At 47.5% G+C, this 142934-nt stretch overlaps 1 protein-coding gene across 1 annotated transcript; it reads left to right on the top strand.

Annotated features, from left to right (window-relative positions):
* Positions 1-26551: 26551 nt before the first annotated feature.
* On the top strand, positions 26552-89498 carry WNT9A (Wnt family member 9A). The gene is made up of 4 exons (XM_021540054.4): positions 26552-26721; positions 66685-66944; positions 72592-72854; positions 82765-89498. Exons 1-4 carry the CDS (start codon positions 26627-26629, stop codon positions 83236-83238), a joined length of 1092 nt encoding a protein of 363 aa, XP_021395729.1. The 5' UTR covers positions 26552-26626; the 3' UTR covers positions 83239-89498.
* Positions 89499-142934: the final 53436 nt, after the last annotated feature.

Below are 142934 nucleotides of genomic sequence, written 5' to 3'. Positions count from 1 at the left end.
ACCAGGCAGAGTGGATTCCTCACTTGTAAATGTACAGAAAAGCCACTTTTTTTTCCCCTTCTTTTTTTTTCCTGCAGCGTTTCACTCCCTCGAGTCAAATCCTTGTTTCCTAAGGAGAAAAAGCACCTGAAATAAATGTCTTCAGCTTGGCAAGGATTGTTTTATTTAATTGCTGTTTATCTCTACACTGGAGATGTTCATCTGTGGCAGGCACATTCTTCCCTCTCTCAGGATATCTTCACAGAGGAGCACAGAGAGAAATGAAAGAGAAAACAATTTCTATTTCTGCTCCTTATTTTTCCTGTGTGGAACGTGTTTGGAGAATTATTTACCTGGGGTGATTGCTTGGTTGGATTCTGGTGAGGATTGTTTGAGCCTGGTGGCCAATCCAACCCACCTGGGGCTGGACTCTCAGAGAGGGTCACGAGTTGTGAGTTAGATATGGGAGTTAGAAAAAGTAGGTTTGTAGTTTGAGTATCACCTTTAAATAGTATATTAATGTATTATAGTATAGTTATAATAAAGAAATCATTCAGCCTTCTGAACTGGAGTCACACACCAGCATTTCTTCCCACCGGGTCCGCCTGCATCTACAATATTCATCCGCCCATTCCAGCTTCCAGACGCCCAAGGAAATAACGGGATAAGTGGGAAATGGAGCGTTTTTATTCTGACTGGAGGAACAATTGTGATTTTGAGGTGATTTGGAGCTCCCTGTGCTCCGGGTCAGGTTTGTGGCCAACAGATGGGGCCATTTCCACACCCTCCGAGCAGCTTCTCCCAGCGCCCACAGCTGGGTGGCTCCGGAGTCCCCGGGATGAAGTTTCCATGGGCTGTGCTGAGGAAAAGCTGTCGGGAGGAAGGTCAGTGGAAAAGGTCATGGAAAAGATCAGCAGGCAAGTCTGCAACAAATCCTGTCCCTCTACTTCTTTCCCGTGATAAAACCTGCCAGTTCTGCCAGTAAAACCTGGAAAAGCTCCCCGAGAGTGGTGGTGGTTCCTCAGAGGAGCAGCAGGGTTTTCCTAGCACAGATTTTCCCAACCTTTTCCACACTCACCAGGACCATCATCTCTGTTCCTGAGATTTCCACTTGTAGGGATGCAGGATTTCTCTCTGCCTTGGGAAAATCCAGTTATTCATAATTTAGTGAGCCATGGCACTTTGAGGAGGTCAGCTACGTACCAGGGAATCACAGCATTCCCAGACTGGGGATCAGGGACCAGCAAAGAATCCATCAAAAAGGCAGAAAAACAATTTTTCCCTGCTCCACATCTGGAAAAGCAGAGAAACACTTGCTGCAGGAGCAAATAATAGCCCCTCTTTTATTCCATTTTCAACACTTTCAATCCCTTGTGCATTAAGACCTCAACCTGTAAAAAGCAAAATAAAGGCATTCAACTTTTTATAGCAGGAATCTTCCTATTGATTAATAATAATATAAATAATCATAAATGTAAATAAATAAAATAGAATAAAAATTAGAATAAAATTAATAAAATAAAATAATAAATAAATAATTATTATTATTCAACTGCCAAGTGGAAGAGAGCAGTGCTGGGACTTGGTTTGGCCTGCCCGGTTCCATCCTGTGTGTGGGTTTAATTGCCTGAACAACTGAGTTCTTTCTCATGACCTGTGGCAAGGAAAGAAAGCCCCCAAACCAAAGAGAAAAACCCCAAACATCAAAGGAAAGCCCAGCAAGGTGCAGTTTTAGCCCAGGAGAAGGTTGAGTCACCCAGGCATTATCCAGCAGCACAGGTAGGTGCTAGTCCTGGAGTTTTACAAGGCTCCTGGCAATCACACTTGTATTCATGGAATATCCTGAGCCCAGAGGGATCCATGAGGATCAACGGGTCCAAATCCTGGCCCTGCCCAGGATAACCCCAAAATCACACCGTGGTTTAATAAAGGGATCACAAGGGAAAAAATGCCCCAGCTTTGCACCTGAGGAGAGGCTGTCCCCACGTCCTTCACCTTCTCCCAAGGCCATCTGGCTCACCCAAAAACCTCTTCCCAAAAACCTCTCCCAGGGCCACCTGGCTCACCCAAAAACCTCTTCCCAAAAACCTCTCCCAGGGCCAACTGGCTCACCCAAAAACCTCTTGCCCACATCCTTCATCTTCTCTCAAGGTCAAGTGGTTCACCCAAAAACCTCTTCCCAAATTTTAGCCTCCTCCTATTGCTCTAGGCCAAGACTAGAAGCACTGACTTCCAGCACCAAGGCCACCATTAGCACCTAAACCTTTACTCACCATAAAAGCTGCTACTGGAGACTTATCCCAGAGTTTTCCAGCTTGGCCTGCCAGTCCCAGGCTTTGCTGCAACTTGCAGGAGCCCTTAAACCTTCAGTGTGGCTTTGCTTCAAGACAGGACTTGAAGGGAGGATGGACTAGGTCCAGCCTGTGCTGGAAGTGCCAGCAAGCCTTGGCTGCCTCACACATACTTTGGAGGATTTAAAGTGAGTGGTTAAATTGGGTGGGAATTGCTTTTATCTGCCCAGCAGCCCAGGCCAGCAGGAACACGCTCTTGGAAGCCTTTTTGGCTTTTGAACGTGCCCCAGCGGAGGAACCCAGGGCGCAGGGGATCCTCCCTGCAGGGAACACCAGCACTGCAGCCTTTCCTCCCCGTGGGACCACACAGAGCTGGGGACACCCAGGGCGGTCCCTCCTGCCACCCCCGTGGTGCTTGGAGACCCTGCCTAGGCCTGGGCTAACCAGCACGGGCTGAAATCAGCGTTAATGGCAGAGAGAGACCGTGGAATATCCTGGGAAGGGACCCACAGGGATCATTGATCCAGCTCCTGGTCTCTCTGTTGGGATAGCCCCAAGATTGTAAAAGTCCTCGTTTCCCAGCCCGTGCAGCCAAAGAAGGAGTCTGAAATGAGTAGGATCAGCTTCTCAAGGTTGTTTATTTCCCCTTATTTATAACATTCTTTCTCTGACCTGCCGAGCTCTGGCTAACAAGGAGGCCATGGCATTCTGCCCCCAGTTTTGGGTAGCATTTACATTTTATACTCAAAACTACGTGTACTATGTTTACAATAATGTGCCAATATCTATCATCTATGTTAGACAGTGCGTCTCTACCTTAAACCAACAGAAAATTGTCACCATCACACCAAGACATGGAGGGCAAGAAGAAGGTCAGGACACACCCAAATCCCTTCATTTGACCCCCTGAACTACATTTTAAAAACCCCAAATTTCTACTTTTTCATCCTGCGTTAATTCAAATACCACACTACTCAAACTCTTGTGGCTTGTAATTCCTCATACAGAGCTGGCAATTTTTCCACAGGCTAAAATCGAAGCCACAGGTGTTTTTGACTTCATGCCAGGGTCTCTGAGCCCCCTGCAAGGGTCTCGAGACATCCAGAGAGATGTTCTGGACTCTGACACTGGTCCTGCACAACAATCCCACCCTGGCCATCCCTGGGAGTGTTGCACAAACCCTCCTGGAGCTCTGGCAGCCTCAAGGCTGTGCCCACTCCCTGGGGAGCCTGGGCAGTGCTCAGCACCCTCTGGGGGGAAGAACCTTTCCTTGATTTCCACCCTAAACCTCCCCTGGCACAGCTCCAGCCCTTCCCTGAATCCTGTCACTGTCACGGGACCTCTCCCTGCTGTCCCCCTCCTCTCAGGGGGAAGCTGTAGCTGAACGATTCAGGTCGCTGGGGATCTCAGAAGGGGTCTGGTTGTGAGGGGCTGGATGTGAGACACGTTTGGCCTGGAGGTGGATGCAGAAAGGATGTGGGAATGAGGTAAAAAGGAGACCTGGGCTGATAAGGACTTTAAGAAGGGGATTAAGAGCTGCAAGGTGATGGTGTTGATGATTTTTGTGTTTTCCACCCTCACTGCTGGCTCAGGCTCACACCAACAACAAGCGCTGTGCTGAAGAAGCACAAAATCTCTCAGCAGATCACCCAGAGCAGACCCCAGCACATGCTCTGGGTGTCCTGTGCCTTGGCCATGTCTCACCCACACCAATCACAAGATTGAGAGGTGGTCCTGCAGCAGCTGAGTGGTCCAGGGGTCTCTCTGCAGTCCCCTTGTGCCCTTTCCACCACTTCCATCCCGCTGAACCCAGCACTTCCCATGCGTGAGGCATCTCAGAGTGACAAAGCTGCACATGGTGCACTCACAGAACCCCCTGAAAACGTCCTGTGCTCCCCAGAGCCTGGGACCCCACTGCACTTGGGTAAGGAACCACCTCAGGAGGGCTGGGGCTGCTCGTAAATCAGGGCATGGTGGCAGGGGATGCTTCAGTGCTCAGCCCCTGACCTGTGGCCTGCTCTGTGTGAGTGCTGACAATGATTTACAGGCCAGGAGAGCTTGGCATGCCCACACACGCTCCCAGGGGCCAAAATGCCCTTGCAAACTGCAGCTGCACCCTGCACTCCATCCCCTGGGAATCGGGCAGGGCATGGATTTTGCTTCTCAATCCAGTGCCAGCCTGTGAGAGGAGGGCAGATTGCTTCCCTCATGCTCCTCAGGGAGGCTTAGGAACAACTAAAATGAGAGAGAGGAGGGAAGTGTGGTGCCTCAGGGTTTAGCTTTTATATTTTCAAGCTTTGAGCTGCTTTAGTGTGTGGGTCTGAGCTCCATACCAGGGGATGCTGAGCTCTGTGCACAGAGCAGGGAGACAAAACAATTCCTGCTCCAGCTGGGCACCAAGGACAAATGATCCAAACCTCAGCCCAGGAGCACAAACAGCGTGGGCTGGGGAGAGAAAAACAAGCAGGATGGGACTGATGGGCTGGAGCTGGAATGGGACAATGAACTCCAAGGTGCCAATGGAGCAGAACTGATCCCAGGGAGAGCCCCGGGAGCGCTCGTGCATTTTGGGACATTTTGGGTCATTTGGGTGCAGCCCTGGCTGGGCTCTGGTGCTGCCCAAGGTGGATCCATGGAGGAGATCCTTTGAATAAATCCCTGCTTTATTCTTTAGCTCTGCCCAGTCTCTGTGCAGCCTTCAGAAGGCATCAAGGGCAGGTGGGTGATGGGGACTTGGCTGCAGGAGGAACCTGCAGTGAACCCTGCCCATCAATCAGGGCATCAAACCTGCATCAATTTGAGAATACCTCACTGCATTTGGAGCTCAGGTGTGCCAGGCTGGTCACAACACTGCCTGTGTTGCCCAAAAACCCAAGGTTTGAGCCAGGATCCTGTGGCACTAAATAAATCAAGCTAGGGCACAGACAGAGCCCGTCCAGGCCCCTCTGTGGTGTCACCACTCCAAAATGGCTCCTGGGAAATTGCATTTTACCTAAAAATGCTCTGGAAACTAAGAGACCCCATCCAAAAAAGGATGTGTTGATACACATCTACATACAAACATACTCTATGCCTCGCTCCAGGTGTGCACAAGGTTCAGGCAGCCACAAAATCTTGGAAAAATACTCCCAAGTCAACCACCCAGCCTGGGACTCCTGCCCATGGCGCAGTGATGTGATGTGAATATTTTGGAGGGACATAAAGAAACTTGAGTGCCCAGCAGCTCCAATGCACACAGCAGAACATTTTCCTGCTGTTGGCCTCAGAAACGGATTCAGAAACGCCAGAAGATGAAGGACAGTAAAAGTAACATGGAGATAAACTGGAAATTAGTGATCAGGTGTCTCCTAAATCTCCCTGGGAGCTGGGGAAGGAAAGATACAAATACAGAACCACACTTGGTCTGGTTTGTGGCTCCTTCCAAGGTCAAATTCTCATTCCATGTCCAAGCTGAGGGCATCAGGAAAAGATGTGCAAGTTACCCAGCCACCTACGGGCCTCTGGGAGCCAGAAACCTCCCAGAACGTTTGCTGAATCCAGCAAATCCAGGGAGGGTTTCCTTACATTTGAGTCACTCTATGTTGTTGCTGTCGAGGCAGGATGGGAATGAATAGACTTGACTCAGAAGGTTGTGAGAGTAAGACTCTGATTTATTCAAAACTCACTGCTCTTTTATACAGAGCTTCGTGAGGACCAACTCCACTGGTTCTGAAATGAAAACAATGCACACCATTGGTGCACAGTGATAGAACTTAACTATAAACAATGTGAACAACAAGAGAGATAAAGAATTATTTATATTCTTCTCTAGCTCTTTCCCAGGCTTTTTGCCTGGCTAGAAACTCTCCGTTTCTCTCTTTGACTGAATCTGAGATCCACACCATGTGGCTCGAGAAGGTCCAGACATGAGCAGGAGAAAATTCCAGGGATTGTCCACATTTGGTGATGGGATCAGATCCCCAGAGATCGTAGTGAAACCTTAGATTCCCTCTCACATGGAGCCCCCAAATCTCAAATCAGCCACCTCAGTGTGGGTGTTTAATGTTGTCTGAGACACTGCGGGGCATCTAGGACATCCACGTGAGCCTGACCTGCAGGGCATCCAACCTTTTGGATGTCTGCATCCAGGTGGGGCAGCCCATGGGGGACTTTAGATGGCAGGAAGACCCTGTGGTCAAACCCCATCGTCCCTCGAGGTGCAGACACCAAGATTTAGATGTTTCAATATCCAAATCCCACTTCTTCAAGGTCTGCAGGTTAATCCAAAGGCTTCCTGTGGCCAGCAGAGTTTTAAGGACAGTGGTGAAGGAGAAGAAAGCAGCCAAACTGGTGAATTTCTGGTCACTGGGACCTGGGGGTGCCTTTCCACCCTCTGCATCCTTTTCTTCAGCATCAACTCTGGCACCGAGAGTCTCCTAAATAGTCACAAGTTGCCCTGGGCTGCTGCCAAATTTTCCTGTGGCCATAGAACCGAGAGCCCCAGAGCTCAGGTTTTATTGGGAAGTGATAAAATAAAACCATTTTTGCTGCAGGAACATTCAGAAGGGGAATCCCCAAGGATCAATGTCAAGAGTTTTACCCAAGCTGTTTTTGCAGGGATCACGTGGTCAAGAGCAATGGCTTTGTAAAGGATTGGAAATTTAAACCCTGTAGTTTTTATTTAGCTGAAAATTAGTCTGGCAAACAGTTTAGACCTGCTGGCTGGAGACAAACCTTCTGGTGGCTTTTATTTATTTTAAAATAAATACATTTTATTCATTGGTTTGCAATGATCTGTGTTGGGCAACTTTTGGGGGGATCATCAGCCTCTCTCTTCCCTGGCACAGGGAGAGTGTTTCAGTTTCTTTTTTTGGACAGTACAAAAGGAGACAAAAAAAAAATCTTTAAAACAGTGAGATAGGGAAACTGGAGATTGTCTACAGGAAGCAGCAGAGTGATCTGCAGGGAGGAATGATACAGAAATGACTGACGGATGGCAGAAACACTGATTTTCTGTAGCTTGTAGATGCCATCTGCAGAAAATGAGTTGGGCTTTGAATTGAAACTGAATTTCACGGGCCCTTGGGAAAGGGAAAAGTGGCCTCAAAAAGATGTAGCTGGTCAGACTGGAGAAAGTTCCTGTGATTTTCATCTGCTGCCCCTGGAAGTGTCCAAGGCCAGGCTGGAACAACGTGGGATACTGGTAGGTGTCCCTGCCCATGGCAGGGAGTTGGAACTGGCTGATCTACAGGACTCCTTCCAACCCAGACCATCCTGGGATTTTGTACCAGGCAGTGCCAGTGCCTTTAATCTTCTCCTCAGACAGGTTTTTCCTGGATTCCCAGTTAAAAAAAAAAAAATCAGACTGGTAGCAAAGGCTTGAAAACAAAGCAATCAGAGCACAGCTGTCTTCTAGAGGGATGGGATCCCAAAGGCTGGAGCGTTTGTTGGAATTGGATGGAGAGGAGCTGGACTAAAATACAGGGGACAAACAGGCAGGGCTGAACTGTGTTTATTTTAAATCGGTTTTTCTGTGTGTTACTTTGCATTTCTGTCTTGAGGGAAGAGGAGATATTTTGTCTTTGCCCCTTTGAGTAAAATACTCCTTGTTATTTTACCACTTGCCTTGGAGAATTTCAGCTCCTGAGTGAATTTCCTGGGTGTCCTGAGTTTCCTGGGGTTGGAAGCCAAGCTGGTGATTTCCAAGTGACCCCTCCACCCCCGAGCCCTGTCCCTGCTGCTGCCAGCCAGGCCTGCAGACAGGTCACACTAATGTTTAACTGCAGCCTGTGTCACTGCATTCAGAGCCTGTTTTCCCTCCCCTCTGGACAAGTTTATTCCCAGTGGATTCAGCGGCCCCATCACCTCTCGGTGTCCCCGACACCAAACAGGGCTGGCTGTCCCCCCACTGCCCTTCACAGGGCACCTCTGAGAGCTCTTTTCATCTCAGTTCTTCAGCTCTGACCCTCTCCAGGGGGGCCACATCCTTCCCTGGAGCAGCAGAAAGGACTTTTGTTAGGAAGACCAGGTGGATTCCTGCGCTGGGATGAGGATGGGGCCCTGAGACAGGTCAGATTCAAGACTATGGGGTGAGAGGGCTCTGGCTTATTGTCCCTGAGCACAAGAAAAGCCAAAATCTCAAAGAAGATTTTCTTCGTTATCTTTCACTTGCAAGGCTGGATATTTGGTCAGGGCAGTGATATTACCTTTGTGATTGATGGTTATTATAGGATGATGATGATTTTATGTTTTATTATTATCTATAGTTGTAGTTATTAGGATGACTATTACGATTATGTGTTTTATTTATATTATTCTCATTACTGGTGTGATCACGATTGATGATTACTGATGATGATGATGATACCAGATTATTATCACCATCTGCAGCACCTGTGCTGTGGGCTCTGTCCCATAAGCTCCTCCAGGAACACAGATTCCTTTGGCACAAAGGCACAGGGAGGAGTTCCAGGCAAAAAGATCCCTGCCAGCTCAGCTTGGCTGTGTTTACCTCACTCTAAATTGCCTTGAGGAGAAACCTGTCCCATTCTCCCTGATTTTAAAACCCTCAGCACATTTTCCCCATGGAGACAGGGACTAATTCCTGCTGCTGATCCTCTCCTCCAGCCTGGTGGCCCCGACCTCTCCTCATCACCCTGTGTGACATCGCTGCTTAACAACAACAAAATCATCTTCCCGACAGGAGAATTCACGGGGCTGTGGAGCTGCTGCAGCTCTCCAGGTGGGAAGGGCACCTGCACTTCAAAGCTTTACTCATCCCTGCCCTGGAAGGCTGCAGGTACTTCCCAAGTGTCCTCCGGGGAGGAACAAACACTCCAAGTGTTTGCAGACCATTCTCCTCTTGCCTCTTTCCTCCTGGGATGATGACAAAAAGCCAAGAGAGTTGTTCCTGGAGTGGACCTGAAGTGTGTTGACCTTGCTGAGTTCACATGGGTCTCGGGGCTGCGGAGGGAAGTCCTGTCTGGTCTGACAGAGTGCTTCAGATGTCTCTTTTTTTCCACTCCTGGCTGTTGTTTCCTGGTGTTGGGGTGCTGGGCTGTGTGTTTTAGGAGACAGGAAAATGGTGATATCCTGCTCAGGGTGATGGGAATGGATCAAGGGAGTTATTAAGTGTTGGAACCCTGAAAAATGTGAATTTCAGACTTTCTGTGCTGCCAGGCACTGACCCCCAGGAGAACAGTGCATTGACCTGAGGCCGTGGAGAAGCTTCCAAAATGGAATGACAGAACTGGGATTGTGGAGTTTGAACAGAAGTGTGTGATATCACAGAGTGGAAAATGTAGAAATTAAGGTTTTAGAGTATAGTAATACATATAATATATATATTATATAATATATATATATTATATATATATATAAAGCTAAGATAAAGGTTTTAGAGCAATAGCAACTAGTCCTTCTTCACCACTTTCTCCTTCAAGGCTTTCAGCAGTATTTTGTAATTAGACAAAAAAAAAACAAACCTCATTACGAGACACGAGGGATTAATTATCAAGTCAAAAATAAAAAGGACATAAATAATAAATAAATAATAATAAATAAATAAAGGACATGTTCCCAGTGTGTTGGGGGTGGTGTTTCCTCCTAACAATTCCCTGTGGGAAGGGACAGATGCTCTGCAAGGGACCGGCTCAAGGGAATGGAGTTGGGTGCTTTTGATTATGTGTGGAACCAAACTCTGTCAAATGAGGGTGTGTCACAGACTCTACAGATACACAGAGGGTGTATCAGGAACTTCCTGAGCTGGAAGAGACCCACAGGGATCATCCAGTCCCAGCCCTGCACAGACCCCCGACAATCCCACCCTGGGCATCCCTGGCAGTGCTGTCCAAACCCTCCTGGAGCTCTGGCAGCTTCAGGGCCGTGCCCATTCCCTGGGGAGCCTGGGCAGTGCCCAGCACCCTCTGGGGGAAGAACATTTCCCTCATATCCAACCTGACCCTCCCTGGCACAGCTTCATGCCATTCCCTGGGTCCTGTCACTGTCACAGAGAGAAAAATTCATTGTCCGCCCCTCCACTTGGGGTGAAAATGCACATTTGTCACTGTCACACAGAGATGTTTAGGTCAGGATGCAATAGTGAAGTTTGATATTTGCTGAATGCACTAAAGGAGAGAATTAGATCCTTCCTGGACACTGACAAACTCTGATTTCTTGTGTGGAAGAGTCCAGGGGATCAGGTAGATGTCCCCAGGGCCACAGCAGATGTGGTGCTTGGGGACATGGTTCAGGGGGATTTGGCAGTGCTGGATGAATGGTTGGACTTGATTCCCAGAATTCCCAGAACGACCAGACTGGAAGAGACCTTCAAGACCATCGAGTCCAACCCAGCCCCAGCACCTCAACTCAGCCCTGGCACCCAGTGCCACATCCAGGCTTTGTTAAACACACCCAGGGATGGGGACTCCACCTCCTCCCCGGGCAGCCATTCCAGAACTTTATCACCTTGCTGTGAAAAACTTTTTCATTATATCCAACCTCTATTTCCCCTGGTGCAGCTTGAGACTGTGTCCTCACTTATCTGTTGGAAAATCATCTGGGGTGGAAATAATAATTTCATGTCCAGACAGGAGATCCTCCATGTGCCCTTGTGCCAGAGGAATCTGTGTTCCTGGAGGAGCTTATGGGACAGAGCCCACAGCACAGGTGCTGCAGATGGTGATAATAATCTGGTATCATCATAATCAATCATAATCACACCAATAATGAGAATAATATATAATAAAATAACTGTAATTGTCATGCTAATAACTACAACTATAGATAGTAATAAAACATAAGATTATCATCATAGCCATCATATCATCACAGTTATCATATCATAATCATCAATCATCAAATCACCAAATACCCAACCTTGCAAGTGAAAGGTAGAAATAACAATTTCATAATTTCATTTCGTGGGTGTGTGTTTCTGCTCTACACACATTTTTGCTTGTGCACGCAATGTGCGTATCTACAGCCACATATGGATTTATACGTGCTTTTCCTCATTTTGTAACCACCAGAGCCTTCCAGCCTGGCATTTTCCCTCTCCCTCCTGGTCCAGTGTGAAACCCTTGCCCTGCTCTGCCTGGGAAGCCAGCCTGTCACATGAACAGGGGCATTATCTGCCAGCCTTTCCTCACTGAACAATGTGAGTAGATGATTAACCATTAAAGCAACACACTTTGCTGAGCCATTAACCAGAGAGGAAAGGCTGTGCTTGGCTGAACAATGGGCTCCATACAGAAACCAGCCTGGCCTGTCCATCCTGGAAGTGCCTCTCTGACAGAGCCGGGCGGATTTTGCCTTGGATTGGCTCGGTTTGGGCTCTCACACATCCAGCCCCGTGCTCCCCACCTCCCCATCTGCCCTGTGCTGACCCACAAAGCTGATCTTGCCCAAATCCAGGCTTTGGATCACTCTTGGGAGGCTTAGGAGCCTCTCTTTTGCACGCTGCAGGAATGATGTGTGGGAATTGAGGAGCTCCTAAAGATGTCTTGAAAAGGCTGACCTAGAACAGAGATTAGACAGAGCTAAAGAATAAAGCAGGGATTTATTCAAAGGATCTCCTCCATGGATCCACCTTGGGCAGCACCAGAGCCCAGCCAGGGCTGCACCCAAATGACCCAAAATGGTCCCAAAATGAACCCAAGATGACCCAAAATGGTCCCAAAATGCACGAGCGCTCCCGGGGCTCTCCCTGGGATCAGTTCTGCTCCATTGGCACCTTGGAGTTCATTGTCCCATTCCAGCTCCAGCCCAGGCAGTCCCATCCTGCTTGTTTTTCTCTCTCCAGCCCACGCTGTTTGTGCTCCTGGGCTGAGGTTTGGAACATTTGTCCTTGGTGCCCAGCTGGAGCAGGAATTGTTTTGTCTCCCTGCTCTGTGCACAGAGCTCAGCATCCCCTGGTATGGAGCCCAGACCCACACACTAAAGCAGCACAGAACCTGAAAATATAAAAGCTAAATTTTAAGGCATCACTAAGTCAGCCAGATTTACTCATCTGGAGGCATTGGCCAAACATGCGAGGCAGAATTAATAATTTCTCTCTAGCTAATAATGACTAATTAAATCTTTTTTTGGGAATTATGGTGCTCCATCCCATCCTGGCTGTGTCTGTCAGATTCATCCTCAATCAAACCATCACAGAATCACTGAAGGGCTTAGGTTGGAAGGGACCTTAAACACCACCCAGTTCCATCACTCCTGTGTTTTAAAATCCACCCAGTTCCATCTGGATGTGTGTTTTAGAGTCCCTCTTTTTGTGTTTTAAAGAGCATGCATTGTGTTTTAATGACTGTCTAATTCCATCATTCCTGTGTTTTAAAGACCATCCAGTTCCATGATTTATTTTGGGTCTATTCCTGCTCAGCTGTTCCATACTGATCCCCTGACATTCTCCTTGGTGGGTGCCACTGGAAAATCAGGGAAAATAATTTCCCAACTCTCTGATTTCAGAAGAGAAGGAAATCTGGTGATGTGATAAAACAAAGGAGGGAACTCTTCTATCTGGATGTCATCAAAATCAGGATTTGACACAAAAACTGGACACTGTGGTGGGAAGATTCCCACGTTTTTTGCCCCTGCCCATGTTAGTACATGGATACAGACTGGGGGGCTGTTCTGCAATGTGTACATTTGGTACATGGAATATTCCTGGTGCACCTCAGGCTTCCCAGGAATACTGAATAAGGAAGTCTCCCAAAGGCAGAGATCCTTGGAGTTGCATTTGACTCGGATTTCCAAAGTTCTTTAGTACAGTGAATATGAAAACAGAACACAAAAGATTTCTTTTGGGGATGGGAAGAAGAGTGAAAAACGGGTGAAAATCCTGCCTTTGTGGCACTTGGAGATCCAGTTTTGGGGTGATTATGTTGGAATGGATATCTTGAAGGTCTCTTCCAGCCTTGATGACTCTTTGATTTCCCAAATTGAAACTTTGAAAAAAACATTTATTTGAAACAAATAAGGATGAACTTTCTTACATATCGAGCTTCATCTCTGCTTCCCCACACAAATTCCTTGGCAGATCAACCAAATATCTGTTAGAAGTCAGATTTTCGGCCAAATCTGGAGTGACCCAGTGCCTCTAGGATGAGTCTCCTGCCCTGGAGTCTACACATCCATCCCAGCTTTGCACTGGGAATGGGCCCTGCTTCCCAATATCCACACCCCTCACATGGTGATGGCACATCCCAAACACCCACCAGACAACACAGCCTTGGGCCCTGAGCTCGTCCAGCCCTGTGGGTACAGAAATTGGGATCCTCCAACATTCCAAAGCTTCGGGCTGTCTCCCAAACTGGATTTGGTCAAAGATTTGGACAGAAGAAAACGGATGACAGCAAAACCAGAAGGCCCTAGCGATATTCAGATTTTCCCCAGCTGGGAGTTACCTGTTCAGAGCTGGAATTTTTGTTCTGCTGCTTAGCTGGAAACAATTCTGGGAAAGGATTTCAGGGATGCAGCAGGCTGGGATGAGGTTTGAGAGAACTTGATCAGCAACAGGATCTTGAAATAAAATGATTAAAATAAATTATTATTATTGACCTTAAAAATGATTACAATAAAATTATTATTTCTGTATTTTGGCTGTGCAGGGAGGTAAAAACACTGGCAGCAGACAGGTAGAGCAGAAAGAAAAATACTCTATGCTTAGAAATTCCAGAATTACAGAAAAGTTTGGGTTGAAAAGGACCTTAAAGATCATCCAATTCTACCCAGGGACACCTTCCACTATCCCAGGCTGCTCCAAGCCCCAATGTCCAACCTGGCCTTGGACACTTCCAGGGATCCAGGGGCAGCCACAGCTGCTCTGGGAAGCTGAGCCAGGGAGAAATTTCTTCCCAAAATCCCATCTAAACCTTCTCTCGGTCAGTTTGGATCCATTCCCCCTTGTCTTGTCACCCCAGGCCCTTGTTAAAAGGACTTTTGAATTCGAGTTTTCTTTCAAAAGGCTCGTTTTGCTCACAGGAGCAGGGATCACTCATAGGAACCTTTTTCTAGCTCGGCCAAAACCTGGCAGCGCTCACAAAGCAAGCCAGGTGACAACACCCAGCTCCCAGACACGCTGGCTGGGGACCAGAGAGATGACAACCTTCAGGACAATGACATTTCAGTTCCAGCAGGAAATCATAAGCCCAGTTTCAAAGAAAGCAAAACACTGTGAAATAAAACACTTTTATTAGCGTGGGACGTCCAAAAAAAGTAAAATAATACCACCGGCATCACCCGTCCTCCGAAAATAAAAGGAAAGAGATGGAGTTTTCAGCAGGGCTGGAAAATCCTCGACACAATTTCAATGGATGGGCTTGATGTTGGTGCTACAAAAATATTTCTGCTCAGTTTGTTTCTGGCTGTTCTGCAGCTGAAGGGCTGCCAGATCTCTTGGCTGGATCGCTTTTCCTTCAGCTTTCTGTACAATGGGGTTGCTCATCCCAAAAAGACTTGGAGGGATGGTGGACTTGGGGAATAAATTCCCTGGTAAATGTCCTAGAAATATCCCAACGTTTTGAGCCACAGCAACTGTCAACAACTTCAGAGAAATTCCATAAAAAACGCCAAGAAATGCAATTTTTCCCCAGAATTTCAGGCTGGGAATAGCAGGACTGAGGAGAAGCAGTTTTCCCATTTTTGTTGAAATAAGTGTGGCTGGTCAGAGGATGGAGAAGCACGGGAGGACACGTCCCTGGGGACACTCCTGCCACCCAAGAGCTGCTGGGGAGTGGCTTTGGACAACGTGGCTCTCCCAGAACCCAAAACCAGGCTGGGTTCAGGAGGAAGTTCAGGTGGTTTGGAAACACCAAAGGAGCTTGGTCTTTTTTTTTTTTAATTTTTTTTTTCCAAGGCTTTCCAGCAAAAAGTGAAACTGGAGAACAGCAAATGTCCTTTTAGCTCAGCCCAGGACATCCATGGAGCTCAGTTTTGTTCCCTTCTGAGGGCATTTCACTCCACCCTTTTCCAGCCTTTCCTTTGCACATTGGGATTTTTTAAAAAATATATTTTTAAAGTAATTTGCAGGCAAAAAGGTCATATTTTGAAATATCCAAGGAAATCTGTTGATGTTTTGGATCTGCCTTGGGAATACATTCATTTTTTCCCCCACAGAAATTTTCTCCCACCTTTTGTGCCACCCACACAATTTCAAGGTGGATTTTTGTTTTTGTTGTTATTTTCTCTTTCCTGTCAATCTCTATTCTCAGAAAATTCACTATTAAAAAAAATAAACAAAAAACAAAAACCCAACAAACAAACCAACCAAACCAAACTAATAACAAAAAAAAAAAAAAAAAAAAAAAGAAAAGGGAGAAAGAAAGCACTGCCCAGACCTGCTCCTCATCCACTATTTTTGTGATTTTTTTGTTCTTTGCTGTGTTAAAAACTGATTAAACATCCCATGTTTTTTTCCCAGTGGATCCAATGGAGAGAGGATTTTTAAATTGGAATTATTTTATCAGAGCAGTGATCAATAAGAGGGATTTCCAAAAAAAATCCATGGTGGAATGCAGCACCCACAGACAACAGAGATGGTTGGAAACTGCTACAAAACTTCAACCAGAAATTAATTTGTCGAGATTTAAAGAGGTTTCTGTTACCTCTCTCCAAAGTGACAGCAGTGACCACAGCCAGGGACAGCTGAACTCCAGAAAAACAGCTTCTACTCCCCACTTTCTACTCCTTTTTCCCTTTTTTTTTTTTTTCCCTTTTCCTCCTTTTTTCTCCCATTTTTCCTCCTTTCCCCCCCCATTTTTCCTCCTTTTTCCCTTTTTTCCTTTCCCTTTTCCCCCACATTATCTCACCTCTGCTCTCCCCTCCCAGGGACCGTGTGCTAAATGGTTTAATGTGTGTTCAAGGTCAAAAAGCCTTGACTGGGGCATCTCCCTGGCCACTGCCAGCAGCCTCTGAGGGACAGAGGTGGGTGACCTTAAGGACAGAGGGACAGGTCACCAGGGCAGCTGCCACCCTGGGGCTGAGGTAAACACGAGGTCCTGGAGGAGCAGAGCAGATGAGATCCCCTGCAGATCTTCACGGGGATATTTACCTTCCCTATAACCCCTGAGTCTCCCTCTTCTCTCCTGTGGGAATGCAGGGCTTCCCTCTGGCTGCCCTGGGACCCTGGCAGGGGTCAGGAACCCCCTGGACAGAGCCCCCAGAGACACTGGCTGTGATCTCTGTCCATGGAAAAGAGTTTTCAATCTTACAGGGTCAATTACCAGCTCTGAGTGTTTGATATCAGTAATAATTAAGTGTGGCACGGGTGCAAAAGTAAAATTTTAGGATTCTAGATGAGGGGTCCAAAGGGGACAAGATGGAGGAAATTGGGTGTGCCTTGTCCTTTTTCTCCTTCTTCATGCCCTCCATGTTTCACTGTGGTGTTGGCATTTTTCTGTTGGTTCAGGCTGGGGACACACTGTCCAACGTAGGTGACAGATATTGGCACGCTCTTGTAAATGCAGCCCAGGGAGTTTCTGGTATTTAATGTTTGTCACATCCCACTGAGGGCAGAGCCCCACACGCTGCCCTGCAGGACAGAGCTGGGCAGGGCAGCAGAACATGTGAGAGATAAACAGAATAAACAACCTGGAAACCAGCACAGACCAATTATGGCTTCTGCTTTGGCAGGGGGCTGACAGACAACTTTCTACAACCTTGGAATCACCAACACCTCAGATTCCAACACTCCCCCAATTCCTGCCCCCACAACCTCAATTCCTTCATTTCCCCCTTCCAGCCGCTCCCCCAGAATGTCCCCAGTGAGCCCAGAGGTGTCACAGCTGGGGAATGTCTCAGGGTTTCCATATTAATTCTATTCTAGAGTAGAATTCATCCGCTCAGAGGAGGTGCTGAGCTCACACAGAGGCTTCTCCCTCACTGTGCACAAATCCAGGTCTGTCTGTTACACCTGATTTTCATAAGGAAATGACAATTTTCCAATTGTCAGCACAATTCTTCAAATAATGGCTGGTTAATCCATCTGTTTTACAGCACAGAAGGTGGGAAGAGTCCCTGCTTCCTTGGCACTGCTCCTTCAGAACTGAAAAATCCCTCCTGCAGCTCTGCCACACAAAATTCCTTAATTCCTGACCTGTCTGGTTGCCATAAAGAAAAAACAGACCTGATTTTGCACAGGGATTAATTGTATTAAAAACCATTCTGGTCCAGACTATAAAGTCCATCATTCTCCATGGAATTACCAGCAAAAAGGTGATTTCCATGTGAAAAATTCCTGCCTGGGTTTGCTCAGAGGGGCTGTTCTGATGGTGTGGATGTAATGAAGAAAAAGCTTTGCAAGAGCAGAGCACAGCTTGGGAAGGGTGTGCGTGGAGGTAGGAGGCAAAAAAAAAATCAGTCTTTAGGTACTTTAAAAAAATAATTTGCCAGCTCTTGGGAGCATCAGTGAAAAGAAATGTGCTTTGTTACCCCAGCAAAAGGACTGGACGTTAACAGAAGGAAAAAGAGAGAAAAAGAGGGTCATGAAAACACTCCAGGGGCTGGAGCCCCTCTGCTCTGGAGCCAGGCTGGGAGAGCTGGGAATGTTCCCCTGGAGAGGAGAAGCTCCAGGGAGAGCTCAGAGCCCCTGGCAGGGCCTGGAGGGGCTCCAGGAGAGCTGGAGAGGGACTGGGGACAAGGATGGAGGGACAGGACACAGGAAATGGCTCCCAGTGCCAGAGGGCAGCAATGGGTGGGAGATTGGGAATTGGGAATTCCTGGCTGGGATGGAATTCCCAGAGAAGCTGTGGCTGCCCCTGGATCCCTGGCAGTGCCCAAGGTGAGGTGGACAGGGCTTGGAGCAGCCTGGGACACTGAAAGGTGTCTCTGCTCCTGGCAGGGGTGGGGCTGGATGAGCTTTAAGCTTCTTTCCAACCTTTTTACGCTTCCATGACTCTCTGAAGGTCTGTGCAGGCACCTCAAGGTCACTCCATGACAAAAAAGATGAAGAATTGGTGCTTCCTTCTGTTTAGGTTGGAAGCAACAGCTTCCTAAATTAGAGGGAAAGGGGGAAAAATAAAAAAAATCACCTCTTGCATGAGATACTTTCAAAGTGTTTTATTGTGTGTCCTGAAATCAATTGAGGGAGGGGATCCCTGAGGGGAGGGAGGTTTAGGGAAACCTCCACTTTGTTAAGATTTCAGGGGCTCTGCTGCATTTTGACCACCCTGGTGTCCTGGCTGATCCTTTTCCCATAAATTGGTGTGTTTGGGGAAGATTTCCAGAGGGGAAATGGATCATGTGCAGCCCAATCAGCACGGCTTCGAGGCCATGGATGCCAGAGGGATCCCAGCTGGATCTCAGAGGGCAAAGCTGGTGGCTCCACACCTTCTGCAGCAGGGGACACGCTCAGCCTTACAGCACCCCCACATGTTCCTCCATCCAGCTCTGCTCTGTGTGGCAAGAGTGGGAAAGCTGCTGTAATTTATTGTAAATGCAGGCAAACCCAATGAGAAGAAATGCTGATGTCTTACTCAATTATTTCTTTATTATAACTATGCTAAAATACATCAATATGCTATATAAAAGGAGGATACTAAAACTACACACTACTTTCTCTGACTCTAACCCTCTCTGACAGTCCAGCCCCAGGTGGGTTGGATTGGCCATCAGGCTCAAACAATCCTCACCAGAATCCAACCAAGCAATCACCCCAGGTAAACAATTCTCCAAACACATTCCACATGGGAAAAACAAGGAGCAGAAATAGAAATTGTTTTCTCTTTCATTTCTCTCTGTGCACCTCTATGAAAAATCCTGAGAGGAAGAGAAATGTGCTTGCCACAGTAATTTGCTTTTTGTTTTCCATAACACTGCAACGGGCCCATTGCCTTTTCTTCACTTACAAAGGTGGGAAGGGGCAGGAGTGGGGACCAGGGCCATGCCACTCCTTATTCCAGGGATGCTCTCAGCCTGGCTCTCAGCATTCCAGCTGAAAGGAGCCGAGGTGTTTTGATCGCATTTTTACCTCATAGAATTATTGACCCTGATGCCTTGTGCAGGCTGACCTAGAGCAGAGGCTGGACAGAGCTAAAGAATAAAGCAGGGATTTATTAAAGGATCTCCTCCATGGATCCACCTTGGGCAGCTCCAGAGCCCAGCCAGGGCTGCACCCAAATGACCCAAAATGGTCCCAAAATGCACGAGCGCTCCCGGGGCTCTCCCTGGGATCAGTTCTGCTCCATTGGCACCTTGGAGTTCATTGTCCCATTCCAGCTCCAGCCCATCAGTCCCATCCTGCTTGTTTTTCTCTCTCCAGCCCAGGCTGTTTGTGCTCCTGGGCTGAGGTTTGGATCATTTGTCCTTGGTGCCCAGCTGGAGCAGGAATTGTTTTGTCTCCCTGCTCTGTGCACAGAGCTCAGCATCCCCTGGTATGGAGCTCAGACCCACACACTAAAGCAGCACAGAACCTGAAAATATAAAAGCTGCAACCTGAGGCATCAACCCAAGGAAGGGATGGAGGTGTAACAGCACCAGTGGCTCCAGCTCAGAGCTGTCCCTAGGGTGATTCTTGATGGAAAAAAAGGAGGAATGTGGCTTCCAGTCCATGTGTGGTCACTTGAAGGGAGGAAACACCCTGGAAGTCCACATGATGGTGAAAAAAGTGACTGGAAATGCAGGAGTGTTGGAATTAGCCCTTTTCTGACCCAAAGCTGGGGCAACTGAGAGGCTTTTTAGAAACTTTTATTCCATTTTCAGTCCCATGTGAAGGGTGAGACAATTCAGATGTTATAATTCAGGTATTCACAATCAGAAGCCAATTATTTCCTAATTACAATACATTATAAATGTTTCATGGCCTATCAGTTTTGGCCACACCATGCTGAAAATGCCTTAAAGCAAATAATCTAAAATTACTCCTTGCGGGTCCTACTACAATGCATCTTTCCTAGTTCTATTTCTCCAGAGTTTCTGGTCTTATTTGCAAGGCCATCCTTTGAAGCTTGTGTCTGGCTCCATTTCTCTCTCAGCAATGTCTGTCCTAGGTGGGATTTCTAAGCCAGCATTTCTTATCTCAAGGTTTGCACAGGGATGCACACACTGGATGAGCCTTCTGTCAGGCCTGGAGAATTCCCTACAAACCCATTTCTCCCTCTCTCTTGAACGGAAAAAAACCTTCTTTGATGGCTTTGTTCATTGTTGGCTGTGCACAGCGAGGTACACAAGGAGCTATCAGGAAGATGGTCGCTCTAATAATTAATGTCTCTAAATTAAAGGAGGTGGTGCAGGGCCACCAAAGGGTGGTGCAGGATTGATCCTGGTGGAATCCTGGATTCAGCCTCCCTCCACAGGGCAGAGAAATGCCAGGCCCACTTCTAATTCAGGGAACTGAGAAGGGAAATGCGAGTGGCTGCTCTCAGGGACGATCTGCTGGGAGGAAACGCTGCCAAAAACTTCTCAGCTCTCCCAGAACAGCCTGGGACACCCAGCCTAAGCCCAGAGAGGTCCCCACCTCTCCTGCCGTGCTTGGGTTACTCCAACCTGGGAGTCGCTGCCAAATTTCTGCTGGGGAATCCATGCAGGACTGGCAGCAGGGATGAGGTCAGGAGTATTTTCCTTCCCTCTCAGCCTCCTGTGAGTCAGGCCAGCTGAGCTGCAGTCCTTGCCCTGGAGAGGTTGGGTTTGTGAGGAGACCTCCATGGGCAAAATCCCGAGCTCTCCAAAGGGAAGTTGGATGGTGTTGCACTGTGGCAGGCACACTCTTGTCTCTCTCGGGATTTCTTCACAGAGGAGCATAGAGAGAAATGAAAGAGAAAACAATTTCTATTTCTGCTCCTTGTTTTTTTCTATGTGGAATGTGTTTGGAGAATTGTTTCCCTAGGGTAATTACTTTACTAGATTCTGGTGAGGATTGTTTGACCCTAATGGCCTATCCAACCCACCTGTGGCTGGACTCTCAGAGAGGGTCACAAGTTGTGAGTTAGATATGGTAGTTAGAAAAAATAGGTTTGTAGTTTTAGTATCTCCTTTAAATAGTGCATTAATGTATTATAATATAGTTTTAATAAAGAAATCATTCAGCCTTCTGAACTGGATTCAGATATCAGCATTTCTTCCCACCAGGTTCACCTGCATTTACAACATTGCACTGCAGAGCAAAACACCTGGAGCGAGGCTTTAGGGAGGGAAGGGAAGCCCTGGAGAAATGGTGAGCTGGGATTGCTGCAGAAAACACAGGGATGGAGAGAGGGCTCCTCTGGGATGGGGAAGCCTCAGGCAGGCTCCTGCTCCAGAGCTGACTCATGGAGCAGGAACACTCGAGGTCACCCCCCTGGGAAGAGCCTGCTGGGGTGGGCACGGCAGTGCTGGCTGAGATCCCAGTGCCTGAGCTGCCGTGGGATGGTGTCACCCACAGGACAGGGACACAGGGAACGGGATGTCGGGATCCTCTGCAGGACGCCAGGCTTGGATCCTCACAGGTCATTTATTGTGAATGCAGGTGAGCCTGGTGGGAAGAAATGCTGATGTCTAACTCCAGTTCAGAAGGCTGAATGGTTTATTTATTATAACTATATTATAATACATTAATATACTATTTAAAGGAGATATTAAAACTACTTTTTCTAACTACTGTATCTAACTCACAATTTGTGACCCCCCTCGCCAGAGCCCAGCCCCAGGTGGGTTGGGTTGGCCACCAGGCTCAAACAATCCTCACCAGAATCCAACCAAGCACTCACCCCAGGTAAACAATTTTCTAAACAAACAGCAGAAATAGAAATTGTTTTCTCTTTCTTTCCTCTGTGCTCCCCTATGAAAAATCCTAAAAGAGAGAAGAATGTGCCTGCCACATTCACTCCCACAACTGCAGGAGCACATTCCAGAAGCAGGTGCCAGACCAGAGGTGAAAACAACCCTGGGGCTCCTTGTCCAGCGTTATCCTTGCATCTTTCGATCCCAAAGAAAACAACTACGACCCTTTGGAATTGCCACTTACACCACCAAACTCCTCGGGGTGCTTGGCTCTGCTGCGTCCCTTCCATCCCGGACAGCAAAATTCCCATTTCCAGAGCCCGTGGCACTGCGCCGATGTGGCACTGCCCTCTGCTGTCGGTGGCTGCGGGGACACCGCCCAAAGGCCCCTGCTCCGAGTGGAAACACCGGGATTTATGTCACCCCAGCAATCCCTGAAGGAGCCCAGGAAGATGCTGCACGCAGGGTCCCCCGGCACGACGAGCAGCGAAGCCCTGCAGGAGTCAGCGCCTGCTGGGGCTTCCCTTTTTCCCTGGCTGGAAGCAGAAGTGGGGACTATTTTTGGTGCTGCCTGCCTTTGGAAAGAGTCACACACACGCCCAGGGCATCGGCCCAGATGTGGCACCTCGCTGTGGGCAGAGAAAATGAGTAAGAGCGAGGGTCTCACTGCCTTCCCATGACCCGCAGCTCTGCCTCGGGGCTGCCTGGGGGAACTGGAGTTTCCTTCCACGTGCTGGGATCACCAGCTTCTTGGGGATGTGCATGGAAAATGACTCTTAAGCTGCTTTTTTCCACCAGAGAAACGCTCAGGAAAAGCCTCCCAGTGATAACATTGCTTGTCCTGGCCTCCACCTACGAGCCTGCCTTGCCTTTTCCCAAGCTGGGAGAGCTCGGGTGGCAGGATAAGGACACTCAGCAGGACCCTGGCACTGGTCCTATCTCCCGGATTCTCCTCCAGGAAAGGCCTTGAGATGGGGCTTCAAGGAAATATTGCTCTGGCCTCTGCCAGGCTGTGGTGGCCCGTGGGGCTTCTGAACCCCAGCACCCACAGGGGGCTGACTCTGTGCCACTTCATGGGAGAAGGAAACGGAGATATTCCCAGATAATGGTGAATCACATGGATTTGAGGAAGCTGGGATGGATGTGACACCCACTCCAAGCAAGTTTCAGCCCCCACCCCAAGGGGTGCAGATGCAGAGCCACAGTGGGAGCCCCACCTCCCATGTGCAGGTGGATGTGGGAAGTTTTGAACGGTGTTTTTCCACAAGGTTGCTTTTGTTTTGGCAAAAATGTGGTCAGGAACTGGGCTGAGATGTTTTAAACATTAAAAAATAAATAAAAAAAAAAATCTTTCTCCTTCTCACCCCCAAAATAAGCAGAATCCACACAGTTTGCACAGTGCTGGGAAGGCTGGAAATGCTCAAGGGTACAGTCAGAGGTGAGAATAAATTCACTGAGCTCCCAGTGTCATGGCAGGAGCTATCCCAGGTCAAAAGGTTCATCCCCATTATCCCTTTTAAGCATTAAATAATAATAATAATAATAAATCTTTCTCCTTCTCCCCCCAAAAATAATCTAAATAAATTCACTGAGCTCCCAGCGTCACTCCAGGAGCTATCCCAGGACAAAAGGTTCATCCCCATTATCCCTTTTAAACATTAAAAAAAAAAATCTTTCTCCTTCTCACCCCAAAAATAAGCTCAAGGGTACAGTCAGAAGTGAGAATAAATTCACCAAGCTCCCAGTGTCACTGTAGAAGCTATTCCAGAGAAAAGGTTCATCCCCATTATCCCTTTTAAACATTAAAAAAAAAAAAAAAAAAAAAAAGTTCTCCTTCTCACCCCAAATATAAGCAGAATCCACAGAGTTTGCACAGTGCTGGGAAGACTGGAAGTGCTCAAGGGTACAGTCAGAGGTGAGAATAAATTCACCGAGCTCCCAGCGTCACTGCAGGAGCTATCCCAGGACAAAAGGTTCATCCCCATGACCTCTCCCCCTGTGTGGATCCTGAACTGGTCTGTCCACAGATGCTGGGGGTCAGAAACACCGATGACCCCATTCTGAGCACCCAAGGGTCTTGCTGCTCCTCATGCCCCCAGATGTCACCTGCTGGGCACAGCTCTTAAACCCCAGTGGCTTTTGGGATGAGAGCCCAGTGCCGAGTGTCCTCCTGCCCCACGGGGACACGGGTGGCTCAGCAGTGTGACACACACATGCTCAGGAGGGGAACCTTCCTGCTCTCGGCTGCTGGAATTACCTCCGGGATGACGGTGCCAGTGACATCGACAGACCTGGAAAAAACGCTGCCGGCCACAAGGGTGACATTTAGGGCATTAACTGTTTCTACCCCGGGCTGCTCGGTGTCCCTGCGTTGCTCACAGCGGTGTGGGTGTGCACACGAGTGTGCGATGCCTGTGCCTTCCCACACCCAACCTCTGCACGACTGCCCAGATGTGGCAAAACCTCCCCCTTGCCCAGCTGCCCACCCCTGGCGCATCCAGCCCTGCCAGCACTGCTCGATTCTTGCACAGCTGCCCAGATGTGCCACGCCTAGCCCTTGCATGACTGCTTCGATCCTTGCACGACCACTGTGGGAGTCCAGGGCTTCCCTCTGGCTGCCCTGGCAGGTCTGGCACCCTGGCAGGGGTCAGGAACCCCCTGGACAGAGCCCCCAGAGACACTGGCTGTGATCTCTGTCCATGGAAAAGAGTTTTCAATCTTACAGGATCAATTACCAGCTCTGAGTGTTTGATATCAGTAATAATTAAGTGTGGCACGGGTGCAAAAGTCAAATTTTAGGATTCTAGATGAGGGGTCCAAAGGGGACAAGATGGAGGAAATTGGGTGTGCCTTGTCCTTTTTCTCCTTCTTCATGCCCTCCATGTCTCACTGTGGTGTTGGCATTTTTCTGTTGGTTCAGGCTGGGGACACACTGTCCAACGTAGGTGACAGATATTGGCACGTTCTTGTAAATGCAGCCCAGGGAGTTTCTGGTATTTAATGTTTGTCACATCCCACTGAGGGCAGAGCCCCACACGCTGCCCTGCAGGACAGAGCTGGGCAGGGCAGCAGAACATGTGAGAGATCAACAGAATAAACAACCTGGAAACCAGCACAGACCAATTATGGCTTCTGCTTTGGCAGGGGGCTGACAGACAGAGACTTTCTACAATCCCAGAATCATCAATACCTCAGATTCTGACAGACTACCTAGCCCTTGCCCAGCCCATCCTTGCCCATCTGCCCACCCCTTGCACACCCACGCCTTGCACACCTGGCCCTCGCACTGCTGCCCGTCCCCTGCCCATGTGCCAATCCCTGGCACACTCACCCCTCTCCCACCTGCCCATCTCCCTCACCCCCTCCCACCCAGCCGTGTCCCACCACTCTGCAATCACACAATAAAAAACCGATTCAGAAATGGGCACGGGTGCCATTGTTCTGTTTGTTCCTCGAGGTGGATGTGGATGGAGAAATGGAAACCCCTGAGGAGCAAAAGGAGGCATTCCAGCTGGTTTGTTGAGAAGGTATGGAAATGATGTTGAGCTAGGAGCTAGACCTGGAGGATTCTTCCAAAACTCATCCAGTAAATGCTGAATAATTTTTCCAAGACCTGAATGCATTGTAAAATGACATATTAATGGACCAGTCACATATACTCCCTGCTTGTCCACTAAAAGACGCCTCGCTGGTGGGAAAATATTGTAAATGTAGGTGAACTTAATGGGAAGAAATGACGATGTCTGACCCAATTCAGAAGGTTGAATTATTTCTTTATTATAACTATGCTAAAATACATTAATATGTTATATAAAAGGAGGATACTAAAACTACATAATACTTTCTCCAACTCTAACACAACTCGTGACCCTCTCTGAGAGCCCAGCCCCACGTGGGTTGGATTGGATTGGATTGGATTGGATTGGATTGGATTGGGTTGGGTTGGATTGGATTGGATTGGATTGGATTGGATTGGATTGGGTTGGATTGGATTGGATTGGATTGGATTGGATTGGATTGGATTGGATTGGATTGGATTGGATTGGATTGGTTTGGGTTGGGTTGGGTTGGATTGGCCATCAGGCTCAAACAATCCTCACCAGAATCCAAGCAAGCAATCACCCCAGGTAAACAATTCTCCAAACACATTCCACATAGGAAAAACAAGGAGCAGAAATATAAATTGTTTTCTCTTTCATTTCTCTCTGTGCATCTCTATGAAAAATCCTGAGAGGGAGAGAAATGTGCTTGCCACAGGAAAACACCGATGACTGGTGATGACTGGCTTTCCCGAGGAAACTGAGATGGAAGCAAAATGTTCATATTAATTGTCAAATCGCTTACAGCGAATCCCACCGCGCATCCCCCAGTGAATCCCACCGCGCATCCCCCAGTGAATCCCACCACGCATCCCACCGCGCATCCCCCAGTGAACCCCACCGCGCACCCCGTCTCCCCGCTCCGCCGCGCTCTCCCCGCCTCTCCGCCGTGTCCCTCCTCCCGGGGCGTGTCCCCGTGTCCCACCCCGCCTCTCCGCCGTGTCCCTCCCCCCCGGCGGCCCCTCCCCGGCCCGCCCCGCCGCCGCTCGGGCTCTCGCCGCCGGCCGCGCTATAAGAAGCGGGGCGGGCGGCGGGGCCGCAGCGGGCGCGGCGGGGGAACGAGATGAGCAGCGCCGGCGCCGCTGCAAGATGCTGGATGGACACGTCCTGCTGGGATGGCTCTCCTCCTGCGCGCTCCTAGGGCTGCTCGCCTGCGCCCCGCGGCCCTCCGCTGCCTACTTCGGGTAGGTGTCCCCCGCTCCTGCGCCTGAACTTTTGCCTGAGTTTTGTTTTTTTTGGTGCTGAAGGCTTTTTGAGCCCGAGGCGGGGATGCTGCTTTGAGACTGAGGGCAGCCTCCGTCCCTCTCGGGGTGCGGGCATCCCGTCCCGCGGGCGCTGACAGCCGGACAGGGGCAGCGACAGCGCCGTGCCCGCGGCTGTCCCTGTCCCAGCTCTCGGAGCCGGCTGCCCGGAATCCCCTCGGATTTGCCAGTCGGGACCGGGATCTCCGTGAGCCTCGGGTCGCAGCCCCCCGGGAGCTGCCGGGCTGTGTCTCGGGAGCGAGCGAGCGCTTCGTTCCGCCGTTCCCCGCGGGGCGACGCGCACGGAGCGGACCTGTAGCGCACCGACCGCGGGCTGTACCCCCTCCCAGAATGCGACAACGCGGAGAAAACTCCTTTTTCCCCGCAATTAAGGCGCGGGTTGCACCAGCCGGGTGTTTTTTTGGGGGATCCAAAAGCGCATCCCCGGCGCTCACCTGTGCGCGGCGCGGGGCGCGGCCGGCAGGGGGCGCTCCCGGCGCGGCAGGTGGATCCCGATCCCCGCCCGACCCCGTCCCCACCCCGGGGGTCTGTCCCCCCTTGTCCCCCCTTGTCCCCCCTTGTCCCCCCTTGTCCCCCCTTGTCCCCCCTTGTCCCCCCTTGTCCCCCCTTGTCCCGGCTCTGGATGCGCGCTGAGCTGAACCAGGCAATTCAACCTCCGCTCTTCTTCCACCCTCGGCTCTTCTTCTTCTTCGCGGAGCCTCAGCTCTCTGCGCGGTTTGCCCTCTGTGCTTTTTTTTGGGGTGTCTCTGCCTCTTAACCTTAATTTTAAACCATCTGTCCCAAAAATGTTGCCAGTTTGAGAGAGAAGTTTGACGCGAGCACCTGTGTAAAGAGGTTTTGGTGTAAGTTTACGCAGCAGTGATGATTCTTGCTTCTTTTTTTTTTTTTTTCTTCTTCTTTTCCTTTTTTTGGGATGTTGTGTTGTGACCACTGGTAGGAGCCACCGGACCAGCCCTGGAGAATGTTTTAGCAGACTTGAGGTTTTCCCCCCTTCTTTCCAGTAAAACAAATCCTGGTGTTGAGGCTTGTCCATTGCTTGTGGTCTGGCAAAGTTTTCCAAACAGTGCTACTTACATCTTCTGTTTCCAGCTCCAGAACCGTTTCACTTCCTGCTGCTGGGGCTGGTTTTCTAAGGAAACAGCCTGTCCTGTGTGTGCAGGTTTTTAGGAAAAGCCCTTTTCTCCCTCGGCAGTGTGCAGAGGGCTGTTCCCAGCCCGCTGGCTCATGTGTCTGCCGAGGACCACCGGCACTGTGCAGCTGAATTGTGCCTTGGGGACTGACAGGCTTTGGAAGGAGCTTGGCTGTAACTCTCCTATTAATCCCTGCCGTGCTGGTATCTGCTCCAGAGCAGCAGGTAACTCACTCCAGTTCCTTCTGGGATCTCTCTCTTGGCTTGTAGAGGTTTTAACTTCAGAAGGGAGTCAAGGGCATGTCTGCTGTCTGTCCTGACTGCTTTGGCTTTTTCTCTGTCTTGGTACAGCTGCTGTTTCTGATTTGAGACTCCCTCCCTGGCAGAGAGGAGATGCTGCCAGATGTGCACCCAGCCAGATGTGCACTCCAGGGCTGCTGTGGCGTGCAGTGCAGTTGCTTATGCAAAACCTCCTTGTCTCTGGTTAAAGCCCCAGCAAAGGAGCAGCTGATCCCCTCTTTGTTCTTCCGAGAGCAGAGGCTGCACTTGCAGAGCTGCTGGGGACACTGGGAATAGTCAGTGCCGAGATCCCAGCTCCTGATAATCCACAGTGAGATCCCACAAGTGTGTGTGGAAGAGCTCAGCTCTCCTCGCTGTGGCCTTCTGTCTGTTGATAAGGAAAGAAATCCCACCTGGTAAAAGCTGGATGTTCCTGCAGCACTTCCCAGTTCTCCCTGCAAGTGCCCTGGCTAGGCTGGTATTGATCTTTTTTTCTTCTGCCCCGTGCATGAAGGAGCTGCTCCAGGTGAGGCAGCACATCTGTCCATTCTGATACATCCTTGCTAACAACTTGGCTGCATCCCCTGAGCTAAAACACGCCCTCCAGGCAGGGAGAGGGATGCTCTTTTTGAGTCCAAAGCCACCTTTTGGTGGCCTGCTGGCCCCTCTGGGTGCTGGCATCCCTGTGGAGGAGGTGGTGGGGCACAGGGCGAAGCAGATGCCACGCTGTGGCTGCAGCTTGGCTGCTCCCTTCCTCAGCCTGGAGGGGGATAAGGACAGCTGTGGATGATCCCTTCCCCCCCCAGCCCCAATGTCTTATTTCAGGGAAAGAATTCCACATCTCCAAATGCATGGCCTGGTGGGGAATTAGTGCCCAGGGACAGAAATGGGGCATGGTTACACGATAACGAGATTGTGTCAGCACGGAGTTATGTCTGTGCCTGCCCCGGGGGCGGCAGGAAGGGATGCTGGGCTCGGAGAGCACGGCTGGAGGCTGCTGCTGCCCTGGAGGTCTGCCTCCGGTGTTCTTGGAGGGATGCACAAGCGGCTGAGCAGGATAAATGCCCTCTGGAAGCAGAGTTTGCAGTGTGTGTGGGAGTTGAAGCCGGGGTACAGGTGGGGCTCTTGCTGCTGTTTTGCTCCATGCACAAGCTGTCTGACTGGGAGACGTGCTGAAGGTGGAGGGAGAGGTGTGTGTCTGTCTGTCTGTGGAGGGAGAGACAGATTTTCCCTTTTCGGAGGGGAATTCTGGCAGCCTGGGCATTGCTGCCCGCCTCCCTGGAGCAGGTGCCAGGGTTAGTGCCCAGGAGCAGCACCTGCAGTGATGCTGAACAGAGCTGAGACCCTGCAGGCACCTGCTCAGGAGGGGTTTTGAGGGTTTGGCTCAGCCCTAACTCCTGCAAAACAGCTGCAGGGATCAGGGATGTGGTGATGCCACAGCTCCAAAACCTTGGCTGATAAGGAACTTTTTGACAGCGAGGAAAGAAGCACACCTGCAAAACTGGGAATAGCCCTGCTGGCTTTTTGTGCGTTTAGAGCTGCCCCTCAGGAGGAGGATGATGAGGGTGGTGGCTGAATTTTGGGCTGGATGACTGTGAGAGAGGCTGAGCCTGCACCAGAGGGGGAGGCATTGCCTCGGGATCGGTGTCAGCCTGCAGGGATGCACTGCCTGCCCCAGAAGTGAGGCTGCTTTCATGTCCAGCCACGGCCTCTGCAGCTGGGCTGTCTGAGCACTAATTTGCACCATATTCCAACTGGCTGCTGGGGGGAGTTTGGAGCAGCCCCAGGCTGCTGGCATCCCTGAGAAAGCATTGCATTTCACTTCTCCTCCCCGCTCTGCTTTCCCGGTGCCTGACACGCTCTGGCCCTGGGTACCTCCCCTCCCTCCCTCCCTTTCCCCTCTCAAATGTGGCCGGGGGTGGTGGAAATGCCACAGCAGCATCTGGGAATTGTGTTGGGACTTGCACTTCTGGGCTTTGGAAGTGGCAGGTGACGGGATTAGCCATGCTGGGGTGACAGGGTGGCTGAGGAACTCCAATCCTGCTGTTCCCTGTGCTGGTGGGAAGGGAAACCAGCCCCTAGGAGCTTCTGCTTTCCTGAGCTGCCTGATCCGTGGATCCGAGGTGACCCAGGCCATAAACCAACCTCCCTCTATCTCTGCGGGGTTTAATTCAATTTTGATGCACCACCTTAAAAAAAAAAATAAAAAAATAATACTTTTTGCTGGAAGAAGTGTTTTTCCTGCTGGTTGGGATTTGCTCTGCTCTCCCTCTGGGAGCAGCAGAAGGATCCCAGCAGCTCTGCCCCCTCTGCAAACACTTGTCAAGACAGTAGTAATGTTACAAGTGGCTCATGCTTACATAGTGTTTATATTGACAGATTGCAATGTTCTGCATAAATGTAACTGATCTGTCCCCTGCACGCAGGCAACAGGAACCCTCAAATGCTCACGGGGGGGAGAGGGAGGGAGGGGAAGCATAGCTTGCCCTAATTTACCAACACACCGCTCCCAGAGCCGCGCTGGCCGTGTGCAGTGTGGGAAGCGCCGTGTATTTTTATTCCCTTTGGCAGGTGCAGGAAAGGTGCCCTGCTCTGCTGGAGGATAGAAACCTCATCGTTCAGGGCGTGATTTTTAAGAGAGGATTAGAAAAGAGCGGGATGTTGGGTTTGGAGGGGCTGTGTGGGCGCGCTGGGGCGGGTTCCTGAGCGGGGCGCGACGTGGCCGCGGGTTCCAGCGCCAGCTGGAATGTCACCTCCAGTGATGTTTCTACTCTCTCTCAGCCCCCAAATTATCAGGCTAGCCCAGAGATACGAGGCCTTGATGGGAGGAACATCAGGAGATGGCAAAGATTTCCAAAAGAGGCTCTCACCCCAATGTGGTTGTCCAGCATGGTCTGAGGGAAGAGCGGGGGAAAGAGAGAAAATAGGAAGGGACATCACCTTTTCTAGGCTGTGGACAGGGTGGGCTTCTCTGGCTCTCCACCAACCCCGTGGGGCATGAAGGAGGAGACCAGGCTGATCTGATCAGAGTCACAGGGGTCCCGGGGAATGGGGGAAAGCACGGCCTGAGCAGAATGTAACACTCCAATAAAAGCAACCCCACCTCTCTGCCCCTGTTCTGGCAGCCTGAGTGCCACGCTGGGCGATGGCAGCTCTGCGTGTGCCTGGCTGTCCCTGGAGGGTGGCGTGGGCCACGGTGGCTTCGTGGGCGCCGCCGGGCTCTGGCGTGTGTGAGACGGAGCAGCTGCTTCCCAGCACGACCCAAAAAAACAAAACCTGGCCCTGGCTGGCCAGGCAGGAATGCAGCAGGCAGGCAAACACAGCTGGAGCGCCCGGGAAGGACGGCTCGGCCATCCCGCCCTGCGCCGCGCGTTCTGCCTCTCCCACGCGGCTCCGCGGGGTTTCGGCTGCTGCTTTGGGGTTTTCCTTGGAAAACTGGGAGGGTTTGCCTGGTTTGGAGTTTTGGGTTGTTTTTTTTTTTTTTTTTCTCTTCCTCCCTTGTGTTTTTGGAGCTGTCACTGCTGTGAGCCCTGCCTGGCTTGGCTCCCAAAGTTGGCCTCTCTGGGTCAACTCAAAGCAGTGTTTAACCTCCATTCCTTCGGAAAGGGAACCCCGTGCCCAGCAGCAGCGTTTGCTTTGGAGGTGCTTGGAAGTGGCACTGGATTTGGTGAGCGTGGCGACAAAGCCAGGAATATTTGGAAAAAGAACTGTGCCAGACCTGCATCTTCATCACTTCATCCCAGATCATGCTGGGGAGTGCTGGAAGCTCCTCCTGCCTGCAGAGGATGGAGCAGCATTAACTCAGACAAGAATTAGTATTTTTTTGCCTTAAGTAATGAACTGACAATGTTGCTTGATGTTCTGGAACCACTGTCTTGTGCCTCAGTTTCCCCCACCTGAGGCTGTTCCTCTCTGAACTCAGGTTAGTGATGAGCACTGCTGCAGCCTCCGTGGGCAAATATTTCGTGTTTTTTTTTTTTTTCCCAGTGCTGTAAATGACACCTGAGAGGGGAAGATGGGTTGTTAGGAGGATGTTGAGTGGATACCTGGCAAAGCAGGAGGCTGGTGACTTCCTTTAGCCTGACTGGTGATGCAGAACCAGAGACCAGGAATCCACAGGACTCTGGTCTCCTGCTGAAAGGCCTGGTCAATGATTAACTTGATTTCTGGAAGCTGCTGACAACAATAAAAGGGAGTCCAGCCCCACAACCCCAACACAAAAAGGCCCAGAGTGTTTAATAATTAAAGGCCTTGTGCTTTATCGGGGTAATGAGAATGGCCTTAAGGCTTATTTGGTGGCAGGTAATTGAATTAGGCTGTGGGATTGGGAAGGGGGAGCAAGTTAAGTGGAAAGTGTGGAAGACAGCGCGGAGAAGCCTCTGTGATGCAGCTCAGTCTGAATCTTTCTGAGCAGAGCAAGTTTTGTCAGTTTTTGCTGCTTTCTTCATTTTTCTCTCGGATTAATTAATTGTGCTGGCAGACTTGGTGTAGTTGCCTCTTGGAGAATCATGGAATAATTTGGGTTAGAAAAGATTTTTTTTCCCCATCCCAGGGTGCTCCAAGCCCTGTCCAACCTGGCCTTGGACACTTCCAGGGATCCAGGGGCAGCCACAGCTGCTCTGGGCACCCTGTGCCAGGGCCTGCCCACCCTCACAGGGAAGGATTTCCTCCTAATACCTCACCCAAACCTGTTTTCTTTCACTTTAAAACATTCCCGCTCATCCTACCACTATCTACCTGTGTAAAAAGTTCTTCCCACCTCTGTTGTGGATATTCTTGGCCCAGGGATGCTCCATTCCATTCACTTCATGTAAGGACATGCTGACAGTGCTGTTATTTCTAATTAATGTTGATATTTAAACATTCTTTAAGTTTTTTTTTTTTTTTAAAGTGGAAAATCTGAGTCAGAAGAAACTGCTGAGCTCGAGCTGTGGTGGGAGTGGCTGGGCAGCCCGAGGAGGTGCTGGACCAGTGAACATCACTGGTATTTCCACAGTATGAGGCATTCGTGTTCCAGAGCTGCATGAGGGGTGCTGGGACATGGAAATCTTGCCTCAGGAGAGCTGAAGATTGGATTTGCCTTCCCTATCTCCTGTTTCATCCCTGTGCCTTGATGCCTTCTAAGAGAGAGTTGGGTTGGAAGGGGATTTTGGAGATGTTAAATCAGGATATCCCCACTGGGGGGACCACCAGAGGTGGAGAACTTCTGATGCCAGAAGCTCCGTGTAGATCCTCTCTGCTGCAGTTCCATGGAATAACGTGGCCCCTTAGGGCTTGCATTCTGTGGACTCCTGAGTTCTGTGGAAGACAAAGGGGTCAGTGCTTCCCCGATGACTGAGGAGAGGACTTGATGCATTCCAAGTGTCTCCATCTGCTCCCCCTCAATTTCTGACCCTGTGGTTCCAGCTGCCTCCTGAGAGACCCCTCTGGGGTGGGGTGGTGCTGGGTTCACCCTGAAACCTTCTGTTGGACACAAACCTCCCAAGTTCCCAACTCCCCGGGGAGTGTTGGAGCAATCCAAGAACTCTCCTGGACCTGGTTTTCCAACCTAAAACCTGCTGAGGCTCTGGCTTCCCTCCCCACTGGAGCAGCCCCTTCTCTCTGCAGCCAGCACAGCTCTCTGGTGGCTTGTAGTGTGTTCACACCCTTGGTTCCTCGACCCGAGGAGCCCTGGAGCACAGGACTTGGTGTTTGCATTCTTAAATGGTCTGGGGGGGCCACTGCTCCTCCTGCAGAACGTGGCTGCAGGTTCTGCACCAACATCAGCCAGGCAGGATTTGCTCTCCTGACTTTTCCCAGAGCTCAGGAACCAGCTCAGGTCAAGCTGAGAGGACCCAGGAATTATTAGGATTATTATTATGGAAAGGGTTAACCCTTTATAAGCTTTTTTTTTTTTTTTGACGTCAGGATGCAAATTCTTTTCCTCTTCTGTTTCACGTTGCTTTTTAAGGTTCCTTCAGTGGTGGCTGTACGTGTAATGAGCCTTATCTCTCCAGATACTGTCATAAAACACACTTATGAAGTTTATCAGCTCAGCAAGCTTTACATTTTATTGTAACGTGTGTTTGCACTTCCCCAAGTGGAACAGGGAGTATTTTGATTCTGTGGATAAACACAGCAGTTACAGGATTTGCTGGAGCTGATAGAAAAATCTATCCTGATTTTTTTTTTTTTTCCTCCATCCCCCTCAGCCCTTACCAGGAACTCTTGTTTCAAATGAATCAAGCAGCTCCTGATTGTGCTCTGTAATTCCAGTCTGTAATTATAAACCATTCTCTAAGGTGTGGGGAGCTTTTCATTCCTGAAGGATTTTGGGGGAAGGGGAAAGAACAGGTTAAAAAAACTAAACTCTTTTTTTTGGGGGGGAAGAACACAGAGGAAAACCTCTTTTCATCCACCACAGAAAATGCAAACTCAACAGTGTCTGACAGTAATGCTGAGTTTGGGCTACAGCGTGGAACACCCAATTCCTGTTGATTCCCAACAGGCTGGATGGGAGTTGGCAGGAATTTTACGAGCAGATTCATTTGGCCTAGCTGATTAAAATATAGCATGAATTGGTCATGGAGGTTGGGGCAAACATGCTCTGATTTCTGCATTTGCCATGCACTGGAGAAAATGGAGCAAATTTCCCAATTGGAGCAAAACTTTTCTTTCTTGGAGAAGCTCCTTGGGGTCTTCCAGAGAGTGAAGCAGCAAAAGTGGCCATGGAGCAGAGCAGGAGGTGGCTTTGATGATTTCCTCTAGACACGACTGAAGCACTGGAAGAGGCCCTCGGGGACATCTGAGCTGCAAACCCTCCCTGCAGTCCTGGCAGGAATGGGCAGAAGTTGAACCACAACCTTGGTCTGCTCTGGAATCTCCCTGAATTTCTGTGGAGCAGCCTCCCAGCACGAGGAGGGTCGAGCCACTGTTTGTTTTCAAGGCCGAATCCTCTTGGAAGAGGTCAACTGATGAGCAAAAGAAATAGTATCAGAAATGAACAGCTTATTTTGAAGTAGCTGGGGAGGGTGACCCCTGGGAGGGGATGCAGGTGGAAAAATGAATTGTTCTGGCTCACAGGACACTGGGATTTCTGCTTCTGGGTCTTCAGCACCTCAACTCTGGCCATGGAGACACCTCAGAGCTTCTCCAGCAGAGCTGGAGGGGGATTTTTGACAAGGGATGGAGGAACAGGACAAGGGGAAATGGCTCCCACTGCTAGAGAGCAGGATAAAATGGGATATTGGGAAGGAATTCCTCCCTGTGAGGATGGGCAGCCCTGGCACAGGTGCCCAGAGCAGCTGTGGCTGCCCCTGGATCCCTGGCAGTGCCCAAGGCCAGGCTGGATGGGGTTGGAGCAACCTGGGATGGTGGAAAGTGCCCAACGGCAGGTTCTTATGGCTTGCTGAGATTTTTGTAGCCTTCCCTCACCTGATCCTAAAAGGAACAGCACAGAGGCATTGCTGTGCCCTGCTCCTCCTGGCTTTCCTACAGCTAATTCCCAGTGTAGACCTCAGTGGGAACCCCTGCTCTCACCCCCTCCTGAGCTGGGGGCATTGTTTTTTCACTATTTTAATATTATTAATAATAATATAATTAAATATAAACTATTTTTCACTATTTTAATATAATTAACAATATAATTAAATACAAACTTTTTTCACTATTTTAATATAATTAATAATAATATAATTAAATATAAACTTAAATATAAATATAAAATTAAATATAAATATGAACATAATAATTATAAAAGTAATTAGAAAGTTAAAAATTATAAATTTAATACTTATAACTTTAATAATAAGTATTAAAATATAATTTAATAGACTTTCTCATTATCATCTCTTCAGATTAATTTTTTTTTTTAAACTTATGGCCTGAGGTTTGGTGTTGCAACAAAACAAAGCCAGGCAGCCCTGGAGGTGTAACTGTACTTTTTTTAGAGATGGTAACTGAGGATTTTAGGTGAAGGTGGTTCTCTCCAGAGGACCCTGTGAGGTTTTCCAGCTGTGTTTTAGGATCACTGTCAGCAAACACCTCGCTCTCCAAAGTGTCCAAGGGGTGAAGTTGAATTTTCTGGATGTTGGAGAATCCTTGCCTGTGGCTGCAGCTGGGATTGGGGTGGCTGCAGTTTGCCCTGGTGCCCGTGCAGTGCCACATTTGGGATGCTGGGGGGAGGTTTTTGGGGTGGATTTACCCTGCTGAGCTCCTCTCTGCCTGCAGGAAGGGTCACTGTCTTGTTGCCAGATTCCTGCAGGGGGAAACAATTTTGCTTCCCCCAAATTTTGCTTTGGGCTCGGTGTCTGCTGATGTCTCTGGAAAACCAGTCCATCGTGTCTCCCGTGGTGCAGAGCCTCTCCTGAGGTGGGGGGGAATGGGGGGTGAGGGCTCATCACACAAGGCTTTGAAAATTGCCCAGAAAATCAAAGAAAACGTGTTTCCACTTGAGCTGAACATGGGATAGCTGCTGGATTTTGGTGTTTCTCAGCTTTTTTTACATGCTGGATTGGGAACCTGGGAGCCAGCTCAGTGATTGCACTTGGGATGAGCGTCCACCTTGGACTGGATCCACTGGTGTTTGCTGCAGAGCCTCTCCCAGGGCAATCCATGACTTCAGGGGACCTTTCCCAGCTCAGGAACATGGAGTTCAGCTGCTCTCCAGTGCTGCCCATCTCCTCTGACAAGAAACCCAATCCTGCAGCCCAAACCCCTCTGGGGACAGTTCACCAGAGCTGATACTTGATTTAAAAGAACTGACTTGTTTGGCTTAATCTTGACAAAATTCTTTTCTAGCCCTAATCCTCTCCCCGTGTAAGGTGAGATCTTGAAATACCTGGCAAACCCAGAGCTCAGCTCTCTGTCTGCATCTCTGGGCCTCTTTGCAGTCAAAGGTGAGGGGGGCAGAGGCATTTTCAGCCCCTGCCAAAGATAAATCTCCTGCTGGGAGCAAGCAGGGAGCTCTTTCCCAGTCTGTGGTTAACGAGTTGATCTGACAGGCCAGAGGTGAAGCAGCCACTTGAGCTGAATTACAGGGTCTGACCAAAGATCCAACACTTCCTCTGGCTCATTAGCACAGCTGTGCTGCATCCCTGGGGACTATTTCTATCTTCTGGCTTGTCCCATGTTGACTCTGGAAATCCGGAGGCTTAGGAGAGAGGACTGGAGCTGAAGAGCTGCCCTTGGGGAGGGTGTGAGCTGGGCTGAGGAAGGCTTTGAGCAGTCCCTGTGGTCAGTGTTACGAGCTGTAATGTCCAGACTGGTTTGTGGAGCTGAGGAAAATGTGTTTTCAGGCAGATCTGCCTCTCTGCAAGGTGCAGGGCGGGCGCTGGGCTAAAGGGATGGTGTTGGCAGGGCAGTGGGAGCAGGCATTGTTGGAATCTGTGGTATTGATGATTCTGGGATTGTAGAAAGTCTCTGTCTGTCAGCCCCCTGCCAAAGCAGAAGCCATAATTGGTCTGTGCTGGTTTCCAGGTTGTTTATTCTGTTTATCTCTCACATGTTCTGCTGCCCTGCCCAGCTCTGTCCTGCAGGGCAGCGTGTGGGGCTCTGCCCTCAGTGGGATGTGACAAACATTAAATACCAGAAACTCCCTGGGCTGGATTGACAATAACGTGCCAATATCTGTCACCTACGTTGGACAGTGTGTCCCCAGCCTGAACCAACAGAAAAATGCCAACACCACAGTGAGACATGGAGGGCATGAAGAAGGAGAAAAAGGACAAGGCACACCCAATTTCCTCCAGCTTGTCCCCTTTGGACCCCTCATCTAGAATCCTAAAATTTGACTTTTGCACCCGTGCCACACTTAATTATTACTGATATCAAACCCTCAGAGCTGGTAATTGATCCTGTGAGATTGAAAACTCTTTTCCATGGCCAGAGATCACAGCCAGTGTCTCTGGGGGCTCTGTCCAGGGGGTTCCTGACCCCTGCCAGGGTCCCAGACCTGCCAGGGCAGCCAGAGGGATGCCCTGGATTCCCACAAGGCATAATCCTGCACTTGCAAGATCAGCTGGACTCCCGAGCTTGCAAAGGGGTCACCAACCATGAAAACCAAATCTGATGTTGTGGAGATGCCTTAAGAGTAGCTGCAGTGCCTGTGGGGATTTTGTGTTCCCGAGACTGGGACCATCAGGGCTGTCCCAGCCAGGGCAGGGTGGGATGTACCAGGGGAGGAGAAGGACATCCTCCCTCAGCCCTGCATCCCTGGGGGTGCTCCAGGCTGATGGAAAATCTGAGAGCTGGTGCTGGGAGGGGGAGCTGAGCTGAGAGCCTGGCCTGGGCTGACTCACGGTGACAAAAACGCCTCAGTTTGGGGCTGCACCATGGCTCGGGGGGTATTTCTGCCAGGGGCTGGATGTTCCCCCTCACACACTCATGGTGAGCAGCTGGGGGGTGACTCCTCTGCTCCCAGAGCCTGCAGAGTGCCAGGACTGAGGCGAGCTGCTCCCAGGGATGCTCTGCTGCCGCTGGCACATCAGGGACAGGTCAGTGGCCTTGTCCAAACAGCTCCTCTCTGCATGGGGGTGTTTGCTCTGCTCCCAGAGCTCTCTGGAGGCTCCTTTTGATGAAGTGGCTCTGAAGCTGGTGTCTGACCTGTCTGGGTGTTCAGTTTTACCCCATTGTGGGTGAAGGGAGCAGAGGTCTGTGTGGCTTTGGGTGCTTCGGCTGTGGCACAGGACTGTTCCCCCAGTGAGCAGCTCTGAGCTGAGCCAGGGCTTTGGTGCACATCCTTTAAAGCCCCAAAAGGCTGTTGGGCTGTGGATTGCATTTGAAAATGCCTTCAGTGTGTGCCTGACAAAGCAGAGCCCGCTGGGTTGGAGTTTCTCCTTCTGTTGCAGCAGTAAAGGCGATCCAAAGACAAATTTATAGGGGATCCAAAGACAAATTTATAGGAATCTTCCTGCTGACCTGGTGAGGTCTGAAGTGTTTAAAAGCAGGAAGCACCAAGCTTCAGCCCACAAGGTCTGGCTGCAAGATGAGTGGTGCAGGCTTGGTTTTGGGGGTGCAGCGTTACACCTGCCTGCCTTTCCCAGAGCCTAGCTGGGAGGTTCGTGGCTGCATTTCCAGGGCAGCTGCTGCCCTTGCTTCAAGCACCAGCCACACGTTGCTCTTGCTCCTGTCAGCTGCCCGAGCTGCTCTGTTTGTGTGTCTAAAACTCGAAGGCTGGGAGAAGGAAGAAACCTGACCAGTGCAATGGAAACCTTCAATTCCCCGCGGTCCCAGGAGGAGCGGAGCAGCTCCGGGCTGCAGCTCGGAATGAACTCGGTTTGTACGCTTGCCTCGCCTCTCCAGGAGGAGCAGCAGCCAGGAAAAATATCAACAGTTCCATTAAAAAGTCTGCTGGTTTGCTAAAGCAGTGGAATAAACATACCTGTAGGTAAAACAGCCCGAACCGCACAGGAAACATTAACGGGAGCGAACACACGCGGCCTCGCTGCCTCTCCCTGTGGATGTCCCCGAGAAAAAACGCTGCCTCCATGGCGATGGGGACATCAAACAGCAGCTGGGGGGATTATTCTTAGCTGGGGGAGAAGTGGCTTGCATGAAACAGGGGCTCCGTGGTTTCCTAGAAAGGCAGAACCTGGGCTGAGCCTGCCCTGTGCTGCTGCTGGCTCTGGGGAGGGGGGTCCTGGAGTGAAAATCGAGGCAGGATGTGGTTTGGGGTGGTTGGGAGCCCTTTGTTTTATTTTTATTGCCCTTCTTGGCTTTCTGATCCCTGTTTCTGTGGGAATTGTGTGGGGCTGACCTGCTTTTGCTCTAAGCAGTGGAAAAGCTGGGATGAAAACCAGTGGGAAGTGGGAAACACCCTGGGAGCTCGCGGAAGAGCGCGGTGGGTGTGGTAGCAGTATAAATGGGGGATCCAATCACCCCCAGCCATCAGTGTGGGGTGGAGTTGGCTCCTTCCTACCTACACAGACCCCAAATCCATCCTCTGACCCCTTTGGGGACGGGGGGGAATGGAGGGAGAGCTGTATTTGATATTTCAGCATGGCTCCAGTGGGAGATGCTGCCAGCACTTCTTGGACCAGGGAGCTGCCCATAAAAACCCAACTTCCCCTCGTCCATGCCCAGCGAATAGGGTCTGCCCAGCAAATCCACGTGGAAAAACGCCTTTGGTTGCAAGCAGATGGCACCTGTCAGGCACGGGGAGACGTTTCTATTAGTGCTCTCGTTGGAGTGTTTTGGATCCCTCCCAGGCCCGAGCTGTCCTCCCTGGGGCAGATTGATGGGATTATTGCATGCTAGAGACAGTCCCTGTGCTCCCCGGCCTCATCTGCACAGCCACTCGGCACAGCTAATCGGAGCTGACTTTTAAAGTGGATTAGTTCAATTACTCTTAACCAGCCCCGGTGGAAACGCTCTCCTTGGGGATTAAAGCTCCTTAATTCACTTTAAGAGACTCCATTTCAATGCAAAGCAGGCTAAACTGAATTAAGGGCACTTTAGAGCCGTGTTTGGAGGAGGCGCTCCAAAAGTGATGTGGTTTAACCACCCCACTTTGCATTCCTGGGCTCGATTGGTTCCAGTTGAGCATTGCTGGAGTGTCCCCTTACCGGTGACTAATACAGGCAGATGGAGAGCTGCAAACTTTTCCTCAGCTAATGTGTGAACCAGCTCCTCTGCATCTGCTGATCCACTGCTTAAAATTGGTGTTTTAGAGGTGTTTACTCCCTTTAATTTTCTTTAACTTTTGTTTTCTTTTCCATTTTTTTTTCCCTTTAACTCTTCAACCCAAGCTCTTTGCTTTTTCACTTAAAAATGCAGGGCAGTGAGTCACACATCAGCTTTTCCCTGCTGTCCCGAAGTCGCTGGATGAACTGGGAATATTTGACCAACAGCACACTCCTCCTTTAGCTGGGGAGTTTCTCTCCAGTTGAGGGTGAGCTGTGGTTGTGAAAGACTTTTTGGCCTCAGTTTTCCTGAAGTTTTTGTGAAAAACAGCCCTTCCATGTGGTGCCCTGGATAATTTTTGCTTTGGAGGGAGCTGGGTGGGACATTCCTCTGCACTTGAAGTGTTGGATGATGTGGGTGTGGAGGAGAAGAGGGAAATCCTGCCAGTACCAGGGAAGATCCCTGAGGGGAAAAATATCATGACTTTTTATTTTCCTTCATGCTGTTCCCGATTTTGACTCTGAAGGGACGAAGAGTCTGCCACTGACCCTTCTGCTAGTGGGGCTCCCCACCCTTTGTCCTCATCCCTACACCCCATTCTCTGATCTAATCCCATCCTGACCCTTGCCCTTCCTGCGAGATCCTTGCTTCGGATCCAAATTTAATCCCTGAGGAGAAACTTCCAGCAGGTTGTGGAGGGAATGGCTGCTTGGCACAGCTTTGCCAGCTTTCCTTTCCAAGGGAAGGAAGGGTTAAACCCAGTGACTGAAATGAGTGCCAGCACTGCTCTGGGTAAGGCTCCCCCAGCGTGCCAGAGCAAGGTTTATTTTACTAATAGCCCTGTGTAACTTCACCCTCCCCTCCCGCTCAGGATATTTCAGCTCCTCTCCCGAGTTCAGCATCACTTCAGAACTGGGGGAGCAGTTTGGGTGGCCACAGCAGCAGCTGGCAGCCGTGTAAGGATTTTTTTTTGGTGGGGGGAAAGGTGAACAAACCCTGAGTTTCTTTAGGCTGGGTTTTTCATGGCTCTCCTGAAGAGTCCCTGCAGGCTGCAGAGAAGGGAACAGACGCTGCACACAGGCAGGACATGGATGCTGCTGCTGCCCTGATGTGCTGGGGCTGTGAGACCTCTCTGTGCTGCAGCTCAGAAATCCCTCAAAGGCACCTCTGTGCTGCCCTGCAAAGGCTGGGTCTCGCTTACAGCTCTGCCTGAACCCTAAACTGATTTAATCTCATTTTCTTGCCACCAAGGAACTCCCCCTTCTCTCTCCACAGCAGCTGAAGGACATCACCGAGCTGCTCCTCAGGCTTGGCTGGGAGCTGGGCACAAGCAGTGACAAGGTGGCTGCTGTGGTTCTGCTCCAAGTCTGGTTTCTCTGGTGAAGTTTTCTGGAGCGGTGATGGAAATCAGTGGGCAAATTTCAGGAGGTTTTTTCTTCTTATCATGGAATAGATTGAGTTGGGTTGGCAGGAACCTTAAAGACCATCCAGTTCCACCCTCTGCCATAGGCAGGGACACCTTCCACTGTCCCAGGCTGCTCCAAGCCCTGTCCAGCCTGGCCCTGGACACTGCCAGGGATCCTGGGGCAACCACAGCTGCTCTGGGCACCCTGTGCCAGGGCCTGCCCACCCTCACAGGGGAGAATTTCTTTCTAACATCTAATCTAAATCTCTATTCTTGCTCAAAAAGTACCCTCAAAAAAACCCCCAAAAAACACAAAACCAAAACCCACCCAACCTTTTTTAATTTAAATTTTTAGTTATATGACATTGTTTTTAACTACCTGAGCCAAGAGCTCTTTCTCCCTAGGTTTTGGTGGCAGTGCCTGGTGAGTTTAGCACTATGAGGTGCTGGTTTTTTCTTCTTTAAGACACTAGGCCATTAATTTAATCTTTAGCCTCTCTTAAAACTTTTGGGGACAGTTGCTCTGGGAAATACTGAAAGACTACTGGGAACACATCAATTCTGTGTAAGTGTCCAACTGAGAAACTCCTGAGGAAAGACACCAAGGTGTTGCTGAGAACTCTTTCCCCTCAGGACATATTTTTATTTGGGAATGATGCTGGTTTTCAACCTCAGGATCTGTAAATGGGTGCATTAATACATCCTCCAAAACCTTCTCCTGTCTTAGGGATAACTGGGGAGACTCCCATCCCTGGAAGTGCCCAAGGCCAGGTTGGACAGGGCTTGGAGCAACCTGGGACAGTGGAAGCTGTCCCTGCCCATGGCAGGGGTGGCACTGGATTATCTTTAAGGTCTTTTCCAACCCAAACAATTCCATGATTCTCTCTCTGTTCTAGGATAGCTTTTTGAAGGTCTCTTTAAGGTCAGGCTCATGAAGTTTGTGAGTTTGTGACCATCATCTGAAGAGGGAATCCAACAAGCTGCCTTGGAGGTGGGAATTCCAAAATCCAAGAGCAGCCCAGGGTGGTTTTCCATCCATTGTAGTCCTGGGGGGACTGTAGAGCTCCAGAGCTGCTCTTGTAAGTAGTCAGGAGTGCTGGAAACCTAAATGCAAGGCCTGCTTGGACCTGGGAGCTGCACTTTAGACCCAAATTAAATTATTTCACTTCCATGCCACTTCTTCCATCGTGCATTGCTGTGACCATTGGGTGGCAGGGGGATAAAGGATCTGCTGGAGTGGCCCTAAAAATGGGCTTTCAGTAGGTAGAAGATACCTGGCAACACCTAAACTGAATTTTTCCTCCTGTAAACTTTCAATCTGAGGGATGTTGACCTGTGGCATTCATGGGGTTGGTGAGGTTTTCTGTATTTTCTGTGTAAGTTGCCCCCTTCTTTCTACTCCTTCAGCTTTTCCACAGGGATGGAAACTCTGCTGTTTGAGGAGATCCTCAATTTCCATCTACAAAAATGAACTAATCAGAGTCAAAACTGGGAGTAGTGGATTGAGTGAGATGTTTGGTGTATGGATTTTATGGCTTTTTGTGGTTTCATGTTGGGAAGAACTGACCTAGGAAGGTTTGAAGGACCTGAGAACTTCAGGAGTTCTCGCTGTGGTCAAGTGATGGTTGGGTGGAGGAGCTGAACAGAATTACATCTGGACTAGAATCACAGCTGCTGCCAAGTCCTGTCCCTGGGACTTGGAGGATCCAAAGGGGAAATTTCTTTGCTGACCAAGTTAGATGAAGCCAACATCTTCCCCAGCAGCTCCGAAGAGACAGATGATGTTCTCAAAATCACTGAAAACTCTTAAAATCACTCAAAAATCTCTTCTGTGGGATTTATATACATCCTGCTTAATGGGTTCACACTGGAACACTTCTTGATCTCTTGCTGCCCTGTTTTCAGCAGCCTCTGGACAACCTGAGGGCTGTTGCATTTAGGTGCCAGGATAATTTGGTAAGGATTTGTCCTTTTTAATGGTTTCTTTCCCACCTCACCCATTAAAGCTGCTCTAATTCCATGTTGCCCTAATTGTGATATGCAAACTTTAAAAGGAAAATTGCAGCCAATGTATTTTAAGATCCTTTTGGGCAAGCAGCCCCCTACTTAACGTGATAAATTTGGACAGCTTTTCTCACTAAGGAAAATAAAAAGCTTTCCAAATCAAGAAAATTATGTAAGCAAATCCGATGAGTGTGCTCTAAAATGAAACCTGCCTCGCAAGCTTTGGGACCTTTAGTGTGGAACTGGTGTTGGGGCTTTTCGGGGCTTTTTTTGGTTGGGTTTTTTTTTTTTGGAAGCTGTAAAACCTTGCTGGGGAATGTCTAGTAGTTTCTCTTTGATCCACCCATCCACTTATTATGACCAAATGTGGAAGAACATAGAATTATCAGGGACCATCCTTGCTCACTTCCCATCATTCTAAATGAGCCACAGTAGGTATTGGGGCAGAAATTTTCTGGAAGCAGTGGTTGCCTTGTCCTGTTCCTTCATGGATCTCCTGCCATGCAGCATCCAAAGGCATGACTCTGTAGAATTCCAGAATGGTTTGGGTTGGAAGGGACCTCAAAGCCCATCTCATTCCAACCCCCTGCCATGGACAGGGAACCTTCCACTATCCCAGCCTGACCTTGGACACTGCCAGTGCAGTTGTAGCTTGGTGTGGATTTTCTGTGCTGGAACCGAGTTGTGCTGTCCCCTCATCTGTGACCCAAATTGTCTTGTGACAGGTTCCTAAACCTGGAGTTTACAAACTGCTATGGACACTCTACAAATGATAACTATTCCAGGATGATGGTGGGATAAAAAGGTTTTTCTGGTCACTTTTCCATAAATCCCTGTCTCCTCATTCCATGTGCATTGGGAAAGTCTTTTTTTCTTGCTGCTGTCTTCATCCTCCCTCCCACTGTAGCGCCTGAACTCTCCTCCAGTTTGTCCAAGGTGTGTTTTTCTGTGGCATATGGCTGAAGTTTATTTGGAGACCTTCATTCCTCCACTGCAAATTCAGAAGAGCTCAGTGTTATCTTCCAGGGATAGGAGTCAACAGCTTCCTCCTGAGGGAATTGGAGGTGCAGGCCCTGATCTCCTCCCTGTAGTTGATGCCGTGTGCAGGCTGACCCAGAACAGAGACTGGACAGAGCTAAGGATTAAAGCAGGGATTTATTCAAGGATCTCCTCCATGGATCCACCTCGGGATAAAAGGAGGATACTAAAACTACATACTACTTTCTCTGACTCTTACTCTAACAGAACTCGTGACCCTCTCTGAGAGTCCAGCCCCAGGTGGGTTGGATTGGCCATCAGGCTCAAACAATCCTCACCAGAATCCAACCAAGCCATCACCCCAGGTAAACAATTCTCCAAACACATTCCACATGGGAAAAACAAGGAGCAGAAATAGAAATTGTTTTCTCTTCCATTTCTCTCTGTGCACCTCTATGAAAAATCCTGAGAGGGAGAGAAATGTGCTTGCCACAGTAATTTGCTTTTTGTTTTCCATAACACTGCAGCGGGCCCATTGCCTTTTCTTCACTTACAAAGGTGGGAAGGGGCAGGAGTGGGGACCAGGGCCATGCCACTCCTTATTCCAGGGATGCTCTCAGCCTGGCTCTCAGCATTCCAGCTGAAAGGAGCTGAGGTGTTTTGATTGCATTTTTACCTCATAGAATTATTGACCCTGATGCCTTGTGCAGGCTGACCTAGAGCAGAGGCTGGGCAGAGCTAAAGAATAAAGCAGGGATTTATTCAAGGATCTCCCCCATGGATCCACCTTGGGCAGCACCAGAGCCCAGCCAGGGCTGCACCCAAATGACCCAAAATGGTCCCAAAATGCACGAGCGCTCCCGGGGGCTCTCCCTGGGATCAGTTCTGCTCCATTGGCACCTTGGAGTTCATTGTCCCATTCCAGCTCCAGCCCAGGCAGTCCCATCCTGCTTGTTTTTCTCTCTCCAGCCCACGGTGTTTGTGCTCCTGGGCTGAGGTTTGGATCATTTGTCCTTGGTGCCCAGCTGGAGCAGGAATTGTTTTGTCTCCCTGCTCTGTGCACAGAGCTCAGCATCCCCTGGTATGGAGCTCAGACCCACACACTAAAGCAGCTCAGAACCTGAAAATATAAAAGCTCAAACCTAAGATATCCTAGTGACCAGTGACAGGATCCAGAAGAACAGCAGGAAGCTGTTGAGGGGTTTAGGTTGGATATCTTCTTCCCCCAGAGGGTGATGAGGCTGCCAGAGCTCTGGGAGCGTTTGGACAGTGCTGTCAGGGACAGGCTGGGATTGTTGGGGTATCTTTGCAGGGCTGGAGTTGGACTGGATGATCCCTGTGGGTCCCTTCCCACTCAGGATAATCTGTGATTTGAGTGTCTCCATGAGGTTTCTCTGTTGAGACTCTGGTGCCAAATGCCCTTCCAGTTTGGAATTGGAGGGAGACCCTCAGCTCTGCATACAATTGGTTTCTCCAGCCAGAGCAGGAGTTAACTGACCTTAACATTTGTTCTGAGTCATCTTTGGGCTGTTGATAGCCTCGGGTCATCTTTAGGGATTCATGGCACCTTTCCTGGCCAAAGCCAGATATAAACATCTGTACAACTTAAGCATTTCACCCTACAGAGTCTCACACTGTGCTCTTCACTTGTTGCCCCCAACAGCTGTGTCAGCTCAGCCTCCCAAGGTGTTTCCATGCGGGGAAAATCTCCCCTGATCCCATTTTATTCCTTTATCTGCAGCCTGGGACAGGTTTCCAGCAAACACTCGGTGCAGTTGTTAGCGTTGCTATCCTTCCCCTCTCTCATTCTTGGCCCTTGGTCCTCCTGAGCTCGTGCAGCCAGGAGACACTGCAATCCCAACCGTGCAGGACACAGGATGGATAAACATCTTAATCTCACGGATCCTTCCATCTAAATGTTTTCTGGGGCCCTCCTTCAGGCAGGATTAGCTGGGAGCGGCGTCCCAAAGGTCGTAGCCTTGCTCTGCCTCACGCCACTGCTCAGGATGCTGAACGTGTGTGAAAGCCTCAGCAAAAAGCCTGAGATGCCATCACTGTTCTCCAAGGAGCATCTGTGTGTCCTCTTGGGCTTTGGACTTAGGTCTTGGAGCTCTGCCTGCCCCTGTTAGCCATTGTGATAGCGTTGCCTGGAGCGCCCAAATGTGACATGTAGCAACTGGCATTTTGGCTACACTTAAGTGCAAGATTTTTCCAGTGTAGGTTTATATCTGGCTTGTTTTTTTTTTTTTTCTCCCTCTTCTCTCAAGTGTGTGCATATTACTGTTATGATTTATTTTGAGGCTCTAACTTGGGTTTTATCACTTGAAATGCTTTGGAAACTTGGAGGGCTTTTTTTTTCCTAATTAGTGGCATGGCCCTCTTTACCTCGGAGGAAAATTCCAGGGTGAAGAATGCTTTTGATTCACAAAGAAATTATGTTAGAAAGGTTTCTCTCTTATCTTTGTGTTCTTTGGGCATTACTTTCCTCCTTGAAGCTGCCATTTGCTTTGCTAAACTTCACTTTGCTTTTTGACAGCTCTAGAATGGATTAGGGTTTATTTACTGGAATGTCAAAGCCCTCAATGTGGATATCCTTCAGCAGAAAGTTGGGTGGGAAGTCATGATCCTGGGAAAATAGCCTTGACTTCTTGCTTAAAGTGACACAGGGTGGAAGAAATTAATACAAAGAGTATTTTGATGATAAATAGCAATATTTTTGTGCTAGGATGGGTTATTCTTGCTCCCTTCATCCCGTGGTCTGTACCAAGGAAATGAACATCTCCCGGTCGTTCCCTCCCTACACAACGTGTCTCCATCATTTTGGTTTCGGTGTTTTTCATCGCTCCAGCTGCCTGTGAGCAATCCATTGTTGGGACACTTTCAACCACTGCTATTTTGGGGCTGGGCAGGGGTAAACTGGAGGGGATTCCTTTCTCCACCACCAGGAAAACAAATGGGGAGTGCAAAGCTCCCGCCGCTCTCGTTCCCGTGGTTCAGGCTCGTGGGGTTTTGAGGACGCGAGGTGTGGGACACGCAGGTTGGGATGTGAGGCTCAGGGGATGGGAGCTGGAAGCCTCCCCAGCCTTGGGGGAGGTTTGGCAGGAGGTTCTGGCAGGGGAGAGCCACCAAGGCTGGGAGTGGGACAGGGCCCTTGACACGGGGCCAGCGGGAAAGTCTCGGGCTCAGACGGAGAGCGGGGCTGGGGAATGTGATCCCGGCTCCCAGCGAAGGACGGGGCCAAGTTTTGTCACAGAGCTCTTGGGTTTCAGCTGCTGCTTCAGCAACGTGGTTGTGGAGGATTTGCTGAAAGAGCTGGGAATTCTGATTTGTTTCTCCAAGAAGCCAGCAGCAGATCTCGCCTTGGGTTCTGCGTCTGCTTAAACTCCAAGTTTCCTTAAATGTCCTGAATTTCCCTTCAATTTACATTCATACCCTTCCTTTTAAATACGTGGTTCTGTGTCTGCTTCAACTCCAAGTTTCCTTAAATCTCCTGAATTTCCCTTCAATTTACATTCATACCCTTCCTTTTAAATACCTTTTGCCACAGGATTCAGGGAAAAAAAAAGACTCAGGCTAAATTGGAGTGCAGTTTTTAATTTAACAGATTTTAACTTCTTTTGCCCTGAATTGTCTTCATTTATTGAGTGGGCAGCTCTGATTCTGCTTATCCTCCCTGCTGAGGAGATTTATTCATCAGCAAGTTTTTATTTTAATTTTTAATTGGGAATATAAGTCTACTCTTGCTCCAGTAATGCTATTAGGTTTTTTTTTAGATTTTACCCTATAGCTGATCACCTTTGTGACACTTGGAAATTAATTTAGATCCTTCTGGTTTTATTTTTTTTAAATATTTTTAGCTTATTAACTCTAATTCTGATAGGCTCCATGTAGCTGTGCCCTGTATCCTCCTGGGAATAATGACTCAGTCTCCAGATCCACAGAAATAGGTGGGATGTGGGATTTGTACAGCTAAGCCCACGTGCATTTTGGAGACAGATGGAAACTCCATTTCAGGCTGGGGCTGCTCTGGTTGTGATTAGCTCTAATGAGCATCTGTTGATGGAGTAGTTCAAGAGGGGTTCTCAGTGTTCTTTATCCCTGCTCGTGTTGGAATATCAAGAGCTGAGCTGAGAAGGAGGATTCAGGTTGTTTGTGAAGACTTCCAGCAAAGCTGGTTTGCTTGTGGAATATACCCAATGTGGGGGTTTTAATCCTTATTTCATTTTTATTTCCCTTGTTGTTATGCTTCCATATTGGACAAATTCCACCTGTGTTGTCAAAAAATTCACTTTTTATTTATTCGCAGCCCAGGACTTCCCTGGTGTGTCTGTACCCTCAGGTACAGGCTGGACTCCCTGGAATTTGCTTGTCCCTTGTAGTGCTGGACACAATTCCTGGTAAATCCATGAAAAACGGAGCATAACCACCAAAGTGCATCTGCAAGTGAATCCAGATGTACTCTGTGACTCAATGCCAGCGCCTCGGGTATCTGGAGACACCTTTTCCTGCACAATTACTGCTAATTAAGGCCTGGCAGTTTAATTTGGGAAGCTCCGGAGGAGAAGTGTGGGAGTTACCTCAGTCATCCCGTCTGTGCCTGCACCCTGCCATGGAATTTTGTCCCGTGATTCCATGCAGGGTTTGTTCTGCAATTCCTCTCCTCTTTTAGTGAATGGGCAATTACTGAATATTTCTTTACTGTTCTCATTAACTGCCTGGCCCCAGGGCTGATTTAGAACACATTATCCGTGTTCTGTATTCCATGGAAAACACATTTGGGTCCTCGTGGGTGTTTTTAAGGTGCTGTCTGAGAGACAGAGCTCAGAGAAAGCTGTCAAGAGTCCACTAACTCCAGCATCCCTCCTGATGCTGAAAATCAGATTTCTTTTCATTACTTTGGAGTACTTGGAATTATTACAGGTCATCCTATATTTGTTTTTCACACCAGGGAAACCTAAAGCCTGGAAAATGAGGAATACTGATGGCTTGGGAACAACCGTGAATGTTCTTTCCCTGAATTTGCCTTTTATTGTGACACTATGAGAATGAATTTTAATTCTCAAAAATGAGTTTGCTCCTCCCATTGCCCACTGCCTCCTGTCCCTTTAGTTGTCTTTTGGGAATTAAGAAAAGATGGGAATGTGGAAAAGGATTCTGCTGCCTTGCAGAGTATGGCCATTTTTATATTATTTTTAATAGAATTGATTTCCTACTGCATACATAGAATTATGCTGATGTTTCCTGGCCCTTGAGTGGCTCAAATACAGGTAATTTGTCTGTAATGATTCTGTTCCTTTTGCTTCTTCCACTCCTGGTTCCCAAAGGAATTCACAAGGAATAATTTAGACCCCAAACTTTCAAATCTCTTCATCTCTTTCACAGATGGATTCTGTAGCATTCTGGGTTTCAGAGGAATTTAGGGATGCAGATAATTATTTCAAATGAGATGTCAGCTAAATACCTCTGAATATTTAGGAAACTGATGGACCATGCCTGGATTGGGAATGGATCCTGTATTTTCAACACAAGCAATTGATGTTGTGAGGCAGAACTTCCTCTTGGGTCAGTGCTCTGTGCTGAGTGCAGAAATTGCACCAGTTGGTTTTTCCCAAATGTGTCAGGATCTCTCTCAGCTGGGACTCCTGGCCTCGCTGTAGTTTCTCACAGATGGAACCTGAGGCCCTCGTGCAGCTGAAACTCAGCAGCCTTTCTAAAGGAAATTATCCAAACCCTGTACTGGAGATTGGTTGGGGAATTGACCCCCTCAAATCCCCCATTTCTGAGGTCTAAAGAATAAAACTGTTATGACAAAGGGGAATCACAGAATCACTCAAAAGGATTGGAAGGGTAAAGGAGAAATCATCTCACACCACTACCCTGCCATGGGCAGGGACACATTCCACTATCCCAGGTTGTTCCAAGCCCCATCCAAACTGGCCCTGGACACTTCCAGAAATCCAGGAGCAGCCACAGCTTCTCTGGGAATTCCATCCCAGCCCCTCCCCACCCTCCCAGCCAGGAATTCCTTCCTGATATCCCATCCATCCCTGCCTTCTGGCAGTGAAAGTCATTCCCTGTGTCCTCTTCCTCCATCCCTCCTCCCAAGTCCCTCTCCAGCTCTCATGAAGGGTACAAGAGCAATTCCCTTTTTCCTCAAGTTCTCTGGGACTTGGAAATGCCCAGTGTGGGGTATTGAAAGGACCCAGAGTCAGACCACAGCAGCTTTACTGTGAAGATACAACCTCATTTTTCTGGGTGACCCACGATTTAGGAGCTGCCTTTCTGCTCTCCCACTTTTCTGAGCTTTTGGCGGCTGTTTTAGGAGATGGGAACTCGCGCAGGTTGATTGAAGGTGTTCTGGGTGATGTTTACCTGCTGGGATAACTCTGAACCTGTGGACACTCTTCCCATGAGGGTTTTTCCTCAAGATACTTCCCATCCTGTTTTCCCTGTTTTCTTGCACTTTTTAATTAGAATTGAAAATGTTTTTCCCTTTAACTGCAGAGGATTGGCAGAGGGAAAACACAGCGTAGCTCTGCTTTTGTTGGGACTTCCTTCTCAAACACCCCCAGCTTGCAAATCAAATGGTTTCTTTACCTGCCCTGCTGCTCCTGAGGTCACCTTTTTTAGGCAGCGGTTGTAACTCGAGGCTTGCTCCGAGCTGGTTCTTGGAATTGAAGTGGAACAGCCCCAGTTTGATGAAGGATGAGTCTCACAGAGCTGGGGAGCAGCTCCCAGCTCCATGAATATGGATGCAGCTGTGGCATCCCACAGCTTCACATCCAGCCCTAAAGCCAGGCTCTGTCCCCCAAAAAGTGACCCGAAATCTCCCAAAACACTGTGAGGAACAGCTGCCACATTCAGTGAGGATTGGGCTGGAGTGGCACACGGTGACATAATGTGTCTTTGCCCTCTGTAATCTTTTACCCCTTCCACCATCCAGGCACACAAGAGCCGATTCAATTCTTAATCTTGGTGTAACGAAACCACCTCGTGGTTTGTGTGTTTGAGTTGATCTAAATTGGGATGGCAGGAGCTCTTGAATCCGACAGCTTTAGGCTATTTTAGGTGGTGAAAATCTGCCATTGGCACTATGGCAGGCATTTATAAGTAACAAGCTAATTATGTAAAATGCACACTGTCCACTTGTTAAGATCTTCTTAAAGTTTCATAATCTAATCAGAATTTGCTATGTATAACACTTGGCTTGTTGTCCTCCCCCCTGCCTTTTTAATGCCACTTGGTGGGGTGGGTGGGTGATCAATACAGGAAGGAAACGCTTTCCTTAACACTGGTTGGTGGAGTGTGCCCCACGTGCTGCTGTAATGCAAGGCTCTAAAGATTTTCCTTTCAATTACTGAGCACCAATGCACTGCTTTGAAGTGGATCAGAGAATCAGAGGCTGAGTTGGAAGGGACTTTAAAATTCCACCCCCTGCCATGGGCAGGGACACCTCCTGCTGTCCCAGGTTCCTCCGAGCCTCATCCGACCTGGCCTTGGACACTTCCAGGGGTGTGGTGCCTTACAGGGAAAAAATTTCTCCATTATATCTAATCAAAGTATCTCCTCTTTTACTTTAAAACTCTTTCTGCTTATCCAATCACTTAAAAAAAAGGGCTCTCTCTCTCTTTTTCCCATTTCTTATGGATGCTGTGCAGTCCACAGAATAAAGCTGTGGCTTTCCCTGGCCTGGGGTATTTTGGTTAATGTGGCTCTTTGTTCAGACAGACTTTATGTAGCACAAAAAAAAAAACAGGTATGTGCTGAACTCAGCAAGTATCCTGAGGGTGTTCACCTGAAGTGTTGGCCAGGGTAGGTCTGGCTGAGGTCCTTGCCAATGTTCTGGAGTCAAGTCACGTTTGAAAGGTAGCTGAGGTCTGTTAAAAACATCAATATTGATCTGTTTGTCCCCTCTGATTAACCCCACTCCCTACATCTGCTTCCCTTCCACACAACTGGGCCCGGATGCAGCGCTTGGAGGAAGGAGGTGGTGAAGGAACATCAGGAGGTTGAGGGCAGATGTTCACACTGCGTGTTCTTTCCCTTTTCCTCCTGCTGGGGCCAGTTGAGGTGTGGAGGAGCAGGGCTTGGGGGGCTGGGGGAGCCCCAGGGCAAGGGCAACACTCGGGGGGTGGTGGGGAAGGAAGGACCACGCAGTGCCCCTGGATCTGGAGCAGAACATGGTTTGTGGTCTTGGTGACCTCCTGGGAACTTGTTCCGGGATGCAGCAGCAAGAACAGATTCCCCTGCACTGGTGGCTCATCCTTGCTGGAGTTTGAAACCTTGGCCAGGGCTGCTTTGTTTAGCTGGAGGTTTGACCAATAAAGTCCCATTTGGGGCTTGTGAAGCCTCAGCACTGCAAGGCTCCTTCAGGAAATCATTCACGAGATACCTTCGGTCATGGGATGAGTTTCCTGCAAGAGCTTTCATTGAGTTTTGTAAGGAATCAACCTCTGTGCTCAACCTGGGAGTTGTTGGGGCTCAGGATGAGGATAAACTCCACCACCCCATCACCCCAATGCCTCTGGTGCATCCTGCTCTGTCCAGTGCCTTGAATGTTTGTTTTTTCACCTGTTTAGTTTTGAAACCTGCCACGAGGATAATGTGACATTAGAGTGGAAAAGCTATCGGGGCTGTGCAGGGGAGGAATTGCAGACCCGTAAACTGCTCCCAAAATAGCTGAGATGATGTGTCAAACCGCCCAACCATCCCAATCCTCCATGAGCTGACCTCCCAGGGATATCTAATAGGGGCTGGTAACGTGGGGAGTGCAGGGGGAGCTGACACTCCTCCTCCCTGAATCCACATGCTTGTTTCTAGAAGTTGTCATTTATCCAGAAGTTGACCAAGAGCCAGTCCCTGCTTCCAGCTGGGACCTCCAGGTCCTGGATGTAAAATTAGGGCTGAGGAAGGAGGAAGAAGCTCATTCTCCAGTTGTTTTTCTGTCCAAATGAACTTGACGAGCTCTTTGCACTCACCATGCTTCCCTCAAAGGTTTAATTTCATTTGTGTTGTCTGGGGAGTAAAGTTGATTTTCTCTTTAGCTGCTGTGCTGCTGGAGCGTGTGTGTGTGTGTGTGTGTGCACAGGGATCTCTCCAGGCAGCCAGGGAAGCTGCTGCCTTGGCTCCAAGGAGTTTCTTCACAGCTGCCAGGCTCTGTGGTCTGGGCAAGGGCAGCTCTGTGGCCGCAGCATCGGCCGGGAACAGACCGGGCAGTGTTCGGGATGGACGGCACAATTTATCTCACAGATGGGATAAGGCAGGGAAAGGCCCAGGCTGCTACAGAGCTGGGCAGCCTTCACCCCCCCGAAAGTGGACAAAAGGGCTGGCTGAGGTGTGAGGGAGACCAAGGGGAATTCAGTGGGAAGTCAGATGCATTCCCTGGCAGGGGGAGACTGACACCGACACATGGCCGCGGGAGCCGTGCCCGCGGCCCGGCGTGCCCGGGGTGCCGTGGGTGGGAGCTGTGCTGGGACCTGGGAGCTCGTGCTGGGATTGCTCCCAGCCCCATCCAACCTGGCCTCCAACGCTTCCAGGGATGGGGCAGCCACAGCTTCTCTGCACAACCTGGTTTTCACCAGCCAAGGGCTTTTTCGTAGCACCTCATCTAAATCTCTCCTCTGTATTTAAAACCATCCCCCCTTGTCCTGTTCCTGTTGGAACCCTGGCTGCTGAGAATTTTGGGCTTTCTGTGCTGCCAGGCACTGACCCCCAGGAGAACACTGCATTGACCTGAGGCTGTGGAGAAGACTTCCAAAATGGAATGAGAGAACTGAAATTATAAGTGTATAGTTTGAATAGAAGTGTGTAATATCACATGGTGGAAAACTCAGAGTTTGAGGGTTTAGAATACAGGAATAGATATAAAACAAGATGGAGCTTTTAGGGTGGAGCCTCCTTCTCCTCCTTCTCCTCCTTCTCCTCCTTCTCCTCCTTCTCCTCCTTCTCCTCCTTCTCCTCCTTCTCCTCCTTCTCCTCCTTCTCCTCCTTCTCCTCCTTCTCCTCCTTCTCCTCCTTCTCCTCCTTCTCCTCCTTCTCCTCCTTCTCCTCCTTCTCCTCCTTCTCCTCCTTCTCCTCCTTCTCCTCCTTCTCCTCCTTCTCCTCCTTCTCCTCCTTCTCCTCCTTCTCCATGGCTTTGGGTGGTTTTGTGTAATTGGATAAAAAAGTCCCCATTGCAGGCACGGGTGGTTGGTTATTGTGTTAAAAGTAAAAATAATTCAGGTGTCATTTCCTAGTTGGACAGTTGATCCTCAAAAGGCCTTGCAGAGAGAGATGGGCTCCATGTTTAGTTTGTCAGAGTGAGGGGCTGCAGAACTCAGGGTTTGTGGGACTGTGACAGAGATGAGAACTGATAAACATCTGAGTCCCAACATGAAATTCCATCTCGTGCATTTAATCCTGACCTTGTCAAAAAAGAAGATAAAAACTCAACATATTCCTTTCTTATTATCTTAAAAAAAATCTATCTCTCTCTCTCTTTTATAAGACTCCTTTAAGCCCTGAAAGGCCCCAGTTAAAAATATCTATGATGTGTGCTTGACACCCCTGGGGCCATTCCTGCCATCATCCAAAGGGTCCCAAAGTGCAGATGGGTTCGATGTTTAATGTCTAAATGCTGTGCTTGGAGTAAGAAGCATCCTGCAGGTGGTTGGGAACACAATATCTGCCATTTGGGGTCAAATCAGAGGTTTCTCCAGACAGACACGGATCTCTGGGGGGTCCAAGGAGAGCTGGGAGCAGTGATGTGGCTCCTGATATGTCCCGCTCGCTGCCTGCAGCTTTAAAGGCTTCCTGAGCCCTCGTGTTTCATCACCCAAGTGGCTGAACCTCCCTCTCCCGAGTTTGTTTAATCCATTTTGGAGTCTGTTCACCATTCTGGGCTTCACAACATCCGGTGGCAGCGAGCCTTGACGTTTAATGATGTGCGCTTTGGAAAAACGGTTCCGTTCTCAATGGCTGCCATTTATTATTATTATTATTATTTCTTTTTTTTATTTTTTTAATGCTGTGCCTGATCTGAGTCAAAAAGTCTGATCCCTGCCCTGCCCTGAGCAGAGCTGTCCCTGTGGAGCTTCCAGCCCTGGCTGGATCTGCAGGATTTGGTCAGGCCTTGTGTCAGGAGCTTGAGCTGTAGAGAGCCAGAAGGACGGGCAGGAGGTGTTTTGGGAACTGGAATTTCCCTTTTGAAGGAATGTCCTTACCTTCTGTGTGGTGTTTTCTGATTTCTTTCTTGGTAAACCTGCTGGAATAAATAAAAAGCAGCATCAGTGCAAGAAGCACAGGGAACAAACATTTATGGGGCTTTTGGGGCTCTTTGTTTAGATTTCAAATGCCAAATATAATTTATTCTGTGCAACTCTTCCCAGATAAGGGAAGCTGGCGACAAAAATCATGAGCTTGGATTTTCTTTGCTTGGAACAGAAAATCAAAGCTATTTCTGCAGGTTTATAGATGACATTTTGGCTTCTGGGAACTTGGGATTTGTGGTAGTAGCAGATGGAACAGAGTTTCCATGGGGCTCAAGTTTGGCACGAGAAACTCAGACCACTGAGCACCTGAGCCACTTCCTTTGGTCTCCTGTCTTTAAAATCTTGTATAAATTATTTTGCTGTGTTCTGTCATGTGGTCCATGACATTTGTGGTCCTTTCCTGGTCCTGAATCCCACCAAAAACTACTCAAAAGAAAGGTAGGGTGATGATGCATATTTTCTGTAAGTGGCATCTAGAAATGTCCTTTGTCTTCTATGTCATTTTTGGCCCAATTTTAGATTAAAAATCAGGGAATATCTTGAGTTGGAAGGGACCTGCAAGGACTGAGTCTAACTCCTGGCCCTGCACAGGACACCTCAACAATCTCACCCCGTGCCTGAGAAAATTAATTTCTCTAACCCTTTGTCAGGGATGGAACTGAGGTTCTGGGATGAAAGGAAATTCAGTAGTGTAAAAAAATAAAAACCCAAAACCCACAAACTATTCCTCCCTCCCCCAAAAAACCCCAAACAAAAGCCCCAATATTCTGAAAATCTCTCTCTTTTTGGGGTTTTGATTTTTTTTTTTTCATCTGCTCTAGACCACATGGAGTTAATGGGTTAAAACAAACCTTTTATTTTCTTTTCTGGGTTAATTCTTCATCTTCTATCACACTGCTTCCCATTTTACTGTTTCCCTGCATCAAAACTCCCAACTCCTCATTGCCTGTGCTACAACAGGCTCCAGGCCAAAAGAAATGAAAAATAAATTAAATAAATAAAAAATAAATTAAATAAAAATAAGCAGTGGCTGGCCAAGGAGCAGGGGTTTGGATCGGGGGTCCAGGAGCTGTCCAGCCAAGGAGGGGATGGCGTGGGGGATAATTCCTGGCACAGGCTGCCAGGGGCAGAGCTAATGCCTCTTAAATCGGCAGTGAAAGCCCCTGTTGCTGCCTGGCCCGTGCATTCCACTGGCACCGTTGGGTTGAAAATCCTCTGTAAATCTCCCTGATTGCTGTTTCATTCTTGAGAGGATGAAGGGGAGAGGAAACAACCTTTCTCTCCCTGCCCTCTTTCTCCGCTCCTGCTTGTTTGTGGACAGAGCGGGTTGTTCCAGGGGAATTAGATCTTGGGGCTGAGGTATTTACCTAAAATCAAAATGTCTTTTGCTCTGATGGGCTGGAAAATTCCTGGATAAGGTTTGGTGTAAGGAGAGGAGGGGGAAAGAGGAGAAGTTCTTCAGCCTTGTGGTTCAGGTGCACCACCAAAGACCCCAAATTTATTCTTTCCTCTGCTGTGGGGTCTCTCTGGGTTTGTTCCCCCTCACTGGGGAAGGGAAGGCAAATCAAGGAGTTGTGATTGATCACCTGTGCAGGCCTCCTGCTTTGCAGGAGAGGGGAATGCTGCAGCAGCGTGGAGGAGTTCCTGGTGGTGCTGCTGATGGCCACGGTGCCAGAAGAGCTGCTCCTCAGGGCACCTCCATCCCATAAAGTCCTCTGCAGGAGCAGGAGCACCTCCAGCCCTCCTGAACTGAGTCACATCTTCCCTGCTCATCCACTGAGAGATGTTTTCCTTTTTTATGTTACATGCCAAACTTTTTGGCAATTTGTCCAGGGGAAGGTGAAGGCCTGTTTTGGCAGGAAATCGGATGGAAGTTTATTTATACATGCAGCAACCGTCCTGTATCTGGGAGAAAACCATCCATGTTTTTTCCCATTCCCAGAGAAATCCCTTCTGAACTGATTTAAAACTTTCTGATTGTTGGAGTCCAGTGTTCTCTCTGTGTTCAGCAGCCTGGAGAAATCTCCCAGCTTCCATGTGAACTTCATCCATGTCTGAAATGGGAAACTGTGGTAGGATCCAAAAAGAACTTTGGGATCAGAGTGGTTGCTGAGTGCTGGAAGCATTCAGGAAAGCTGTGTTGGAAAGGGACAAGCTGGAGTTTTGCACCATTGGTCTCTTTTGTCCAGAAGCAGCTGTTGTTTGTTTTCCCTTCTTGCTGGATGCTGGAATAACTCTGGGTAGGACCCAGGATTGTGGATCCTTCCGTGTCCATCCTGAGATGCTCAGAGAGGAGGCTCAGGAAGCCACTCTATGGGTCTATCCAAGCATGGTTGAAGAAAGCTTTTTTTTTCCTAAAAAAAAACCCCAAAAAATCTGTTTGAGCAGATTCCACAAGGAGGCTCCTGCTTCCCTCCTTGGTAAGTGGGATCTGCTGAATTGGAAGTTGCCCTTTGCTGTTGCTTTTATCCTCTCTCCTCCTCCTTCCCATTGCTCAGAAGCTGATCCAAGGACCTTAAAGGATTTCCCTCTATCCTAAATCCCAGAACCTTCCACTAGGAAAACCTGTCAAGCACACGCTCTTCTTTGGAGCAGGGTTGTGGCATTTGGCTTCCCACCTGGATGCTGTGAGCTTGCAAGGCCCTCTCACTACTACTTTGTGTTTTTGGGAGCGTGTAACGTTGTAGTAAGCCCTGTGAAGAGCCCCTGAGGGAGCTGGGGTTGCTCAGCCTGGAGAAAAGGAGACTCAGGGCTGACCTCAGCACTCCCCACAGCTCCTGAAAGGTGGCTGTGCTCAGCTGGGGCTGGGCTCCTTCTCCAGGAGCTGACAGAGCCAGAGCACACAGCCTCGAGCTGCACCAAGGGAAACTCAGGTTGGATATCAGGAAAAAGTTTTTCACAGAAAGGTGATAAAGTTCTGGAATGGCTGCCCAGGGAGGAAGTGGAGTCCCCATCCCTGGGTGTGTTTAACAGAGCCTGGATGTGGCACTGGGTGCCAGGGCTGGGTTGAGGTGCTGGGGCTGGGTTGGACTCGATGATCTTGAAGGTCTCTTCCAGTCTGGTCGTTCTGGGAATTCTGTGATTCTGTGTTTGTAGTAGCCTCTGTGTTAGGGTCTGTGCCTCCTGTAGAAGCTGCAACTGAGATTTGGGCACTGCTGACTAAGGAGGAAGTGACATTTGAGAAGTTGTCACCTAAAGAAAGCTCTGGCCAGGTTATTGAGAGGAAGATAAGGATCAAAACAGCCATTGGGGTGTAATTGTGGTGGGAATTGCTGAGCTCTTTGCTGGAGTTTCCAATTGCTTTGTTTTGTGGTCTCCCACAGCAAGGCCCCATTGTTCGGGGACAATGACAGGGAGAGGTGAGCCCAGGGCAGAGCTGGTTGGGAATGGTCCTGAGGGAAGAGAACTGGCGCGGCCACGAGGGATGGTGGAACTTGCAAAGATGAGGATTCCAAAAACACTTTTCCTCCTGTCTATTGTAAATGCAGGCGAACCCAATGGGAAGAAGTGATGATGTCTGACTCAATGCAGAAGGCTGAATTATTTCTTTATTATAACTATGCTAACATACATTAATATACTATATAAAAGGAAGATACAAAAACTACATACTACTTTCTCTGACTCTAACACAACTCGTGACCCTCTCTGACAGCCCAGCCCCAGGTGGGTTGGATTGGTCACCAGGCTCAAACAATCCTCACCTGAATCCAACCAAGCAATCGCCCCAGGGAAACAATTCTCCAAACACATTCCACATGGGAAAAACAAGGAGCAAAAATAGAAATTGTTTTCTCTTTCATTTCTCTCTGTGCACCTCTATGAAAAATCCTGAGAGGGAGAGAAATGTGCTTGCCACACCTGTCACCTTCCTTGACCCTCAGAATGTCACAACATCCTGTTGGGGGATCACTGGGAAAATTACACCAGGAAAGGGATGAGGTAGAAGTGGAGAATTCTGACAGAACAATCTTTGTGAGCACTTGCTGAGATTTCATTTTGGAAGCCTGAGGTTTGGCGAATCCACAGACTTATTTTCCTGTAATATAAGGAGATCTGGAATATTTTAGAGTTCATGTGGGCATTTTAAACTGTCAACATTTAAAAACCCAAACAAGACAGTGCAGAATGAGGTGGTTGAGCCTTCCATGTCCAGCTCTTCTTCCAAATATAAAATTTTCATCACTCACCCTGAAATTCAGATTTTTTTCCTTTGACTTTTGGGTTTTGATACTTCAAGTATTCAATAGTCTTAGTGGGAAGAGGAGTGTGATAAATCAATTTAGGAAAGATTCACAGTGGGAATGTGATGATGGGAGAGAGAGCAACTGGTTGCAAAATTAAATAATATAAGCCTGGTGTCCAGCATAATTCAGGCTCCTTGAGCTGTGCAATCATTAATTTAGGTGTTTTATTGAAGGACTCATGGTCAAGTTGTCAATTTTCCAGAAGCTTTTTTAATTATTAAAGGAAAAGTGGCGGAAGGAGAAGGAAAAGGGCTGTAAGTGTGGCAATTCACAGGAGAAAATTCACGTGGAAAGTGGAACCAGAATTAGTTCAGTCATTGTACAGATGGACCAAAGAGGAATTTCCTAATCCAGGAGGAAGGGAATAGGAATGCAGTATTTTAGTAGCTCTGTCATTCCAGATGGGAATAGCAGAGGGAACAGCTCACCTTGGATCCCATCTCCAGTGGCACTTGCAAAGGAAACTCTAGAGCACCTCAAAAATGAGGGTGCACTCACAGCTCTGTGTGGGTGCCTTAAATCTGCCTCATCCTGCTCAAATCCTCATCAGGAAAGTCCCCACTTAAACGAGGGAACATCCAGGGGCACTGATGGAAGTGTGAGCTGACGAGGCCATAAAAGCTCTTGACCCCTGAGCTGAGTGGGAAGCAGGATCTGTCTCGAATTGCCTCTTGGAAGGGCAATAATTCCATGATGTCACAGATAAAACTTGGCCTGTCTAGTGGCCAGGGCGCTGCTTGGGATCTCTCCCAAATCCTTGGGTGATTGAACTCCAGGAAAAAAAATGTAATTAGCAATGTTGGAGATGAAGTTCACAACCAAGGAAGTGACACCAGCAGAGCGAGTGCAAACCACATGGATCTTGCTTTTTGCATCAATTAATGATAAACCTTCTGATTTCCTGCCTTCAGATTGGTGGGACTGGAGTGGGAACAGCAGAAATGATGCTGCAAAGGTTCCTCTCAGCGTGGTGAGTGTGGCACAGGGCAGCCAGGTCCTTCCTGAGGTTTGGATGTTGCACTCGGAGCAGAAATTGGGCAAGACTAGGTCCAAAACCACGGAATATCCTGAGTTGGAAGGGATCACGAGGTACGGAATTCTGAAGCAGAAATGCAAAATCCTGAATTCTATGAACAGTCTCTTGACTCTGGAGGCTGATGTTGCTCTCAGAGTTAACTTCAGAGAGGTAAAGCTTCCTGGGTTGTGTGCAATGAGCTGTTTGCTCTCTCCCCAGGTTCCTGGTGGACACACACAGAACCCTTTGGAATCTTGGAATCTACCTTAAAACGGTTTGGCTTAGAAGGAACCTCAAAGATCATCCACTTTCAACCTTTTTCCCCTTAGAAGTGTCCACTCCCATCTCCCACTCAGCCCCTTCTTGGAGCAAAATAACACAATCACAGGGTTCTGCCTGGCAGTTCAATTGTAAGAGGGTGTGTAAAAACAAAACAAAAAAAAACACCACACACACACACAGCCTAAAACATTTCCTTGGAAAGAACAGCTTGGCCTTTGTGAGGAGCTGAGAAAGCGTCCGACTGACACCGTTGCCTCACAGGACCTCGCTCAGCCGAGGTTGCATAAAAGGGTTTTATGGGATTAGAAGGGTTCCATGCAGCAGCGTGTCAGGTGGGGCAGCTCTCCCTGGCTCTGCCTGTGCTTTGTTATTGATGCCACGCTCTGGAAAGTGCCACCTCACCCCTGATCCCAGGGCCTCTGGAATGTGCCCGCGGAGTTGAGGGCCCCCGGAGGGAAAATGTGCCTGTGGCTTCTGCTCTTCACCTGGCAGAGCTTCTCAGAGTTAACTCTGAGAGCATCATCGACCTCCAGAGTCAAGAGATTGTTCATAGAACTCAGGATTTTGCATTTCTGCTTCAGAATTCCGTACCTCGTGATCCCTTCCAACTCAGGATATTCCGTGGTTTTGGACCTAGTCTTGCCCAATTTCTGCTCCGAGTGCAACATCCAAACCTCAGGAAGGACCTGGCTGCCCTGTGCCACACTCACCACGCTGAGAGGAACCTTTGCAGCATCATTTCTGCTGTTCCCACTCCAGTCCCACCAATCTGAAGGCAGGAAATCAGAAGGTTTATCATTAATTGATGCAAAAAGCAAGATCCATCTGGTTGCACTCGCTCTGCTGGTGTCACTTCCTTGGTTGTGAACTTCATCTCCAACATTGCTAATTACATTTTTTTTCCTGGAGTTCAATCACCCAAGGATTTGGGAGAGATCCCAAGCAGCGCCCTGGCCACTAGACAGGCCAAGTTTTATCTGTGACATCATGGAATTATTGGTGAGGGAAAACCCCTTCCCCTCAATTTACTCCTTGTCTTGTGCCAGGGATGCTCCTGAGCAATAATTCAGGTCTGTTCATCGTGGTGTTACGTGGGTTGTTCTTCCACCAGCTTGTGGCACTGTGAAACACCATGAGTCTTATTTCCTACCACCTGCTGGTCCCTGGGTCTTTGTTTTGTGTGTGTTTAGGTGGCTTTTGTTGGAGATACACACTTTTGCTATCAGCAAGTTTGGGAAGGCTGATCTGTGGGAAAGTGTAATTTGAAGTATCCCAAAGCCAAGCACCTGAGGGGGAAAGGTGGGAAGAGAGTGAAAATCAATTGCTCTGCAGAAATCTTGGCTGTGGGATCAATTCCTGTGTGCCTGCTCACTCCAAGAGCCATCTGCTACAGGATCCCTGGAGCTTTTTCCCAGACAGTTTAGGTGAACAATCCGGGCTCAGCTGGAAAGAAAAAATTGGGGTAGGGGAGCTTAGGAAATGCTTGGGGGCCTCCCTCCCTGTCCTTTGCCAGCTGAGGGACTCTTGTGCCAGCCATGAAATTTTGCAGGAATTAATCTTTATAGAGTACCACGAAAGCCAGGAATGAACGACCTGGAGATTTTGTTACAGATCTTTGCTCCAGTGAAGCTCAGACTGAGGCACCTTATTGTAAATGCAGGTGAACCCAATGGGAAGAAATGACGATGTCTGACTGAATTCAGACAGCTGAATTATTTCTTTATTATAACTATGCTAAAATACATTAATATACTATATAAAAGGAGGATACTGAAACTACATACTACTTTCTCTGACTCTCACACAAATCCTGGCCCTCTCTGAGAGTCCAGCCCCAGGTGGGTTGGATTGGATTGGATTGGATTGGATTGGATTGGATTGGATTGGATTGGCCATCAGGCTCAAACAATCCTCACCAGAATCCAACCAAGCAATCACCCCAGGTAAACAATTCTCCAAACACATTCCACATAGGAAAAACAAGGAGCAGAAATAGAAATGGTTTTCTCTTTCATTTCTCTCTGTGCACCTCTATGAAAAATCCTGAGAGTGAGAGAAATGTGCCTGCCACAGCACCTCTCTCGTGAATGAACCTCCTGGGAGCTTTGGCCAACGAGGCACCAGGGCTGGGTGATGTTCCCCCTCTCCTTGGGGAGCAGCTAGGACAGACCAGAAATGAAAGGGTTAAAATATGCTTCAGATAGACCTTGCTGTTTGGCCTTTCAGATTTTTTAAAATTATTTTTATTGCTTTGAGGGGAGCAAAACTTGAGGGAGGGTATTTTTCCATGTTTCCCACAAATCCCTCTGTGCTTTTAGCACTGCAGGGTTTTTCTGGAGATATCAAGACCTTTGAATGTAACTGAAGGAGAACATTTTTCCTGACCATCTTTGTTCTAAACATCCCACCTCAGCCATTTTTGCTCCCTCCCTGAGATATCTGATATTAAATCACCTCATCAATGCCTCAGTAGTAACTGGATCTGTACTGGATGTGCCTGGCTGGGACTCAGGTCAGGATTTTATGCCCATTGTGCACCAAGGTTTGGGAGTTAAAGCATTCTGAGTCCCTGTGGTGCTGGCAGGATGCATCCCACTGATTAGAGAGAAATACTCATTAAAACCAGCAAATCACTGCTCCTGCAGGGCAGGTGGGGCTTTAAAGGGTTTCCAGGATCTCAGCCAAGGGGCTGAGGGAGTGCTCCTTTCCCATTCCCATCACCCCGTTTTTCCCAGTGCTCCTGCAGCACTGGAGATATCCGAGGTCCCCAACCTTCCCCGGTGCAGGACTGCAACATCCCAGCGTGTTCCCAGTGCTGGGTTTCAGCCATTCTTCCTTTTTGGCTGGGGAATGTGTCTCCAGGTCCTGTGCGAGCCCGGAGAGCGATTCCCATTGACTGTGGGTGCTGGCACCTGGCCGGAGCAGGGCAGAGCCAGGAGAGTGGGGTACAGCAGCCTGGCCAACAAAGCTCTCCTGAGCCCAGCAGATGTTCCTGCAGCCTCTCTGCTCCTGGGGACGATGCCAGCCTGGTCCTTCTCCAGCAGCTCGTCACTTGACACCGGGAACAGTCCGCTGGCATCTTTTGTTGCCCACTGTGGAGTCAAGGACCTTGTGCTGGGAGGAGGGAGGGGATGAGGCAAATGGACAGGAATTTCTTTGGGTTATGGGGTTTTTTTTAGGTTTTGAGCTTGTTCTGTCTTGTAAAAGCTTTTGGCAGCATCTCCTGGAAGGTGTATCCTGCTCTCCAAGCTCGGGCTGTGGCTCGCTGGGTTTTGTGTCAGGATCTCCTCTGCTGAGGGCAGGGTGGCTTTCTGTGCCTCCTCCGGGTGTCTCTTGGGCTTTGATGGGACAGATCATCCTCTGTCCCTTCCCAGGCTGGGTTCTGGCTCTGCTTGATGTGCTAAAATTATTTTTTTGTTGCTGCCCAGGACAATGGCAGTGGTGCTCGTGTATTTCTGCCAGTTCCCCAAGTTCACACAGTGAAGCACCTGAATTGATTTCTTTTGACTTTCAGTTTTAAACACAGTCCTGTGGTGGAGGTGGCCAAGGCTTTATGTCCAAACAAGCTCTGTGAGAGCTGGTAGGGAGCATAAATCCAAATAGTTCCTCTTACATTTTCCTGCTGCCACCTTGCACACACACTGTGAGGAGCCTCTCTGTAAAATCAAGTCCACAGGGATGCTTAGCCAGGAGATCCCGATCCCCCACTCACCCAGTTTCTATCACAGGCTGTATTTCATAAAATCCCAGAATGGTTTGAGTTGGAAGGACCTTAAGGACCATCTAGATCCAAGCCCCTGCCCTGGGTGGCGATGCCACTCACTAGATCAGTTTGCTCAGTGTCCAGCCTGGCCCTGGACACTTCCCAGGGATGGTGCAACCACAGCCTCTCTAAGCAGCCTGTGCCAAGGCCTCACCACCCTCACAGGGGAGAATTTCTGAGCTGCAGGTGCTCAGCCTGGAGAAAAGGAGACTCAGGGCTGACCTCAGCACTCCCCACAGCTCCTGAAAGGTGGCTGTGCTCAGCTGGGGCTGGGCCCTTTCTCCAGGAGCTGACAGAACCAGAGCACACAGCCTCGAGCTGCACCAAGGGAAACGGTCTGGAAAAAAGCTCCAGGGATACTGTAGCAGATGGCTCTTGGAGTGAGCAGGCACACAGGAATTGATCCTACAGCCAAGATTTCTGCAGAGCAACTTATTTTCACCCTCTTCCCACCTTTCCCCCTCAGGTGCTTGGCTTTGAGGTACTTCAAATTACACTTTCCCACAGATCAGCCTTCCCAAACTTGCTGATAGCAAATGTGTGTATCTCCAACAAAAGCCACCTAAACACACACAAAACAAAGACCCAGGGACCAGCAGATGGTAGGAAATAGGACTCGTGGTGTTTCACAGTGCCTCAACTCTTCCACAGCTGATGGAAAGGGAAATTCAGGTTGGATATCAGGAAAAAGTTTTTCACAGAAAGGTGATAAAGTTCTGGAATGGCTGCCCGGGGAGGTGGTGGAGTCCCCATCCCTGGGTGTGTTTAACAAAGCCTGGATGTGGCACTGGGTGCCAGGGCTGAGTTGAGGTGTTGGGGCTGGGTTGGACTCGATGATCTTGAAGGTCTCTTCCCACGTGGTCATTCTGGGAGTTCTTGCAGTAACTTTTTGTTTCTCCTGCCCTCACCCTGGTGTCTCTCTGTTTCTCGGCAGGCTGACGGGGAACGAACCCCTGACCATCCTCCCTCTGACCTCGGAAATGGAGGAGGCGGCCGTCAAGGCCCACTACAAGGTGTGTGACCGCCTGAAGCTGGAGAAGAAGCAGCGCCGGATGTGCCGGCGCGACCCCGGCGTGGCCGAGACCCTGATGGAGGCCATCAGCATGAGCGCCCTGGAGTGCCAGTACCAGTTCCGCTTCGAGCGCTGGAACTGCACCCTCGAGGGCCGCTACCGCGCCAGCCTCCTCAAGAGAGGTGAGATGGGGGTCCTCGAGGGAGGTGGGTCTGGGGGGGCTTCAAGAGAGGTGAGATGGGGGTCCTCGAGGGAGGTGGGTCTGGGGGACCTCAAGAGAGGTGAGATGGGGGTCCTCGAGGGAGGTGGGTCTGGGGGACCTCAAGAGAGGTGAGATGGGGGTCCTCGAGGGAGGTGGGTCTGGGGGGGCCTCAAGAGAGGTGAGATGGGGGTCCTCAAGGGAGGTGGGTCTGGGGGGGCCTCAAGAGAGGTGAGATGGGGGTCCTCGAGGGAGGTGTGTAGGGAAAGCTGGGCTCCAGGACAGCTTGGATGGATGGAGATGAGAGATCTCTGAAGGCTGCTCTTAGGATATCAGGTTTATTAGGGATGGTGGAAGGTCTTGCTTGGAGCTGCCAGATGCAGCACATGGCAAGGCCTGAGGGGATGGGGAGGGGAGAGACAAGGGGTAGAGAGGATGCTCCAGGAGAGGGTTTAAGATCCAAGACAGCGGGGATTCCAAGAGAGGGGAGTTCCAAGAGAAGGGAAGATCCAAGAGAAGGGAAGATCCAAGAGAGCGTCTGGCCTCTTGGAGACCCCTTATCAGGGGGCTTCAAGGTGGGCTGGAACAAGACTTGGGCCAATGGGGTCACAGACACCTGATGCTTCAGGGGAGGGTTACAGGTGTGGGATGAACTGTACATTTTGGGGGTTGAGATGGAACCGTCCATTTGACTTTTGGACCTATCTGTAGGTAAGAGTATTGTCCAGCCAGTAAGGGGGGGGATTGTTTTCATCCTGGCTGTACTATCATAAATCTTTTGCCAGGCAATTCTATTTATCCATCCTTTCCAACAGAGGTGGGTCTGGAGGGCTTCAAAGACATGGGTCTGGGGGGCTCCTCAAGGGAGGTGGGTCTGGGGATGCCTCAAGAGAGGTGGGTCTGGGGGGCTTCAAGGGAGGTGGGTCTGGGGGGCTTCAAGGAAGGTGGGTCTGGGGGGCTTCAAGGGAGGTGGGTCTGGGAGGGCCTCTCAAGGAACATGAGTCTGGGGGTCTCAGGGTGCTCCTCAAGAGAGGTGGGTCTGGGGGGCTTCAAGGAAGGTGAGTCTGGGGGGCTTCAAGGAAGGTGAGTCTGGGGGGCCTCAAGAGAGGTGGGTCTGGGGGGCTTCAAGGAAGGTGGGTCTGGGGGGGGTCTCCTCAAGAGAAGTGGGTCTGAGGGGGCCTCAGAGGAGGTGGGTCTGGGGGACCTCCTCAAGAGAAGTGAGTGTGGGGGTCTCCTCAAGAGAAGTGAGTGTGGGGGGCTCCTCAAGAGAAGTGAGTCTGTGGGGACTCAAGAGATGTGCGTCTGGGGGGGTGTCAAGGGAGGTGGGTCTGGGGGGCTCAAGAGAGGTGAGTCTGGGGGGCTCGGGGGTCTTCTCAAGACAGGTGAGTCTGTGGGGGGGTCTCAAGGGTCTCTGCACTCATCTCCTGCCACGCTGATCAATCCGGGCCACCCTTTGCTGGTGTGCTTCCCGCAGGGCCCACCAAGAGCTCTGTGGAAGGCTGGAGCTCATCCCTGGAAGTGCAGGGCAGGCAAAGAATGTGCTAATGGGGGTGATTTATGGGCTTGCCCTGCCTGCTTCCCACTGCTGGCCCTGGCTGCTCTCCTTGGAGGCTGGAGGTGTTTGTGCAGGTCTCTGCACAGCCAGGAGCTGCATTTTCTCCCCATTTCTGCTAGAAATTGAGCTGCTGCTGGAGGAGAGGCTTGGGAAGCTCTCAAAGCTGTCCCCTCTTTCTTTATTATTTTATTTATTTATTTCTCCTGTTTATGGCTCCTATTTATTATATATTTCTGTGAGAAAACAAGTTGAGAAAATGCCCGTTTTAAGGAAATAAAGCAAACCAGACTGTTCTGTGCTGTCCTCTTAGAGGGGGCAAGGGGAACCTTGTCATAGTACAGGGCAAGACCTGCAAATGGCTGTGTGCTGTTACTGCCATGGCTGTGGGCAGTGGGCAATTCCCACACCTCTCCCCAGCAGCTCAGGTGGAGATGGCCAGAAGTTAGGAGTTTTGGAGGAGAAGGGGATATTTTCAGTTCTTTTCTTTGTGCCACCACATATAGTCCAGTTTCTTCCACCCTCCCAGTAAAATCCAATCCTTATTTCCAGGCTGCAGCACCATTTTGCAGACAACATGCGAGGGTCTCCAGGGCTTTAGTGACTTCCAGAAAGTCCCACACTCAGCAATGGGCCTGGACCTGGGAAAGCCAGGGTGTGAAGTCTTTAAAGATAAGAGCAGAGGTTTGCAGGGCTAATTAGCGAGGAGGAGTAATTCAGAAGCACCAGGGCTTAACTAATGCACTGTCACTGACTGGTGGAAACAAGGAAAGTCCTGATGAAACCCAAGAGGTCCGGCCGGGGCTGCAAGACATTTAAAAATATCCCCGCATGCCGGAGGAGTCCCTGGATTAGTGGTGCCTTGGGGAAGCCAAGCACTTTCTCATGCTGACACCTGGAGGCCACAGCTCGTTCCTTCAGACGTGCCTGTCCCCTGGGCAGCCCCGAGTTAAAACCCCACGGGGAACCCCCATGGCAGCCCTTGTCAGGGACCTGTGTGATGAATGAGCGCTCTGAGGGCTGCAGGGCTCTGCTGCTGTCTCATTCTGCCCTGCTTTATATCCCTGCAGCATCTCCGCCCTGCCCCGCTGCTGTAAATCCTTCAGGTAGTGTTCCCCAGCTCTGTAAATCTTCCTCCTCCTCCTCCTCCTCCTCCTCCTGTCCAGGAGCTGCTGGTTCCTGGTTCAGCATTGCAGCAAGTGGTACCCCAGGGGCAAAGGCTTGCATGTATCACCCACTAGGACACAGCTTGTTTCTTCTCCTCCAGGACTTTGCACGGAGAAAGGAAAAAGTGGAGAAAACCCCACTTTTTTTTGCTTAAAAGTTTCTCCCTCTATGGGGGAGAAAATTTTTTACAGTTTGGTCACCAGACCAGCCCTAGCTGCTGGTTTGCAACTTGGGCTGATGCAGCCCCGTTTCTTAAAATAACAGGGGATTGTTTAAGGGACTCGTTATCCTCTTTGGATACTCGTGCACAATTTTGGAAATGGCTGAAACTGGATAGCCAGGCCCGGCAGACTGTCAATGCACTGGGGCTTAGAATGCCTGCATTGATTTAAAGCTCATTATCTTGTTACAAAATATCTTGGTGCAATCAAATAGTGCGTGGTGGAGATGGCTTTAAAATCTGGCCAGAGCCAAATGTCACATGGAGCTAGTTGGGAGCTGCCTGTGGGTGAGATGATCCCCGTGCTGATGGGCACAGGGAATTTGGGAAGCTTTCAGGGGTGGAGGATGGGAGGAGTGGAGACAAAGCTGATGGAAAGGGAGAAGCTGGCAGATGAGCTGTTCCTCCTGGCTTTCTGTCAGGTCTGGAATGCGCTGTGGTCGCACGGCGCTGACTTTCTGCTGGGATTCCACAACCGCTCCGAATTCAGCGCTTTGAATCAGGAGGGCTTCGAGCAGGGTGGAGATCTGGGCTACCTAATTAATCAATTAAGGCTGTGAGTTAAGTGTGCAAGGCCTGCTTGGGTAGGGCTTGGAGCGACCTGGGATAGTGGAAGGTGTCCCTGCCCAGGACAGGATGGATTTCAGGGTCCCTTCCAACCCAAACCATGCCATGAGTGCAGGCTCAGACCTCCAGGGCAGGGTTTGCACACCCCATCCCATTGAGGATTCTCTGTTTGGCACTGGTGCCTCTTCCTTCTGTGTAGCTGTGGCAGGAATTCTCCAGTCCATGAGCCCAGAGGCTTGGGAACATCTGTCTTTGGTAGTGGCATCCCTCTGACAGGCATGTGGGCAGTCTGACCTGGGATCAAACCTAGAAAAACACAGGATTTTCATGAAAAAACCATGGTTTACAAAGGATGAGAGATGCTTAGAAGGCATTTTCTACCCAGAGGAGTCATCTGGATACCCATGAGTTTTTGTTGTGTGAATTAAGGTTTCTCTTACCACCACTTCTGATGAAGTGTTTGCAGTGCTGAAGGTGTTTTTGGGCTGTCAGAGGACATGGTCTGACTTCAGGGAGAAAACAAAATCTGTTATTTTAACTCTCACCACTCTTTGTGGTGCCCTCAGTGAGTGTAGAGGTGAACCTTTTTTATTTTAGTGTTGTTTCTAGTGAGGAAAAGGTTCCTGTTCTCCTTTGCCAGGTGGGCAGTAGAAGGATTGGATAATTCCTACCACAATCTGGGAGGAAGTAGAACCTCAGAACCCTTGGGAGGACCAAGCCTCAGTCTCCTGGGCTGGATTTTCATCAGTCTTCCTGCTCCTGGGAGTGTTTTGGGAAGGCAGACTGGGAACGACCGCATGAGTTTGCTTGGACTGTCATGAACCTCTCAAGGAACAGTTCCAAAAATGACCTGGCAGTGTCTCTGCATGTCCTTGGTTGACACACCAGCTCACAGATATATCCACTACTGTCACCATCCACTTGTGTTATTTTTGAGTGGGGGATTTCTTGAGTCCCATCCAAAGCTGTTCTGGAATTGCATCTCAAATATGCAGTCGTTTACGGCTTCCATAGCTGGAGAATGGGCAGCTATAAATACTGCCATGTTTGCTTTTTATTTCTGGCTTTTATAATTTGGATTGAAACTGTGGGTCCCTCTGGGTGTCCTTTGCCTGTCGGGGGTGGGGATGCTGTCACATCCCTGCAGGTGAGTGTGGAGGTGTAAAGAAAGGCTGTGCATGGGAGGTTTGAGGTGTTAACTGCTTTTTTTTGGGGTGAGGTGCTGTTGGGTGACATATCTCCTGCTTCCCAGCGCTCAGGTGTCTTCTGTCAAGAATTCTGACAGTCTGGAGTAGGACCCAGTGCTTTGATTCAGGAGGAGAGGGAAGAATGAGGAGGATTGGGAGTCTGTGCTGGGTTCCTGCAGTTTGGTGTCCCCTTGGTAGCACCAGTGTCCTGTCCAACACTTCATGGAGCCAAACAATGCTTTGGCTTTGAGGGGACATTAAAGCTCATCCAGTTCTATCCCGTGCCATGGGGAGGGACACATTCCACTATCCTAGGTTGCTCCAAGCCCTGTCCAGCCTGGTCTTGGACACTTCCAGGGATGGGGCAACTCTTGCTCAACTCTTTCCATTTTCAGGCAGAGGCTGTGAGTGACGCAGAGTGACAGCCACCGAGCTGGCCAGATTCCTTTTGCATTCCTGGATCTTAGCTTGTGCCACCTCTGTCCCTCATTCCTTGCCCTCCCCTGTGCCCTCTTCACCATCAGTAATGCAGGGAGAGCTTGCCATGCTTTGAGGGTGTCAGGAGCATGGACCAGGCTTTTCCCAGTGGTGCCCAGCAGTGGCTGGGAGGAGCAGGCAGGAACTGCTGCCCAGGAAATTCTACCTGAACTCAAGGAAGAACTTCTTTCCTGGTCAGTGACTGAGCACGGGTGTGGAGTCTCCGTCACTGGGGATATTCCAGAGCAGTCTGGATGTAATCCTGAGCCCTGTGCTCTCGGATGGCCCTGCTGGAGCACGGAGGTGGCACCAGCTGCCCCACTGTGGTCCCTCCCAACCTTACCGCTCTATCACTCCGTGACACAACTCGCGCTCTTCTCCCAGTAGGTTTTACCTCCATTTCCCGTGTTTTTTCCTTTCTTTAAGCTGCAATTAGAGCCTCTCCCTCCCGTCCCTGCAGGTTTTAAGGAGACAGCCTTCCTGTACGCCATCTCCTCGGCGGGGCTGACCCACGCCATGGCCAAGGCGTGCAGCGCGGGGCGCATGGAGCGCTGCACCTGCGACGAGGCCCCCGACCTGGAGAACAGGGAGGCCTGGCAGTGGGGAGGCTGTGGGGACAACCTCAAGTACAGCAACAAGTTCGTCAAGGAGTTCCTGGGGAGGAAGCCCAACAAGGACCTGCGAGCCAGGGTGGACTTCCACAACAACCTGGTGGGCATGAAGGTGCGTTGAAGGCGCCGCAGGGTGGGGGTGGTCACGCTGCTGTGGGGGTTTTGGCGGGGAATAACGCTGGTTTTGGGTGTGGAATTGGACTGTTGGATGTGAAATGGATGGAGTGATGCTTCTTCTGGAGGGGAGAAGCCTGAGTTGTGGGATTCACTGTGCAAAAGCACTGGAGAGAGACCAGAGGGAAATAAATGGGACTGGCCAGGTGTAGGAAATACAAGGTGGAGACAAAGATTACTGGTTTCCCACAGGGAGGAGAGGGTTTCACACCACAAAGGGATGGAAAGGCCTACATGAGGCAGGACACGGAGGAAGGGTTTTATGCTGCCACAACACCTCCTTGAGGGACTCTTCTCTTGCAGCAGTTCAGTAGAACATGGACAGTGTAGCAGCATCTCCTTGGCCAGGTGTGTATAACACTGTCTGGAACCAGGGTGGGGAGAATAATTTCTGGCTGACCCCACACCTAAATGGCAGGGAACCAGGGTGGAGAGATTAATTTCTGGCTGACCTCAGACCTTACAGTCCCTTTAGTTTTGTCTTCTGGCAGAAACCTTCTGTGTCACCTGGAGCAGGAGATGGTGCTTGGTTGTAGAGTCCCGTTTTCCTTTTCCCATCTTTATCCTCTCTTCCTGCTCTTTACACCTCCTCTGAGGCTGCCTAGGGGCCTCCCTGCTGGAGTGCCAGAATCCAGGAAGCATTTGGACAATGCTCTGGGGCACATGTTGTGATTTTTTTGGTTTGTCCCATGCAGGGCCAGGATTTGGACTCGATGATCCCTGTGGGTCCCTTCCAGCTCAGCATTTTCTGTGTCAGATGTAAAGGACAAAGTGTCTGCAAGTGCTGGGTCATCCCAGCAAGGGGAAAAGGAAGAGGCTTTCCACCTTCTCCCATAATATGCTTGGCTGTACCTAGCCTAGAGTTGCTCCAACACGAAAATCCCTCAGATTGGCCAGCACAGGTGCTTAGGATCAGTGTTTCATTGCACCAACCTCCAAGGGGGACATACTGCAAGGCCAGAAATAGCCCTCGAGCCTTGTTATTGTCTGTGTGATTGGATGCAGGCTTGGGGCTGGGATGGGGGACCTGGGTCTCCAGTTTCCCAGGCAAATGCAGCCCAGCCAGTTGTGCATTCTAGGAATGGCCACCCCAGCTCAGTTGTTGCTGTGTCTATGTATAAAATGTCATTCCTCGTGACGGAATTGGGGCATCGGGGAATGCCACCAGCCAGGGCTGGCCAGCAAAGTGTCTCCCCCTCTCCCCACTACCAGATGCTCCTAGACAGCGCTGAGATCAGGATTAGAAATATCCTGGATTTAGCTGGTGTCTGGTTTTGGCTGACAGCTTTCCTGCTCTGGATTAAAGGGCTCAGTGTCTCTGAACTCCAGTGGCAGCTCTCTGACGTGTGAAACAGGCTTTGCAGGATGATGGAACTTATCTCAACCCTTGTGTTGGTTGCTCTGTCCCATCTTTTGGAGCTGACTGTGTAGCAGATGGGATGGCAGTGGAGAAGGTGGCCCATGGAACTGTGATTCCATGCTGGATGTTTCTGTGAGATGTCCTGGCTCTCCTATCATTCCAGAGTCACACAATACAGTCTCATCAAAACCTCCAAGGATGTGACTTTATCTGCCACTGGCAAGTCCTTGTAGCTCCAGGAATGTCCACCAACAGTGACAGGGCTAAAAAACCTCCCAGATGGGTTTGGCCTAATTCCTAGTGTTCCCAGTCCCAGGAGCTGCAGTCAGGATGTCCATATGGCTGAGGCCAGTCTTGCATTTAGGATTTGTGTCCTTAATTATCATTCTGTGCTCTACACTGCATAACTGTGAGCTAAACGAACTCCAAGGATGAGCTGGAGAGCTTGAACCTTCCCTTCTGTGTCCTGATCCTTGTGAGCTGGCTCCCATGGGAAGATGCAGGACTCTCCAGCATCCTCTGCCTCCACTTCCCTTGGCACAGCCAGCCTCTGGCCACTGGCAGTGGTTTCACAGTGTGGTATCTGCAGCTAAACAGCTGAGTAACAGTTGTGACGGTTGTCCAGACGCCCAGAGCCCTCCTGGCAATCCAAGTCACAGACCTCTGCTGCAGGTCAGTGATCCAGTGTTCCTATTTTCGTCCACCCACAACGTGTCTGTCGAGTTGGGATGGCTGTCTGACAGCTCTCCTTTGCAGCAGCAGTTGAAACGATTTCTGTGTTTGTGCTGCTGGATGTAATAATTCATTGTGCCGTGGCGTGGTTGAAAGCCAAGCCAAGCAGCCCACCAGGCTCACAGCACCACCGTGGAGCCAGGCAGGGAGGGAGGGAATGCTGAGGAGGAAGCTTTCAGGAGGGTGGTGGTAGAAGATCAGGAGGACACACATCTGTATGGTTGGGATATGTGGCCCTAAACCCCTGGCAGAATTCGATGTCACTAAGATGATGATCAGAGATGAGAACCCAGTCTGGCTTTGCGACTACAGAGTCAAAACTTGCAGTGCTTGCTTCAGATTCCAGAATACTGGAACCAGTTTGACCCTCTTGATGTGGTGTTGGGTTGTTTTTAGCACTGCTTGCTCTCAGGTGTGGATTAATATCAGGTTTGATCTCTGTTCTTCCTCCTGTTCCCACTGCAAGTGCAGGGATGAGAGGATGTAGGCTGACAGCATTCCTTGCTGAGTTTATGGATATTTTCCTTGAGGAAGGTAGTGAGTTAAAGATGATTCTCAGCATGTTTTCCGTGTCTTCAAGGAAGCTGCTCACCAGCCAGCTCCTGTCATAAAGACTTCATCAAGACTTTGCCACTATCGAGTAGGGTTTGCTCACCCAGGGACTGCAGCAGTCTGAAACCACTTTGGACTAACCTAGCATGGTTATTGGAACAATAACTCATCTGGATTTGATTTGGGGTGGATCAAAGGCAGTATAGGAGCGCAGACAGCCTTGATTTGTGCCATTTTGGAGCTGGAGTTCTTGCAGTGTGTGGATGTGTGTGCTCGCTGAGGGAGTGGAGAAGTCTCTAGGAATGATACAGCACAAGCTTGGTGGTCTCTCACTGATTCTTTACGTGTCATTTTTCCCATCTAATTACTCCCAACCATGGCAAAACATACAAATAGTCCCTTGAGACCCAGCAAAAAAAGGACCTGTGCTGGACTGAGTAATTTGGCAAGCAACCCTCTCCCCTCCTGGTCACCACACCAGTTTCTCCATGGTGTCACCCCAGCAAACAATCCCTGTATTTCTGCGAGGGTGACATGATCCTATCCCGCCTAGTTTTAGTGTCTCTTGGTAGAAGTTCTCATTTAATTATGATTTTACTTCTCCTTTTTACAACCTTGATGGGCTGCCTGCAATTTTGCTGCCACCAGTGAAATAATCACTGAACATGTTGTGCCCGTGGTGGCTCACCAAGTTATATGATATGACCTCAGTGGTTAATGAAAGGGTGAGCTTGTCTAGTGTGAGGATGAGGTAATTAGACCAGGACTTCTCCAGCCTTCTCTTTATTGAATAGCAGGAGCTCTGAATAGACCACTTATTAAAAAAGCAATTTCCCTTCCTTTGCCAGATCTACTCTCCCTCATTCAGCCATTCTTTCCGAGGGGTCTTGGGTGGAGAGGGTGGTTTGGGGGGAGATGTGTGTGTGGAGGGGATGGGGGAGAAGTCAACTGTATTAAAGCTCCGTTGCCAGCCCTGAAGTTTCTGAGTCATATTAAATGAAGCCCAGGCAGCCTTGCTAAAGCCCTCATCTTCTCTCTGTCCTCCCCCTTTTTCCCCCTTGTACACACAAGTGCAGCCCTCTTTTGTAACCCATTAATGAAAAGGCGGAATATTAGAGCACTCAATTAGTTCCACTGGGCTTGAGTAAGTGATGTTTTAATTAAATTTGCCCAGTTTCTCAGCCAAGTATCATTAAACATGACTTTCCAGCTCCCTCTCTGGAGCGTTGCTAAGTTTCTTAATCCCAGGAGTGCTGACCTCTTCCAGAGGTATGTCTGGTCAAGCATGTCTTACAAATCCAAGGGGCACAATTAAAAGGGGCTGCTGTTACCCTAGGAAAAAAAATTATCATGTTCTCATTGCCTTTTTCCTTCATCCTTCCAGAAGGAGGGACACAAACCTTTGCCTGAAGTCCATGTATAACCACAGTTGTCTTGAGAGCCAAGTGTTTAATATAAAATTATGGGGAGGTAGAGATGGAGAAGAAGAAAAGATCTCTCTTCGAGCAGTTTCCTGCTTTGAAACTTTAGTGAGGCTTCATTCATCTTTTTTCACACAAGTTGCTTTGGTCCGTGCAGAGCAAGTGTTTCTGAAGGATCACAGAATCCTGGAATGGCTTGGGTTGGAAGGGACCTTAAAGGTCACCTTGTCCCAGCCCCCTGTCATGGTCCTTGTCACCCTTGTAGGCTTCAAGTCCAGACCCATCCTGAGACAGCTACACCTGAAACCATCTGGGATGCTCTGGAGAGGATAGTGGGAGGTGCCTGGACTTTCCCTTGCTGTTGACTTGCTTATTTTGGAATTCCATCTGAGGAATGGCTTTTCCCCCCAGGCAGTGCTGGCAGGGATCTCTCTGGAGGGCTGGAGATGCACTCTCCATATCAGGGAGATGTTTGCCCAGCTATCATCTGTCTGAGGAACTTCATGAGCTATCACATAACACGTTATCAGAGCATGCCACCCTCTTCATTTCTGGAGCTCTGTTGGGCAGAGGGGGGAAATTGAGACCCAGAAAGATTAAGTGACTCACTAAAGGTCACACACAGGCGGAGGGAGGCACAACTCTCCTGTTGCAGAGACAGTGTTTACAAGCACTGACCATCCAGTCTCACACAGTTCCTGCTCGTTAACACAGTCCCAGTCCAACTCCAGGCTTTGCTGCACCCTCGTGATGTATAATTATTGCTGTTTTGGAGCTTAATCCACTTGGTGCACGCAAAAAAAAAAACCCAAAACCATCCTTTTTGGCAGTTTTTTAGAGATGTGTTTGCAGTGAGAAATGGGGCATCACATGTTTACCAAGGTTCAACTCAAACCCAGCAAATAACAGCCTGAGAAGAGCTCTTAATGTGCAGATCAGTTTTCAGGGCCACCACTGGTATTACTTGCTGCAGGTTATGACAGGTAGGAATGCCCAGGCGTGCTCTCTGGATTTTCCTCTCCTTTCAGGCTGAGAATGGCTCAGCCAAAGCCTTTCTTAGGCCTGGAAATCAATACTCTGGAAAAAAATTGCTTGCTGTGTCCCATAAGTGATTGCAGTTGGTTGTTTATGTGGAGCTTTTTTAGCATGGGAAGCATGCTAGGAATACTGAGCATGGGGAAAATACTTCTGAAGTTCTCAGTTTTAAGTAGGGTTATGTTGTTCTGTGCTTAAATGTTTGTGTTTTAATACCTATGTCACTAAAATATGAATGTTCCTATTTTTCAAAGAGGGGAGGGGAAAACTGTTCTGAAAAAGCAGGTTGAGAACAGGCTGAAAAGAAGGGTTTTTAACAAGGTGGAAGAAAAAAGAAAGGACAACTTCTAACAATCTGTGAAACTTCTATAGTTCAGCCAGTGGCATTGGCCAGTGTGAAGGGACAAGTCTGGTCCACCAGTTGTGTGTGGGGACCGTGGCTGCTGTCCAAACAAACATTAATACTTGAGCTGAGAGAATGACTAAGCCTATTTAAATTGAAGAGGGCTCCGTAGACGGGGCACGGAGGGGATCGGATTTGTGGGGAAGCATCCCAAAGCCCTTCCCAAAGCCAGGCAAGGCTTTTCCCTGGATGAGCTGCCTGCCAGGAGGGTTTGCTGCCTCCTCTGCCCCAAACCATAGCGAATGGTTTGAAGCCTTGGAGCCGCAGCCCAGCCATGACGACAGCGGAGCAATAAGTGAGGAATTCCCACGGCCGGGTGTCCGCCCTGGGCTGCTGCTGCCCAGACAAGAGTTGTCTGAAAAAAAAAAAAAAAACCACCGCCAGAGCCCCGTGACCCAGCTGGGAATGAATGGGAATCCTGTCCTCGGCGTTTCAGCTAAAACACTGAGAAATTGTGTGTTGCAGCATGTCTGAGACTGATCATGACGGGGGCACTTAGTCTGAGCTTCGTGGCGCACCATTGTTGGGAGGAAGGATTACATGTTGCATAGCAATGCTCTGCTGTGATCCCTTTTCCCCATGTAAAGCCACTTGGGAAGGCAGTCCAGCAGTGCTATCTGGTTTCCTCCGAGCAGGAAAGCCCCAGGAAAAATGGTTCTGTCTTGCTTTGTGTTTCCTCATTCTGCGTTTGTCAGTATTGCGTGTTCTCACGGCAAGGTCAGTGGGAATTTGTGTTCCTAACTCAAGCTAAATAGCGCAAAAATCTTTCTTTTCCTCCCAAACCATTCTGTCTGAGACTGCCAGACCAGGTGGTTGTTCAGAGGAGAGTGGGAGGACAGAATTCCCACGTGTGATGCCATCCCTGGCCCACCACTTGTCTTTGTTTGGCTTTGTTTTCATGGCAGGACCTCTCTACAGCACACAACACAAAAAGAAAGCTCCTTGTTGCTGTTACTCCTGAGTTACTACAACACTGCTGCTGTGTGGTAGCTGTGGAGTTGGGGCCATGGGGAGCAGGAAATATTTTGTGCCTTGGATGGAAGCTGAGCCATTCTGCTTCACACCTGTGACAAAGGTGCAGGTGGCCACATCCTTGGTGTGGATGAAGTGATTATTCCGTGGTGTGTTCAGAGCAGGTTCAGGTCTGTATAGGATGGAAGCACATCAGGCTCTGAACTGTGATGAGCCTTGAAAAGAAAGCAGGAGCTACTACAGCTCTTGAAATATGATTTTATGTGGTAAAACCTTATTCTTCCTCATCTAACTAAGAGATTTTTGAGAATAAAAACTATGTTTTCCTATCCTGGAAGCCCCTCCAGGTTTGAAAGCATGATCCAGACATTTGTCCCAGGATCCAGCCAGCAAAGCTTTCTCCAAGCAACCTGCTGACTTGGATCAGTCTTGCTCTGCTTCCTGAAGAAATGAGGTGGATTTAAGTGTCTCTGACAGGAGCTTGCAACAAGAGGAGGAAAGGTCATTGTGGAAGCTGGGGAGCGGGACGGGAACCAGAAGGGCTTTGCCAAGACTCATTTTGGCTCGTGGGTGGTTGGGGCCCGGAGGCAGCAGTTCCCCATCACGCAGCGCCTCGAGGAGCTGCAGCGTGACTGACAGCAGCAGGGGAGGCTGCCTGGACAAGGAATTTTTCTAGGATTTGCACTCTTGCTGCCTCGTAACATTCTTGAGCCCTTCCCGGTCCTTCCAGGAGAAGGTTTATGGGGCGGTTGGGATGCACCACGCTTGCACGGCAGCCATAGGAAAATCCACACGCTGGATTTCATGAACTGGTGCATTCATGGGAATAGGGACAATGGAAACCCTTTATGCTTTCGTCCACCAGAACTGTCCCAGCCACTGCTTAACAAGGAGCTAGAAGCATGTCAAGAAAATCCAGACTGGGGTTCATGTGGAACTTTGTTTGAGCCCAGATGAGGAGAATAGAATTAATCTGCCTACATGCACTTATTAGTACCCCTTGAGAGACCCTTATGCTGCTGCAGGGACAGCTGGTGTGAGGAGAATGTGTTAAAGCACCTCAGTTAGTGCTTGGTGGAGATATTTAGACACCTGAGTTTGGCTCACAGGATCCCCTGAAGGGAGGTGCCTCTGTGTGGGCTGGGTCCCCAGGCTCCTGTTGGTGATGGAGATGTGCTCAGCTGTCAGCGGGAGCCTGGAGAGCTGTTCAGTGGAGCAGGTGTTTGCCTCACTGCAGGGTCCTCTCCTGCTTTGGCTGCCCTGACTGCGATGAGAGTTCTGAGGTGTTTCTCCAGTTGAGGTGTTTAAACTCAAGTGTTTGCCTCGGTGAGGTCAACCCTGGCTGGCTGATGTGATTCAAGTGCCTAAACCTACATGCTTACACCTGACTGAAGGTCTTGTGCCATCAGCCAGCTGCCAATCCATCAGGATCAGGTTTTCCAACACGTGTTGGGCTGTATCCACCAGCCTTGGCTGTAGTGCTCCTGCAACGTCAGCACTCCCACAGAGCCCGGTGAGGTGGCTCCTGACAAGAACAGCCCCAACTCCATGTTCCCTTCCTGAGTTTCATGACCCTGTCTTGTTCAATCAGTTCCAAGTCCAGGAGCACGACTACAAGCTGAGCCAGTTCCCGTTGGTTTCTTGCTTTCCCAACTCCTGTGCAATGGGGGTTGTCTCCTTTTCCAGGTGGAGCAGATGCAAATGCGCTGGGGGAGGAGGAAAGGTTGAGGAAAGCCTGAACTGATGAATGACTGCAGTGTGCAGCCCTTTCCCAAGTATCCCAGCAATTTCTGCCCGGTTTGCTGATGGTGTGGGCGTGAAATCAGGTGGAGGAGCTTTGTTTCACACGAACTCAGCTCTCACTTCTGGACAAGCAGTGAAACAGAACTTTACACGAGGGAGGGGACGGGTGAGGGTTGGGGGTTTCCCCCCCCCTCCTCTCGGTGTTGAAATGTGTTCTGCACGCTCTTGTCTGACATTGTGGGATTTCTTGTGGACTTGGCGAGACACTTTGGCACACAAAGCGTGACAGCCCTTACCCAAGCCATCCCAGCTGAGCGCTATAACCAGCAACACATCTCCCCCTGTAACCCGTCACCGCTTCGAATGCTACTGTGTATTATTGAATTGCACTTGCAAAGGTCTTTGGCTGTCACAGGAATGAAGTGTGACCATTGGACAGGCTCTGCTGAAGGCTGCATTATGCATATTGTCTTTCTAAAAATGTTTCTGGAATATCACAATCGGGCCAGGCCCCAATTCCGAGTCCATGACCTATTGCACGGTTGCACATGGGGCTCAGCAGGATTTGTGCAGCCAAATAATTAAGAACCGGATGGTCAGGAAATGGACTGCAGCCAGTCCTCTGCTGTCAGGAGGCCACAACGTAGCCAGATGCCATCATGGGCACAGGGGGGAGGTTGTTTTCTTCTTTTTTAGGTACCGTAGATGCTCAAAGGAAGGGCACTTTCAACAGTACTTTGGTACCTTGTCAGGATCCAGCTCTGTCAAACTCTGTTCTCACCTGCTGTTTTAAGAGGTCATACCTTACCCATTTAAAGTCAATAAAACCTAAGTTTGGGGAAGGGAGAGGGTGGGAGAATTAGAAATACAAATTTGTGTTTATAATCTGTGGACAAAATGTGGGGTATCCATGGCTGTCCAAATAACATCTCTGCTCATGTGTTGCCCATGGAGGTATCCCAGGTGTAAAGCTCTCTCTGGAGGAGGGGAGCTGGAACATTCCAGTGCTGTTTCTGAGTAAATGGATGTGGTTTTGTGCCGTGAAACTTCTTTATTGCAGTTGATATGAAAAGGATGGGATCTTTTGTTTAGCAGCAGTCAGTTGATGATGCTAAACCAAGATTACTTCTGCTTGTAATTCTGCATGGGTTTGGGGTCCTGTGGTATGGAGAAGATTCCTATTGTCCACACTCCTCTTCTGGAGCATGTGCCACCCCACCTCTTTCCACTGAACCAACTTCTTCCACTTTTATATCTTACCTACTTATTATTGACAAAGATAAATAGGTGTTAAAAGAGGTATTAATCTCTTAGTTGTATCACAGTTTCAGATCTCTATCTACACCATGAGTGGCAGCACTGGACAATCTTTGTGCACCTTTCCAGTATCTTTAATTAGCCAATTAATCAAAGTTTTTGCAGGTGAATGTCATACTCTGGGAACTAAGAGCCTTTCGAAGTAAATATTTCCTACAGGATATGTTTTCTGTCTGCTTCCAACAGATATTTTTTTGTATTGTCACCAGCTTTGTGTCTCTGAAGCATCTTCTAGAAAATGTCGTGTTTTACTCGCTGTTTTGATTTCCTGCGCCATGACTGATTCTCTCTGGGGCCGTGTGTGTGTCTGCAGGTCATCAAAGCCGGTGTGGAGACCACCTGCAAATGCCACGGCGTGTCCGGATCCTGCACCGTCCGAACGTGCTGGAGGCAGCTCTCCCCCTTCCACGAGATCGGGAAGCAGCTGAAGCAGAAGTACGAGACCTCGCTCAAGGTGGGCAGCACCACCAACGAGGCCACGGGGGAAGGAGACATTTCCCCCCCTAAAAAATCCATCCCCGGCCACAGCGATCAAATCCCAAGGACTACGGATCTCGTCTACATTGACGACTCCCCGAGCTTCTGCCTGATGAGTCGGTATTCCCCCGGGACCTCGGGACGGAAGTGTTACAAGGACAAGAACTGCGACAGCATCTGCTGTGGCCGGGGCCACAACACGCAGAGCCGGGTGGTGACGCGCCCGTGCCAGTGCCAGGTGCGTTGGTGCTGCTACGTGGAGTGCAAGCAGTGCACCCAGAGGGAGGAGGTTTACACCTGCAAGGATTGACACAACCTGCGGCTTCTGCTGCACGGCCACCCCTGGGGATGGGCCAGCTTGGAGAACTGCCTATGGAGACAAACAGGGTTTGATTGACCTTCTGGCATCTGGAAGCTATATTGAGACATAAGCACTTTGTAGGGTACAGGTGACCCAGCTGTGTTGCTGTTTTGTTTTGGGGTTTTTTGTTTTGGTTTTTTGTTTTGTTTTGTTTATCCTGTAGACTGAATTTTCATGAGGTCCAACCATGTGGAAATAAGTGCCTGTCACACTGGGGTTAGACACCAGTTGACCTTCACCTTCGTCGTCTACGCTGTTTGACAGATCATTTCTCCTTGGAACATTGTTTCAGCCATCCTCCATGAACTCCTGGGCTAAGAGATTCCCTTTGGCATGAACATCCTGTACTTCTTTATTCCTGGAGGTCACCCAGCTGCTTGGAGAGCTGAGCAGATACAAAAGATCTCTCCGCTTTGAGTGCGGTGGTGCCGGAAGCGGACATTTATTTCTCCTAAAACTGGAGAGGGATTTGTAGGGAATGATGGGTTCTTCCAGTGGAGTTTCTGCACATGGAGCAAACCAGGCTCTGACAAAGAGACCCACTGGGAGCATCGGCTCTTTAACGACAGCTCCGTGTCCGTGTGCACTGTCACCACGTGCAGCTCAGAAACGTTGGGTCCACCACGCTGCAGACAAAAACAGATCCAAGAAAGAGGTTGGGAAAACAGCAGAACACCAGATGTACCTGTCCCCTTCAGTCCAATCCCACATTCTTTATTTAAAACAATTTTCCCAAATGCAGGTTCTTTAGCACTATCGCTGTCTTAAATTTAATATTTTTTTCTTTTTAAACCACTAGATACTTTTGTTTCGTTTTTCACTTCGCGCTTGATTTATTTTTCTCTCCTCTTCCCACCTCTTGCTGATGGAGGTCAACCTGTGGTAACTGCTTCAGAAATCCCAACTGGAACTTATTGAGTCTTATGCCAGCTGAGTTTGGACGTGTTTCTCTTGAGTAGGACAAGAGAAATCCGAGTGCCTCTTGGAACCTGGGGTGTCTTGCCTTGTGGAGCAGCCGTTTTGGCCTGGATCAGACCTCTGGAGGAGTTGACTTTCCTTTCCTAGGTCATCATTCCATTTACTCTAAACCATGGCAGTGGTACATGACACAAGCTGTATGTAAACCCTATGACCTTAAGATGATTTTTTTTTTTTTAAACCACTAGATCAAGAACTGTACTTTAAAAACACACCTGATAAATCCTAACAAACCCATGGATTTGGAATAACCAATTGACACAGAGACAACCTGAGAGAAGCCAGAAATTTGACTACAGGGGTTGATGACTCCAACGCTGTGAAACACATGACAACCTCCAGCATTTCTTTTTCACTTGGAAGAGGAGATTTACAATCCAGGACATGGCATGCCAATAGTCTTCATATAAAAGTGGATTTGAGGCAGCCAGTGAATGCCTGAACGAAGCTTTCTGAGGAAAAAATGGGGAGCAGAGGGTGTTTTGATTTTTGGTAGCAGTTTTTGATAGTAGCAATTTCCACCAAGATTCTATAAGCCATTGATCTGGTGTTCAAAAGAGGAGATTCTCAAGCTTAGTAAATATTAGTAAAAAAAAATGAGAGCAATTTCCCAAGATGAACCATTATTTTCCAAAGTCTTTTTTTCCTTATTTAATTCCCCCCCCCCACCCCCCAATTGTAGCCACTAATATTTAAGCTGTTCATATGCATCTGCTGGGAAGAGAAAATATAGGTTTGGGGCTTTCTTAGAAACAAATATCTGCAGTCCAGCTTGGCTCGTTGGCATCAAATCTTGAGGAGGGGGCAGGGGGAGGGACGGGGTGTTACTGTTTAATAGCAGCATGCTTCTGCAAAGTGAAGCAAAATGTCTCTTTTTTTGGTGTTTCCTTATTCGTTGTACAATTCTGGAGGTTGGAACAACGCTGGAGGAGTGAAGGTGGAATCCACATGTGGAATTCCCTCCTTCCATCCCAGCAAAGCACCGGGAAGGTCTCACAGCTTTTGGGAAAATCACCCCCAAGCAGTTTATCTAATGGTTTAAAAAATAAATCGCCTAGAAACCTATTATTCAGTGTGTATATATAGGTATATATACACACCTTGACACATAAATATATATATATATAAATATTGAACATTTATTTATTGTAAAGCCCTTCAGAAGGACCTTCTTATGGTTTCAATGTGGTATTATGTTCAATTCTCTTTCTCCCTCTGTCTCTCTCTCTCTCACACATATGTGCAAACTCACTGTTACATTTTTGTGTGTTCTAGAATAGCTCTTCCCCTTCAAAGTAAATCCAGATCCAAACCTGCTCAAAACAGGACTTTTGGGGTCTGAATTACTATTTCTGGCTCCATTCTTTCTTTTTTTTTTTTTTTTTTAATCTGTTCTTAATTAAAGGATGGGCCACAATTTATGTGCATTATTATTATTATTAATTATTATTATTATTATTATTGTTATATTTAAACCATGGGCCTCATTTTCCTCCTTTTCACTGGTGTCTCTGTCTCCGTTGACCTCGCTGGAGTAACTCCACATTGCACTGGTGTGAGAGGAGAATGAGTCCCTAGAAGCAGAAGAGAGGGGAGTGTTGGCATAGATATCCTGGCCAAAAAAATGCCAAGATGAGATGGGATGGGATAGGGAAGCTTGGCGTGTTCAGCTGTGTGGGGGAGAGAGATATGGGTGGGAAATTAGGCAAGCTTGTCTAAAAGAAAGCAGCAAAGAGTGAATGAACTACTGAGTGAAAGAGCTCTTCTGTGTATTATAACTCACGCACTGAAGCCTGGATGCTTTCTGTAAGTATTTAAAACAAAAAAGACAAAAAAGAAAAAAAAAAAAGACATAAAAAAAGAATTACATAAAAAATGAATAACAAAAAAAAAAAAAGAACACCACAAATTGTATTTATGTTCATGTGGATATAGTACATGCCTGTTATATATTGTAAATAGCAAGGTTTATTCTCCTGTGGTTAAAAAAAAATTATAAATAACTAAATAGTAGCGAGGCACATGTGTTAAATGTATAGGCAGTGTATAAAGTATACTAACACTCTGAAATCAGGAGAACTTGTCTTCTTGGCCTTTTGACCTAGGGTGGTAAAACAAATGTGGGTTATTTTTCTTCTTCTCCCTGCACCATGCTGTGGGTGTTTTTTGGGTGGGGGGTCTTTAGTTCCAGCATTTTCCAATGTTTTCCTTATCATTGAGGAAGGAATGGGGCAAAAGCCTCCTTTGGAAAAATCCAGTGGAGTTTAAGGAGGAGCTGGGAGAGAATATGGCAAACATCTCAAAGTGCTAGGCCTGGGTTTTCTGATGGCGAGAGATGTGTTGGAGTTGAATTAACTCACAGAGTACGAGTGTTACTCCATCCACAGGTCTGGAAAACCCGAAATAAGAGACTGGGAACTCCTGTATAAAACACTGGGGAGTCTCCTGTAAAACTTTTTGTCCCAGCTGGATTAAACTGGATTTTTCCAGAGAGGCTGATTCTGCCACCACACCATTGGATCTCCAGTGCAATTCAATGAAATTGCTCGGTTTTGTAAAACTACTTCAACGATGGATTTGGGTCCCTGAACTTTTTCATAGTGTCATTTCATATATATATATGTATATATATATATATATTAAAAAAAAAGTGCAAAGCAACTTTCCCCCTTTTTGTTATCCCCAGAGAAACAGGATTTTGCTCAATGTAACTGGAGAAGGACAGATGGGTGGAGGGGAGATCTGTGGTTCCTGACCCTCTTTCACCCCCTGTCCCCCCAAAAGTGTCAAAGTGTTGGTTCTCCTAAACTGATCCAGCCCGATCAGTTTTGGGGTGGGGGGGTGCAACCATTATTTATATAACTTTTTTATTAATTTTTTTTAAAAAGAGAAGTTAGCTGATGGAAGAATATTTTTATTGAATAGTGCATTTTAGTTATGTCAGAAATATAAAAAAATATATAATATTTTTGTAAACAAGGCAAACTGAAAATGTTTGCTGTTTTATATTAGAATTTTCTATTAAAAGAAATAAAAACCCACAGAAATAATTGTTGCACCCGTCATCTGTTTTTTAACAACCTTCTATTCTGTGTGACTGACTCATTTATGCCGGATGTGGAGAAATGCAAAACAAGTCCTAAACATTATGTTCTCCTTATCTTCCAGTTATCAAAAACTCCAGTTGGTGAAGCAAGCATTATTTAATCAAAGGGGATTTTTAGTTATTATCATTATTAATGCTAAAAATAAGTTATGAAAAAATAGTAGCTTGTAATGGAAAGATTAAAAAAAAAATCTGCCCTAAAATTTCAAGTTTACCTCTTTTTAGTTGATCCTGGTTTTGAGATGGGTCTGGATTGAGGAAATCCCAAATCTATTTGCAATAACCAGGGGTTTACCATTGAGCTCAGTTGGCTTGGGAAGAACGGCTCTTAAAAAGGTGGTTGGGGAAAATAAAATCATAATCTGAGTACGTTGGAAGGTTAAATGAAGAGGACCAAATTCCAGGCTTGATCCAACACAAGCAACTTTGATCTCTTTGAATAGGGCAGTATAAAACTGGGGAGCTGGGGATTTGGTCTGCTGCGATTCAGGAAGTTTGTCCATCACCTTGGGAAGCAGGGAATGATTTATAGACCCTCTATTTTCTAAAGAACTTCTGGGATTGCTGGTTTGGAGACCTGAGCAGGGGCTAAAATGATTTCTGAGGAGATTTTGTTGTTGGGCAGCTCGTTGACATCTGCCTTCCTTCAGGCCAGGTCTGGAATTCCTTTGTCCGTCGTTTTTCAGCTGCCCTGTTTTAGGGAATATACAGTCGGGTGTTTTGGCTGGGGTAGGGTTGGATGAGACCCCAGATGAAGGGACAGATTTCTCAAGGGTACTTTCATGGAGTAGATGCTGCTTAAGGTGATTTTCTGGTGGATTATGGTGCCTGTGAAAAATTCCTCAGTTGATGCTGCAGTAAAATCCGGTCTGTTCTGTACCCTGTGGAACAGGTGCAGTAAAGCTCCTCATTCCCAGTTTATCCAGCTCTGCGGGCACATCTGTTGGGTTGAGTCTGGCTTCCATGGCCAGCTCTTCCTGGATTTCAGTTTTTAGGGTGCTAATTAGGTGATGACTTTTAGAAAGTGACATTTTCCCACAAGAAATACAAGATGTGGCCTTTCTGGACCGCATCGCTCAGTATGGCACAGGCTCAGGTCCAGAGGAACCATAGGAATCATGGAATGTTTGGGGTTGGAAGGGATCTTTAAGATCCATTTCATTCCAACCTCCTGGTTGAATCTGCTCAACCCCCTGAAACCTGGTCATGGGTATTACCACTGAGTAGCTTTTAGATCTATTTTTCACCAGCTAACATTGGATTTGACCAAATTATTCACAAGCAGAATATTTCTGAATAGAGCAAATAAAAGAAAAAAGGGAATCTTGAGGCTTTGTGGGTGGGGAGGAAAATAAAATGGATTTGGCAGCACATTTTTACTCTGGCTTCCTGTAACTACAATTCCTCAGGTGCAGGGAGGGAGTGGGGAGTGAGACAGAAATTATGCAGACACGTCAAATTCACCTGTCAGGGGAAACATCGGAATTTTGCCTTTTTCTCAGTTGTTGCTGAGTGTTTTCAGCAATGGGGAAAAACCCTTCTTAGCACTGGGCAAGATGACCCAAAAGGACAGGAGATGACTTCCCTCAGGAGTGTTGGGAAAGGTGTTTGGCCCATGTGGAGGTGCCAGTTTTCACTGCTGACAGTAGAAGGGGATAAAGACATCCAGATTAGTAGAGGTGCGATTGAATTCAGGAAAATCAGGAGATGTGTGGATAATCCTTCCAGCTCCCCTTGAGCATGGATCCATCTGAAACACCAATCACCAAACCAGCCCAGGAATTTCCCTTGGACCACCCCACCTTTAACAATTTGAAGCAGGAATGTAAAGTCTAGGATTTGTTTTGCACACCTGGGATGGCATTTCCTTTCAAAGGGAGGTGGGAATACTAACATGAAGGATTAGTATTTTTTTCTTGTTTTTCTTTTTGTTTTGTTTTGTTTATTTTTCCAGTGTCTTATGGGAGCCTAAGTTATTTTTCTCTACCTCATATGTACAGCTTGTAGGTATAAATCTGATTCTGAGTGACTGTTGAGAATGTATTTAAGTTATTTAACATCTTTGTATAACAAAAAAAGAAAAAAAGCAAGAACAAATGAAACAATAAATGTATTTTAAATTATATATGAAGTGTGCTCCTCTTTCTTCACATCTGTTGGAAAAGTCTTGGTACAGTGGTTGTGGGAGATCCTTCCTTCAGCCTTATTCAGGAACATAAGCCTGACCTTGGGGCTATTTAAGCCCCAAGAGTGGTACCCTGAGCTGGAGAAATGCCTCTCCATCCACTGTAAAGGACATCATTAAACAAGCTCCGGAGGCTGAGGGACTCCATCAGCTTCCCATGGGATTCCATGGTCCTCATACTTTGCTGGAGATACCTTGGCAGAGTGACACTGTCAGGATGTGATTCCAAAATAGCCTGGAGCTCCAAAATATTCTGGAGCCCAGAATAGGTTGGATGTGGCCAAATTTAGTCTGGGGGAACGACAATGATTAAAAAACCCGTTGTTATCCCAGGTGTTGACTTTCTTGACCCATTGACATCATTGTGTCCTTGCTTGGCACATTGACTTGCTTGATCAAATGTCCTTTTCCTCACAATGGACCTCTGGAGCTGTTCAGTGCCTCGCTGCAGCTGAGCTTTAAAGAACCAGAGTTGGGAGGGACCCACAAGCATTATCCAGTCCAGCAATCCCACCCTGTGCATCCCTGAGAGCCTTGTCCAAGCCCTCCTGGAGCTCTGGCAACCTTGGGAATGTGCCCATTCCCTGGGGAGCCTGGGCAGTGCCCAGCACCCTCTGGGGGAAGAAAATTTCCCTGAGATCCAACCTAAACCTTGGAACAAGACCATGTTTAAGGTCCCCTCAATCCCAGACCAGTGTATGATTCTGTTACTTTGAAAGCTCTCACTTGTGTCTCCAAAGGTTTTCCAAAATCCCTTTGGCTTTCCAATTCTCTCCTTCCCATGCACACAAAATTCCTGCATTTATTCATTTATTTTACCTTCCAGTCCCATTTCCTGCTGTGGGAAAAGCACCCAGGCTTTTAATCCACGCCTTCAGAGCTGGTTCCTTTACACAGAATCAGCGCTGCCACCCTCAGACAGAACTGCTGGACCTTTACCCAGGTCTGTGCTGGTGTTGGGATGGTATCCCACTGTTGTTCTCCTCACAGATTATTATTCACCCAAGGAATTGTTCACTAAATCAGTGAAAACTGAGCTCAGCCAATGTTCTTCCTGCTTTTGCTTTGCCTTGTCCGTTCTTGTGAGAAATACCAGCTCGAAGCTCTGGGGAACCAGGCAAACACTTTGATCCGGGCATTTTTCATACAATCATGGAATGGGTTGTGTTGGAAGGGAGCTCAAGGATTATCTAATTCCCATCCCCCTGCCATGGGCACCTTCCACTAAACCAGGCTGCTCAGCTTTTAAACCAGAACAGCAGATGACTGGAGATTATGGGATGGGAGATGGATCTACCTCGGGTTTGCTGCCCACCAAACCCTGCAGGGTAACCCCCTGCTCCAAGAGAGGGGAAGATCCAAGAGAGGGGAAGATCCAAGAGAGGGGAAGTTCCAAGAGAAGGGAAGATCTAAGAGAGGGGAAGTTCCAAGAGAGAGAAAGATCTAAGAGAGGGGAGTTCCAAGAGAAGGGAAGATCCAAGAGAGGGGAAGATCCAAGAGAGCGTCTGGCCCCTCAGAGACCCCTTATCAGGGGGCTTCAAGGTGGGCTGGAACAAGACTTGGGCCAATGGGGTCACAGACACCTGATGCTTCAGGGGAGGGTTACAGGTGTGGGATGAAGCACACATTTTGGGGGTTGAGATGGAACTGTCCATTTGACTTTTGGACCTATCTGTAGGTAAGGGCATTGTCCAGCCAGTAGGGGGGGATTGTTTTGCCAGGCAATTCTATTTATCCATCCTTTCCAACACCCTGCCTTCTTCAGCTTCCCAACTGACCTCCCATTTGCACTTCCCGGCAGTTGGGTAATGGGAACTCGCAGGTTTGGAACCTCACAGGCAGCCCCTTAAAGAGCTGCTAACGGGAGTCATAAAGCCGCAGGAGCCGAGGATGTGGCAGCGTTTTGACAGCTGTTCCCGCAGAGGAAGTGGGTGATGCGAGAATGCATTGTAAGAATCTGGGATTAAAACAAGGATCAGATGAGAGATTTCACCTCCAGAAAAATAAATTAGGTTCCTTCCCCCCTCCTCTCCCGTTGTTTTCCTCAGCGTCACTGAGATGTTGCGAAGGTGGCTTCAGCCTGCAGCTGTGGATGTGCTGAGCAGAAGGGGAGCATGAGAAGTAAAATTCAATAAAAACAGAATTGTCTTTAGAAAGACAACTATTAGATTATTAGAAAGACAATTATTCAAAAGAAATAATTACTTGCCTGAATCTCTTACAAGCTTCCAGGTACACTGAGGGATATGTTTTGTGTGGAACTGTGTGTAACCCAGGAGCACACATGAGTGGAGAAGAGCATGCGAGTAAACACACAGAATAAGGAGAGAAAAGAAAAAAAAAAAAAAGCCAAGGGAAAAAACTTTATACTGAGCTTCCTTTTAAATAGGCATGAAAGACTAAAATATGACTATTACTTGGACAAAAATACAATTAATCAACAAGAGATGAGATAAAAGAGTCAGGTCCCAGAATAACAGAATGGTTTGAGTTGGAAGGGACCTTAAAGTTCCTCTCATTCCACTCCAGTGCCATGGGCATGGACACTTTCCACTCGACCAGTTAGCTCCAGCCTGGCCTTAAACACTTGATATTGAATCGTCATCATCATCATTAACATCATGAGCATGATTAACACAGCTCAAACTGTGTAGTGGTTTTGAACATCTCCTTTTAAAGTCTCTTATTGAGCTGCTTAAGGGACAGAAGCAATGACTGAATTTTTTAGTCTAAGTAGAATGACAAATACAGGGCCAAAGAGGTGAAAGAGGGTCAGAAATGAGGCATGACTTGGCCAAACTCATCCCTTAATCCCTCTGAGAGCTGAGGCCAGGTAGTGGGAAGTGCCCTCAATGCTGTTTGAGATGTGAGTGGGGCAGAGCCCCAGGTTGTGCCACATTTCAGAGTTCACACCCTGCTCTGTGCTGTGGGATGGGGGTGGGACAGCAGCAGGACTTCCCTGTTTCCCAAGGGATTTGCTTCAAGCTGTCTCCTCCACTTCTGCCAATGGCCAGTCCTGCAGCGGGAACCAAAGCTGGAGATGATGGTGAAGGTGTGACTGCCTCGTGTGCTGGTTGCTCCAGGGTGTAACTGCTGCCAAATGCAAAATGGGGAATTTCCCTCAGGATCTGGGCTATCCAGCTGGTGGGAAGCTGCTTGGAAAAGAGGAGGAGCCATTCAACCTTCCACATCCTCTCCCAGGCCATCTCTGCTCCTGCTTCCAGGAGTTATTGTTGGTACAGGGAGGGGATTGGACCTTTTGGCCACAGCTCCATGAATTAATTAAACGCAGCCCTCATGCTGATGCCACCTGGCCTAAACCAGCCCACATCCAACTTCTGAAATGTCCTGGCCTTCCAGAACAAGGTGGCTCTATCCAAAATGTCTCCTGGGAATGGCCCTTGGCCCATGCCAGCTCCTGAGCCATGCCAAGGAACCACTTGGGAGCGTGCTTTTACCTGAGCCAGAAGCACGCCAGGGATTTTCTAATATTTTAACAATATATTTGAGCGAGTTCCACTGCCCAGGAATGTTCCTTGCCACTCTTTAAATGGGCTAAAATCGATGCAGAAATTCAAGTGCTCTGCAAATAACCCTTGCAAGCCAAGCCTGAAGTGTTTTGGGTTGGTCCTTTGATTTTGCTGGCGGAGAAACCACATTTCTGGAAGGCTGACCTTCCCGGTTGGACTTAAAGAATTAACTGAAGGAATTAAAGCAAGCAACAAGTCCATGGAGCTGCTCCAGCAAATCAGCCTCTAGCTACCCCTGAAGTAATGGTGAGTAAATATAACTAGACCTTGCAAAATTCATATTTTTTTTGCAAAAAACATGGCCAGGCCTTTAAAAAAGCCTCATATCAAATGATAAAGTTGGAGTGACCCATTTGGGGAATTACCAGTGTTTGTAGGCCCTTAAAACCCTTTCATGGCTTTATTGAACAGCCACAGCTTCCCCTAATTATTTACATGAGGTGCTTCCAAAGAATGCAGGAGGTGAAACCTCCACCTGGGGTTAGTGGGGGGACAATCAGTGGGAATCAGAGGTGCCCTTCATCCTCCTCTTCCTCCACTCTTTGTGCCTTGGGTTGTTGGTGTGTCTGACCTCGTGCTCATTTATTTCTTTTTTGTTTGTATTCCCTGAATTTGGTCAAAAATGTATTTGTGGCACTTGGGGTGTGGCTAAATGGTGAATATGGTGGTGCTGGGTTAAGTTGGACTTGGTGAGCCTAAAGGTCTTTTCCAACCTTAATGATTCCATGGTTTACATTCCCATATCCTATAAAGGCTGGCAGCATTCCCTGCAGAATTCCAAACTCAGGGACTGGCACAAAATTATCTTGAGTCAATAGACAGACTCTGCTGGCCCCTGACCAGACCAGAATCCCAGATCCACACAACTAGTGTCAGAATATCAATCATAAATATCAGAATATAAATTATGAATGTTAGAATATCAATTATAAATATTAGAATTCAAGTCCAGAGCCTGCTTTTTAATCCATTTCCCATCTCTCCTTCAATTATGAACTCCCCAGAATGGCATTCCTGTCCTGGCTTCTCTTTCATTCCTGGCCTTCTCAGCTTCCCAAGGCAGTGTTAATTTGCAAGGTGCTAATTACAAGGGCACTCAGCCTAAATTAACACTCATTTCTCCCTCTCACTCGAAGGGAAGAATCTCTCAAAGGATTAGGACGGGTTGGATGGGGCTTGGAGCAACTTGGCCTGGTGGGAAGTGTCCCTGCCTGTGGGACAGGGATGATCTTTAAGGTCCTTTCCAACCCAAACCAATCTGGGATTCTACTTTTTTTAAAGTAAATTCTACTTTAAAGATTTTCAGGCTCTTCCTTAGTGATGTCTCAGGAGAACTGAGCAGCTTTTTGGGAGGGCTGAGGGAATAAAATGAAAATAAAGTTGTTGGGCACTGAGGTGTTGACTAAAGGGATCTCCAGCCTAAAGAAATCCCTCAAAACCTGCTGGGAAATTCTACCAGTTAACCCTGTCTGGTGAAGGCTCTGCGTGTCTGAAATTTCACTTATTTTTGTAAGAATTAAGGAGAAAAAAAATGGGGTTTTAGTGCTAAATGGTCAGAGCTTTAAAAAAAAAGGCTTAAAGAAGACATTTGAGACACTTTGTCTGATTTGGTGTCTTGGTTATGAATGCCCAAATTTCCAAACATCAAGGCTGGTCTGGAATCATGTTTTCCATGAGCCACCTCTCTGTTGTTCCTCTATTTGTTGTCTCCTGAGGCAAGGGAAATTCAATAAAACCAAAGTTTTCCCCTCCTCAGGTGGGAATGACCTCACTTGTGCCTGTTTTCCTTTGTAATTCCTTGTGACAGTCACTGGGACACGAACCCAGCTCCGAAACTACAAGGCCACAGTGAGGAAGGGGTTTGTTTGCAACTGAGATTTATTTCTGGACTGCATTTGCCTTGAACTTTGAATTTCCCTCTTACAAACCCTACTTCTGTCAGCTGCTATTTGGAAAAAAACATAACGAAGCCATTCCTGACTTTTTTTGGATGTTCTGGGCTGGTGGTGGCCTTTCCCAAACCATGTTTGGTTGAGTCTTCTTTGGTTTATTGTGGCAATAAATTGGATTTTGAGTTGCAAGTGGGATCTGTAGTGGTAGAACCTTGCTGGGGAGAAGCTGAGCTGCAGGTTTCCACTTCAGAGTTTGAGGCTGCAGAGGTGGGAAAAGCAGGCACAGGTGAATTTTTCTGAAGCTTTGGCAAGGTTTGGTGAGAGAAAATGAGCTGGAATAGTTTATTTCAACAGCATAAACAGGACCCTGGTGAGAGTGACTGCCGTGGATTGGATAATGTTTTGGGTAGTTTCCTTTTTATCTGTACAAAAACCAATTTTTTTGGTTGAAAAACTGAAAAAAAATATAGAAATTTCAGCTCTGATGCCTCAAAAATCAGAGTGAAATTATTTCCATTATTTCCCTGATGGATTGGTCTCCTGGGCACACCACATTACCCCGATGCATGAAATGTCCCCTCCATGGGAGACTAATTGGCTAGGAAATTTGGGCTGTGTCTCAGAGCAGTGACAGGAGATATTTGAGTTTTAATTCTTATTAAAAAATTAAAAATAACATTTTCAGTGCATGGAAGTACAAAGGAAAGGATAGCAGGGAGGAAATCTGATGAAAATAGCAATATTTTTCATTAAAATCAGAATATATTTTATAAAAGAAAGGTAATTCCACTGCAAGAATTTATGGGAATTTTTTAGGTTTTCTGCAGATCAGAGGATTCTGAGAGTTCAAGATAATCCTGAAGCTTCCTGATCCAATTTCTTGGCTCCTGATGCCAAGATCATCCCAAGGCAAACCTCACCCAAACCACCTCAATTTTACCTCTCACACTCCTGAAATCACACCTGAGATGTGCTGCAGCACTCTCAGAAGGAGAAAGTTGTTTATGTAAATCCATATTTCATTTTTATTTTTGGATTCTGTATTGTGAATTTATGAGAAGTGAAGAGCCAGTTCTAGCAGGTTAAACACACTCAACATGCAAAACAAGTAGCTGTGTGGGAGGCCTGATAATCTAAGTATTCAGGAGTTATAGAACTGAAAATATGGTTCATAATTTAATTATTATTAATTTAAAATTCATTATTTATAAAAATCCTGTTATTTTCTGTACAAATGATCATTCTAGAATATTCTTCCTTTACACAGGGCTTTTAATTCCCTATTTAAAATATCTGTGTGGAACATTTGGTGTAGGAATTAGCAATGTGATAGAGTTATTCCTGATTATTTTGAGGACAGAAAAGCATAAAATGGGAGTAGTATCAAAATAAAACCTTTTTGCTGGACGCCCTCCCCAGTGCTCTGTCCAGCCTGGCTCCCACTGGAATACCCACCTCAACTGGAATGGGAATTATTATGACAACTGCCAAATATCCTTGGGAATTAATCAGCAACTCCTGACTTCCCTGTGGTTATTTCCAAGAATTTTTTTTTATTCTGGAGTCGGGGGACAAAATGTGGCTCCAACACTTCCTTTTTTTCAGGGTAGGGATTCTCTCCATGCTTTCCCTTGCCCCAGGGAAGAGCCAACTGCACATTTGTCTTGGTTTGAAGAGACAGGTGTCCGCTAAGGAAGGCAGGAGCTTCTCTTGAAATGGAAAATGCAAACCCCCTCCCTCTGAATTATTATAATTTTGAAATTAAAAGGCTTTCAGGCAAAGATTAATAATAAGAGTTCTTTACTAGGAAAATTAAAAATATAAATGCAATAGTACTAACAAAAAACAAACCAGCCAAACAAACAAAAAAAAAAAATTACTCCCAGAGTCAGAACATGCCCTGTCCCCCTGTGTGTCAGGGAGGTGTCTCAGCCCCATCCCAGGGTGGCTCAGCCCTCCTGCAGTGCCAGCTGTGCTTCTGCTGGAGCAGGATCCTGCACAAGGGGGGAGTTTTCCTTGGAGCTCCAGGGCTGGGGGAGATGGGCCTGGGCTCCTCTGGGAATGCAGGGGAAGAAAGCTGCTCCTCTGGGAATGCAGTGGGAAGAAAGCTGCTCCTCTGGGAATGCAGGGGGAAGGAAGCTGCTCCTCTGGGAATGCAGGGGGAAGGAAGCTGCTCCTCTGGGAATGCAGGGGGCAAAGGCTGCTGTGCTGTTCCCAGGTCAGATTGGATCCAGGTAGGAATGCTTGGCTCCTCCCCTGGGCGCAGCATCTCCCCATGGGATGATGGAATTTTCTCAGCCATGCAGGGACACTCAGTGGCCATGAACAGCAGAGATCTCCTGGAGGGAGGATTGGCTGTGGAGAGATAAAGAAAACTGCCCCATGGACAGCAGAGAACTGCCCCAGCTCTGACAGATGGGAAACAGAATACACACATATCTTACAACCCAGGACAACATTCCATGTTCCATCCTGGCACAGGAACCTCTCCCTTCCCACAGGGATGTGCCCGAGTGGGTGGAGGACATGGAGCAGCAGGAAACACCCCTGAAGATCCCGATGGGTGGGGATTGGATTGGGACATCTGCTCTGCTGGTCTCCACATGGCCTTAGTTCACACTGGGGTGATTTACAGAACAAATGGGATTCCGTGGGATGCAGGGGTTTTGGCAGTGTTTCCATGGCTTTGCCTCCTTTCCCCACACTTCCTGATTCCATATTGTCTATCCACAGCTTCATCAGTGCTTCCAAACCTGGAATTAGCACCTATAGCTCCCATAACTCCCTACAAAGGCTCCACTTCCCACACCCTGATGTTTTTCACACCAGTGACCTCAGCTCCTGGCATGTGGAAGTCAGGGGAAGGTCCCAAATGGATGCACCCAGCATTCCCAAGCCATTTCCAGCAACCATAAATAACAGTGTTTGGAATCAACTTGATGATAGAAGTAAAAGCATTGCATGTTTGGGGCTGTGACATCTTAATTAGCCATGAGCCAGGCCCAGGAATTTTTGCCAGCTCACAATTTTTGATAATTAATGATGTTTAGAAATTCGATATTTAATTTTTAAGAAAAAGTTCTGACTTTTTCATTATTCCTTTTTTTTTCCTCTTGTTATTTTCTCCGGAATATATTCTGTTATACATTTTATAATATCAAATTTCTAGTATGCAAAAAACCAAAGCCATTATTAATTCCTGCTTTTAGGAAATTATTTACATTTCTGCAGCTACCTGGATTTTCTTTTCAATCTTCTTCCTCTCTTCCTTGTTTCTTTATCTCTCTTTCTCTTTTTTACTCTTTCTATTTCCTTCTCTCAGTTGGTAACAGCAAAAAACAGACAATTTTGTTGCTGCTGCTGTTCTAATTTTGTCTGGAGGAATCTGTGTTAAGGCCTGGTCTGAGCTGTGTTTTGGATCAGGAACTGACCTGTTCTTTCAGATATTTTAATTAGGATTTATTTTTTTAGTCATTCAAAGGGCTTTGAAGGGTCCTGTGCTGACCCAGTGTTATCTCATGGTGTCTGTATCTCTGTCTTATCTTTTTACAACCCCTTATCATTACATACACTGATAAAGCTGAAGATATCTGCACCAACGTGAGGCAGAGGTGCAACCTCCACTCCTTCATCTGGGAAGCAAAGCAGGACAGGTGAGACCCTTCAGGTTATCTCAGAGGACACGAGACGCCCAGTTCAGGGCATCTGAGTTCAGTCTTGGACATCCCAAAGGCCAGTCTGGGAGATTTCATTGCCCTGATCCCACTTGGAGAAGCCTTCCTGGAATCACAGATTGTTCCAAGTTGGACGGGACCCGTCACGATCACCAAGTCCAGCTCCTGGCCCTGCACATCCCCAAGAGCCACACCCTGTGCCCACGGGTGTTGTCCAAACTCTGCTTGATGGTCTTTCAGGTCAAGAACATTTCAACCCCAAGGAAAATGCTGGGAATAGCTGCCAGCCCCAGGCTCCCTCTGGTTTCTTCCCAAGTTCCTTCCTCCCAGTTGTGACTTCCCCGTGGCGCTCACCACGGGCAGGGGACGGGGACTGAATTTGCTTCCCTGTGCAGTGAAGGGCTGTTCCCACCCCACAGGAGGAGTCACATCAGTGCCACCCAGAGCGAGGGACTCAGCAGAAACAAACCCTGTCCCCTTGGAGCCCAACCTGATGTCCACAACAATGGCCCAAATGTCCTTTTTGCCACCAGGTGGAGCTGGGTGAGAATTCCTTGGAAGGGGCCAGCTGACAGCACCCCAGGGTGAAGGTACAAACAAAAAGAGGAATTTTTGTTTGCTCATCTGGTTGCTTCCAGGGCTTCTCCCAAAAAAACTCTTGTCTTTCTCACAGAGAAATTTCCTCAAAAAAGGGGAAATTGCAGATTGTTTGATTTGCAATGAATAAACTCCTGCATGACTGGTTGGAACTCAATGACGTTTAGGATCTCTAAACCCAAACCACTGTGGGATTCTGGGGTTCTCTGGGTGACTGTTGGCTGAGAGGAACAGCGGGTACAACGCTGTCATCGTTCACCTCATGTGCTTGGTCGGTGTTCCCTCCTGCCTGTGGTCACCTCACGGCCCAGGACTGGCCAAGTTTGCTGGGAACAAAGCTGGCTTCAAACTATTCCCATGGAACTTCTGTCCCCACCCCTTGGTGACAGCTCAGGGAATGGGAGCAGTGTTCCTGAGCATCCTGGTTGGTTCAGCCCTGGGCCAGTGGGTGTGGAAATGCTCTGCCCTTGCTCTTCTCCCATCCATGAGAGGCTCGGAATGCCAGGAGACACTGAGACAGCTTCTCCCACCCACCAGCTCACATCTGTAGGCAGGTGGGGCTGGTCTTTTCTCCCAGGCAACAAGGAGAAACCTCCCCACCACCAGCTAAACATCCCTCACTGGGCAGAGCAGAGCAATGTTTTCCCAGAGTGTTCACCAGATCATAGCAACCCAGAATGGTTTGGGTTGAAGGGACCTTAAAACTCATCTCATTCCACCCCTGCCACCTTCCCTTGCTCCAAGCCCATCCAGCCTGGCCTTGAACACTTCCAGGGCCATACACAATTTCCCTGGGCAGCCACCACCTTCACAGTAAAGGGTTTTTCTCTCTCAATTTTTACTTGCACCCTACCAGGGTGTTTCTAGCCTCTTTTTTTTGTTTCCCCCAGCTGTGCCATTCCTTCCTCAAGCCGGTTTATGTCTTTTCCATACACTCGGCATCTTTCACAGGGCTGCTGGAAAGGCTTTGCAAGCTCCCATGGAGGTACCCTAGGTAATAAAATTCATGTTACTGAACGCTGTGCAAACAAGTGAGGTCACCCTGTTTAGTAAATCTGTTTTTCCCCCGACTGAGGATAAAACCCTGTTCTCTCAGAATGCTGGAAAGTCTTAACACCTTCCTTTTTTCCCTCTCTTTTTTTCGCTTCTTTTGCTCATTTTCAATTCCCTCCGTCGGTTCCCCTTGCGAGTATCCCACCTATTTATCCAATGCTGTTATTGTTGTTGGATGACTGGAAAAGATCTGCCTTTGGTGAGCAGTCTCCCAGCCCACAATGCTGCCTTTTTCTCAGCAAAGACGCTGAGGATCACTAATACCAGCTTTATTTTCCTTGGCACTTCCCAGAGCTGGAGCCACCCAGCCTTTCCTTGCCGAGTGCTTCTTAATCAATATTAAAGGGCTGAGAGTGCAGGCAGCTTCCCTCTGCAAATAATTATTAATCAATGGTGTGGGGCTTTGGTGGGGAAGGGAGTTCAAGAAGCCTTTAGGATGGGAGGGTGCCTGTGTTGGGTTTTGGCTGAGGGGATGGGTGTTTATGTCAGGTATTGGTGTTTAGATCAGATAGAAAAAAGGACATTTTTTTACATTGAGGGTGGTTAAACACTGGCACAGAGAGGTGGTGGAAGCCCCATCCCTGGAAACATTTAAGGACAAGTTGAACAGAACTCGATTTAGTTGAAGATGTCCCTGCTCATGTCAGGGAGGCTGGAGTAAATGACCTTTAAAGGTCCCTTCCAACCAAAACCATTCTGTGATTCAAGAATCCCAGACTTAATTTGAAATTCTGGAGTAGCTCAAGTTGTATATTGACATTTCTTTAATTTAAGGAACATTTAGGTTCTTAATTGAATCAATATATTTTGAAAACCAAGTGTATAAGAATTTAAATTCCGAGAAAATAAAGAATTGGCTCAATGTAAACATTGTTTGAATTTAGTCATTGGTCCTGCACTGCTCCTGAATACACTGATTAAAATATTTAAATTCCTTCAATTTAAAAGGATTCAATTCCAATATAATAATTTTCTGTGAAAGGCATCTTCTGGGAAAGCAATAGTTGGGCAGTTGGAATTCTTGGAGAGCAGAAACAAAACCCACTCTTTGTGACCTTGATATTGCAAAGTCCTGCTTGTGAGCCAGTGGGAAATTTTCTGCAGGAATGTTTTCCCATTGGAAAAAGCCAATTTGATAAAACTGATATGGTTTGTAAACAGCTGACAAGCTTTCTTTAAAAAGCAAAGTTTTGGTTTTCAATTTCAGAGAGTGGTTTTATTCCTGTTTTTTCTTAAGACGCTGCAGTATATTGTTTATATAAAGACAATAACCCGCAGCTCGGTCCCATATTTTGTCTTTATTGACAATTATACCAACTGCAAGTGTCTTTTCCCCTCAGAGCCCTGTTTAGTAGGAAATCTTGAAAATATTTTGCTTTCCCTTGCATCCAGACTGGAAAGATATTTGAAAGCATGGGATTTACCACAGAATGGAAAGTCGGATTCCTCTCCAGCCCCAGCGCTTGCAGGTAATGGGCGCTTCACGATGCATTTTAAAAAGGACGTGGGACCAGATTGTGGACAAGCCTTTCCAGGAACGTGGTAGAACCCCCTGTTGCTTGAGGAATGTTAAAGCTGATTTGACAAAGCCCTGGAGAATATGTTCTTGAGGGCAATTTGGGATTGGCAGGCAAGTGGACGGGTTGCCTTAAGACATTCTTTATGCTTCCATGAAGGGAGGACAAAATGTTTATTTTGGTTTCAGGGTTTAATAGGTTTGGAGATATTTCAAGCTACTGGAGGCTTCAAAATTATTCAGCCCAGAGACTTCTCCTTAGTTTTCTATATTTTTTTTTCAGTACTAAGAGCAATCTGGGCAGTAAGAAAACTCCAGCTATTGACACAAAACCTCTCTCGTGTCACAGCTGGGGTCAAAAAGCACTTTTCCACCTGAAAAATGAGATTTTAGTGGGCAAAGTTTTCTCCCTTTGTCAATGCAGTACTAAATTTCCTGGAACCTTCGGTCAAATGGACTTGGGAAAAGTTCAATCTGAGAAATAAAACCCCTGAAATGAATATTAATTCCTCAAATGAGCATTAATAGTTTTTTTCTGCAGTAGGGTGAGTGTCTCATGGCCTCTTCGTCTCCGTTTCCGTTGGCTGTTGACGTTTCCGTGAGGCTTTGCGAGGAACCGTGTTTTCTCCAGAACGTGGAGACTTTCTTGCCTTTCCGTTTTCCAACTGCACGTCAGGGAGCCAAAGCCCTTGGAAATGTCAACTCCAAGGGGAAACAGGTGATGTGAACTCGCCATGAGTAAGGCTGGAGGGTGGCTGCAGGAATATGACATTCCAAGAGTTTTACATAAAAACGCCGATCTGATGGAGCATGAAATGACCCTGCTGCTCTTTCTTGCTTTTTTTTTTTTTTCCCTTTCCCCTTCTTTTCCTGCCTTTTTAAATTGTGTGTGTCCTTTTCACTGTGCCGTGGGTTGTGTGTTTTGGATGAGGAGGAACCTCCTGCTCTCTCGTGTGACGGTATCCAAGGACGGGCCCACCAAGAGCAGATAAAACCTCGGGAAATCTCTGAATCCAAGTGTGAGTCACCAGAAGAGTTGATTTGAAAGGACAGCTGTACTAACATTGACTAAGATGCCTATTAAAAATATTGGCAACCATGGAGGGATCACTCAGTATTTGATCATCCATTTTGGAAATTAGTAAAACAATCCACAGAGATTCTGAATAATATTTTCATGTTAAGATAAGAAGTTTTAATTTGTGGGCGTTTTTTAGCATTTTACGATTTCCTCCCAATTTTACTCAGGAAATCATAGAAACACAGAATACTCCTACTTTGGTGGAACTGATATTTGAAACAAAAACAGAAGCCTAGGCTACGTTTGGTGAACCTAATTATGATTTTCCCCCATGATCCATTATTCTCTTTATTAGCCTGTGACAAACTGCCTGAGGTTTCTGGGAAATGAGCAATTAATTCCATGTCCTCGGGGGCTCAGTTTGTGTGTGGTTTAATGCCTGGGGTAATGCACAAGGTTTTGGGGGCACTTGGAGCCTTTCTGGGAAAATCCTCAGCGATGAAGATGCCTTTCCCATGGGACCAGACGGACACTGCAAGATCTGCTCCATCCCCCAAAGTTCAGGTGTGGTTTTGGGGCTACACCACGAGGTTTGTCCCTGTACCTGGCAGTCCTAACCCTCCACATGTTTTATCCACCAGGAATGGCTTGCTAAACCCAGGAGTGTGTCCGTTCATTCAGAGAACCTCTGCGGCCAAGGCTGATCCTCAGATCCTTGGGAATAAGGAGCTGGTTGTTTTTCTGCGTGAATGCCATGGTGGGATAAATCTGGCTCCTCCAAAAGTCAGGTAGAAACACAGGGAGAGGGCTAGGATGACTTTGGTGAGGAAGGACCCACAGCCAGATTTCTGGAATCCCCAGAAGGGATTTTCCTTGAGTTTCCTTCCAGGGAATCCCAACCTTCAACTTCTGTCAGTCCTTCCTGCTTTCCCCCTTGGCCCCTTATCCCTTGCCAGAGTGGGATGCAGCAGGGTAGAGACTTTGAGGTTGCTCTCTCCAGAGATTGGGATAAATGGCAGCACTGGATTCTTCTTGGAAACCCCTTGGGAACTAGGGAATCATGGAATGTCCTGAGTTGGAAGGGACCCACAAGGCTCATCAGAGTCCAGCTCTGTAGATGGAGCATTTCTGTTTTGGTTCACATTTCCCCAGCCCTCTGCTGTGTTGGGGGCTTAGGGGGGACATCAAAGTTTCTTTTTCTGCTTGTTGCAATAGAAATGATCATTTTGATGAGAACAAAATTAATTTTTAATATGGAAATCTTCTTTAACTGAAGTTTTAACTTGGAGTTTTGTTTTCAGGTTTTTTTTGTGCTTTCTTTTTGGTTTAGTTTGGTTTTTCTGTATGTTTGTTTGAGGTTTTGTTTTCTCATTTTTTTTTTTTTTCTCACAAAGGAGAGAGGGGCAAAACCTCTTTGCTTTTGTCAAGGTTATCAGTTGGACTTTATGATCTTAAAGGCCTTTTCCAACCCAAATGATTTTGTGATCCTATGATTCTACATTTGTGTGAGCCAGCATGCAAATGAAAGTAGAAGATATAAATAATATGAGTAGGAAAACACTTTTTTTTTTTCCCAAGTGCCGTAAATATGCTACTTTTTTAAGAGCTTTCACACGCTTTTCTTACCCCAAGACAAAACGGAGCTGCCTGAGCACTTGTTATAAAATATCAGAGGCATGAGGCCTGTGGGAGAGCAGCCCAAGAACTGGTACCAAAAAAAGTGACCAAGGATATGCTGAAATTGGAATTTAGACCTCCCATGTCCAAGATGATTTGCAGCCTCACACAGGGCTGGTGCTGGAGGGAGGGTGAGGGGTTGGTGGTGCTCATGCCATGACAGCAAAACCTGGATTATCTTATTATCTTATTATCTTATCCTTTCATCTTCCAGTAACTGTTCTTTTCCACTCAGACCCTCATTATTTGTACATAAATTCTGCCATGCAGTGATCCTGGTGTTGTTCTCCCTATTCCAGAGGAGGGGATCAAGGGACGGGAGATATTTCCACCCATTCCTTGTCCTTGCCTGTGCTAACACTCAAGGAAAGTCCCTCTTTCACCAGAGATGATTTACACTGCTCTGACTCGAGCCAGGCTGTCAAAACCTCTCTCCATGAATCCACATGTTGCAAAAAGTGGGGGATCTCCTGCCTTTCCAGCCTTTGAAGAAAATGGGAATGACTGGTGAAGGAAATCATTGAAAGAAAAGCAGAACTTCATCCCTCTCCCAAAGTCATCCTCCCTCTTGCCGCCATGGTGCCAGATAAAATTTGGATTTGTGCTACTCCCTGATGAAAATCCATTTCCCCCCGTGCTCCTGTTGAGAAAATGCCAGGAAAGGTTATTAGATACCATCCCCAAAGCCTGTGCACACTGACCTGTTCCGAGGGAATCAAATAGAAGCCTACTCCCGCTCCAGCCTGGGCCCACCCAGGGAGAAGCAGGCTGGTGGCTTGACAAAACTCGGATTATTCTGTCCAGAAAGCTGCACTTTTAATGGATTAAACATCTCTGTCTTTTGTGGTTGCCTGCTTAAGAAAGAAAATCATTACAAGAAGAAAATGTTGAACTGGTGTATGTTTTCATCTTTTGATTCAGAGTCATTTTTCTTTCCTCTCTGCCTTCCTCCTCTCCTGCTTTTCTCCGTACAGAGGAGTAAATTTTGCCTTCGTGATATTTCTTTGGCTGAACATGATTCAGCACTGCTGGTGCTCTAAATCAAGGTAATCAAAATAATCCTGTTCTTTTAATCCGGCCACTGGACTCAACCCTGTGTACTACATATATATTTTTTTCCCAAAGGTTTGGCTCTGACATCACTGAAATATTGCAGCAAAATATCAGGAATAAACCAGCATTGTTCGTTCCTGCTTTCATCCCCAGCCAACCACCCGCAGATCTCCACAGGCCTCAAAAAAGACCTGGCTGCCTAGAAATGCCCAAGCAGGATTTGTTCTCCAGTACTGGGCTGCTCAGGAAGAAGATTCATTAAGGGAAAAAGCTGTAATTAAAGATTCCAGGAGAATTGTACTGTCTTAGGTTGGAAATGCAGGATGTGTTTGGGGGTGTGTGTTCTGTCACCATCTGTCAGAGCTGGGGCAGGTCTCTGTTCTCCATGGGGCAGTTTTCTTTATCTCTCCCACAGCCAATCCTCCCTCCAGGAGATCTCTGCTGTCCATGGGCCATTAATTATTAATTATCTTCTGTTCATGGCCACTGAGTGTCCCTTCATGGCTGAGAAAATTCCATCATCAATGGGGAGATGCTCTGCCCAGGGGAGGAGCCAAGCATTCCTACCTGGATACAATCTGACCTGGGAACAGCACAGCAGCCTTTGCCCCCTGCATTCCCAGAGGAGCAGCTTCCTTCCCACTGCATTCCCAGAGGAGCAGCTTCCTTCCCCCTGCATTCCCAGAGGAGCAGCTTCCTTCCCCCTGCATTCCCAGAGGAGCAGCTTCCTTCCCCCTGCATTCCCAGAGGAGCAGCTTTCTTCCCCCTGCATTCCCAGAGGAGCAGCTTCCTTCCCCACTGCATTCCCAGAGGAGCAGCTTTCTTCCCCCTGCATTCCCAGAGGAGCCCAGGCCCATCTCCCCCAGCCCTGGAGCTCCAGAGGAAAACTCCCCCCTTGTGCAGATCCTGCTCCAGCAGAAGCACAGCTGGCACTGCAGGAGGGCTGAGCCCCCCTGGGATGGGGCTGAGCCACCTCCCTGACCCACAGGGGACAGGGCTGCTCTGACACTGACAGTGGTTTGTATTATTTTTTTTTTTATTTTTTTACTTTTTATTATTCCTATTAAAGAACTATTATTCCTACTCCTATATCTTTACCTGAGTGCCCCATAATTTCAAAATTATAATTAAAAATTATATTATATTTATTTATTAAATTATAATTATAATTTAGAGGGAAGGAATTTTACATTTTCCATTTCAAAGGAGGCTTCTGCCTTCTTTAGCCGACACCTGTATTTTCAAACCAAGATATGTACAGAGATAAAAAAACCCACAACAACAACACAACAAAAATCAAGAGGATCCTGGGTGGGCTCTGGGCTGATGTCAATCTGCAAAGCTCTGACAATGTCCAAAGTTATCTCTGCTTAATCCAGATGGAGATTTGGCCCAGGATATTCCATCTGAGGCTCCTGTTTGCCCTGCAGGGGTGTAGACTCAGTGGTGTTTTTTCCCTTGAAGCCCTAAAATCGAGCTCCTGGGTTCATTTTCTCCACATCCACTGAGCTCTGCTGATCCATCCCAAGGTCTCTGTGCTCTCTCTCCCCTCTCCAGCCCACCCAGGCTGCTGGAGGTCACTTCCACCTGTGGGAATGGTGCTGGTGGAATGGATTTGCCTCTTGAGGGCCTGAGAGGCTGATAAAGAATTTGGGAACTCCACCAGCAAGGCGGGTAACATCTGAAATCCCAGTTTTTTGCTTGTGCTCTAAATCTCTTCTTTGCTGTGTGAGTGGCTTTCTCCTCTTGTTTCCACATCTAAACCTCCTGGAAAGCAGTTTTCAGCTCAGATACAACATTTCATCCCAGTTATGTTGTTTAAAGGATTAAGCTGATACTTTATATGAGGAAGTTGGACAAAACTCAGTATCAGTGTAAGATTCCATTGCTTGCAGGAGAGGTTCCCAAGTTTTAGACCTTTTTTAGGAAAGGAAACACCTGCTGCCTTCCATGTGACCTCTACAGGTGATTACCACTGTTAAAAATAGATGTTTTGGTGCCTAAATCTTAAAATGTAGAACATTATAGATATAGTTGCACCTAAATCCACAGCTTCTGACAATTCTGTGTGTGTTCTTCCTGATTTTTTTTTTTTCTTTTTTGAGAATATGAGGTCTGGAAATCAGCATGAATATTTAAATTTTACACCCAGTCTCTCTCTCCACTGATATCAGGGAGGCGGCATCAATTCCTCATTTGAAACCTTGACTCTGGGAAGTTGCTAAAAGTTCCTGGGAAGGAACCAGCTCAGAGTTTCAAGGAATCTCACTAAGAAGTTATGAGTAACAGGAAAAAACCAAAGGCCAAAGCTGGTTTTCCAGCTAACCATTTATTTTCCCAGTGAAGTCCCTTATTAATTTTTATGGTGCATAAATATCAGAAACGAGACACCATTAATTAGTGACTGGTTTTGGTCTTCGTATTTAACTCGGTTCAATCCAAGCCAAACTGGGATTTTTTTCCTTTATTTCTTTTTTTTTTTAAGAGTAAGAGAAAAGTTCAGATGTGGATAGACAGATTTTGGTGTTTATTTGATTTTCTGAGCAAGTCTGATCCTAATTTAAATTAGTGCAGTTTTCTTTTTGTTCCAATCACCTGGACCCTCTCTCAAAAAACATTTTTCTTCACCTCCACCCCAAATATTCCAGCATGTGCCTCAGGTGCTTTAGGGTTGGATACAGCACCTGGAAGAGTGAATTCCATTTGGTTTAGATCTTGAGCCAAAATCTACTGGCTCAACACATGGGCACCCTCAGGGTGGTGGGAGAGTCCTTTGGGAAGTGCCTTGCTGAGATGGATGAGTGGGATGAGTGTTGGATGTGCAGTCCCTCTCAGACAACATTCCCACCCCATAAGTGGGACAAAAAGGGCAGGAGATGATCCCCAGCCTGAGATCTGCACAGAGATCTCCAGCCAAGGTGCATTTTGGCTGCCAGAGTGGCACCAACAGCATTTTCCTCCTCTGAGAGAGGAATCCTTGGAGATGACCTTCATCCCTCATCTCTCACAAGGGCTGTCACCCAGAGGATTGGGGTGGGCCCCTCGCTGTAATCCGGGGAGACAGATATTCCCTCAGCCCTGATTAGCTGGAGTTTGGAGAAGACATCCCTGACAGACACGGCCAATCTGCAGTTTCTCTTTTCTTTCAGTTGCTGGCAACTCTTTTCCTCACATGGAGCTTGTTTTTAGGCTTCTATGAAAGACCCATCCTTCAAAAAATTGCAGATAATCACACCAGGAATCTGCTCTACAAAATTTCTCAGCCTGAGAGAATATGATGATGCCTCAGATTTTAACTTTTATATTTTCAGATTCTGTGCTGCTTCAGTGTGTGGGTCTGAGCTCCATACCAGGGGATGCTGAGCTCTGTGCACAGAGCAGGGAGACAAAACAATTCCTGCTCCAGCTGGGCACCAAGGACAAATGATCCAAACCTCAGCCCAGGAGCACAAACAGCGTGGGCTGGAGAGAGAAAAACAAGCAGGATGGGACTGATGGGCTGGAGCTGGAATGGGACAATGAACTCCAAGGTGCCAATGGAGCAGAACTGATCCCAGGGAGAGCCCCGGGAGCGCTCGTGCATTTTGGGACCATTTTGGGTCATTTGGGTGCAGCCCTGGCTGGGCTCTGGTGCTGCCCAAGGTGGATCCATGGAGGAGATCCTTTGGATAAATCCCTGCTTTATTCCTTAGCTCTGTCCAGCCTCTGCTCCAGGTCAGCCTTCCCAAGGCATCATTGAGTGCAATGAGCTATTGGCCACTGGCACTGGTAAAGGATGATGTTTCTCCGACCCTGCATCTGCCAGTAAATAATGCAGAAATCTGACTTTTAATCCATTTGCATTTTGGAGACATGTCTTAGGTGCTGTTTTAACTCTTCTCTTTCCAGGTTGTGTTTCAGGGCTGGCTGCAGAGATGGTTCCAGCACAACTTCCAGTATTCCAGAAGAGGTATAGAAAGAGCACTCACTGTGTCCTCAGCTCCTAAACTCACTTAGATACCAAAAAAAAATAAATTAAAATATAAATATCTAAGCCCAGTTTGGTTTGCAAATATTGGAGATTGGATTCACTGGCAAGATCACACACTACATCCTCAACCCAAAGCAACAATATCCTCCTGCAGAGACCAAGCTTTGGCTTTTGTGTCAAGGTCTCGTTGCAGATCCAACATTTCTGCTCCAATTCCCACCAAGTCAGGAAAAGAAATCCACCTTACGAGGTGTTTTTCTGTATCCTCTACTGTCCCACTGGATGAAAGATTAGATTGGTTACACCTCATGCTGGTTTGAGGTGTAAAATTCTTCGGAAATCTCTCCATCTGGAACAGATTTGTTTCATTTAGGGTGAGGGTATTGCTGGAATGTGACTGGGTCCAGCTGAGCGATGAGTTACATTGGTCACTGTGTAGATGGTCCAACAGCCAAGCTACAAATTTACCTTCCAAATAAAGAATTCCTCCTTTTTTACCCACATTTTTACAATTTTGATAACACAAATGACCTCTATACCTCTATCAGTTGGAGGAGTGTGCATGTTTAACTTAAAAAGATGGGTAAGGACTGAAAATTTCAAAGATTTCTTCACCCTCTCCAGAAGGAGAAGGTGGAAAGGAGGTAGAATGGACTTTTTATGCCTCACTCCGCTGTGGTTTCCTCTCCAGTTTTCAGTGTCCCACATCACTCACAGCTGTTGTGTGGAAAAACCATCATGGAACATCCGTCAACCCGTCCATGCCATTGCTTGGGTATTTTTCACCCCTTTTTGTTTAATGAGAAAATTATTAGACAGAAGAATTAATTCCAGAAGCCAATGTAAATCAGAGCAAGGAGCACAGCTCACTGAAAGCGTTTTGCCTCCAGGCTCTGCCAACCCTTTGGAATGAGAAGACAATGTAAAAATTGGAGATCTGGGTGTTCAGACCGCAGAGCTGGGAAAACGGAGTTGTCTGAATGTAGGGTGGTGAGAAATGGTGTGAAAATTACAGGTCTTAGGCTGGAGAGCAGCTGTAGAGCACCCAGGGGTATGTGCTGCTCTGGCTTTCTGCTATTCTTGGCTCTCTTAGTCCCTCTGAAGTGGCAGATGACATCTTGAGAGTCTCCATGATCCGTGTGCTCTGGGAAAAACTCCATGCAGGATTAACGTGCTGTCTGCTCGGAAGAAAACCTGGAGGTCCTGAAGAAGCCAAAACTCGGTGTCATTCAGGGGAATTCATTCCCAGGAGCTGCCTAAGTGGAGCAGCAGGGATTTGGGAGCCTTGGGAAAGGCTTGTGGGTGTTCAGAGGGGTAAATGTTCTCTCTGGGATCCTTGTGCCGCCTCTGCTGTTCCAGCCCAGTGCTGGGTAACGTGTGTGGGCAAGGAGAGCTCTTCCAGAGGCTGGTTTAGAGCCCGGCGCCTTTACCAGTAAAACTGGACTCATTTTTCAATATTTGCCTGAAATCACTGTTGACATTACAGTTTAACTGAAGACAGACTCACTTGTGGCTTAGGAGATGTAGGTGCAAGTCCCAAGTGGGATTCTGGACAAGCCACTTGAACCTCCCCCATGCCTTGGCTTTTTTTTTTTTTTTTTTTTTTTTTCTCAGAAATGAAATCTTTTGGTTTTAAGCAAAACTGTTTTCCCCTCTTTAAAATGTTTCTCCCTCCCATTTTTATATTTTAGATGGAAAAATTCTAAAAGTTGGGGTTTGTTTTGTTTTGTTTTCCCGGTTTCAGTTCCTGTTGGAGAACATTTTTTTGTGGAAAACACAACTTTTCCCATAAAGTGTTCTGAACTCTACCAGAGGAAAGCACAATATGAGTTCTATTATTCTTGTGGTGCAGCTGGGGTCAGGACACATTCACTGGTCACGTAGCCTTTCCCAGTGTGCTCTCCTGGAATGGGAACGCTGATGGGAGAGGAGCCCTCAAGGACATGGTTTGGGGTTTTTTGGGTCTATTTGCTCTTTAAACATTTCTAACCTCTTCTTAAATGCAGCCTTCTGCTCCCTTTTTTCAACCATTTCCAAAGGGAGGCATCCCAAATCCATTCCTCAGGAGTTTTTCTGTGTGGAAGTACCACACACAGCTCTTATTACCCTCCTTTACCTCTCCCCATCCCCACTCCTCATCCTTTTCCCCCGATCCCTCCCAAACACTTGGGCTTGGCTCATTCCCGAAGCCGCTTTGGTTTCCTTCAAGGAGCCTTTCCGCAGCTCTTGTTGCAAACCACACATTAGCAAAGCAACGAGCTCCTCCAAGCCTCTGTGCTGTTGTGAATCCAGGAAAAAATAATAAAACTCCTCAAGAATAACAAACATCCTTCCCCCTCTGCAGACCTGGTGAAAAATCAGGATGTTCCCATCCCGAAGCAGGAGTTCATAGGGTCGGCATCCCCGAAATCCACGGCGCGAGGGGGATTTTCAGGGAGCTGTGCCACAACACTGAACTCTTTCACCGACCCCTTGGTGGATTCTCTGTCTGGTTTGGAGCAGAACCCACGACCTGGAAGGGAATGTTTAATTTAAAAGGGAACCTGGAGTTTAATTGTCCTTTGGTTTTGGCTGCGCTGCGAGCAAAGCCCTGGTGTGCGTCTTGCGGAAAGGGAGCAAACCCAAATCTAGTCAGGGCTGATTTGCTTCGGTTTATTTTGTTTAATTCGCGTGAACGTAAACCAAAAATGGTTTAAAAGTGGGGTGTCTGAGCAGAGGAGCCGGAATGTGATCAAGGAAAGGGACCAAGAGGTGATTTTCCAGCGGCATGTTCATCCCCAGCTCTCAGATCTCCAGCCACAACCTCTGGTTTCTCACTTGCCCCCAGACAAGATGGGGAGTCAGGGCTCTAAGAAAGACACCAGGAGCCTTCCTGAGGCTGCAATAATGAACTCTAATTATTAGTTGGATGTCTGGGTTTCTACGTGGGGATGTATCAGCGCAGTCATCTGCGGAGAGGCAGACTGGAAGGCACACGAAATGTGTGGGATCTGCCCCTGGCTTTGAAGAGAATTCTGTGACTTAAAAACACTGTAAACTTTCCCAAGAAGTTAATCCCCTTCCTTACCCTCTCTCTCCCCCAGATTGCTTGAATAACATGAATCATTCCACCCTGCACATGGCAGATGAGGAAATTTTATTCTTAAAGCATTAATTTTCTATAGGGTTTTTTTTTTTCCTAGAATAATGTGTTATCAAAATAAATTTGTTTTCACATGGTATTTCCAGCTTTTTACATGAAAAACAAACTTCCAGATTAAAACCTCTCAGGAGCTCGACAGCCACCAAGATTGTGACAAATTGTGTCACTGTTCCTTGCTTTGTCACTGCTGCTGGTAAAAAAGCACTGTAAGAAATAACCAGCCCCATGTCAGACAGTGTTGTAATGTCCCAGTCAGCACCAGTGGGAAAGGCTGTGCTGGAAACAGCACTGGCTCTTTTTTGGATACAAACCAACCTTTTGAGATGTTCTTTAGGTCACAGGTATCACTGTTGACTTTCAAATGTTATAAAGTCCCTCTTTTCTTATTTTTTTCCTTCTTTTTTGACTGATGTTTTATTGGTTATTTAGGGTTGCTCTGCCCAAATCCCTTTTTCTCATTTCCTTATGTGTGTAACAGTGCCTTGAAGCACTTTCCATGATGCTATGCTCAGACATGCTGACTGATAATCAGAATTATCAGAATTTAACATCCATACAAAAGTACAAGGAGGGAAATATTTTAGGGAGATAATGGGGACACCGCTGGCTTGTCCTGGACACTGTCACCCTTTGGGGTGGATGGGTGGGGTGAGCCTGTTTACTCCCTGGACACAGGGAGAAGAGTTTTTTGTCTTCTAGCATTATTGTTTTCCCACAGGGAAAAACAAATGGGGTTTTCCCAAAACAAATGGGATTTTCCCACTTTTCATCCGGAAGGAAGGGCTGTTCATACAGTGTTAGAATGGTTTGGGTTTGGAGGGACCTCATAGATCCTTCAGTTCCACCCCTGCCATGGGCAGGGACACCTTCCACTGTCCCAGGCTGCTCCAAGCCCTGTCCAACCTGGCCTTGGACACTTCCAGGGATCCAGGGGCAGCCACAGCTGCTCTGGGCACCTGTGCCAGGTTTCCTCACCTTTATAGTGAACAACTTCTTGATATTTAATCTAAACCTACCCACCTCCAGCTTAAAATCATCCCCCTTTTCCTGTCACTCCAAGCCCTTGTTCAAAGTTCCTCTCCAGCTCTCTTGGAAGCTCCCATAAGGCTGGAAGGGGCTCTAAGGTCTCCTGGGAGCTTTCCCTTCTCCAGGATGAGCAGCTCCAGCTTTTCCAGCCTGTATTTATCACTGCCCACCTCCTGTCCAGCTCCTCCCTGGCTCTGGCTGGGGCAGCCTTTGCCCTGCCCTCACCTCCTGGGTGATAAATGTTTGATAAGAGTCATAAGCAGATGAATTTCGGGAGGATGTGGGGAGTGATGTGAAGTCCAGGAGAGGAGAGGAAATTCTCATTATGATAAATCTCTCCAGAGCTCCTTGGTTCACTGGAAATTTCTGTACATCCCCAGAAAATATCCACCCAAATAGAATTTTTTTTTCATTTTTTTGCTACATCCCTTGCAATGACCTCCGTTTCCTTCAGAGCGAAGGCATTTTGTACAATGAGTGGCATTTTCTCTTCTGCCCGTCCTTTCCCCGTTTTCCAGCCTGGAATGTGGGATTAGATGTTGTAATGTGGCATTAGGAGCCATAAAGGTCAATATCCTGCCTTCCAAAGTCACTCTTGGGCTCACAAGGCTTTGTTAATGAAAACCCCACAACCCTCCCCTGCTTCCCTCTCCCTCACGAGAAAAAGGATTTAGGAAACAGCTCAGGGTGAGAAAGGGGGAGGAAAATAATAATGACCAATAAATTAAATAAAGAGCAAGCCTTGTCCTGCCATGCACAAGAGTCAGGAGGCCTTTTGCATTTGAGACACCCAGCAATTACCAGCTAATCCACTGGGCAAATGCAAGATGGTGCCTCCAGCAATTCTTCCCAGCCCAGCTGTGTTGTGTGGGGAATGTTTGCCAACTGAATTAAGGGACGAGCAGAGAAAATAGCAGAGAAAATACCTTTCTTGTTCCCCTCAGGGCAGCAGAGTGGCTGCACAAAGCCTCGGGCTCCTTGGGCTGCAGCTTCGGGAGGTGGAGGCCGTGGAGATGTCTGGAAAGGCTGGAGGGGTCCCAGAGCTTTGGGGGGAAATTCATGGGTGCACCTTGGCCCTCTCCCTGCTGGGGGAATTCAAACTCTGCAATTCCACCTGCCACTGGCCACGGTGCAAGGCAGGCTTGTGTCAGAATCTGAGGTATTGATGATTCTGGGATTGCAGAAAGTCTCTGTCTGTCAGCCCCCTGCCAAAGCAGAAGCCATAATTGGTCTGTGCTGGTTTCCAGGTTGTTTATTCTGTTTATCTCTCACATGTTCTGCTGCCCTGCCCAGCTCTGTCCTGCAGGGCAGCGTGTGGGGCTCTGCCCTCAGTGGGATGTGACAAACATTCAATACCAGAAACTCCCTGGGCTGCATTTACAATAACGTGCCAATATCTGTCACCTACGTTGGACAGTGTGTCCCCAGCCTGAACCAACAGAAAAATGCCAACACCACAGTGAGACATGGAGGGCATGAAGAAGGAGAAAAAGGACAAGGCACACCCAATTTCCTCCATCTTGTCCCCTTTGAACCCCTATTCTAGACTCCTAAAATTTTACTTTTGCATCCGTGCCACACTTAATTATTACTTATATCAAACACTGAGAACTTGTAATTCATCCTGTAAGATTGAAAACTCTTTTCCATGGCCAGAGATCACAGCCAGTGTCTCTGGGGGCTCTGTCCAGGGGGTTCCTGACCCCTGCCAGGGTCCCAGACCTGCCAGGGCAGCCAGAGGGATGCCTTGGACTCTCACAGGCTTGGGCACCAGTTGGGGTGCGAAAGCCCGAGTTGGCACAGTCGTGGGAGAACTTTGCACCATAACTCAGGAATTCGGAAGCTCTGGCAAGGACAGGTGTTGTCCTGGGGAGGGGACTCCATGGTGAGCTTCATTTACTTGCCCCCTGGGGATTTTTGGGAAGGCTGAGGCTCCTGAGCACCCAGGAAGGATGTGTGGTGTCATCCTGATTGCATCCAAGGTTGGAATGGCTCCTTAGCCTTCCTTTGCTTGTTCCTCCTCACTCTGCTTAAGGAGCCCTCTCTGAGGACTGAGGACTTCCACTGCATTTGGAAAAGCGTCCTTCACACCTGTGTCTGAATTTGGAATTACCACGAGGGTTTGAACTGCAGGCAATGGAACACAGCACCAAGTTCAGCTTTTCTCTTCAAATCCGTAGCTGGCAGATAGATGCTGTCAGTATTTTTTGTTTTCTACCTCGATAATGGAGAAATTTGATATTTCTTTGTCAGCAGAACTTTTCAGGAAGCCAAGGAGTTCCAAAGACAAAGAGATAGGAAGGAAGGGTGCCTACAGAATTAAATTCCTGCATCATCATAAACCTCAGAAATTGGTCACTGGCTCTGGTTTGCTCATCCAATGTTTTTTCTCAAGCTTGGGAATTTTTCCAGGATCTGATGGGAAATTTTACCCTGAACCTGACAGGGTCTAAGGTAGTATCTTCCTGAAAGAACAATTTTTTCTGTGATGAAATGACATTTTTCCATTAAAAAATTTTCCATCACAAACTATAGTCCAAAAGCCCTTTGGAGCCACGCAAATTTCCAAGAAATCTTATCGGAGCAGCATTTACAGGTTAATCGGGCAGGATTGTGATGCTCTAAAGAAAAAGTTATAATTCTGGTATGTCAGAAATATTTTGAAGGAAAATTACAAAAAATTTTAATATCTTCAAGGCATTAGGAGATAAAAACCATGTTTGTTCTGGTTATTTCTTGAATAATTCCATAAAATAAGAGCAGTCCTTACTCCTGCTCTGGACTAGGTAGCTCTGTGCCTGTTGTTATTTGAATTCCTATAAAATTCTCATTTCTTATATCCAAAGATGTCCAGTAAAGCATGAGAATGGGTAATTGTAGGGAATTGAACTGGTATTTCAAGCTTTTTACTTATTTCTTTTCTTGATTATGGCATTTTAAAATGGAGAATATCCCCTGAGATTCTAATAAATAATCTCAGCATTTAAGTCTAGAGCTGTTCAAGTGATAGGTAAAGCAGTAGATAAATAAATCAATATATTGATTTATCTTGCATAAATTTATCTTGATTTATCTTAAATAAATCAGTAAACAAATAAATCAGAAATACCTCAGATATTAGATCCATGTCCCACAGACTCCCATCTATTGCTGCCCTGGATTTTTTTGGGGAATATCTGCACAACTTTATCCATGAGAAAACCACCACCCTAACACTAAGTCATGCAAATCCTGTTTTACACTAAGTTTGGATTGATCTGGAATATCTGAAAGGTCCTTTTTCATGCTCAGGTTTCCAAAATCCTCATCACGCATCTGCTGGAGGCTCCACTCCGAGCATTAAAAACAAGTTTAGCACCCAGCGCAGCAACTCCAGCGAACTGCAGCGATCTGCTGGGGGTGACAGGATTTCTCCAGCCACGGGAAGTGCCATAAAAACTAGGGAGGGTTGGAAACGAAAGTCGGTGATTGATGGTGCTCGCGAGGGCCGTAGGCCCAGAATTGCTCCAGTGTTCATAAACCGAGGACATTCCACTCAACAGCTCCGAGGGAAGGTGTCCCTTTGACACCTTGGCTGTCCTCCAGCTTCAGCTCCAGCAGGACCTCACACGGGGCCGTGGAGAAGGGGAAGGAGCTCGGCACAACCTGAGCCTGAGGCCGTGGCGCGGCAGGACTTGGGGGAGTGAGGAATGGGGATTTTTCTGGGAGAATGACTCGTTTCCGCCAGCCTTGTGCACAGAGCACGTTTGTGAGCTGGATGATGTTGGGAATGTGAGATTGAAGTCCTGCAGTGGAGACTTTAAAAGCTCTGGATAAGCCCAGCACTAATAGACCACAGCAACAGTGGAGGAATCTCCTCCAGCCTCCCCTGCTGGGGTTGATTCAGTGCTGAACTGAAGGAAAAAAAAAACATAATGTTGTTTTTCTTAATTTATTCTGCTATTGCCTGTCTTGGATCCACTGGCAAGGACTGAAGTCAAATCTTTTCAGGGGTACTAATTGTGATAATAATAACTAAAAAACTTGCTGCTCACCCGAGAGCAGAACTTCCCCCCAGATCTTTCAGCTATTCCAAATCCTGGATTTTACACAAAACCTGATGTGGGTTATTGGCTGTTTTTCTCCTTGGGAATTTCCTAAGGACAACTGGAGACACATAGATAATTCCAGCTGTGAGTGGTGAAAAGGAAGAAAACAGAACACACCATATTTGGTCTTTGCAGAAGATTTTGCAGTGGGGCTTCTTTTCTTTTTTTTTCTTTCTCAACATGGCTCATGTGTTTGGAGGAAACATTTGTGAATCTGGGCTTGATCCTCCTAAAGCTGCAGGATATAGGAATCATATCAGGATGTAAAGGAGATCAGAGGGTGCAGTGAGTGTGTCATGGTCTAACCAGCACCAGGAGATCTCAGGAAAAGTTGATTTTATGTGGCACATCCTGGTGATGGTGGATGCACTTTGTCAGGGATGATTTTAGGAAAGGAATTGTAGAACAGTTTGAGTTGGAAGGGATCTTAAAAATCACCCAGTGTTGTATTTGTACTTTTAAATGTTTGTGTTTGAAGGGGAAGGGTGTGGAATGATCCTGAAACACGTCCAAGAATATGAGCAGGAATGGCTCATGAGGCACAACTTCCATCAAGGGCCTCTTCTGCTTCTTCATTGTCCAGCCTGGCTCCAAACTTCTCCTGCCTTTGATCCCACTGCAATTCCCAGGTTCCCCATCACCCAGAGAGAGCACAAAGCACTTTAATGAGGTAATTAACCTCCTTCTCTGATCACTTTATGTGCAGCTCAGGACAGGCTTATCAGCGTTACTGTGGATGATGGGAAGAGTGAGGTGTAACCTTTGCTTTAATTCCAATTGATCCCATACTTCCCATAAAATGTGGAATTTAAGGAATTACTCTCAAGAACCAGCTCTAAGTCTAACCTTAGCCTTTTGTACAGATTTCTTGCTTTGCTGCTTTGTTATATTTGTGATGTTGATCACCCTCTGTGTCACTGAGCTGGGATCCAGCTGGGAATTCCAGGGCTGGATCTGGCCCCCAAGAAATTTTCCTCTAACTTGCGTTTGCCTTGGAAAGATGGCTGTGAAAGCAATTCATGAAGTTCACCAGATAAACACATCCTGTTATTTGTCTGGATTACACCTGGCCAGAGTAGGAAGGTCAGTGTTTGTTTTTACTCCATCTGTGGAGATTCTGAGAAAGGGTCCCAGTATTGACAACCAAGCGGTGCCACCAAAGAAGTCGGATCTACTTTTATTATGAAAAATAGATTTTTTTTTTTTGTCCTGTTTTTCTTCTAGTTTGGAGCAGCCTGTTTTGGTAGCAGTGGCCAAAGGCTCTGGAGTGTTGGTGGTGAGTGACGTGAAACAAATTTGTGGTCTGAGCCCATTTCCCAGTACACTCAGGGGCTGTGTCATCCTTAACATCTTTAATTGTCCGGGGGCTCAGCAGAGAAGCCAAGCCCTGCTCTGGTGCAGGGGTTAATTAGTGGTGTTCTGCAGAGCAGACGCAGCGGTTGGGAAGTGGGAAGAGGCACGGTGCTCTGACCCTGATTAAGTGTGGATTTGTGGAGAAAGCCATCCCCATTTCTGAACCTCGAGGAAAACCAAAGCAAACCAAATAAAGGAAAGCAAAGAGAATCACAGAATCATTTTCAGCTGGAAAAGAGCTCCAAGATCATTGAGTCCAACCATTCCCCCAGCACTGCCAAGGCCATGACTAAACCCTGTCCCCAAGTGCCGAATCCACACATATTTTAAATACCTCCAGGAAGGGCTGCTCAACCACTTCCCCGGGCAGCCTGTTCCAGTGCCTGACAACCCCTTCAGGGAAAGTATTTTTCCTAATATCTGACCTAAACCTCCCCGGGCCCAGCCTGAGGCTGTTCCTCTCCAGTCCCTGTTCCCTGGAGCAGAGTGGCTGTCCCCTCCTGGCAGGAGCTGTGCAGAGACACAAGGTCCCCCCTGATCCCCCTTTTCTCCAGGTTGAGCCCCTTCCCAGCTCCCTCAGCCTCTCCTGGTGCTCCAGCCCCTTCCCAGCTCCGTTCCCTTCCCTGGACACGCCCCAGCCCCTCAATGTCCTAAATAATTTCCTATTCCCCTTCTCCCATCCCAAGGCTGGGAAAAGGTGGAATGTAGCTGTTCAAGCCTGATTTTGGTTTTCACCCCAGTCTGGGGTGTTCTAGTCTCATCCAGATTTGCCCTATATTTACCTCCCAGGACAGCTGAGGTTGAATTTTTTCCCCTGGTCCTTTGGAGGGGTGGTGTACTTAATGGCTTATGTCCTCAGGTCACTCATGAATTGTTGTTGGGTTTTTGGGAAACCATAGTGCCAGTTTTCAGCTGCTTTCTTCTACCTCTGTCACAGTAGGGGTTGAAGCTCTAAAGACAGGATTTCGTATTCAGGCTTAGATGTTTATTTTTTCTTATCAATGTTACAGTCTCACAGCAGTGAGTTCTGCAGTCCTTCATTAACAAGACACAAAATGGCTAACAGTCTTTCCTTACAAGGATTTTTAAGGCTAAACTGTCCAATTAAGAAATGACACCTCAATTATTTTCACTTTTAACATAATAACTAATCACTCAAAGTCCAAAATATGGACTTTTCAGTCCAATTACACAAAACCACCTAAATCCATGAAGAAGAAGGAGAAGGAGAAGGAGAAGGAGAAGGAGAAGGAGAAGGAGAAGGAGAAGGAGAAGGAGAAGGAGAAGGAGAAGGAGAAGGAGAAGGAGAAGGAGAAGGAGAAGGAGAAGGAGAAGGAGAAGGAGAAGGAGAAGGAGAAGGAGAAGGAGAAGGAGAAGGAGAAGGAGAAGGAGAAGAGAAGGAGGTGAAAAAGAACAAGAAGAAGGATCAACCTGTGCTCTAAAACCTCCATCTTGCTTTATATCTACTACTATATTCTAAAACCCCAAACTCTGAGTTTCCCAGCCTGTGATATCACACACTTCTATCCAAACTCCACCCCCACAATCCCAGTTCTGCCATTCCATTTTGGAAGCTTCTCCATGGCCTCAGGTCAATGCAGTGTTCTCCTGGGGGTCAGGGCCTGGCAGCACAGAAAGTCCAAAATTATCAGCAGCCAGAACTCCAACAGCGTAGGATTTAGATGATAGAATCAATGGTTTGGGTTGGAAAGGACCTTAGAGGTCATCTTGTTCCATTCCCTGCTATGGCCAGGGACACTTTCCACTATCCCAAGCTGCTCCAAGCCCTGTCCAACCTTGGACACTTCAGGGGTGGGCCGACACAACCTCTGCTGCAGGTGCAGATGATTTTTGCATTGCATTCATCTTGGAAGACTTTGCACCCCTCAATCTACAGCCTTGTGAGAACACAGCTTGGGAACATCTTTCTTTTGGCCCAGATTTTCCCAGGAGCTTTTCCCAACCATTAAATTAGAAGTCAATGTTAGTAAAACTCCTGCTCACCCATTTATCATTTGATTCATAACCAAGATAAAGGATTTAGTGCATTGAAGAGACTTTAAACCTCCTCCTGACAAGTCAGTTGTCTTGCCTCAGTTTCCCCAATGTGAATAAAAAGTCTGTCATTCCTGGTTTTTTAATATCCATTATTTTATGGGGTTTCGCTTTATTGTCCTTATCAGCTTGCCTGTTGTGCCAGAAGTGTTTCAGGCCCTCAGCACTCCACACTTTGTGGTGAAAAACACATCGTGGGCAAGAGCACTAAAATTCCAGCAATTTAGCTAATTCCTGTGTCCTGTCCCATTATTTCAGGAATGATTTCTCTGCTGTTTAGCACTTTTATAATAACTTGATTCCACTGGGGGCCAAAGGCTCCCAGCCAGTGTTTGCCAGTGGAAGATAAAGAGACACTTTGACCAGGACAAAATCAAACCCACGACTCAGCCCAAAATAGAGCCCTATCTATTTTGAGAATTTGATTTTTCGCTTTAATTAAGGAAACCTTCAGATGGTCAAAGAGCCCTGTGGCTTTGCAGCAAGTACAGGAGGTTCTTGCTTCGGGGGTTGGGAGCTGAGCCCTCTGTGGCACAGGGGTGGGACGGGGATGCTTTCAGGGAGAGGTCATCCTCACATCCCGAGGGAGCCGGGTTTGTGGGCTGGCTCTGACCACCAGAGGCTGGCCCGGAGGAGGAGGAAGAGGGTTTCTGGGATGGTGTCACGAAGGGAGGTGGGACAGTGTCACCGAGGGAGGGTGACAAGCCCTTTGTGACACACACGAGGAGGGCAAAGCCATTTGTCAGAGCTTTGGGACAAGGGGGAATTCAGAGGGATCCTTTGTGTGGTATTCCAGCCGGGAGGGGATTCCACTTGGGAGGGCACCCAGCGGCTTTAGGAATGTCCTGTGACAGAGCCCACGAGTCATCTGCTGCTCCTGGAGCAGCCCTGGCACCCCTTGCTGCTGGGTTTGGAACCAGGGTCATTCCCGTGGGATGGACGGGACACAATCCCTGGCAGAGACCGGGCTGCGCTGTGTCACCATCTGAGGGGACACTCGGGTGACAAACAGCCAAAGGCTGAGGAGTTTTTGGAAGGGAAAGAGCCCATGGAAGCAGCACAGGAGGGGGGAGGCTAGGGATTTGATGGGAGGGAAATAACCCATGGAAGCAGCACTGGAAAAGGGAGGCTGAGGATCTTTTGGGAGGGAAAGAGCCCCTGGAAGCAACACAGGAAAGGGGAGGCTAAGGATTTTTTGGGAAATAACCCATGGAAGCAGCACTGGAAAAGGGAGGCTGAGGATCTTTTGGGAAATAACCCTTAGAAGTAGCACTGGAGATCCTGAGGATTTGAAGGGAGAGAAATATCCCATGGAAGAAACACTGAAAAGAAGAGGCTGCAGATTTTTTTTTGGAAATAACCCTTAGAATTAGCACTGGAGATCCTGAGGATTTGATGGGAGGGAAATAACCCATGGAAGCAGCACTGGAAAGGGGAGGTTGAGGATTTTTTTTGGGGGGGAAAGAGCCTCTGGACTAGCACTGGAGATCCTGAGGATTTGATGGGAAGGAAATATCCCATGGAAGAAACACTGGAAAGGGGAGGGTGAGGATTTTTGGGAAATAACCCATGGAAGTAGCACTAGTAAAGGGAGCCTGAGGATTTTTGGGAGGGAAAGAGCCCATGGAAGCAGCACAGGAGGGGGAAAGCTGGGGATTTGATGGGAGGGAAATAACCCGTGGAAGCAGCACTGGAAAGGGGAGGCAAAGGATTTTTTTGGGGGGAAATAAGCCACGGAAGCAGAGCTGGAGAGCCTGAGGAATTTTTGTGAGGGATAGAGCCCCTGGAAGCAGCGCTGGAGAGCCTGAGGAGCTGTGGCAGCGCTGCCGTGCCTCTGCCAGATGTGGCTGGGATGGACACGGGCATCCAGCTGTTGCTCTGTTCAGGAATGCTCCCTCCAGCTGTTCCTCCTCACCAGCAAGGACAAACCCAGCCCGCACCCTCCAAACGGATCAATATTCCCAGCCCTCCATTCCTCAGAGCCCCTTGACCAAGGTGGCAGCGGGGAAATTAGCTGGGTGGATGTTTCGTTCAGTGACGAGGATATATTTGTATAACGACACGTTCAGGTCTCAAATAATGAGCTCAGATTTTTCTCCCTCCCCCTTCCCCGTTCTCCCTGCTTTCCAGGGAATGCTGGCAGGTTTGGCTCTGTGCATCATACCACAAAAATCTCACTCCTCCAGAAGAAGGCTAATACACAGAGGAGCTTTCTACCAGGCTGATGTATCCCACATGCTTTTCTATCTCAGCTTGGATTTCTTCAGGCCAGACAAAAGGATCAAAGATAGGGAGGGGCAGGGCCGGGGGGAGCTTTAATCCTTGCAGACGTGGAGAGCAGGGCAGCAGAGCAGGCCTAGAAAGGCTCAGACGTAGCCAAATTTAAGAGCTGGTATTTATGAGCTGTGCCTAGAAATTGCCTCCGAGGATTGCAGAGCAGCTGGTGTCCCTTTCAGCTGACATTTGTGCAGCTGGAGCACAGCACAGGCATGAGCAGGAAAGAGAAATCATGGGTGGAATTGGTGGATGCAGGAGCAGGAAAGAGAAATCATGAATGGAATTGGTGGATGCAGGAGCAGGAAAGAGAAATCATGAATGGAATTGGTGGATGCAGGAGCAGGAAAGAGAAATCATGGGTGGAATTGGTGGATGCAGGAGCAGGAAAGTCAAATCATGGATGGAATTGGTGGATTCAGGAGCAGGAGAAAGAAATCATGAATGGAATTGGTGGATGCAGGAGCAGGAAAGAGAAATCATGGGTGGAATTGGTGGATGCAGGAGCAGGAAAGTCAAATCATGGATGGAATTGGTGGATTCAGGAGCAGGAGAAAGAAATCATGAATGGAATTGGTGGATGCAGGAGCACGAAAGACAAATAATGGGTGGAACTGGTGGATGCAGGAGCAGGAAAGTCAAATCATGGGCGGAATTGGTGGATGCAGGAGCAGGAAAGAGAAATCATGAATGGAATTGGTGGATGCAGGAGAAGGAAAGAAAAATCATGGGCGGAATTGGTGGATGCAGGAGCAGGAAAAAGAAATCATGGGCGGAATTGGTGGATGCAGGAGCAGGAGAAAAAAATAATGAATGGAATTAGTGGATGCAGGAGCACGAAAGACAAATAATGGGTGGAACTGGTGGATGCAGGAGCAGGGAAGTCAAATCATGGGCGGAATTGGTGGATGCAGGAGCAAGAAAGACAAATAATGGGCAGAATTGGTGGATGCAGGAGCAGGAAAAAGAAATCATGGGTGGAACTGGTGGATGCAGGAGAAGGAAAGACAAATCATGGGCAGAATTGGTGGATGCAGGAGCAGGAAGAAGAAATCATGAATGGAATTGGTGGATGCAGGAGAAGGAAAGACAAATCATGGGCGGAATGGGTGGACACAGGAGCAGGAAAGACAAATCATGGGCAGAATTAGTGGATGCAGGAGCAGGAAGTTGGTGTTGTGTGGTCCAGGTTGTCTTTCTATGAGTTTATATCATGTTATCTGCATGGAGATAAAGCAGGTATTAATCCCAAGGCTGAAATGCTGCTGGGATGGGAAGGAATTTAAATGTTTTTGGTGAAATCAATCTTTAAGGGGCACCAGAGAGGGTCTGCTAAGGGTGTTCATCTTTCAGCAGGTGAATATCTGAGATTCTGCCATTCTTCTCCAGCTCTGAGGGTGTCCTGCAGTCAGCTCTCCATTTGGATGAGTTACCTGGGAATGAACATGAGTGGAATTCCAGCAATAGAAAGAAGGATGTCTGCAGGAGGAGCTACCCAAGAGTAGTAATTTAAAATACATTCCAACTCACAAATATTTGAAGGATTTTTCCAAACATAACTCACAAGGGTTGCTGCGCTTATTAAATGCTTGTTAAGGAACTGCACAGTGCCTTGTCTCTGAGTTTTGACTGGGATTCATTAACACCCACTCAGTAACATTTCACATTCCAGGCTCTGGGTTTTAAGGCAGTTGGATGTATCCAGGAGACTCCAGGAAAGAAGAGAAGCTGGTGACAAATGAAGATTATCCTGGTGGCTCCCATGCCCATCTCCCATAATTGTGCCCCAGCGAAGAAATTCTTTGTCCTGGCCTCTTGGGAAACCAAATAAACCAGGTTTCATGCTGAGGTGCCGTGTGAGGGTGAAGGATTCAGCACGGCACTGTTGTGGGCAATGAGGTGACATTGCCAGCAGGAACTGGGAAAAATTATTTCCATTAAATGTGGTGGATTAGCGTGTCACCGCTGCCCACAAATGGCCAGCAGCTCTTAGACTGAGTCTGTGCCTTGGGATATTTTTATGTGACAAAGGATTGTATCCCGTGGATGCACGGGATCATCTCTGTGTTAGGATGTTATTCCTGAGTCAGTAAAGGCATCCCCATCGCCCAAACTGCCCCCAAACCTCAAAATGGATGTCCCAAAGGTGGGAAACCTGGGTCATGTCTCCTGAACTCTGGGCTGCCTCCTCCTTCCCCATCCCCACACACAACAGGCATCCCTCCACCCATATTTATATTTATATTTATATTTATATTTATATTTATATTTATATTTATATTTATATTTATATTTATATTTATATTTATATTTATATTTATATTTATATTTAATTTATATTTTTATTTTTTATTTATATTTTTATTTTTATTTTTATTTTTATTTTTATTTTTATTTTTATTTTTATTTTTATTTTCTAGTTGTATTTATAGCGATATTTCTAGTACACATGTCTAGTTATTTATATTTATATTTATATTTATATTTATATTTATATTTATATTTATATTTATATTTATATTTATATTTATATTTATATTTATATTTATATTTATATTTATATCTATATCTATATCTATATCTATATCATCTATATTTATATTTATATTTATATTTATATTTATATTTATATTTATATTTATATTTATATTTATATTTATATTTATATTTATATTTATATTTATATTTATATTTATATTTAGTTTTAGTTTTAGTTTTAGATTTAGTTTTACTTTTAGTTTTACTTTTAGTTTTACTTTTAGTTTTGTTTTTGTTTTTGTTTTTGTTTTTGTTTTTGTTTTTGTTTTTGTTTTTAACTTATTCTTATTGTTATTGATATTTTTATTTTATTTTATTTTATTTTATTTTATTCTTGGTTTTATTTATTTTTATTTTATATAGAGGATTATTTATATTTATTTAAATTTATATTTTATTTATTTTATATTTCTACTTGCATAAAGTTGTATGCATTTTTATTTGCATTCACATTTTTATTTCCATTTATTTATATTTATATTTCATTTGTGCCACTTTTACTGAGGACAGAGGTTCTCAGGACCCCAGATCAGACTTGCCAAGTCCAAGAAGACAAAGCCAGGCTTATCTTCACAGCATGGAGAGAGGGAGAGAGGGAGAGGGAGAGAGGGAAAGAGAGAGGGAGAGAGGGAGAGAGGGAGAGAGGGAGAGAGGGGGAGAGGGAGAGAGGGAGAGAGGGAAAGAGGGAAAGAGGGAAAGAGGGAGAGAGGGAGAGAGGGAAAGAAGGAGAGAGGGAGAGAGGGAAAGAAGGAGAGAGGGAGAGAGGGAGAGAGGGAGAGAGGGGGAGAGGGAGAGAGGGAGAGAGGGAGAGAGGGAGAGAGGGAGAGAGGGAGAGAGGGGGAGAGGGAGAGAGGGAGAGAGGGAGAGAGGGAGAGAGGGAAAGAGGGAAAGAAGGAGAGAGGGAGAGAGGGAGAGAGGGAAAGAGGGAGAGAGGGAGAGAGGGAGAGAGGGAGAGAGGGAGAGAGGGAGAGAGGGAAAGAAGGAGAGAGGGAGAGAGGGAGAGAGGGAGAGAGGGAGAGAGGGAGAGAGGGAGAGAGGGAGAGAGGGAGAGAGGGAAAGAGGGAAAGAAGGAGAGAGGGAGAGAGGGAAGAGGGAGAGAGGGAGAAAAGGAGAGAAGGAAGGAGGGAGAGAGGGAGAGAGGGAGAGAGGGGGAGAGGGAGAGAGGGAGAGAGGGAGAGAGGGAGAGAGGGAGAGAGGGAGAGAGGGGGAGAGGGAAAGAGGGAAAGAGGGAGAGAGGGAGAGAGGGAGAGAGGGAGAGAGGGAGAGAGATGGAGAGAGGGAGAGAGGGGGAGAGGGAAAGAGGGAAAGAGGGAGAGGGAGAGAGGGAAAAAGGGAGAGAGGGAAGAGGGAGAGAGGGAAAGAAGGAGAGAGGGAAAGAGGGAAAGAGTGAAAGAGGGAAAGAGGGAAAGAGGGAAAGAGGGGGAGAGGGAGAGAGGCAAAGAAGGAGAGTGGGAAAGAGGGAAAGAGGGAGAGAGGGAAAGAGGGAGAGAGGGGGAGAGGGAGAGAAGGAGAGAGGGAGAGAGGGAGAGAGGTCCTGCTCCGCCTCCTCCCCACCAGCCCAGCCCAGGTTTTACCGTTCCTCGCCGCTTTATTTTCCTTGCAGGAAGAGCTGGAGAGCTCCACACAGAATTTTGCTCCCTCTGCCCCTGCCTGGGTTGGCAGGAGGGGTTGCTAAGCGCTCATCGTGAGTGTTTGTACACACTCGCACCAGGTTACCGTGAAAATTTGGGAAAGACTCACCCTGGAGGTGACGTTTTCATGGATACAAGGTGACTCCCTGAGCAGTTTTCCAGGAGCGCAGGGAAATTCTCACTCTTTGCAAACATCAATAGGATTTTTTCATTTTTTTTTTTTTTCAGATAATGCCAGTATTTTTGTTGTTCTTACTGCCTGCCCTAAGACAAGACATTAGCAGCGATAAGGAAAAATCCTGCTTGGAGTAAAAGTGGGAAGAAGCTGTGCTTTCAAGTGCTGCACATTAAATAAATTAATTTGCATCACCCAGGGACAGGGAGGGGGCACGGAGTAAGTTTATCCTTGCCATTTGTTTGGAAATTGGGAGCGGATACAAACCAAGTCCCTCTCTCGGGTGCTCTCAGCCTGGAAGAAACCAAAACCCCCACCCATCCAAACCTGACCTAGTGTTGCTTTCCAGGGGTGTCTCAGCAGACCTGGAAAATCCTAATCCCAGTGTCCTTAAGGGCTGGACTGGGAGATGGGAAGGGATTCTGAAAACACGGGAGCCAGGACAGGACTGAGTGTGAGAGCGATGCAGGGGAAGTCTCAAGCAGCGGGAGGGAGAACAACAGCCCTGGTGCTGTATCCTGATCTTGCTCCAGTGGATTTACAGCTGGTTCCTTTCCTGGAATGAAAAGATTAGGATCGCTGGAGCTGCGTGTGCGTCTTCCAGCGAGGAGAAGTAGGTATGCAGCAGCTGTAAAAATAAAGAGCCCTCTCAGGCCGTCGTAGTAAAAAGGTTTGGAAGCTGTTGAAAGTGGGGTGGGGTGGGAAAATCCTCAAATTTCCTACCTTTTCTTTCCTTTTTTTTTTTTTTTTTTTTTTTTTTTTGGGTATTGTGAATTTCAGCCTGTGAGTTTTGAATTTGGTTCGAAAGAGCAGAAAGAGGTTTACAAGAAATCGTGGGGAAAAGCTTAAAATTTCAACAAGGCTTCTAAACTTCCTTGGACTACTCACCAATTTCAGGGTTTTTTTGTCTTTTTTTGTCTCATTTTGCTGCTTTTCCCAAGAGTCCTGCTGGTGCTGGAGGGCCCAGCTGTGAGGAATCAAGAACACAAAACCTGAGAGGAATTCCAGAGTAACTTGGCAAGACTGGACTGTCATGGTTATGTGGTTGGTTCAGCGTGTATCCATGATTTAGGAGCTGAAAACCCACGGGAATCACGGAGGGACAGTGCAGGTGACCAGGGATTACCCACCTGTGACTGAGCTTGTGATTTCCACTGAAGGAAGCAGAGTGGAATCATGGAATCATTAAGGTTGGCAGAACCCTCCAAGATCATCACCCGGCAGTGCCAAGCCCATCCATGTCCCCAGGTGCCACATCCACAGACCTTTTGGGCACTTCCAGGGTTGGTTTTATCTCCCAGTGGTGAGAGATGACACTGGGATAAATGAGACACCTTTTTTCTGGATCTGGATGACTGGTGCCACCATGAACTTTCCTCCCAGTCCAGATCCAAAATCAGAGGATTCCTCCTATCTGGGGAGGTCCAGGGAATGGGGTGGTGCCTCCAAAGCTGCCATGCAATGCAGGTTTTCTCAGGATAACCAAACCATGGTGGTGTCCATCATTAATTTGGGGATTTTTCTGGTGGAATTAGGCTTTTCTGGAAGTAAAACTCTCCCACCTAAATGCAAATGCTTAATTACGAGCTTATGAATTTCCTCATTTGCTACCAAAACCAGGGAGGAACTGCAGGGAAAGCAGAGTGGACTGAAATGGTTTCTTCTGAGAGATCAGTTTATGAAAATACCCCTCTTGCCTACCAGTAAGTGAAATTTGTCCATGTCTTTACACTCCGAGGTGAAATTATTAATTGTGAACTCACTGGCTTGCTTATTCTGCCTCATTTTGAGTCCCCTGGGCCTCTTCCACCTCTTTGTTTACCTCTGGGTGGGTCCCTTGCTCAGGTGGATGTGGCAATTCCTTCCAGGAAGGTGCTCCTCGGTTCTGAGCTCCACGAGGCTCCACACGGGCAGAAGGACACCACAACACGTGGTTTTCTTCCTCTCATCTTGGTTCCATTTATTTTCGGGGAGTGGAGGCTGATATCCTGACTCAAATACACATCCAGAACCTCTCCTGACTCCCAAAGTACCATATTCCACAGGAAAAATATTCATAACAACACTTAGGGAAAGCTGCCCTTGGCAAGTTTCTTCATGACTTGTGTCAGCAAGAAATCAGTTTATTTTGGGAATTTCCACGCCATCCCAAAAGCCCATGCTAAATTTCTTCATTAATCTTCTTACAATGTTCTAAATCAACATTTATTTGAAATACATGAGGACAATACTCGAGGAGTTTGCAGAATTATTTGTTGTGCAAAGACATTTTCCCCCCCGCTTTATAACTTTTCACAGCCCCTCACAGAATTTGTTGAGCAACCCCTGAGATTCGAGGCTGGTTTGGACTCAGTCCTAGAAAACAAGCCAAGTAGGATAAATAAAATAAAACATCTGGAAGTCTAGCCATCAGAATATCATCAGATATCCTCTGATTCCGAGGGTATCTTGTGTATGGAAGGTAATAATCTGAAGCATTGGGCTGTTCATAACACATAACTCTCTGAAAGAATGTGGAATGAGACACGAAATAATGTTGATCTGTGTTGATTGTCTCGAAAATTTACTGTGGAAAATCATGAGGTCTGTAATGAATAGTTGGATCGCTCAAACAAACGTCTGTGCCAATAAAACCTAAACATATATTTAAAAAACAAAGATAACAGAAGTCAGTCTCGCTGAGCAGAGATGGAGGGAACAATGTGAAGGATAAACACTGTTGAAAGGGGGGAAAAGGCAAATAAGGTTCTAATTAGGGGGAGGGACTGAATAGATTACACAGAAGAAGATAAAAGCAAAGAAAACCTAATTGGAAACACAGCAGTGTGGTATCAAACAATCCAAAATATGTTATCTGGGACAAATGGGGGTTTGGATCTTTCCACAGCGAGGAAAAAGGTTGATGCTCTGGAGTTTAGGAGACAGGAAGCAGAGAGAAGAAAAAATATTACCCAGGACTAAACTCCCATTTCCCAGATTGAGAAAGGCCATGCAACCCTTCCTCAACATGAAAAACTGCAATTTCTTCCTCAGCCCTCATGGAAATACAGGAGCACGGGGTGATGTTCAACGTCCAAGGTGCTCATCAAGGACCTGCTGTTTCTTCAGGTCTTTCAGCGCTGGTGGAAGCAGAGCCCAGAGTTCAGCCTGGCCACTGCTCCCACACCATCCCACCCAGGAACAAAGAGTATTTCCCTGAATTTATTAAGTTTAAATTAGTTATTAACTAATGAAATTCATGGTGTGGCAGCAGGAAAGATCAGTGGGGTGTTCGTTGAAACAGGATGGAGAAAGGCTTTGGGTTCAGTTTGGGATGGTGTCTGAACAGACACCTTATCAAGGGCTTTGAGGCTCCTTTTGGGATTCAACCCCAAATCCAGATTCTGAGGAAGGATGGACAACTGAAGGAGCAGGAAATTGCTCTCCTGAGATTATGGCACCCATGTTTATTCCAGCTGCACCTGGAGGCTGGAATATGTTTGTTCTCTGGAATATGTTTGTATTCTGGAATATACAATAATGCTGTTTGTTCTTTGGAATATGTTTGCTTTCTGGAATATATTGTTTTTTCTCTGGAATCTATTTGCTTTCTGGAATATATTGTTTGTTCTCTGGAATATGTTTGCTTTCTGGAATATGTTTGTTCAACCCTCAGCACTCTGTGGAAATTTCCTATGTGGTGTCCTCGTTGTCAGCTTCAGAATGGAAAACACACACAAAAAAAGTGGTCCATTTCCCCCCAGATCCTTTATATATAAAGAGAAGGGAAGATACTAGATCTTGGAAAACTCTCTGGTTAATACTGACTGCCTTTCCTCACTTTCTGTCTCCCAGGTTGTGATTTCCTTGAATTAAGGCTCCTACTTTGGGTTTTGGGTTTTGATCCACTGAGAGTGAGCAGAGTTTCATGAGACCCCGCAAGTCCCGAGTCCCACAGCAGTGGGTTCTTCCTTAGAAAGGACGTGCACAGACTGGGGAGCTGTTTTGCAAAAAACAAGAAAATCCCTTTTCCAAACAGCTCCAGGCAGGATCGGTTCGGACGCGCGGCCGCGCTCGGCAAATTCCCCCTTGCCGAGGATGCTCCTGATGGATTTGGCTGCTCCCTTTCCAACCAGCACTGCCAGCAGTGCCAGCTCCTCAGGAATTTCCAGCACAGGCATATTTGTGGTCGCTTCTCCTCGTTTCACAGGGCCTTGCTCAGCAGTACTTGGAGCACGTTGGCCTCGTGGATTTCTGGCAGGAGGCTGGAGAGCTGTGATCCCTCTAGGAACAGCCTGTCTGTCTGTCTGTCTGTCTGTTCCAGCTGTATTTTGAACAAGCTGTGCCTGGGGTGGGCCTTTCTTTCTCAGGGATGCCCATCCAAAGGCCCATCCCCTCTCTGAGTAGCAGCTGCCCTGGTTTCCCTGATTTTACTTTTATTTTATTTATTTTCCCAGGACCATGGGATCATCTTTGCCATGAGTCCCCTTCAACCTGCTCCATAACTTAGCTTGCTCCTGGAAAGAAGGAGCAAAAAAAAACAAAACCAAAAAAACAAACAAACAAAGAAACAAAAAAAACCCAAAACAAAACAACCTACATTTTTTATCTTTTAAAAAGGAAATATATTCAAAATTTTGAATGTGGCCTTCTCTGCTATTCATAGAAGTGTCACTGATGCCTTTCACTCCTTCCCCCTCTTCCTTTTTTCCCCTAAATATTGATGAATAAACAGAGAAAAAGAGGACAATCTTAGCCTTCCCTACTGAGTTTTTGAGGTTCAGCAAATAATTAAAACTTCCCAGGGCAGTTCACAGCACCTTTGGGCTTGTAAAAAGATCTGATTAATAATGTGGAAACAAAAGTTCACTGTTCTGTTCACCCCATGATGGCACCAAGTGACCCAACCACTCCAGAACTGACAAAAAAACCCAACGAGCCAATGGCGAAACATCTCTAAATAAGGAGAGAAAAGACGGGTTCTAAAAATGAACGATGTCTCATCTCAGCATGTGGGAAAATTTTGAGGTTATTGCTGGGGGCCAAATATAAAAAAGCAGCTCTCCATATGTTCTCTTGATGGATTTGAGGCAGGGGACCTCGCCGTGGTTGAGGTTTGCAGCTCAGATATGGAGTGATACAGTCACAGAAAAATTTGGCACGGCAGCCGAGGGTCGGGAGCGGCGGCGCAGACACAAGTGGGAAGTCGGGAGGCAGGACAAAGGTTAGGAAGTGGCAAAGGGATCAAACAGCCTCAGGAGCAGGACCCAAATGCAACAACCCGAACCCGAGTCTGCAGTGACTCATCCGTGCTCTGCTCCCGGCAGGATATGGGATGGAGTTTGTTTTTCAGATTGGATTTTAGGAAAAACTTATCCGCGGAAAGGGCGCTCAAGCACAGGATCAACTGCCCAGGGAAGTGGTGGAATCACTGTCCTTGGAAGTGTTAAAAGGTTTCTGGACCAGAAATGATTTATTGGTGGATGTGGCAGCGCTGAGGCAATGGTTGGACTGGATGATCTGAGTGGTCCTGTCCAACCTTCCTGATTCCATGGTTGTCTCCTCAGCCATGAGGGGAGTTTTCCTGAGTTTTCCCATATTCCTGGTGGGAGCTGGTTTGGTTTGCCAGGCTCCCTCCAAGTCCCTGCACGTGGGAACCTCAATCCCCTGCACGGATTATCTCCCTTCCTTCCCATTCCTAAGACAATTTTCCCTGGAAGCCAGGCCATAAGATGGGGAAATTCAGGTCAGAGGAGGCTTCAGCTCACCTTGCCCAACCTCGTGCTCAAAGCAGGGCCAGAGATGAGGAGAACTCATGGCCAGTGAGAGGCTGGGTGCAAGAGCTCTCACCTTACACCACTTTTTGTGAAAGAACGATGAAAAAGGGACACAGGAAAAGATTTCTCATCTGACACTGAGGGATGGCCTTTCATGAGCCAAGCAGGGTGGCATGCCACTTGTCACCCCCAGCCCTGGGACAAGCAGTGATGCCAGGCTGGCAGAATTCCTCTGAGCCTCTGGAAAAGCCACACTCGTTTCAAAATGACCCAAAGCTGTGAAGAAGGGCCCTTGTTTCTCTTGTTCCAAGGATTCTGAATTCACATTGCTCATCATTTACAGGGAATGGAATCAAAAGTTGGAATTCTGGGAGTGACTGATCCAGAGCTAAATTAGAGTTAAAGAACAGAGCTGGCACTGAAGGCAACACTGGGTAAGCTCTAGGAAGTGGTTTCAAGGTCTCCACTGCTACAAAATTACTTTTTTTTTGTGGCTTATTGCACCATCTGAAGTGTGCAATAGCACCATGCTCAATCTCCGGGTGAAAACTGAGGTTGTTGTAAAGGAAAGAGGAGGTGTAATGTTCATTTCAGTCAATATTACCCATCTAAAATTAGATGTCTTATGTAAATTTTTTAATTTTTTTTTTTTCCTTTAGAGGGCAAATTATCTGACTCTACAGGGTCCTGTCATAAATGGATCCATGTCAGAGGATCATCCTGAGGATTAGGAATGGAAGAGGGGTGAAACAAAGTGAGCTAACTTTATTTCAGAATATCACCTCTGATTTGAAAACCTGAAAATTCTTTTTCCAACATTAAAGCATCACTTTACTGAGCCATAACAAGGACAGAAACCTCCAAAATTAATTAATTATTAGGCCTTGGACACTGCAGATTCTGATATAAACTAATTTTCCCCTTTGAAGCCTATAATTTTTTTTTCTCTGCTCTTAATCACAGGCTTCTCACTGGGAGCAGATGAGGCTTCAGGATTAGTTACCAGTCTTAATGTGATGGGTGCCCTCAATGACTCCTGCTCAGTGATTTTTCCAACTTTCTTAACTCCCCTTGACGTCCTGACCTGCTTCTCCCAGATCCACGAAGCTGCCACGTCTCCTTGGATGTCTGTCTTTGCAGAGAGCCCTAAGAACTCCCTGAGGCTCAGTTATCAGCTGGTTTTCATCTCATTTCCATTTTTTTTATTATGAATTTTTCTTTTCCCCGCCACCCTGCTTTCCTGGGCTTTTGTTTAGATCCAGAAAAATCAATAAATATCCCAGAAAAAGGCATTCCTGGAAGGTTGGGGTGCATGGAGCCACAAGAGCCATTAAAAGTGTCTGCAGGGCACAGTTCCCAGGCCGTGCATGTGAGGGTGGGATTTCTCTCATTTTAATATCAGATGTCTGCAAATTATTGAAGTCTGTGCAAGTCACTCAATTCTGCCTTTACAGCCTCCAGACACTCCTTCCCTCCCTGGCCTCCAGGTTCAATTTCATTCAAGGCCTCTAGGAACCTGTTTGAAAGAAAAATAAAAGCAGAGCGAACCAACCAAAACACCCCAAAATGGGTTTTCCGTCGCAGCAGGTAGAATTTGAAGGCTGTCAGACAGGGCTGTCTCTGAGCATCTCAAGGATTTTTAAAATCCATTTTACTTCCAGCTGCTCTCTCCTCTCCAAGTTTTCCCCACCAGAGACTCTCTTAACCCCAGCCCATTACAGCTGACTCAAAGCCCTGCAAGTGAAATAAAGAGCAGCCGCATTTTCAGCAAAGTAGGGTCAGTTCTGGTTTAATTCAAAATGGAAAGCCAGGTGCTTTAAGTGCACTTTGCAAGAGGGGGTTAAGTTACAAAAATAAACTTCCTCGCGCTGGCACAAGCTTGTGGAGAAAGAGCAAAAGAAAAATTATGCTCATCCAATTCTATACAGCTTGGCAGGAGATGGGAAAAGCAGAGCAGGGTTTCTAGGAAAGCTCAGGGAAAGTCGCTGCTTAGAAAGCTGATCTGGTGAATTTTGCTTTTTACCTTTTTTTTTTTTTTTTTTTTTTTTTTTCCTGGATTCTCACAAAACCACACAGGCCAGGAGGGATTGACTTCAGTGTCTGCCACAGTGCATCAGTCCAGAAAGAAGCTTTGTGCAGATGATTCTGTGTGTGCTGAGTGTTTCTGTGGCCCTGTTTGAAGAGATAAAAACAAAGTCCCACAGTGCAAAGAGCACCAAAATCCTCTTAGAAGTTCCAGCCATGTGGAAAGCCGGACACAGCTCATGTCTTTATCTATACTGGCAGTTAAAAACACATTTAAGTTATGCCTTAAAACGAGAGTCAGGTCTCTCCAGGTCCCTTGGAAAGACAAGGATTGGATTTGGAGGTGTGAAACTCATCCCATTCCACTTTTCTCTCAAGCTCTTCTCATCCTGCAAAGCATCTGGGCTTTCTCCAGGTGTCCATGGTCCTGGTTATCCAGGAGCACTCATCCAGGTCTCTGCTCCTGCTTTTCCAAGGGATTTGGTGCACACTGATAAAGAGGGTTGGGATCTTTGTGGGGTTTTACTCTCACATCCCTGAGTGCTGGATGATGGGACTGGGACTTTTCCTCTGGTGCAGGCATTAACTGTGATCCTCTGGAACAGGTGGAATCAAGGGGAACAAGAATTCCTTGAGCATTTCTCCCTTTGGGACCCCACCATCAAAAATGGAAAGTGACGGAGAATTTATTTATGGATATTTGATATTAAGAAAAAAGTACGATGCGAATAAATCAGTAAATGCTGGTGTTTAAAGATAGCTCTGCACAAAAATAAAACTGATGGTGTTTTGGTTTTCAGGAGCCTCTCAGATGGTGTTGGACATCTTTGTTTGGGAAAAGGAATAAAGGCCTTCAATCACCGATGATCAACTTGGAGAAAAGGAAAATGACTCTCCCTTTAAAAAAGCTGGAAGGTTGAAAATTGTTCCATCATTTTGAAGGTCTGACCACTCCCTCAATGCCACTGGGAAGATGGAGAAGTAATCACATGATTTTTTCACTTGCATATTCCACATAAGGAAGAAAAAACAAGGTAAGAGCACATGGATACAGCCAAAATGGGGAAATCCAAGGATTGCAGGAGCTGTTGTCCCAGTCTTTTTAGGCATCCCTCACTCTGGAAGACAAGTAAATAGGAGGAAAACACCGGGCTTCTTTTAAAAAGAAAATAAATTCCTAATCCTCAGAGGTGCAGAAGAAACCTTAAAGAGGCAAAATGGAAAAATTTCCAGTACAAGAAGGCAAATAAAGAGGCTACATTTATTTTTGGAGAAGTCTGATGAAGTTTAAGTCCATAATAAGCCCGGGGTGGGAGGGGGGAAGGCAGTGAGAGGGGCTGACTCATGTTTTTTGAATGTTTGGGGTTAGCACCAGTGTGTTTGGTGAATTCTTCTGCGTACTTAATACGTGTGAAGGAAATTATAATTGGTCCATAGATGATTTGTTAACTAAAAATAGGGGCTAAAGCTGTAAAAATATTTGTAACATAAAATTTCAGCAGCTCTTCATCATTCTTTAGTGCTTTTCCCCGAGCACGTTGCGAACGATGGGGTCTCTAAACACCTCTCCAGGGTAATTTATTGGAGAGCTGATGGCAAAGCTGAAGATGAATTTCAGCACTTGGGGTGAGATCTGCAAAGGCAGCTGAACCAGACGAGGACCTACCAAGGAAATGGAGCAACTGCTTCTCCATCACAACATGGAATTCCCTCGCTGACCTCGGTGTTGTCACCCTGCCAGCACCTTTTGTGCTGTTAGGAATTTTTATTTCTGAGCGAGGGTGCAGCAGCTGAGGTTTGGCCATCTGAGCAATCTCCCCTTGGTGATTGAAAATGTCCCCAAAGCCATAAACCCATCCCAGGATTTGCCCATTGTTTGCTGCCATCTTTCCAGTCCTAATTTCTCACGTTCTTTCCATATTTTGAACAACTTTCTGCCTGTGTGCGGCCACTTCTTCCTTTGAAAAAAATAGCAAAGCACCTTTTTGGACACCCCTTTTTCATGCAGCCCAGACAGGAATGTTCCCAGATGTCCTCAGCAAACTTTGCACGAGAGAGGAGCCCTGAGTGAGTCAGCCCTGTGTGGTCTCACGCGTTACGTGGCACGTCACCTCATTTTTTTGGGTACGCGGAGGGAAAGTCACAGGGTGAAGCTGGAATTGATTGAAAGTCCGGTTGAACTTGGTGGAAAAATTCCTCTCTTGACCTTCCCAAGCTTTGGCTGCTTTCCAGGCTCATGATGTTCACACCTCCTTAATGCAACCCCCGGCACTTGAGTCATGTCGAGCTGGGGCGGGGGAAATGTCAGGTAACGTGGCCTCGGCAGCCACCCCGGAGGGGACTCAGCCTTTCCCAGCTCTGCCCCGCTCCAGCCTGGAGTTTATGACGTGTTCCTTGTCCCAGTGCATCCCAATTTTGCTCTCCGTGCAACAGGAGCTGCCCCCAACACCTCGGCCTTGACCTCAGCCTTGCTCCTGCTCCTGCCCATGAGCTCTGCCTCCTTCCCAGCCATCCCCCCCTCCTCTTCCTCTCCCCAGTCCCATGACAGCGCCGTGGCTGGCTCCAAAAATCTGTCAGCCAGAGTTCCTGCCCCCTGAAATTATGGGAGATGCTTTGTGGGATGGCCGAGGCCTGCTCAGTGTTACCTCCCTGTCACTTCTCATTTGCCCTTTATTAATAAGTGGATGAACTTGAGCAAATCCCACAAATTCCTCTTGCTTTCCTCTTTTTGCCTTCCTATCTCATTTCTCTTTCGCTGCTCTGCACCTCTCAACCAACCCCTTCTCTCCCATCAAACCCAAGTCAAAAATCAAGATTAAAACCCGCTGCCCCTTAAGCAGTTTTCATATGTGTGAAAACAGCCTCATCATCAAAGTTATTTATTGTTGCAGAAGGAGTGGAGACCTTGGGTTGGAATTTATCTGGCAATGGGAGCACCCTGCTAACAGTCATCAAATTTAATTTTTAATTTTGATCTCCACAATGAAGGAAAAAGCTGAAGAAATCCCTGTCCCCCTTGCTGTCACCTGTCCCATAGGTCCGGAGCAGACGCCTGCACCAGAGAGAAGGCACAGCCTCCACACCCAGCATTCAGCAATGGAATTCTTTCCCTTAGGGGAATTCTGCTGCTTGAAGGCACTGGATTGAATTACAGGTCACATCTTTCCTGGGGATGAAATCAGCAGTGCTAGAGTCAATGGTTTCCTGAAGTCAGAAATCACAAGGAAATGTAATTTATATTTATTTTCAAAATTATTTTTAAAAAATTATTTCATTTTGTTTTAATTTTTGTCCCAGATGGATCCAGTAGATTGTTTGTTGTGACCCTCAGGCTTTAGACTGAGAAGAAATAGATGTTTTATGAAATAAAAAATAATTAAATAAAAATAATTCAATAAATATTTTATTAAACAAAAATTTTATTAAATTAAAAATCCCTCACATCACCATTTTATGTTTGGTCCAATTTTTCAAGAAGCAAGGCCACCATTATCTACCATCTTTGCATTGATCTAAAGAAAATAAATTAAATAACATTTTATTGCTTTCTTTAGAAAAGGAACATCATCCTGCCACCAGCATCCCCATCCCTGGAGGTGTCCAAGGCCAGGTTGGACAGGGATGAGATGATCTTTGAGGCCCTTTCCAACCCAAACCACTCTGGGATTCTATAAAAGGAGGATTTTAAGTGCAGCACTTGGTTCTGGATTTCTGCAGTCATGACTCTCCCATCCCATCCCATCCCATCCCATCCCATCCCATCCCATCCCATCCCATCCCATCCCATCCCATCCCATCCCATCCCATCCCATCCCATCCCATCCCATCCCATCCCATGGATCCCATCCCATCCCATCCCATCCCATCCCATCCCATCCCATCCCATCCCATGGATCCCATCCCATCCCATCCCATCCCATCCCATCCCATCCCATCCCATGGATCCCATCCCATCCCATCCCATCCCATCCCATCCCATCCCATCCCATCCCATCCCATCCCATCCCATCCCATCCCATCCCATCCCATCCCATCCCATCCCATCCCATGGATCCCATCCCATCCCATCCCATCCCATCCCATCCCATCCCATCCCATCCCATCCCATCCCATCCCATGGATCCCATCCCATCCCATCCCATCCCATCCCATCCCATCCCATCCCATCCCATCCCATCCCATCCCATCCCATCCCATCCCATCCCATCCCATGGATCCCATTCCATCCCATCCCATCCCATCCCATCCCATCCCATCCCATCCCATCCCATCCCATCCCATCCCATGGATCCCATTCCATCCCATCCCATGATCCCATCCCATGGATCCCATCCCATGGATCCCATTCCATCCCATCCCATGGATCCCATCCCATGGATCCCATCCCATGGATCCCATTCCATCCCATCCCATGGATCCCATCCCATGGATCCCATCTCATCCCATGGATCCCATCCCATCCCATCCCATGGATCCTATCCCATGGATCCCATCCCATCCCACAGATCCCATCCCCTGAGGAAGGAGGGAATTCAGGCCATGGGGTTTGTCCTGCTCAGCCTGTGACGGTCTGTTGGGGTTTTTGGGATCTGAGTTTATTGGATGTGTGTGATGAAGGGCTTTGAAAAAACCCATTTGATCTCAGTGTTGAATTTGTAAGGGTTGAAGAACCCACCTGGGTGAAAATCAAAATCAAACCTTGGTGATCCTTGTGGGTCCCTTCCAGCTCAGGAGATTCCCTGATTCACTGATTGTCTCAACAACGTGGCTGCTAAAAACTGGATTAATTATTTCATTAATCAAAACCAACAAAATTTTCAATTCTTTTGGCATAAATGTGACATTTTCTTCTGTAATTTAGAAGCCCCCTCAATTTCCATGTGAGCACTCAAGCTTAGGCTTAACCTGTAGCTCATTTCCAGATTCTTTGCTGAACCAAGGCTCTGATATCAATTATTTTTCTGCTTCCCCCTCATCATTTCTCACCCCTTTCCTCATCTGCTCCTTCTAATCTCACCTTGTTTTGCTTAAATAGATCAAAAATCAATGTCATTTTTTGTCCTATAGATAATTGTTTATGTTGAACCAGTTTTGCTGTTTTTAGAGTTGAAGGCAACCTGAAAGATCCAAGTACAGGAACCGATAGCTCAGTGGCTTAAATTCAATATTTGGATCGATCCAGTCAAATGTACATTAATTAACTGTACTCCTCAACTGTTCTCCTGCATTTTGTCCCCCCACCTGTTTCCCCTTTGTTAAATAAAAACATTTTCTTGGTTCATACTGTTTAAATTTGCTCCTAGGCTGACACAGAACTGAGATGGCTTCTGTTTGGCAAAGGAAAATATTGCAAATGTTGCTGAAAACTGTGATTTCTATGTGATTTTTTTTTGTATTTTGCCCTCAAAGGTGAATTCAACCCAGGTCTACAAATGAGGTAAGTGTAGTTTAAACTCCTAACAATTTTATCAGTGAAGTGACAAATTTGCTGGGAGTGTTTCCTGAGGATATTTGTTTTCCCCACTTATGCTGAGAGTTGGACATTATTTTTCTGTAGCAAGGCCGCTTCCAGCTGAAACAGCTCCAGGCTTTGCTAAAATATAAATTTGTTTCAGTGACCTCTATAGAGAAAGAAATAATAAAAATATCCCCTGTAAAGAACAGGACCTTGATCAAAATTTGGTTCCTTGGGCTTCATGAACGGCTTCACCACGAATTCCCTCTGTAACATGGGAATGTGATGTTACCTCTTTACCTTATTTATGAATTGATGGAAAATATGAAAAATGCTCCCTTTGTCTCATCCCTGTGCACTGACCATTCTGCACTGACTTGTGCAGGTTTTATAATAACTGTGTGTAATCAAGTGTCACTTAAAGGTCCCTTTATCAAGGCAGAATAGTTCATACATTTATATTTCTATATATACAAGAATTCAGCCTTTCATCTTTTAGTGCCTTGATCTGTAGTGACCACGATAATTCTTGCTTTGTGCCTGAGCTCTTTGATCCAGGGAAATTTCCAGCTCCATCATTTTCGGGAGTCCCTGGCTGAGTGAGGACTTTGTTCTTCGTTGGGCCTGCCACAGCATCCCCTTTTCCCTAAACCACAGCAGATGTCTCAACTCTCCCTGTAAGGTAGGGCTGGAACCACCCCTGGCCCATTCAGTGCCCAAAATTCAATGGGTTCCTCTCAGAAAATGGCAATTAAAGTTATATATTATCGACAAGGTTTGGGGTTTTGCCCCTGGGTGATTTTCTGAAAGCTGCTGGAGAACAGAACAAGCCCTTTCCTTTCTGACTCTGTCACACTCATATTTCACCACAGCGACGTCTCAGCCTTCCTGCACAGATGGACACACAGAAAACCACGAGGCTGGGACTCGCCTTCAGCAGAAAACTGAGCTCTGCTACCTTGGATCTTTTTCAGAAGGAGAAACCACTTCTGCTTTTTTCCAGGATTTAAATCATGTTTGGGATAGAGGGAAAAGGACCCCGATGGAGGAGCGAAGGGTGGGTGCCACCATAGGCCATCATTACTAAACAATAATATAAATTTAATATTAAAAATACTTTTTCAGCTCCAAAATCAGGCTCCATCAGCTCCCCTGCCTGCACTCAAATCCCTGCTGCCATCAAGTCCCAAGGTTCAGATGAAGTGCCCTGGTGCAGGCCCATCTCTTTTTCACTTTTCAGAGCCCAGCAGTCCCATGCTGCTGCTGAAGGGAATTGGCCAAAAATAGAAAATTCGCTTTGTTTTTAAAATATTTAAAACAATAATTTTTAAATCAGCTTGTTTTTTAAATATTTTCCTGCATTTCCCCCCTTCACCTTCAGAATATGGAGTAATAATTAAAATATGTCAAAACAAGGAAAAGAAAAGCAGCTAAGCAGAAACTACCTTTTACTTCCTAATTTCTTGCTACCAGAATTACGGTGCCATTTGGGTACAGAATGAAAGGAAGGAAATACGTTTTTTTCTGTGAGTTTTCACCAAGTTAAACTGATTTTTTTTTTTTTTTTTGAGTAGTTGGCACTATGAGACACAGTGATCTCAGCTGAACATCACTTTGCTGTGCAGGTGAGAGGATTTGGCCTGACCAAATGGTTAAATCCCAACAGCCTGATCCAAACCCTAAATAATTATAGGTTAAACCATATCTGAGACCTATTTGGCCACAGACAGATTTGTATCTCGCTGCTCGGTGGCAGGAGTGCCACCAGCCCTGTGCTGCCCCAGATTTCCACCTCTGAGGGATTCACCTGCCTCACTGGGATGTTCGGAGGCAGCTCGAACAATCCCACACTTCTGCCAGCCCTTTTTTATCTCC

The sequence above is a fragment of the Lonchura striata genome, chromosome 2 (assembly GCF_050655825.1).
Source record: "Lonchura striata isolate lonStrDom1 chromosome 2, ASM5065582v1, whole genome shotgun sequence".
Lineage (NCBI taxonomy): Eukaryota > Metazoa > Chordata > Aves > Passeriformes > Estrildidae > Lonchura > Lonchura striata.
Note: the sequence above shows the minus strand (reverse complement) of the source record. Positions and strands in the feature narration are given on the sequence as shown.

Excerpts from the sequence above, each read along its gene's own strand:
- WNT9A (XM_021540054.4), top strand. The coding sequence starts at position 26,627 with ATGCTGGATGGACACGTCCTGCTGGGATGGCTCTCCTCCTGCGCGCTC. Across the intron at positions 26,722-66,684 it reads CCCTCCGCTGCCTACTTCGG|GCTGACGGGGAACGAACCCC; the intron begins GTAGGTGTCCCC and ends GTTTCTCGGCAG. Across the intron at positions 72,855-82,764 it reads ACAACCTGGTGGGCATGAAG|GTCATCAAAGCCGGTGTGGA; the intron begins GTGCGTTGAAGG and ends GTGTGTCTGCAG.